This window comes from Hippoglossus stenolepis, chromosome 14 (assembly GCF_022539355.2).
Source record: "Hippoglossus stenolepis isolate QCI-W04-F060 chromosome 14, HSTE1.2, whole genome shotgun sequence".
In the NCBI taxonomy this organism is placed as follows: Eukaryota; Metazoa; Chordata; class Actinopteri; order Pleuronectiformes; family Pleuronectidae; genus Hippoglossus; species Hippoglossus stenolepis.
In genome coordinates this window covers 7205867-7327762 of record NC_061496.1, presented here as the reverse complement: position 1 = coordinate 7327762, position 121896 = coordinate 7205867, and the positions used below count along the sequence as shown (strand labels likewise).

The window sequence follows — 121896 nt, the reverse complement described above, 5'->3', positions numbered from 1 at the left end:
CTATTTTAAGGCATCTGCTGTCTGAAAATATGAGATGAAATACACTCTTTGAACCAGGACTGAAGTTTAGTTCTTTCAGTTTGATTACAGAGTCTCTGTGAGTAATATCGAGAGAAAATGCACGATAAACAACTCTCAGGTGGCAGTTTAGAGGAATATAAAGTTCCTCTCTATTGACATATCTGACATATTTGGAATACAGAAGAAACTTGGACATGGATTTCCCAAAATCGACCCAATACAAGGTCCCATCACAAAATAATTGCTATTTCTTAAAAAATGCAAAACACCGACCTAAATAATTAAGTATGTGTAACAGTTTGTTAGTTTGTAATTTTTTTCTGTTCAAAGCCTCCAACCTGAACCTCCCACTTGTCCCCTGTCTGCGACAATAAACTAAACTGAACTGATATATGAGCGACATACTCAAAACAGCCCACACAATTCTCAGAGAGCAGAATACTACTGGGATTTCTATGATCACCACGACAACTAAAAACAATAAAAAAAAAAAATTGCCATTCATTTTCAGGCTGCTCTCATTCAGTTTTCGTAGGAAATACTACGAAAACTTATGCACTAGAATTCGTTATCATTATTTTTGTAGATTTGCTTAATTGTGAGTCTCATCTTCCTCATCTCCCTTATATATATATACATATATATATATATATATATATATATATATATACACACACATATATATAGACACACACACACACACACACACACACGTTTCTCTATAGTTGTGTGGACACTCATTGACATAATACAGTCCCTAGCCCCTAACCTTAGCACACACACACACACACCCACACTCAGAGGAGGGGGGCTGGCCCTGACATCGTGGTCCTTACTGCTCGTTGGCTGCAGCTGTGGCCGCGTTGCCATGACGTCACACGGATCGATGCGGTGGGAACGCGCGGACACGGGAGGGAGGGGAGAGAGAGAGAGAGAGATACTTCGAGGAGGGAGGGAGGGAGGGACGCAGAAAGAGTCGGTGCACGAGAGGGAAGACATATTCAGTTCAGTTGTGTGTGCGCGCGTGTGTGTGTGTTGGAGGGTCGTCAACATGCGTGCGTGCACACACCTGCACGTTATTCTCTCCACCAGCTTATAATTGATGTCACTCACCGCTCGACACACTGCACTGACATAAGGTAGGCTGCAGTGTGTGTGTATGTGTCTATGTGTGTGTTTGTGTGTATATACATGTCTGTTGGCCTCTTTCCTTGCCTCAGTTTTTGTATGTAAGTGTTTGTGCGCGTGTGTGTTGTGTGTTCACAGTCGCTTGTCAAGAGAGGGAGGGAGGGAGGAGAGGAGGAGGAGAGAGAGAGAGAGGGAGGAGAGAGAGAGAGAGGGGAGAGAGAGAGAGAGAGAGAGAGGTCACTAAAACGCAAAACGAGTTTCTCCTCCTGGGCCACAGTGTCAGGAGATTCAAGCTTGGGGGCCATGTGACTGCACAGAGACCTGCGGGGATTGGCTGAGGCCACGTGTGACGTCAGCCAAGTGCCTCCGCCCCTTCAAGCACCCCCCCTCCTCAGCCCTCCCTCCTCCTCCCAAACACACACACACACTCCTCCTCCCTCCTCCCTCTCTCTCTCTCTCTCTCTCTCTCTCTCTCTCTCTCTCTATCCTGCCTCCTTTATTTATTTATTTTCCTCCTCTCAGTTTTCCCCCCACCTCTCAGCATCCTCAGCTGAGCGTGTAGGTTAGAGCAGCAGCAGCAGCAGCATCCTCCATGGCTAAAGCCCCAGCTCTGATCAGCAGCTAGGCCTGGCTATAGGACCTGTACCCCTCCTCTCTCTCTCTCTCTCCTCTCTCTGTCTACCTCTCTCCACATCTCTCCCTCCTGGGCTAGTTGACAGGCGACGTCTGGCTGGGGAGGGGGGGGTGGGGGGGTGACGAAGGCTCACTGTTAGCCAGGGCGTTAGCCGGCCATCCATTCTACTGTATCTCTCTGGTAATCGGGGGCTTCTTCTCCATCTCTCCCTCTCTCTCTCCCCCGCCCCCCCTCCCACACCTCCTGCAACTCTCATTTCCAGGCTCATTGGAGATAGAGGAATGCAAATCTGCAACCATGATGGAAGGTAAGAATATTTTTCATTATCATGTTGTCCCCTTTTCTGCTGTAAATCAGGGTAATCCTCCTTTATGTCCTTGTCCTACAGCGGCTCATCTGCTAGAAAGCATGCATGTGTGTGTGCGTGTGTGTGTCTGTGTGTGTGTGTTTGGGAGCTTCAAATGTCATAAGCTGTCCTGCTATTTTGAGGACATACATTCCAGTGACTTGCATGCTATTCCGAGGAAAAGGCCACAGCCACTGAATGTCTATCCACAGAGGCACAATGGCGAGGCTAATTGAACCGTGTGTACCTTTTGTGAGTGAGTGTGTGTGTATGTGTGTGTGTGCATATGTCTGAGTACCACCCCCCCCCCCTTCTCCCGCTTCCCATCGTAAAGGATTATTTGGATTTATTGTGCAGGAGGGCTTATGTGCCCAGCTGGCTCACTTGTATGTATTCTCTTTGTATGTTGTACTTCGAAACACAGTCTCACACACACACACACACTATCTGCTCTACCATCCAGCCCCTAGATTTGGTGCGTTCATGTGCACTTCTCTACCCACCCGTGGTCGGACTGATCCCCGTGTGTCAGGTTGAGCGTATTGAGCAAACGGAACATTGATGGTTCTTTTTAATATCATGTCCCTTTAACTGATGACATCATCAGGGGAGGCCAGTGATGGAGGGATGAATCCCATGTGGAGCTCTGCAGCTGGCACGCAAAAGCCCTCATCCTTCCATCCATCCATCCATTCATTCATCCCTCTACCCATCCGTCATTTTCACAGTGCAGCTCTCGTCTTTGACCGTTTCATACTCGGATCCTGTTTTAATTCCCAACGTGACAACAGCAACCACATGTTTACCTTTTTTGAAACGGCCTTGACTTATGTAAGCTTTCACGTGCATTTCTCCAGGAAGTGAAAATAGGTTTAACATAACTTGAAATATCACTTCCTGATTGTTTACCCCCTGTAGTTAAGTGTATTTACTTTTTACATCATTATGTTTTCGTTCATGTTTCCAAAAGGCCAGATGATGCTGTCATTCAGGCCCGTTTACTCCAGTGCAGCTGATAATTGAGCTCCATGCCAGTGTGTGTGCGCTGCTCAGGAAGAGTCTAATTAGATGGTTGTCTGCTTGTTTGTGTGTCTGTGTTTGGACATGATCAATGTTATTGGGGCCTCTTCAGGTCTTGTGGTTTCTTATTATGCTGTTTAACAGTGGCCAGTTCTTTTAAAGTTAGGAATGGGCTAGTGCTCATGTTTTAATTATGAAGGGATATGAGAGTATTAGATATTTAGGATTTTCCAGTAGTTTTAAGTGGAGTGATTTCAGCAGTAACTTCCAGCCACATTTAATCCACTTTAGCTTATAAGTCTGTTGCTTGTTTCAGTATAGATGCATTGGGAGGTGCTGTTATGTTTGCTTAGCCAACATCTCTAAGTTTTACAGAAGGGGCAGTAAAGATATCGTGACATTTCATTTAAATATTAAAAAAACAAAGACTAATTCAGTCGCTCAAACTTCATAGGGTTGTAAGGTTCAAATGACACAGCGCCAAACTGTCCAGTTAAATGAATAAAGAATTGATACCAAAAGGAAGAAAAATGCCAAACATTCAAATAGGGAGTTCTTAGCTCAACCCTTTTGAAAACTGATGATTCAACAACAATGGCTATGCATGAATGTCAGATAACGGTGTATCAAATTGCTCGGCTTCTGTGTCACCCTGACTGTCTGGAGCAGCTTTTAGAATCGTAATAGCATCACTCTTTGTCACTTGCACATCATTATGCAAACTGCTCAGTCAGTTATAGTTGAGACAAAACCCCCGATACATTTGGCTGCACCCTTTCTGTCCTTGTCATAGTTGGGAACAGAGCCGGGATGTCTAATAAGCTCATGTTGACTGAGCAGGTACAGATGAACACTAGATAATTATGAATATTGCATCTCTCTGTGTGATAATAACCGACAGCACAATAGCTTGAAGTTAATGATTGACACAAGGTGACAGTTTTAGTGTTTTCCCTGAGTTATTAGTATTTGTGGTACAGTATAGCTGTTTTCAGATATGAATTAGTCTTTCACATATGAAGAACGCAGCAGGAGACTGTTCACGTGGTCAGAACATTCAGGCAAAGGGATGGCGTCTGGGTATAACATGAGGCAGGAGGTGATGTTTAACTTCTGATGCTGAAATCGCATGTTTGTGTGTACAGCACATCAACTCTGGTGTTGGCCCTCATCACCGAAAGCTCTCGAATCTCATTGTCTTACCAAGTTGACATCTTCGTCTTCCTCATCTTCTACGTCTCTGGATTTCAGTAGAGGGGTTGGGAGGAAAAGTTTTGGAAAATGTCTGGAGCAACTGACCCGGACATTTGCGTTCTTACATACAGCCCCTCTGGAAAACTTCAGCAAAATGAATTCAGTTCATGTCTGAAAGCACCTTATGTGACTTGCCTTGATGTGTGTGATGTGATGAGTCTATTTTTGAGCTTTGTAGATTCCAGACAATCACTTTTTTCTGTCCATCGTTGAGAGCACTGCAGTACACAAACCTCATGGTTCGGTTTTATGCAGAATTAGAGCTGCAGTGTGGCACAGACAAAGTACACTAACAGAACAGATTGCTCCTGCAGTAAATAAGGATTCCACAACTTCACCTTAACAGTAATACACGATAAGCTAATCTAAAGCTCCTCCTCCACCCCTGCAAGTGTGCTGTCCTGTCATCGTCTGCTTTTGTCACGAGCCAAGTTGTTAGGTAACAGTGACGAGGAGGAAAAAAAAGAAAAGAAAGACAGACCGTCTGCAAACAGCTTCTCCCTCCACTGGCATGGCTAACGCAGGCTTAGCATGGACTGTGTGAGGGCAGGATTACAGTCAGGTGTTAAAATTGGATGCTAATCCTTGTTAGCTCTGCTTTTTAAAGCTACATACCACGGCCAGCATGGCTGTCCCTGGGTAACGCTCAGGGTCAACACACAGGGTGATGACTTCATTTTAACCCCACACAGACACAGAGGCTTCACCTAGTATCAAGGGTGCCAGTCACCATCAGGCAATTTACCATCAGTCAAACCAAAACTCAATCAATCAATCACCCTCTCCCCCTGTATAAATCAACATAATATTACTTGATAATATCTTTCAAATTTCCTGGTTTTACTACACATGGGATTATTGGTTCTGTGGGATGTAGTGTATCCGTCGTTGTGAGGCAGTAACAAATCTCCTGTTTGCTTTTCTGTACTCAAGAGAGCTCGCACTTGCGTGGTGGTTGTTTCAAAAGTGACTCACTCATCTCTCCTCAAGGCAAATGTGCCGTGTAGCATGGGATTCCTAATCTTGTTGGACTTTTGAGGATAGGAGCTGTAAGCAGGGGGATCAGACATCATCAAGGCCACTGTGAAATTCAACAGATACCATTTTTAACTGTATAAGAACAGTATACCTGTTATATACTCCTCAAATCATAGATGACTATCAAAAAACAGAAAGTAAGCAAAACTGAATTGGCATTGAGGTTCTGGTTGAGGTATTTTTTTCTGTGGATTATTCCTGGTCTCCGGAGGATGAACCGTGAAGCTTAGTGACCCTCTGACCTTATAGTGCTACCATCAAGCAAACACATGCCCTTGTACACAAGAAACGGCCTTAAAATACAGTATGTAGCCAGCTAACACAACATTTTCTCCTGCTCCCTATAGGCGCTTAACATTTTAGTATTTGTGTTCACTGTCCAGCCCTAAATGTAAACTTCATACGCAAAATATCTCATCTCAACCTTATTAATAGATTCTTATATAACTTTGCTGAGCACGTTTATATTCCCATGGGATAAACCCTTTTGATTTTAATCACCCCTTGGCATTTCCTGCAGCATCGCTATCAGGAGAATGTTAAGAATGCACTGATGAGGCTCCAGGTTTAGCAGAATTAGCATGTTGTTGTTGTCAGGACGGCTTCAGTGTGTTGTCAGGATGTTGTTGACTCCATCCAACAGTTCTGTGGGCTGCAATAAGCGGTGCAGACTCGTGAAGGCCTGCAGGCTCGTAGTCCTGTTAATCCCAGTTACTCGCTGTAGGAATCACACTGTCACAGTGAGATCCAGGACTTAAGCGTTTGACTGGCTGAGACCTGGATAAACCCTCGACTGGAATGCTGCGGAGCAAAGGGCAGAGAGGACACCAGGCCATATGCTTGGCTCCACCGCTCTGCTGTAAAGGTCTCTCAACCTGACTTCATATGTAATGATAACATTATGATTGCTTGCTTCACTTATTAGGGTCTAGTTGAAGCTGATATCAGTATAACTGAATTGGTTTTGCAGTGATAACAAATCGAGCTCGGTCTGTTTCAGCTCATGGCAAACAAGCATTCAAAATTATCTCAGCATAAAAGATGAAGTCTCGTAAATGAGTTGTAATGAAAGCATAGGTGAGATTAATTTAGAATAACCTGAGTTCATGGTCGCGTGTCAGCACTGGGACCCTATCTTATTATCAAGTTTGGCATAACAGGCTTATATTTATATTGAGAGACATTAAACCTCATGAATGTTGAAAGACCTGAGTCAGAAGATGGTTTGCTTTTTAAGTGATAGCAACATCATACGGACTGTGCAAAGCATACACATATTATACATTTGCATTATAAGTAGAGCCCAGACGATCGGTTTCCTTTCACAGACAAATCAATATCTGTATTTATTTTTGCGGATATGCTCCGATTTTACATCTTTAGTAACAATGCAGAAAAGATGTGAACTTAGTTTTACATTTTGCATAAAAATGTTTCTTTTCTTAATTCAAGTTCTATAGATTTTGGTTTTATTTGCGCTTTCTTTTTATTTGTCGATATTTATGATGAAATGCATGTTTAAATTGTAACATAATATTTATTACATTTCTTCGTCATAAGAGTTGGTCTTAGGAAGTTTAATATCGTTATCAGCCCCCAAAATCCATATTGCTCGCGCTCTAATGGACAAGATTTTATTTCCACTAACTAAACTCCCTCAAACAAAAAGTAATAACACTACCTTGTTAGATATGGATAGCATCATTATCTGTGTTATTGTAGAGTTGAAGTCATAACACTTGGCTGGATTGTGGAATTAATGTTTTGTTTAATCACTAACATGCAGCAGTTATAAGCCAAACACTGCGACATTGATTACTACAAAAACAGCTCCCTATTGCATGATGAAGCCTTGGAGAAGGATCAGTATTGTCAGAATGTCTCCGGTCAACTCGATTCCCTATTTACCATTACATCCAACAGGCTCTAACTCTCCCTTTAAGGGACCGCCATATGGTTTCCAGAGTAATGACAGCGAGGCTGACTCATGTCTGTTTAGGTAATGACCTGAGCAGAGGCTCCCAAGTGCAAACTTTCATTGATTTCTGAATAAACAGGTATTTAGGGTTGTTAGGATGAGCACAAAAACATAAACGATGACAGCCAGATGTGTGCCAGGCGTGTAGCGCTGTTGTGGAAACATAATGATAATTATTTCCTCCTGAAGCCTTTTGTACAAGGATCGCTACACCGCCTCATATCACAGACCCAAATGAGTAATTGCATGTACTGCCATTGGCCCAAACGCATAACTTGTGTGGGCTGGTGCGTCAGAAGCAGCCTTCAGTAGCCTCGGAGAACTTTTATGATGGAACATCTGTGAATGTGAAATCCAAAATGCAGAATTGCGCATCCCTGCCATGTTTGAGTCACAGTTTTAATCAATATTTATTTTCGTATCACTCTTATCTGACCCACTTTACTCAACCATTTACTTATCATAGCAAATAAAAGCTGTATACATTCAGCATAACTAACAACTAATAAAAACCAAAACGTACAAATTGTGATTTAAAAACTACCTAAAATGACAGAAATCATATTTCGGAATAATGTATTTGAGGTGTACTGGGTCCATGTCCCATTCACTAACATAGAGGAGGTGGGATTTTTGACCTCAACTGTAACCAGCCACTGTGGGGTGATTAAAATGCTTTGTCTTCACTTTTGAGGAGCTGTCATGTCGTCCATCTTTATACACAGTTTATGAGTGGAGCACAACAGGAGTGGCATGTTACTGCTTTAATATCGTGACCATAGTAAATATGTGCCCACCTGTGCGTTGACATGTTGCTTTAAATTACAACTAAATTGCCAGTGCAGATGTGTTTTTCCACAGAACAATTAAAATAGTTCAACAGTACAAGTTTGTAAACAGGATGGGGAGGTGATAGACGAGGATCATCTGTACATATTCTGAGATGTGACAAGCCTGAGTCACTGGCTTTCCCTAATATTAACACAAGAGTGTGCACGGATGCTAATATGACAGACAATGCTGCCACGAAAAACGTGTGCATGTGTACGTCTCTTTGGTTATCAGAGTGTGGCAGACATAGAGGACAGCTCATTGTCGAATGTGTCGCAGTGGAGCGGGTCCAGTGTGGCTGTGCTTGACAGAGAGTTTGACAAAGACCCAAGTTAACTTTGCCACAGCGAAGACGCGCAGGGACAGAGAGCCAGGAGAGGAGGCGGAAATGAGTCCACTTGTTCTTGGTCGTACTTTTCCTAGCACCACATTCATTCATTGGACACAGCAGCACAACATCCTCACAACAGCACATTTGAATTCCATCTTGTTCTCTGCACACACACACACACACACACAGGAGCACGCACGCACGCACGCATGCACGCACACACACACACACACACACACACACACACAAAGGCAAGCTTATGTAATGACGCCCAGGATTCCGAGCCAGATGAACAGGCATGTTTGTGTAATTCACTGTCAGCTGGGGGAAGTTGAGGTTCTCCTCCAGTGTAATCAAACTGTTTCCTTGAATGACCAATTCATTGAATCCAGATTCAGTGAAAAAATATCAGATAAATACAACAGCATCTTAAACTGCTTACGGTATTTGTGTGCTTAGATCAGGCTTTGAAGAAGGAGACAAGTTAATAAATGAAAAGCACTGCACAATTAACCTGTTAATACTCTTTGACTTAATAATGTTTACTGTAATTGTTCCGTCTGATCTCCCCTTCAGTGTTGTCCTGGTTTATTTATACTGAAATGTTCCACAGTGCACAGCAACAACAAACAGGAAGTAGCACAGACTCTGAACCAACAGGGTGTGGATGGTGTTTTCGGTCTGACAGGGCCCACACAGAGATTAGGGGAGCCTGCTGTCGAAACAGTAGGAGATTTGCCATCATAATCTTAAAGATCTAAAAAGATGTTGCAGTGTTGTGACTGCTGCTGCAACCACGTCCCCGTCACTGTGTGTTCATGTCGCGTGGTTCATGACAGTAAAGGAGCAGAGTCTCTGTTGGCTCCATCAACAAGCAGAATTCAGATGAGAACCGATGAAATGTAGATCTTTTGTGATGTTGCGTACAAGGAAGATATGTTGTGGATGTTGTGATGTGCTGCATCATCTGTGTGTCACACACGCACATCACAAGGATGTGTTCAGGTCACAGCGTAGATCCGTTCTGAGCCTAACACCATGGATTACAAAGCCCTAGTGTATCTCTTTCTTTCAGTCCCGGGACACAAACACTCAAAAAGTTTAATAATAGTTGTCTTTTACGGAATCCGTGGTGGAGCAGGTAGGGGAGCAATCCACAGTACCCAATGAGAGGCGAGCGGGACAAACGAGACACAGGAAAAAGCTCGGGGATGATGAGTGTAGTGTACGATATGATTCCGGATGAAACGGGTAAACAAAACGAGGAGTGGTTGGCATAGAGGAGTAGATGAAGTGAGTCAAAATGTCCAAGTGGCGTTGCGTGAGAAGGGGAGAGATACATGGAGAGCAGCAATTCGTGTCAGAGCCCTGGAGGGAGAGGGCTAGATAAATAGATAAAGAGGGAGGGGAGAGGGGGCAGCTGTCATTACGAAAAGCCTGTATTTTGGTAAGTCACTTCCTTGTTTGTGGCTCATCAGCTCATGTGGTGGGACGAGTGATTTAGTATTCGGTAGGACACACAGGAGCTCATACCTCCATCAGGACTAACACCCTATCTCGCCATGTTTAAAGTAAGTGGTGAAAGAATCTGGGTTGCAATGGGTTCTTCCACGGGTCATCACTTCAGGAAATGTCATGGAAACAGGCTCAGTAGTTTTTGAGTAATCCTGCAGACAGCTGACAAATGGCAAAGAATAACCTCATTGCAGAGAAATAAACAGAGGTGGTTGCACAGACTTGGTTTCCTAGCTTTTATTTTGTTTTCTTGCAATTCCAACCCTACCCCAACTTTTTTGCAGTGTTGCAGCCTTAAAGCTTATTTGATTCAACATATTTACGTACGTTACAGAGGGAATTATCACAAATAGTGATGAAGTTTAGATTTGCCAATAGCGCTGTGGCCCCTGTGCCAATTTGACAGTAGCTAGCAGCTCAACATGGAAAGGCCTGCTCTCTGTTGAGGACTTTTCATCACCACCTTCTACACCTGCGGATTTAACCGAATATGTCGGAGAGGGATGAAACAGAGGTTTTTTGGAGTGAAGCCATAGGTTCGAGCCAGCAGAGCATTTTCACTGGATGTCACTGAGTGCAGAATGAGTCATAGAACATTTGGAACCATTTTACTGGAAGAGAAACGAAAGGGAGAAGAGACTTTGATGTGAAATCACTACGATATTGGTTTGTTGATGCATTTTGTTTGGCAAATAAGCAAGAAACTAATAATTAACACAAGGGCACAGGATTAAAGCTGGCAACATTTTTTTTTTATTTCATGGTTGTGTTTCTTATCTGTCTCCATTTCTTGAGTGTATAAAGAGAAACAAATAACTATTGTTCATTGTCATTGATAAATTGATTTGTGGCGATGTCCAGGTAGAAGCTTGACATCAGTGAAGTCATGATAGCTATTGTATTTACCCATTCATCCTCAGCCTTGATTAGTGAGGGATGTTTTCCCTCTTAAACACATCAGTGCTTGAACAAAGGTGACCATGACCCTGGTCTTTAGCCATGTTTCGACTGCAGGAACTTTCCTCAGGAACTAGGTATCCTCTGTGTGTTCTGACCACAGGGACCAAGGTCTAAATTAAGTTCCATGGAAATCTTTTTACCCCCCAAACAGGCCATGCTTGGGGGCGTAGGACTTTATGAAAGGATACTTTGGGGTGGGGCTTGGGTTGGTTGAGTGCTCCAACCCTTTAGTTCAGCTGGCTAATCTCAGCATTGGCTGGTAGAATCTGTTTCCTTACTTTAAGTAGCATTTCAGGTATTTTGAATATGCTTTGTTATGAGTGTCCTTGTACCTATGCCACCAGGTTGTGATCACCATTGTTGATGTTGCTCATCTAAACAATTGAATAATGATGGTTTGGTTTATTGTTCTCACTGATGGTTTTCACTCTACGTCTGCAGTTCCATTCATTCTCAGCCTCATGCCGTCACTTCTTCATGTCGGTACCTTTCTTTTTTAGTGCAGCGATCTTTAACTTTCTTTTATTTCCCATTGTCCATCTGATTTGTAGCGCTTCCTCTTTTCTTTTCCTGCACTGTGTTTCATATTATTGAAGAAAGGGTGAATAGACATGGTGGCGGGGAAACCCTCAGGGAAGAGAAATTTATTTGGCCATATAATATTAATGTGCTTCTGTGTGTAATGTATTCCGCTCCCGGGCCGACAGTTAGCGTTTGGCTCAATCTTCTTTGACTCGACTTAATTATAACAATTGATTAAATTTGCAGGGGGTTTAGGAGATAAATATGGGCACACATGATCATTACATGAGCACTGATTAGATGTGTATTTTTATATATTTTTTGTAGTACCCACTTACCTTCGACTTGCATCATCTACTTTAATTAGTGATTTCCTTACAATACTGTATGGGGGGATTTAGAGGAATATTGATGATTTACAAAAAGCAAAATAGGCTTTTTCCACTGCAGAATTTCATTAATTGTGCCTCAGTTTTCTCATAATATAACATATCGACTGCATGTAATGTCACCTACGAGTGAAGAGAATAGCATCAGTTTTAGGAGGGAATTTCAACTTTAACTGCGGCAATAAGAAAATATAGCCGCAAACAAAATAGGCCATGAAATACAAGATAGACTGCTGACATCAGTTTTTCATGATTCTTTCCAGGCTTCAGCTTTCCTGTCCTTTTCTTCCTTCCTCCCTTCGTTTAAATATATTTCATTTCAGCTCTAGCTAGAACAAGTGTTTGTGTGAAAAGTCCCCTCTTTGCCATATCCGTGGATTTGTCTGGGTCGAGCACTCTGCGTGTATCTGTACTGCGTGGCTGTGAGCCAGACCAGTGCAAACAGATGTCAGTTTCAATCAGCGGAGGTTGCACTAGCACTGTGACGCAGAGACACAGCTACAGGAAGAGATTAGCAGCGTTTAGATTGATAACTGGGATGGGATGAGAGATGTGGGGAAGAGGGACAGAAAGGTTGGAGGGCTGCAGAAAGAGAGAGAGAGATGTAGGGTGGGAGAATTGTGATTCATGAGAGAGGGATGAACAGTGTTTTGAGAATATGATTAAAGAGAAACGCGGGCATGCGTAGACGTGTCTCGCCAGCTTGTCAGTGACGTGTTGTCAGGATGCTGTTGTTTACTTGGAAAGTTCCTGATAGTGGGAATGTCAGAATTTCCGTGTCTGTCCTCTCTGTTTACATTACGCTATACGCCTGTTTTACATCCAGGCTTAAATGCAAGAGCTGAATAAACATCCCTTACTTTGTTCATTCTTGCATTCAGGAGTATGTTAACGCAGAATGCTGCAGTGCATGTACACACACCAAGCTGTGTGACTACCAGTTAAAAATAAACATCTGCAAAATAAGTCACAAGTTGATGTCACCCACTTTCATGAGGTCATTGTTATTGGTCCTTAAAACGTCACTAAATAATCACTGGTGTGTTTTTGTTTGGATTGGAACATTATGGCCCACAAATTAGTTTTTATTGCCGGAGACTGCTCTGTCTCATGGACAAAAATAAAACACAGGTGATTAAGATGTTGTGGTTGCTCATAATAAACTTCTTTAGTATTGCAGATGCAAATCAAGGTCAGCTCTGTTTTTGGGTCAGATATTTTTTATTAAGTTTGATGCAGGTTTTGTAAGTGGGCAGGAACATACTTTACCTGTAACTCATAATGAAGATCCCTCCATCTACCCAAGGTTGTGTTGCGGTGGAATATTCTCTGCCTTGTCATCATTAGTCTGATGTAGCATTATTTCTGACACTGTTAATCCAGTTACAGATGAAACCTGTCAGGCAAACCTCAGTGCACCATAGGAGACTAACAACACAGAAAATCTAGAAAGAAAAACTCTGACCAAATCATAAAATCTTAAAGGATATGTGCTCCTATTCACGTTGATTACTTGAAAAGATTTACATGTTCAAATGTTCAGAAAACACATCCTGAACCTCTCCGTTGCTACAGCTCCTCTTTTCAGCCTCTGTCTGAAACAAAGGCCTGGCTCCTGAAGAAGCCCAATCTGTTCCGATTGATCAACTGCTTCCAGTGCTTTTCACTACACTAGAGTGAAGAAAGACCGAAAAAGTTCTTTGACTAAACTCAAACCCATTCTTTAATCCCAGTGAAACTAACAACTACATAAGTGTAGCAAGTTTCATTTTTATTAACGTGTGAGTGTGAGTGAGTGAATAAGATGCTGTTTAGATGAGTTGGTCGCTCAGCTTGTCGTTGTCCCAGCAGCCATCAGATGGATGACTCATAGCAGATAGGATTTCATTAGCAGACATCAGACCTTCCACAGAATAGAGGAGCCATTGATTTTCACCATATCAGCAGAGAGGGAGGCAGAGGGGGAGAGAAAGGGGGAGGAAGGGAGACATGGGTACAGAGAGAACTGCAGTGGAGAGAAAACTGCGCATCAGTGAAACTAAACAACAAGACACAAAGCACCTGTCATCTGTGGTCCCACTGTAACACACTGCTGAGGAGGGCAGAGGGAAGTGCTGGTGCACTGCTCAGTATCTGGGTCTATAATGAAAGATGGCTGCAAAGATTTTCTGATATTCTCTTTGTGTCTTTTTTATGTTATCTTCAGCAAGTTGTTGAGATTCATCAGGGGAGGATGGAGACGGAGGCTCCTTTTCTGGACTCTCTGTTGTTGTTACCTCCGACAGGGAGGATGTGTTTTCACCTCTTGTTGGTCTGTTGAACAGATGGGACATTGGCTAAGAAAGATCCCACAAAAGTTTGGTGTGGATCTTCTGTTCAAAGGGGTGGCTCCTGGAATAGTCTTTAACATAAGCTGCTTTCAGACATGTGCTGAACTCTGGAGATCCCCCGGAGTTCCTCTGGAGTTCCTCTGGAGTTCCCCAGAGGAGGTGCATGTGTGAACGCAAACGTCCAGGTGAGAGCCTCCAGAGTTTCTGCGGACTTTCTCTGCCTCACCCCCTAGTATAATGTCGGCAGCAAGTCTAGAGCAGCTGCATTTTCATGTCACACAGTCCTGTCTGTTGTCTCTCAACTTCCCATAACCATGATGTTTTTGTGTATTGATGTTACCTGAGATTACAAGTTGAATTTAATTTGGGCAGACCACTCACTTGATTTACTTTCTCGAATGCTACAAAGGCAGCATTGGATCAGTGACTGATAAGAAGCAGCAACAGAGACTGACTAACACCAGCTTATACAGCACTAACTCTAGTTGCAGTGTTATGCAGTGGTTCTAAAGGTCCAAATAAGCTGGAACCAACATATACCCAGCAAGTTTTACTACCTCTCTGACAATTTGAGGTGGACTGAAGATGATTTGTGGGGTTTCTCATTTCAACACGGACTCATCACTCCTGTCATCTTTTAACATTTTCTCAGACATTCAGTGCCTCATTGACCTTACCGCTCAGGGGCTGAGGGAGATTCATATTTGCTCATTTAACATCCTTTCCAAAACAAATGAGCCACGACAGACCCGAGTGGTCTGAGCGGAGTTTGTGCAAATTAAAAGGGAGGCCGGAGGAAAAAGGTGGTTACTCCCCTCACTTCACCACAACGTTGACCATGATGTTAACGATGGCGACGGATGCAGGAAGAGGAATGTCATGTTTCTCATGGAACAAAATGAGGCTGTTTTACTCAAGTAGTTAATGTTCACACAAATACAGGAAGTTTGATAAACTCCTCTCCAACCATGCCGAGTTTTTTAAATTTTTTTTCGTTTTTGCCCCAGTATCACAAGACTTTTTGTTTTGTCCTTTCTCTTCCCCTGTGGCAAGTCATAAGGCTCTCGTGGAAAATAGTTTTATTTGCAACTAAAATGGAGATTGCTGTTAGCACTGTTTATTGCTATTTGGGTTTGTGTCAGGTATTCCCCTAGCGTATTAAAGCAGCTGCTATTTAGCTGATTTTGCTTTGAGATAAAAGTGGGCAGTAAAGTGTTTCTGTATTTAAGTACGGGAAAGAAAAGACTCATGGGACCAGCTCTTATTTTGTAGGAATCTGTTTTTCCCACCAATGCTAATTTCATTAATTATATAGGCCCAGATAGTAAAGAGGTTTTAACTGCATGAATGAAAATTAGTTGGTTTATGAGACTCTAACCTGACCAGTGTAATTATACAGCCAGTCTCTCTAAACGTAATTATGCAACATGTTTAAAATGCTCATGTTTCTTATTTACATGCCCTAAAGCTAACAGATCTCATGATCATCTCTGATATCTCATTATGCCTCATGAAAACATTTTGAATCCAGGCCTTCTGTTTCATTTACTCTCTTAGAAAAGATCCGCAACAAGAAACAGAGCTTCATATTCTTTTTAATCACAGCGTGAGAGGGAGCCGGGTCTAATCCGGCACCGACATCAGACTCTTTCAACCCTTTAACACTGTCTCATAAAAGCACAGCATTGGAATTCTATGAACAGAACAAGCATGTGCATCTGTGTCTGTGTGTACAGTCAGTTGTGTGTCAGTGTATGCTTGAGTAATTCTGTTTGATGTAGGGCCACGCCGTCCTCCATTTTGCATGACTTTAGCAGCAGCCGTTGGAGCAGGGTTCTCCTGGAATGGCCCCTTTTAGTTGTTTTAGAAGTACCAGCATGTTACATAACATGCAGTCACTAAGAACAATGTCTTTTTCAGTACATTTGCAAAGCTTACACAGCATGTTTTGCAGCACATAGTGACAAGTAGCCCTTTCAGAGAACCCTGGGTTATTTGTTAGCAGGATTGCGCAAAAACTAGTAGACTGATTTCCACACACAATCTGGATCCGCGACAAATATCGACTTGTTTTCTGCTCCAAGTTTCGTGGTAATCCCTCCTATCAGTAGTTTTTGCAAAATCCTGCTAATTAACAGACAGACACAGATGAAAACATTTCCTTTGGCAGAGGTAACTTGTGCAGCTCCAAATGATAAAACCTAAATGATAAATCATTTAGTTCATTGGATTAGTTCCCTTTTTTGTTTTCCAATTCTACAATAAGAACTAGACAATCATTGCTCCGCCTTGGCAGAGGCAAGAGCTCGACTGAGGAATTCTTGTTATTTCAAATTTGACTTTGAGGTCACAGTGTCTTGAATGACAGGGGAAATGTTCTTGAGTTCTTAAACTGAAGCCTTTGCAAAAGTATGTGTGCGTGCATGTGTGCCATCAGGATGACATGTATAGCAGCAAGGGGTTCTGGAAGTAACAACACTAATGGTTAATATGGCGACGATATACCATATATACAGAGGAGTAGGGAGATGTTTGTGTTGCCTCAGTCAACCTGTGGGTAATATGAGGCTTGGTTATATTGCAGGGCGTTAGCGTGTCACTGGAATTGATGGTGTGTTCCCTCAAAGTGGTTCCAGCTCTTGTGGTTCATCATGGTTTCCTCACCTCTCTCTCTCTGTCTCTGCCCCTCTCCCCTCCTCGTGTCACTCTCCCTTTCACTCCCCTTCCTCTCTCAGACACCACTCCACCTCTTCAGCGACACCAGTATAGATTCTTTATGTGAGGATGGTGACTGTGAGAAGATTTAATAGGCCCTTGTGTTAATGAACCATAGACTGTCGAGACATTCCTTTCCCCACCAAGAGTCGACTAAACCTGTAATCTGGGTGTGAACTGGCGAGAGGTGTGGTCAGCGGTCGGCCTTAACCAGCATGAACTGAGATTAGACCGTTGGTAGTAAGTAAGGGAGGTGTAATCCACAGGAATTTAGACCAGGCTTTTTTTGGATCCTATAGTTATAGTGGTGCGGATCTAATTTATTAATGAAAAGTGTGCAGTGTTGAAACAACTCCGTCCTGCTGTATTCCTCCACTGCTCCTTCACTCCGTCTGTTCTGTCCCCATTTTCATAATTTGTTCTGTTTGTTTTTTTTACAAACAAAGTAATTTCCTGTTCTTCCCTGAGGCACATCGAGGAGGACGTGACCAGGCTGCATCCGAGCTACTGACACACACACACACACACACACACACACACACACACACACACACACACACACACACACACACACACACAGGAACACACACTCGCTGCTTGCTGCTCACTTTACATTCTGGGACGACCAATGACTGTCATTACAGCAGACTCACAATCTGACCGCTTACCCACTGTACATTACATTTCATTTAGCTGACGCTTTTATCCAAAGCGACTTACAATAAGTGCATTAAACCATGAGGGTACAAACCCAGAACAACAAGAATCAAGAAAGTACAATTTCTTCAAAAAAGCAAAACTACAAAGTGCTGTAAGTAAGTGCCATTTAAGTGCTACTAAATTGTTAGTTTTAAAATTGTATTCAAGGTATAGTCTGAAGAGGTGTGTTTTTAGTTTGCGGCGGAAGATGTGTAAACTTTCTGCTGTCCGGATGTCCATGGGGACCTCATTCCACCATTTAGGAGCCTATGTACACACACTCACACAGTTTGTTGCTCACTGGCTAGCGGACCATACAGACGTATCATATAGCTGGTGATAGATGCTTGAAAAGTTCCTGACTGGATGCCTGAAAAGCAGAAATATGTTCCCAGCGGAGAAGTGGTGGAGGAGTCCGTCCACATCCCTCTTCCATGTCTCTCTCACTTGTCCCATTCATCTTTTATATCAAGTTAAGATATTTTGATTTGATTCAACCTGGTTGAAGGCTCTGGTTTGATCCCTGGTAGTCAAGCAACTGCTTATGGAGGACTAATGAATCCTGAAATATCAAAAATAATGTCCAATATCAATCAAAATGAAATTGTGAATGACCAAAGGGCCAGGAAGTTTTGTAATTCCCCTAAAAGCTTAAAAACTATTTTCAGTTTCATTATTTCTAACCTGAAAATGTTCTGCATTTTTTTATCGTGTGATTAAATTCAGTAATTGAGTGTTGGCTGAACTAATTGGCTAATCAGTTAGTGAACAGGGATTAAATCACTATAACAAATCAAACTGTGAACTGTAACTATAGATAATTGGAGCCAACACAACACAGCCTGTCTCTGGAGACCCTGAAGTGCTCATAGTTAAGTTCCTGGTCGATTTGATCTTAGTGTATCAGAACTCTGCCGACCAATGAGGAGCTGACACTGATGAATGGGTTTATCCCACTAACAGGACTTGTGGGAGAAGAGAGAGTTCACATGTTCAGCTTTACCATCAGTTTATGTGCATATACGAGGACGGGCAAACACAGGGTAAAGATGAAGAGGAGATCAGATCAGAAAGGAGAAAGTGGAGATTTTCTTTTCATCAAGTTGTGTGATTAAATAGCAGTATAGCAATTACGAAAGGTTAGAACATTGTTTCAGAATCACTCAATGTGCAGCCCGGAGTTTGTTGAAGGGAATCACAGCCATTCACATGATTAATTTGTCCATTCGCCTACAAAAGGGGAATTGGCTGTGCCCATACAATACCCAGGATGACATCTACCAACACACACACACACACACACACACACACACACACACACACACACACACACACACACACACACACACACACACACACACACACACACACACACACACACACACACACACACACACACACACACACACACACACACACACAGAACCTGAGAACAAGCTAGGGATCCTAAATAAATGGTTCACCGGGTGTAATGGAGAGAGGAAGCAGAGTTTCTGTGGCACAAGATGCTGATTCACTTCTGTACAATAGCTGCTTTATTTTATTATCTCAAGTTGCCCCATAAAGTCTCAGTTTTACCACTGAAGCAATGGAAGTGGGAAAATAACAATCAAACTGCTGTTCTAAGATCCAAGAGTATCACTAACACATCCAACATAAAGGCCCCTAAAAAAACTACTGTCCGTGTAAAGTAAGGATTTAATGTTTTAACATGTACAGGGTTTACAAAGTGAGTATTTGTTGCACATCTGCTATGTCAGAACCGCATTATATTTTGTTGAAGGATTATTCCATTCACCATTGAAGCACTGGAGTACTTTTTATTGAGTGTAATAACAAACTCGTCTCATCTTGTTTTAGATAATTTGGCAGTTTCTGTTTGTGACTCTCACATTTCCAGTTCTGCTGCAGGGCCTTGAACTTCTCAGCAAATACTGATTGAACGGTCTGTAATCATTGGAGCTGCACATGTTAGTTTTACAGTCATTTTAAACAAAGCAACTGTTCTGAAAGTTGTGTGTGTGTGTGTTTGTTTGTTCAGCAAGTTATAATTGCAGATCGTGACTGGACACCTCAAAAGTATGTGTGTGTTTTAGGACTCTTTCACACCTGCCTTGTTTAGTCTGGACTCTCTGAATTTTCAGTTTCGTCCGAACTAAAATAACAGGTGTGAAAGGGGCCTCAGACCGCGGTCCAGACCTCCAGAACAAAATGTGGTCTGACCAAAAGAGCTGGTCTCGGTCCGGATCAAACTTTTTTTCCGGATAGTTTGTACTTTCGGATGAATTGCAGGAATTTGAGAAAGCATTAAACAATGGCAGGAGAAAGAGAATCGGAAGCAGCTCGCAGGATTGCCTGTAATCTTTGCCTTCGATGATATAATGCTTGAACGACGAGTGTGTTCATTTTGCTGGTAGGGATACCATAATGATATCACAGTGGCAAAGAAATTAGAGGAGTGAACTGGCTCATTCATTTTCCCCATTCGAACAGAAAGGTTACTTTTTCCCGATACACTACAATAACAGAATTGACAACATGCCATTGTAGGATGTCTGCTGGTCTACAAACCAGTCGGTGTCATAGGTAGACACAGGCCTCGTATGTGATGACGAACATGCGGCATCAAAATTCTTCAGTGCGCTCCCTAAATTAGAATGTGAAACCAAAACCAACCGGATCAAATATAAACAATGTAAAAAAGACATGAATTTTGCTTCAGTTCCGGACTTTAAGGTGAAAAACACCCTGAGTCTGTTTGCTGTCCTTAATGTGTTCACTGAGACTCCAGTGTTTTGTGACATAAATACACACAGCTTCTTTGCACTTAAACCTTCAGTTTTTGCTCCGGTATTTGTGGAGTTTCAGAAAAGTCGGACGGTCTGTTATTATGTTCGCTCAGTGCTTGGGAACAGAGTAATGTATCCACAAAAGCCAGGTTACCTTTGCATTTCAGGATCCCCAAAGGTAGTTTCCCACATTTTCCCAATTGTGTCCTTGAAAACAAACAAACAAACACATGAAAATCAATTGTATTTACTATTTGCCATTTCACATTCATGTTCAGTCGTGGTCTTCATCGTGAAACGTCAAATAAGTTCAAAATATCTTCCAAAATTGCCATTTGCAGAGGACGATGCTGTATAAGGAGATACTGTATATTGTTTAAGGAGCTTATGGCTTTTCCTTTTACACCTTCAGATCATCCACCTACAGGTCAAATTTCAAATTCACTATAAGAATGTGAGGTATAAGAAACATTCTAGAACATAAAAGTGTGAGAACTGCTTCTCCGGCAACAGGGGGCGCTATGCTTGTCTCTGTGTAGTTGTTAACTGTAAATCATCACGCAGTCTGTTGTGTAAATTGTAAAATTGATTCATCAGTGACTCATATCAAATGTGGGCTTGTGTTTGCTTTGTATGTAAGTGTGTGTGCGTGTGTTCATTTTCTTCTCACCGCAGACCCTCCATCCTTCCTCCTCCTCTTCCTCCTCCTCTCAGTACGAGAGTTAATACTCAGTGCAAACACAGGTCTCTCAGTTTTATGAAAAAAGATCCGTCCTCTTATCTGTGAATCACTCTTCATTGTCCACCCACTTTATCTTTTTCCTTAAGGCTCAACAACTTTGAATCGCTGCGTTTGATATTAAAACAATGAAAGGTCTCTCTATAATTTATGTATTTAGCTTATTTGCTTATAGTCTTAAAATTGACTGTGGCAACCTTGATTGTATGGAGGACATGGCTATACTTCCTCACACTATTTATAACTGAAGCCAAATCTGACGAATTTGGTGCCAGAGTCTGCACAGTAGTGATCATGGTTTGAAGCCGTGGTAACGAAGTCCTGAAGATGCATGCACTCGACCAATCCTGAGTCAGTGTCAGCTGTCAGTCATGACGTTTCACCCCATTTTCAACCAAACTTGCTGGAATGAATACTTTGAACATACACCAGTGTGATTAAACTACCTGAAATGGCAGTAACCCTGTTTTCTACTTTTACTTTTAGCTTGGTCCAAGTCCCTTCCACTAACATGGAGAAGGGTTTATGACCTATACTGCGGTCTGCCACCAGGTGGTGATCGAAGCACTTTGGCTTAACTTTTGATGAGCTGTCATGTTGTTCATGTTTAGTCTATGGTGAAAAACTCCAAGAAGAACTTCTGCATCTTTGTATGTTGAAGATGTTAAAAAAATCCCTGTGTTTACATCCAGTGGAAACAGAACACGGGAATCCCAGTGGAATCCCCCTTTTTGACACTTCTGGTTAGACTCTTCTATTCTGAGATGTTCCCAGAATAATGTCCGTCCTTTGCTCAAAGCTTGACTTAGTTCCCCAGTTACTTCAGCTCTGCACCATCCTTTTGATCGGTTGATATTTTACGACTGGCTGAGATCAGACGAACCGTTTTATATGAACCATTATTTTGAGGGTGTTATTTGAAGCATGTGAGGCCAGCGTATATAAATGTTGGGTTCAATGTGGCTGAAAGAGCCACAGAACCACACTTCACCCCCCTTGGGGTTTTTCATGTTTTACAACCAGAAATTAAAGTGGATTTTTTGGGGGGATGTTTGTGCCATTAGATTTACACGACCACTTTGAAAGTGTAAAATATTTCTGGCCACGCTTTCATAAAGCTCCTCTCTGTAGCTCAAAGTGGTCCAATGGACAGAAACTCCTCCATCTCTGCTGTGGATGTTTGCAGCTCCTCCAGTGTTGTGGTGTATATCTTGGTGGACGATGCCATATTCTTTTATTATTACTTTGTTATAATGGACAAATCGGTGCATTGCGGGATATTCCATTTTTTGTTATAACCTTTATATAACTCAACCCTGATCCTTCTCTGTATATTTCTTTGTCTCTGTGTGGTCAGCTCCTTGCTCTTAGTGGTGTTGTATACTCGCATCATTTGAGTGGTCAGAAAAGCAGAAGCTCCACCATATATCTTGCATGGCTGCTATCAAGAGAGCTCTATTTGTCAGTTTTTATTTACATTTTTTTAAACAAGGTATTCTTTCATTCCCGGACTCTTGTTTTCCTCTATGTACTCAAATTCAAATCAAAGTCCAGGTTGTGGTGCAAGACGGGGGAGTGAATATATTTACGAGGATCTGTTGCCTGTAGCCGACAGTTAATCCTGACAAACTGTTTATTGGATCGAAACATTGATCGCCACACAGTAAACACCGATCACATGCCGGTTAACACACGGAGGAACATGTTGATCAGTCATCAGGATCCTGTTTTTTACTCTCAAATAGGACAGACTTCAGTAAAATAAACACAAGCTACAAGCTAATGTGCTGGGGAGTAGCTGGTAACTTTATACCATTTTCTGTGTTTTTAATTTAACTATGCTTTCAAATTTATATTTATATAAAGAAAAAAGATCTTGATTACGATGGAATTTTGGGGTTTAATGCAGATATTGGGGAGTCAAATTTTTTCAAATTCCTATAAATTATATTGGCATTGATTCCCAGGATGTCGTTATCAAAACCTTTTGATACTGTTTGATATTTTCCAGTTTAATCATAAACCTTAATGTAAATAACTATAAATAAGCAGAAAATACAAATACAACCAAATATCTAGAATGTGTATTAAGAAAATAAACAATCTTAAGAGTAAAATATAAACATAAATGTACATCTTTTCTGCAGTGGGCAAATAAAGGTATCAGCAAACATTAATGTTGACACCGATATGTCTCTGAAAGGCTCAATTGGCAGAATTTTATCCACCAACTGATAAATAGCTGGTTCTCTATACAGGACTTCATTCATTAAATTAAAATATTTTTTCAAGAGTGTGAATCTCCCCACTTCACCTCGGGGAAAAAAATACATTCAGGAGATTTTTTATCAATATGGGATATTAACTGAGAAATACTGGAGCTTGACAACTCATCCTGCCCATCACTCTCCTCACATTAATGAGGAGGGTGATAATAAATGTCCTTGGTGTTTTAGCCTTGAGCTCAAACCTGAGCAGGGACCTGCAGGAGAAAGAGGATGCATTAAAATCTAATTCTTTTCAACCTTGAAGATCTACAGATGCATCAGGAGAAGTCTTTGAGTGCAGCTGGAGCTACAGTCGACCCTGCTTATGCAATGAATTGATCCCTGCAGCCTTGCTTTGTGTGTGAACGGTGACAAACACTTGAGCAGGGAGCTGTTGGCGTATTTTGTCCACCTGTCAAACAGAAAATTTCATTTTATATCAGGCATAAGAAGAAACACTCCAGTTCTGGCTTTGGTTGTATGTGCTTTCAGTCAGTTCAGGTTACATAGAGTTTCAAGAGAATCGAAACCCATTTAAGTACTTGTGCAATATATTTGCAGATGTGTTACATGAAATGACAGCATGTTTATTCAATTCCAACCCACAACCATTTGATCACTGAACTTCAGGGTATTAATGCAGTATCTGATGTGTATGAGGTAAAAGATGAACTCGTCCACTCCACCCTCTGGACCTGTCTTCTGTTTGTGTTGTCTTAGCTGCAGCTAAATCGCTTGAGCAGCTTTAGCCTTGAAAACCCAGACAATCTCACAGTAACTGACGTCACACGTGTCTTCGCTCACCATCACGAGGCAAGAAAACATATCTGTCCATCTCTTAGAGGCTGATCTTCAGGTTGCTGACATGCAGGTCACACCTCACCATCAAGGTATTCCAGGATTCCCAGTGGTCCTTGTAAAACCTATACATTTGTGAATTTTGACATTGACATAAGTCATTGAAAGTGCTTGGATTTATATATTTCTGTGCAAAAAATAGAAATTGAAGGTCTTTCGATTCTCTGTTTTTACTTAATATTAGTAAAAAGGCTTCATGTTGCTGTCTGCATGCGTCTCTTTAACTCATAAATAAGTGTCTGTCTCTGTCATTCAGCTAACATAATATATTGTTTTGCTGTGTGGTTTTAGAGAAGGCAATACACCACATTGTCGGCCGTCACTGTAACACAGTAGAGAAGTAACCTCACATTCAAGCCTCTGTCTTTTAAATAGTGTTGGTGTATAACAGTAAATAACAGCATCTCTAACTATACAGTGTTGTGTCCCTTGAAGATCCATGAATGTTGAAAAAGTAAATCCTGGATCTACCCCCTGATCCGGATCTGCCCCAAAATTGATTGGGTTTTGTCCTGAACCCTCCCACATCCCTCGTGGTAATCCATCTAGTAGTTTTTGTGTAATCCTGTTAACAAACAAACCCAGATGAAGGTGTGGGAACACTGCTGCCTGTTTCAGTGTGTGAATTTGTGCAGGAAAGGGACTTTATTTATTTATTCAAATGTATGTATCTCTAAATACACACAACAATTTATCTGTGACACTGTTTTGCCATTTTATGAAGCTTCGATGCAGTGTAATTTATTAATGAACACTTGTGTGTGTGAATAGAACCATTATCATGAGGAATGAGGAACACTGGGCCCATTTAGTGAGCGCACAGCGTCCTGGTGATAGAGGCCCGCGTGCACAGTGAGCATACATTTTTGGGGAAAATACACTTAAATAAGACTGATGGCCTCACTTTCCCCCGGCGTCCGCAGAGCGACTGCTGCTCCGGCCGATCCGATTGTTGAACATCACTCCACAGCTAAATCAATGAGCCAGGTGACCGTGGCTATGAAATGCAGCATGCATGAAAACAGAGGATAGTTTTCCTCGGCTCGCTATTCCATCCTCCTGTGGTGCTGGGGTTCAGCTGGGTGGCTGCAGATGACATTTCACTGTCAGATTGAATGTGGCTGAGAGAAGAAGGAAGAGTATTTTTACTTCTGGTTCTTTTTTCTTAGTGGAAGCTTCTGTTTTGATAGGAGGACATGACTGAAATAGTTGGAGACACATCTCCATGGAGAGTCGTGGGGAACTTCAAGGGCTTTTGACAACTGTAGACGGGCAACACCCGTGTTTCTGTGACATTTAAAGAGGCCTCTATAGAAAAAGTTCTGCCCAGCAACTAAAGGTTAAAGATTAAAAAAAAAAAATTTAAAATCAAAAAGCACAGTTTAAAACAATGAGAACAAAATATGCTTGATAAAAGTAATTTTAAAGGAGCAGATTTAAAGAGGTAAAATAAATAAAAAGGATAAATCTTTATGAAAATGTAAAGTAAAGTAAAATAATACAAATAAAATAGAAACAGTTTTAGTTAAAAGCGTGATCTTAAAAGCTGCAATGAATGGGGCATTCCTCAGACTATAAAGATCACCCTCAAGTTGTAGCTAAACTCATGTTTCACAGCTACACGCTTCAAACTCATAGATGTAGAAAAGAAAACCCCAACAACTGTGTGTTTATATGAAAGAGCTTGAAGCAAAGCTCAAGCCGATTCTCCAGAGCTTTAAGTCTCACTTGTGATTTGCTCGCGCTTTGAGGGATTCACTTAAACTTTCGCAGCATGTGTCTTCAACTGAATCTTGCAAGCAAACATTCATGGCATTGAACAACCATCTTCATTATGAATCACATTATCTGGTAAGAAACAACTACTTATTTTCCCGTCTCTGTGGAACAAGCAGACCATGTGGGGGATTGTGGGAAGTATCCGGCTGGTACGAGCAGGGGAGCAGTTAGCACCAGCCAGTGGCAGAAAAGGCCACTTGGTTCCCACGTTGACTTCTGTGATCTGTGGAGGTCTTGTGTCAATAAATGAAGCGACTGGTGGAAGATGCGTCTTCTCCTTGTGTCTCTGTGGCTAAAAATCCATGTTAGAAGCTGCTCGCTCATTGGCTACACAGTCCTTGTTGTGGCTGCTATTTGAAGCCTGGGGATGGGAACCGTGGAGGCCGTGGCTGTTTATAGAGACAGAGGGCGTGAGGGGAGGGGAGGGGATGAAGAACAATGGTGGAAGACATTTAGCCAAATCCATGCTGATATATTTCAGTGTTAGAATGCATCACCGCTGCTATGTTTGTCTCGGAGCTGCTAAAACAGAAAAGTTCAGAAACGTTGCTCGTACTGTTTATTGTGAAAACTCCGGGGCTGAGTTGTCTGGACGGGCAGAAACGGAGACGTTTGGAAACGATGACGGACACGCATTCATACTCCATTGCATCTTGTTTACTATTTTATATCACAACTATTCTTTTCAACATTTAAGCTACTGTGCAACGTATTAGACAGTTGATGAGATATCACCACTAACCATGTTTTTAAGAGAAGTTAAATATATTAAAATTCTCAATTCATATCAATACTTATACAGCTATGTAAATGTACGTTTCAGACCAAATACCATGATATGTATCAATGGCCTCATATAGTTGTGAAACATTTAGTAGAATAATCAAGAATAAATCAATACTGTTCTTTTGAATTTTGACTATTCCTCATACACGACAAACACTTTGTATAAATCACCTTATTGGGTTCTCAGAATTGTTGACGGCCGCAGTTTATCGACTAAATTGTAAATCAGTTTCTAAAAGCTATAACCTCTTGATGAATTCATAATGGAAATGTTCATTCCTAATCTGTTCAGTATGTTACAGTCCCTGTAGAAATAAAAGAAGCTGAATAGATAAATAAAACATTAGATATCGAGACGAAACTGATCTAGTCCACAGATGGATGCATCACCTCCATCTTGGCGCTCTCAAACGTCTGTTGTTGATCTCTGCACCAACGGCCGACACGCTGCGATATTGTGTCTGGCACTGACCCAGTTTCCTGAGAGGTTGGTTACGTCACTCAATGGAACATCTCCTTTTTTTTTTTTTTCAAAGGATGCATCCGTGCAACAAAACAGACGTGCATACCATCCATATTCCCGACGTGTGTGTGCTTGTGCGTGTGCACTGGGTACATTGTTAATGAAAGTGCAACCGTTGATAGCTCACAGTGCAGCCACCTGGACAGTACAGTCGAGGCCTAAATTTAGCATCTGCGGGCACAAACGCAAACTGACACTGTCGCTTTGTCTTTTCTCTTCCACACTGACCCAAGCTCTTTCACAGACACACACACACACACACACACACACACACACACACACACACACACACACACACACACACACACACACACACACACACACACACACACACACACACACACAGAAACACACTGTGACGGCTGTCGATGGCCGTTTCTGGAGGTTTTCTGCAGCCTTAGGTTTGTGTTTGTGCTGCAGAAGTAAAAAGATGGGGAGGTGGAGCAGGACATCACTTCCAGACTCTTTCCTCCTTCTTTTATCCTCTATCAGATCCCTCCTCTCATCCTCTTGGGAGTTGGAGCCAGGAAAGTTAGAGAAGCGACATCTTAAATTCTGGGACTGACAAGGGGGAAAAGGTTGGAGGGGAAGATTGAATAATCCGCCGTCGTTCACCGCTCCTCTCCGTCTCAGCACGTGGCAGGAGGAAAGCTGGTGTATGCGTAATGAATCTGTCATCATTTGACATCTCCCTGCATAAATAAAATCTTGGAATACGCAGCTTTGATTCACTCTATTTCCGAGTGTATTGCAGAGTAGCTGCCGGATAGGAGCGTACGTCCAGATTTTCAGGTTCATGCAGAAACGGTGCTTGCACATGTGCACACGTGTCTTAGACACTTTTCTGTCTCTGAGTCATTGCAGCGTTGCGAGGTCATCGTCGATGTATCTGCCAATCTTAAGCAGCAAATCTCTCCTCACCTGCGTCTACCTCCACCTGCCTCTCAGGGCCATGAGGACGGATGAGTCACTCCCAACAAAAGAGCCTTTTAAACGTCCTGTTTACAATGCATCTGTCTGTCTCTCGGCCTGTCTGCCCGCCTGTCTCGCAGCTTTCTGTCTCTTTTAAGCCCTCTACAGGTTTTCCTCTGGTTTGTTTATGTGCCTGCCAGCCTTCGCCTCGTTCCGCTAATTGTCCGTCTCCTCGACTGTCAGCGTGTCCACATGCTTCTCCTCGTGCTTAGTCAACAGCTTCACTCACAACAAATACCCACAACAACCCAACACAGCGTCTGCACACTGCAAATCTCTCATCCCCCAAACTCACATCTGAGCATGCTCCGGCTTGTTTACCACACTGGATCATATACATCACCTTCTTTTTCTCCGCCTCCACTTAAATATTGATTTATCATCTGTTTTTAGATGATCACTCATAAAAAGAAAATCAATAAATGTGTTTAAGAAGTTAAGTTAATGCACTGAGAGCTAACTTGGTATTTCAGAGCTAAAAACATCAACACTTCTAAAGCTCAGTGGTGTATTATGGTCCTTCCTACTTACTATGCACAGCAGCACAGGTCTCCCATTCAGTGTCTGGAGTGGCCTGGCCTGGTGCTCTGCTGTGGCTGAGAGCACAAGCTGTGTGTGTGTGCGTGTGTTTGTGTTTTTGTGTGTGTGTGTGTGTGTGTGTTTGTGTTGTTTGGTTGGCCAGAACCTCTTCATTTTTCTCCCCCTTTTTCACCCCCTTGCAGCAGCTTGTACAACAGCCTCCACCCCCTCTGGCCTGAATTAAAGCTCTACTTAAGACGTTGCCTCACACACATGTGCAACCGTGTGTGGTTTGAATTTGTGTGTGTGTGTGTGTGTGTGTGTGTGTGTGTGTGTGTGTGTGTGTGTGTGTGTGTGTGTGTGTGTAGCCTATATAGCACCACTTCCAGTTGAGTTTTCTGACTCTGGCAAATAGACTAATGCAGCAGAAGCAAGAAGGAAATCACACAATAGATGCAAAGACTCATTCACAAAACCTCAAAGACTAGATGGATGGAAACATGATAAAAGCAGCTTTTACTTAAGCCCCTGACCCTAACCCTGACAAAAGTAACTGGAAGAAGTGGAACTTAATTAGAGCTGAAACGGTTAATCAAATTAAATCAGTGATTTCCCTGTTACGGGACAAATAATGGCTTCTCTTATTTGATCTAGATTTGTGAATTGGTAGGATTACAATATTCTGTTAATGGCTTTCAGATTCCTTTGGCCTGTAGTGAGGATTTTAAAATATATTTTGGAAACTCGCGTAAAAATTGTCCAAATTCCCAAACCTCACATTTACATCCCAGTACATCCCATGAAGACATTTACATGCCAATATTCACTTATATCGCCACCTACAGGCTAAAGGAAGTACAAACAAAGTGCATGTTCGGTGCATGTTGTCTGGTGCCACATAGTTGACACAGGAATCAATACACAATGTGCAATTAATTCTTCATGTTCACCGCCATGCACACAAACAAGAAATAACGTCATACTCATTCGCTCAGTGTCCGATGGTAGTGACAGCACACAGCTGTGTCATGCAGCATCCTGCGAGGACCTGTTCAACACTGCTTGCAGCTTTCATTTGTTTTTTTTATTCTTTATTTTTCTTTATTTGTTTTCAGAACTTATAGGAGAACCTTCAAAGTTAGTTTTCTCAGGCTCACTCGGTGGAAAAAGCCTCAGTTTGTTAAAAACATTGTTACATGCAGTGCCAGTGTGTTTTAACTGGACAACTCCCTGGTGTAAATCTGCACGCTGATGGTGAAACAGTCAAATGAGTTCTTGTGGGCTTGAAGTGATAGCATGAGGAAGGTATGATTACTGTGCTTTAAATGTCTTCTTTTTATTGAAGGCCACGTTATATGCAACCACTTCCTGTAGGTTGAAGGGTGGACCTCACAGAGCCATAATAATAATAACACACTCTGCTGCGCTGGCCGGGGTGTGTTCCTCCCTCTGCTGTTTGTTTTCACTTTGGGACAATTTCTAAAGTTAGAGTCCCACTTGTCCAAAATGATCCTCAACTCTGGATTGTAAACTATTTTCAGGTAAAACACTATTTGGAAAATTCCCTAGAAATTCATACCGAGTCCTTTTTTTTTTTACGTTTCTCACTGTCCTGTCTTGTTCGGCTTCATGTCCTTTGGCTTTTCTTTCTATTACATTAGTGTCTTGAGAACAGACGGCAAATTACGTTATCACTTGCATCCCTCTGATGCTAGCATCCCTCTGAACGGAAGCTGCTAAGTCATTAAACAGTGCGTACCGTACAGTGTACACACTGTGATTTCGCTCTCCAGTAATTAAACCCTGCCATACGCATTCATGTAATCTTCCACGTGCATGTCATCCAATCAGATTCCGGCCCTGCTCCTCACATCCATGCTTTTTTTTTAAGAAGAGTTGAAATGTGTGTGTTCATGTGTTTGGACTGTTTGTACAATAGACATCAAAATAATGAATTGTGCAATGATCTGAGCAACTATGCTACATTTTTCATGTTAACTCCAACTTGTCAGTTATTGCTAATTTCTATAATATATGAAGTATGTAGATGTGAAGCTTAGGAACAAGCTATTCAGCAAGAAGGCATGCTGCTACATGCTGCCCTATGCATTTTTCAACACACACACACACACACACACACACACACACACACACACACACACACACACACACACACACACAGTGAATACTCTTTCATTTGCACAGCTGTAAACCTGTCAGCTCTTGCTTCGGGGCACCACACGATATACAGGCCAATGAAACCTTAAAGAAAAGAGGGGAGGCCAAAAGAGGTGTGAGAAATAAAGAAAGGTATTTATTGAAAACAAAGGCCTGAAACAAGAAATATGCCTCTGACATATTGGATTAAATGCAGCTCTGCACCTTCATGATGCCTGTTGTCTGAAGTGAAAAAGGAGAAGCGGCTGCATGAGCTGTTTAGAGATGATGAAGAAAACCAGACCTCCCTGTCTCGCAGCCTTGTGGAGGATAATTTTACACACTTATTAATCATTTTGGCCTTGAAGTAACTGGCGAGGCACAAAAAATAGATCAACACAAGGACTGAGGCAGTTGCAGGAATCCCAAAAAATCTGAAGCTCAGACAGACTTTAAGGATTGATCCGGATGAGACGATATCAGACTCCGAGGAGTCGTTAAAGGAAGAGACGGAGGAGGAATCACTTACTGTCGGTTGATAACTGCTGCTGAAGGAACAATTAAAGCTCTATTCCTTCAATGTATTATGCGCTGAGAGAACACGCCACACTGTTCTCGAACCCAGACTCCGGATGGATGCCTCGCTGTAGTCAGAAGGAGGGAAACTGTCGAGCCTTAAGTCAGGCTTTGAATGACTGAAACCTTCAATACAAAATTAGGATCTATAATAAATTGTGACTCACTTATGGAGAGGAATTGTCTGTCGTTGTATGCATAGGCCTGTAAATTTGAGTAGATGGCAAACTATGCATGCACACTCACAGTTTTGTTATGTTCTTGTTTACTATTCATAAAGTGTTCAACTTGACAAACAAGCCAAACCGTGTTCTCCTAAAATTACAAAGCAGGTTATGATCCAATACTTTGAACAGACTTTAGTCAGACGAGCAAATGTGAAATGTCTGTTTTTGAAAACAAACAAATGTAGAAAGTGAACCAGTCTCCACCTAGGGAACATGATTTAATGTGTAATTTGACTTTTGAGTTCAGTCCATGTTCCATGCACTTACATGGAGGAGGTTTGATTTATGACCTTGACTGCTGCCGACCACCGGGTGGCGATCAAGACACTTTGGCTTCAGTTATGGGAGCAGTCATGTCATCCATCTTTATTTAAAGTCTATCTTCTTGTAGGAGAAAGCAAATGTTTTCTGCCTGTTGTCTGTTTTCAGTGTCACACGTGTAATCTCACTGTATTTGTCTTTTTCACTTTTGTAGCTTTTACTGAAATGTGTGTTTGCTGCATCCACCTTAATCCACCTCAATGTCCATGAATATTCATCAAGCTCTGTGTCTTGAGCTCGCGTGCGTGTCCCTGCATATGCTCTTAAAATTACCTTTTGTGTGTAAATAGGACGAGCCGTTGAATTTGAGCTTGTGCCTGCGGTGGGGAATTTATCAGAGCCCATGACAGCAACTGTTCATATATAGAAGCAAGGCCAAACACGTTGGCAGGATCAATGAGAGGGTATTTCTGGGTGAGACGCTTCATGGCCAGCAGGTCTTTTTCGGATCAATTTTCTAATTTTGGTTGCAGCCGCGGTGATGCAGAGGGTGAAGAAATTGAAACGAAGGAATATAATGTAAAAACTTTGAATAGAACCGGAATTTTAGCATTGCATTTGCTGCATAAACTCACAGTGACATATATATTTTGTCACACGTGTGGGTAAGATTTTATACATTTTCTATGATGATTGTCTTTAATTCACGAGAGGAGTCCGTGGTGTTGAATTTGAGTAACAAAGACAGATCAACAGGAGCATGATACCTTGTTTGTGTGTGTGTTTATGTGTGAGTGTGTTTTCATGCGTGTGTCGTTCGGTGAGAGGCAGCATCAGGTTACCGCTCTGAGCCTTAGTGTGTGTCCGGAGCACGAGGAGGAGATAGGTTGAGTCGTGAGATGATGTGATGAGTTCACAACCAGACGAGCTGGAGGAAGAATGAGAATCGAGGGTTTATCAGGGAAGAAATGGAGGGAGACAACTGGGCTTTCATCTTGGGTAAGAACGAGACGGGAACTTTTCAGGTCAGGGTGTTCAGTGCAGTTTTTTTAGGAAACAAATCAACTGTATGTTAAAGCTGTAAAACCTTAAGATATTAAACATGATAATTATATATGAGTGAAATAGAGAGTAGCTATAGTGAAACAACTAACCCAACAATGCTGTTTCAGATGATTTAGTAGAAGCCATTTCTTGGAAAAGCAACTGAAACAACTATATGATATCTGCGCATTTGTGGCAAAAATAAGTTAGTTTTTCTCTGGTGAGAAAAAAATTAATTTGTTTATTAGTCAATCAGTCAGTTGTGATGTGTTTTGAAAAAGAGTAAATAAAATTTTCTCAGGAAAATGTGAAAAAAAATGTCCAGCTCCTCAGATGATAAACAATTTCCTCAAGGGACATTTAAAGAATCTGTCTCTGTGAAAATTCTTGGATTTGACAAAACAAAATCTGAAAATGTTAATTATATTCAGGCTTTTTCTTGGAAAAAAAAAACATCAAATAATTTTTGCGTCCTAAAGGTTTGAAAGCTTGCGATATTTCTTGTGTGGAGAGTCGACAGTCTCCCTTCATTTTGTCCTCGAGCTGAACTCTGGATGTGCTCACTGTAATCCGTCTTCACAGGAGAGTCTGTTACAGGTACAGGTTCTTTAGAACCTCAAAGAAAGAGCTTGTGTTTTTGTCTGCCTTTGTTTGTTTGTGCAGAAAAACTGCAAAAATTACTCAAGTGATTTGTGGAGGTGAGGGGCATGACCCGAGGAAGAACCCAAAACAAGTTGGTGCAGATCTGAATAAATGGGCAGAAACAGGAGCCTTTTGTGGCGTTTTTCATTATTTTCACAGGAAACAATTCATGGATCTTGACTGGGAAAATCTGGAATATTGTGTGAACGGTGTCTTTTCCTTTTTTCCTCCAGCTGCACTCACAGGACTCGAGGGTCTGTTTCAAGGCCCAGATTGTGTATCTAAGACCTTTTTCTGACAAATACATGCTGACAGTTTCCTTGATGCTAAACTCTCACACTGAACAACACACACTCTCCATTTGTATTGTTTGCCGTTGATCTGCTTCATTAGAGCAGCGGGATATCTGATGCCTTGTTCAGGGACACACCGGCAGGTAGAGGTGGAGGGAGTCGGCCTCCTTGAGTTTTTCCAAGTGAGGCTGAGGATTCAAACTGGCAGTCGTACGAGTTTGTTTTGAGTGTAATTAGCCGTGTGATTGACAGCAGCTACCCCTGTGCTGCACGGCCGTCTCAGCTGTTCCTTTTAAATTCTCGGTGCATTGATTTTTTTTTTGCAGTCCTAATGAATTTTCCATTTTCAACAACGGGCCTTGAGGCTGACATTTTTAGTTTTGACAGAAGGTGTTTACCTTCACACTGTCACACCTCACACATCCAGTCGCTCAATAATACATAAAAACATCCCCTTTAATCTGCTGGCTGATAGATGCCGAACAGATCACCACAACTGACCTTTAACCCCCCCCCCGCAGTCTCATCTTTTAGTTGTGCCTTTGGTGTCTCTTCATCCGAGTATTCACCCTTTTTCTCTTCCTTCTCCTCAGGATTGAAAAAACGTACCAGGAAGGCCTTCGGGATACGGAAGAAAGAGAAAGACAATGACTCCACGTAAGTCCCCTTCCTCCTCTCTGATGTTGGATCCAAACACGGAGCATATTAATCGTCTCACTGCTCAAAGTATTTCCAGTATTGCTGCGCAGTGGAGCAGCGAGCCGGCTGAAGCCTCAGAACTGGAATTAGTTATTTCACAACAAAAATAAATGAATATACAGGACGGGAGCTGGCCGTTTTTTTTACATTACAGCAGAACGAAAGGATTAAAAATGAATGAGAACAATTACACGATAGGAATTAAGTCCAGTCTCTGTCCAAAAGAGGTTCAACCGCAGCTTCCATTAACTTCACAGTCAGAGTTTAGAGCAGTTATGAACCACAGTGGTCGGTCATGTGTTGTTTTAAGTGGTGGGCGATCTTTCCCAAAAATCAGTTCAAAATTTCGACCAATCAAGATCTGCAATCTCTTTTTACTCATTCGGAAATGCACTGTCAAGAAAACCCATACTCCAACCAGCCTGTACACTTATTGCATTGCAGACACTGGACACTTACTTTCTGTGGGTCATTTACTTTCAAAAGTAAGATGTGCCTGCCACCTCCTGTATCGTGAGTTTTTGTTGCTTCTGTCTGGTCGTAGAAACAAGAAGCAGAACTAACAGATTTTAAAAGTCTCTGGTCTTCTCCCTGCTGCTATTGGGCTTTTTAAATAACTAAGTGTGATGTATTTGTATTTATTCTTATTATGTGGTTTGACACCACTGGCTGTACGACAGATTTCTCCTCAGGTATAATAAAGATACCTGAACCATGAACCGTGCATCTAAAGTCTTCACCGCTCTCTGAAAGCTCACCCAGCGTTTGCTGGCATCTTTCAATTCATTGTGTATTTTCCTTCTACTCTCATGTTAGTTTAGGGACCTTGAGGAGAAATGACTCCAAAGTCCAAGTAATTGAAACTAATTATCAATCAGGTTCGAATTCCTCGCCGAGCTGGTGAATCTTTTGTTCAGCTTATCTGTGCATGAGACACTTTGACGCACTGTGAAAGGCGTGTGTGCTGCGATAAAGGTTGTTTAAAAATACTTTTTTCCTTGAATAGGACTTTTTAAACATCCCTGCTCGACTAGCAGCAAAGTACTTGATTCCAATACAAGGAGCTCGTGTGATAAGTCTATGTTCTCCTTTCTTCTTCTGTCTCACAGGGGGTCCCCAGACAGAGACGGGGGTGTAAGTAAAAGAAAATATTTATACATTTCATCCATTTGTAACTTCTGTCTGTCTGTCTGTCTGTCTGTCTGTCTGTCTGTGCGTGTGCGTGCGTGCGTGCGTGCGTGTGCGTGTGTGTGTGTGTGTGTGCGTGTGTGTGTGTACGTGTACTACTGGAGGATATTGAGACTGGTGATCATGAGGTGCATTATTTGTTTTCTCTTTTTACTTGACAGGAACCCCAAGAGGTTGAATCGGTACTGAGCTCAGCTTGAGTCCTACAGACTAGTAGTAACAGGGTAGTGTTGTGTGTAGAGCTTAGATCTGTTATAGATGACGCGGTACATTTTTCAACTCATTAGTCAGCCGCCAGTGCTGCTGTTTCAGCTTTTGTTTCATTAGCGGGCTCTCTGAGGAGGGAGCGAGGGCTGAAACAACAAAAAGGACGACAGGATATTACACAGTGACACGTAGTAGAGACCTGACTCGCATTTATTATTATTATGTGGCACTTTCTGCAGCCTGCAGAATAATAATTAGAAGATTTAACTTCATCATCATCAGAGGATGATGTAGACTTTCATTTATTTTTGTAGAGTACATCAATTCAAATTCATTCGTCTGATTCAGAGTACTGCTTTGATACAGATGCATTTAAAAAATAACAGCTTATATAATGTATTTTAACAGCTGTATGCTACTAACCCTGTATGGAAGTGATGGTTACTATCATTGCTGTATGGCCTGGCTCAGGTTAAACATACAGACATAGAGATAATGCCATAGACCTTCTTTTATTATCTACTTTAACAGGCATAACGTAAAAAGAACACAAATTAAGAAATCTATGAATATACAACAGCGACTTTCTATAAAGTTAGAGATCTTTTATTTGATTGCTTGTCTTGTAATTGGCAACACAACAGGTCCAGTATCGGTATCAGATCATTTCTAGCTTTGAGAGAAAAAGTAGGAAAATGTGGGACAGTCTTGTGTGATGTAAATTCCCGAGAGTTTATAGTTTCACCGTAGCTCCAATGTACAGTAGTGAACATAGAAACACACCCTGTTGTATCACAGTAGTGCAAAAATATACTGGGACTCCAGTGTCTGATGGGTTGATTATTCATACTGCGTCTCTCCTCTCAGTCTCAGAAGAAATCCAACGGGTCCGAGAACGGCTTCCTCGGAGACATCGACTGGGACCGATATGTGAGTGGAGTGGACTTTTTATTTGAAGCTACTTTTAGACATGCACTCATCCATCTGGACTTTCTCTGGAGGGGCTGTGTGTGAACGCAAATGTCCGAGTGAGGATGCTGTAGCTTTGAATTCATGTGCGAAGAATTAGTTTATTGTATTGATCCATGTTATTTTGCGAAATCAATGGTTGAATTAAATCAGTGATTCTTTATGGTAAATCAAATTTCGGGGGTTTAACTCCTGTCATTTGCTCCAGTTTACTGTTTACATTTTTCTGTTAGGGTTATGATTTTGTCAATATGTAATAAGTCACGTTTCATTAAGCAGTGAAACAAACAGTTAACCTGCACTTCTCTGAGAATCTACTGCTCTTCCTCTATTCATCCAGCTACAATATCCCAGCAGTGTGTTAACACAGATAACATGACATCTAATGAGGTTTGCATTGACTCACTGTCTGTTTCAGAACTCTCCGGAGGTGGACGATGAAGGCTACAGCATGAGACCCGAAGAGGAGTCAGAAGAGGGAAATATCCTCAGCGTCACTTGATTTGACTGAATTCATTTGCTTTATTTTTCTTTACTGAATCACTTTGGCTTAGTTAAAACAGCTTGCTTCCGTTGTTAGTACAAGATGTGTCAAATATTTGCACACTGATGAGAGATCAGTTTGTTTTCCTAACTGGGGAATTTACCTCCCCTCTCAAATTCTGGTGCGCCTGCCAAATCTTTAAAATCAAATACTCTTTTTTTTTTTTTATGGCCACAGAGGAGAAAAACCCAGCACTTGACGTACAATGATGATAAAGTGCGTCAACTGCTTCACAAAGAGCAATTAAGAAGGATCTAAATAAAGTCACGAGAGGCGGCATATAACAGAGTCACAGAAGAATGAGTCACTGACGCTAGACGTGAATGTGAAGTCGCAGGTTGTGCTGAGCAGAGGTGACGCTCGGCTTTCTGCTTTTCAACTGTTTGCTGTGGAAGTGATATGCTCACTTTGCAGTTCTCCTCCTCTCGGCATGTTGAACACTTAATATCATTTCCAGGTCCATGTCCTATATATATATATTATATTATGTGCCGTATATACGCAGCCTGTAGTTTTATGTGGCTCTGCACCGGCAATGGAGGAATTCGTCTGTGGTCAAACGTCAATGTTACGGAGACCTCATATTCTTATGAACTTCATATATCAGAAACACATATAATACATGTAGGGATTTCATATCATCTCGCACAAACATGAATTTGGACTGAAGGTTAAGCTGAGGTCTCACTGAACCCTATTTTGCTGCGTGAACACGTTATTTTAAGAACGCCTCGAGAGAATATATTCAAGTTTGGCACAAATGTTCACTGATGAACTGATTAGATTTGGGTGGTTAAAGGTCAAGGTCACAGTGGCCTCACACAACATGATTTTGGCCTCTTGATCATGACATCTCAAGCCTACCCTACGGTCAATTCTTCAAATTCAAATCAGTTGTCAGAGATGAACTCATTAGATTTCAGTGGTCAAAGGTCGTAGTGACTTCATATGAGTCTATAAAATGAAGACTGAAACTGGTTGGCTGAGGCATAGAACCACAGGACGGTATTTCTAGTTTATTAGGTCATTAGTTAATTTGCCAGTAGTAGCTGCAAGATGTCGATTGGTGCCAGTCCACTTTATTGGCTGAGCAGTTTCTAGAGCAGTAATACTACAAAATAAAATGATCTGAACCGTAATAATGAGTCATATTAATTAGGAAAAAGCAAGAACAATATAATTAGTAAGTTAATGATCATCCCTGCAGGTTTTAACGGAGAAATTGGTTGAGATTTTAAAGCTGTCACCAAGAAAGTGATGTTAGTTTCACCAGGGTCTCAAACCTCAACCCAATCACACAGTAAAGGGAAATGTTCGATAAATACTGGCCTGTTGTATGAAGGGAACTGTGCATTCTCCTTGACACTGTGCTCGCACCTACTGTAAAGAAGCCCCACTTCTTCTCCTCCGACGAGTCGGAAGGAGAGGAGGACCACAGGAAAAAATTCAAAATCAAGATCAAGCCGCTGCGGGCCGTGCAAGTCACAACGGCGCCCTCGGTGGACGAGCTCAAAGCCTCCATAGGAAACATAGCTCTGTCCCCGTCTCCTCTGGTGAGTAGCTCTGACGTCACTGCCCCCTCGCTGCTGGGTTTCATTCACAAAGATCTTAATGTGCTTGTACAGATCACTCCTCCTTATCTTCATCTTTGCCTTTTCATTTATAGAAGTACATGGCCGTGCATGTGCTGTCCAGATGTTGTCTCTGATGATTTTCGTTCACACAGATATGCATGATGTGTGTGCTTGCATGTTCTGAGCTTCTGTCTTTCTCTACGATATATATTCTACTTTGTTTTGGATCCTAAATCCGTCACCGCTGCTCAAATCAAGGCTAAAATCACATTGCGCTGCTGCTCTGCATTTCTCTGAGCACTCCCAACTCTGACCGACTTCCAGCGTCCGTTAGTTTGTGTTGTTTGTCTGTTGGTGGCGTCAATGTTGTCCCGTTCAGTCCGGTATCGTTTAACACAAGGCAGATGTCCCAACACAACAGACACCATCTCATGACACTGCTGCTGCCACATAGTCGAGGTGTGAAGGTTTTGTTTTAAAGTGATGCATCTCAGCACTAGTCCTCCTTGAGACAACCTGTAATCAGCAGCAGGGCCCCAACACAGGCTTTGGCCTCCCCTGCCCATTCTAGCCACTACCCATAATGCCTATGTTCTCCAGTGATGAGAGTTAGCGAGTGTCCACCCTGAATAATTCAGGTAGGAAAGTGGGCACAATGAACCTGTGTGTCGGTCTGCTGCACAGTGAGATGGCCTGTGGTCATTTGAGCTTCAGTCCTTAATAATTCAGTCCAGACTCTGTGCAGTCGCCTCATAGATCAGGTGTGAGGCTCTTCTCGTGCTGATAATAGTAGCTAACATGTGTTGGAGGAATATCAGGGGAACACTGGTTGTTTCTGTCATTTTGAATTTAGTTTTTGCTCATAAATATAACAAATGTATGATGATTTAGTCTTTTTACTCAGAGTTGTTTGCCCCTGATTGGTTTTTAGAATCAAGCTGAATTTAGCCTGAATTAGCCGTTATTTGACCTTTAGCTTCTCTGGGGTCACGATGTGTCATTTATGGCATGAATGATCATTAATCTGTCAGATGATCAAATGGATTCTAGGCATGTCAGATATTTTGGTCAGCTGTCTTTCAGTTCCTCCATCTTTTTTTTAATGTAAAACTACTGTATATTATTATAATATTTCATTGGTCATTATTTCCTAGCAAAAATGCCAAATGTTGACTAGTTCAATCTTCTCAAGTTTTAGGATAAGTTGCTGTGTCCGATTTTTTTTTGTCATTGAGAATTAGATTTCTTTTGATTTTTGGTTTTGTGCAATCTCAAGGGATCACCTGGGAAGTTGTGAGCGTTATTATTCACTGTGTTCACAGATTCTTTTAACGCATAAACAATTTGTTGAATAATTTGAAAAGTAATTGACAGATACACGCTGTAATGATCAGATCCTCATGATCAGGACGTGGATACTTTTCTTCTTGGACAAGTCAACTGAAATATATTGTTCTTGAAGTTCATATAATGGGGTCAAGTCCCCTGAATATATATACCTGGATCATGACATTGAAAAAAAAAACTGGCATTAGAAGTGATTATGAAACTTCAACCTTCGCCTCCACCAGTTCATGTTCACTCATCATGAACATCATCATGAAGCTGAGTCACGCAGTCACTCCCCTGCAGTCCCTGGCTTACATTGGCTGTAGACTGACCAATAAACATGATAAAAAGAGGATAAGGAGCCACAATTTAATTGGCCTCCAAAAGCAAAAACTTACTCTTCCCACTTCTTCCTAGTTCTTCTTTTTCCTGTGACATTTATGACATTTTGACAACAACACACAGTCATTTGAATTTGAGACACATGCCGAACTTAATACAAACATACTTAGGATGCTGAGTTATTAATTATTCATATGCACACACAGTCCATTCTGTGTTCACAATGTGTAATGTGGAGGGATGAAGAATTGATTGAATGCAGCAAACAGTGCTACACTGGCTTTATTCATCTCTCTCTCTATATATATATATATATATATACACACAGTATATATATATATACACAGTATATTTATATATAATGACTACAGTTGATGTGGATGACATTGCACAATAGGGGTGGCACAAGTTTGTTAAAGACTAAAGAGGCACTAACATATTCCAGTGCATAAATACACAAATCCTGCAGGTTACGTCTTTATTTTATTTTATGTCTTCAGTTAGACATATATATATATATATATCGTCGTCGTCATCGTATCGCGTATCCTACCATATCATGAGTAACCCACCCCCATTGTACACAGATGTTTTGCTTTTCAGTGTTAACATACGTATCGCTCCCATCATCCAACTGCTCCACACATTTTTATCTGCCATCTCTCATCCTCTGCTGCCTCTAACCATGACGCTAACCTCTGTAGAGGAGTCCGGTAAGCCTCTGCTTTGCACGTTGTTGTGTTTCTCAACACTTTTCATCCCTCATTGTTGGCTTCTAAACCTGCTCTCTGTTGCTGGAAGTATGCTAACGTCATATGAAGAAAGATAATATTGGTCCAGGATCTTTCGGACAAATGTTCACTATTATATTGTGTGTGTGTGTGTGTGTGTGTGTGTGTGTGTGTGTGTGTGTGTGTGTGTGTGTGTGTGTGTGTGTGTGTGTGTGTGTGTGTGTGTGTGTGTGTGTGTGTGTGTGTGTGTGTGTGTGTGTGTTTCATTGTGGTGTCACAAATGCATGTATGTGACTGCTCAGAATTTTTGCCTGCACATGAAAGCTGGTGCTTGGAGGACATGAGCACTGTCTTATACGTTTTTCCACTGACTGAGACGTCTTAAATCTGATTTGAATTGGTTCTGGAGTCTCAAGCTTTCAGTTCTTAGACCAAATTTACAAAACTGCAAGTGACAGAGGAAGCAAGGGAAAGAGATGGAGTTAAAATGTTAGAACTAAAAAAAGACGTCTTATTGTCTAGCAGAAATTTGAATGTAGGACTTATTAGGAAGATAAATCTTACTGTAATGATAAATTCTTAATTTCTAAAAAGTATCGGCTACGGTCTGGTTGACACACACAGGTCCCCTACAAAAAATCCTCAATTCCTCTGGCACCAAAAGTAACGATGCTGGATTTACTTTCAGAAAAGAAACAAAAAGTTCTGCTTGTCTGAATCTTTGATGACGTCTTGTTTCAAAAACATCAGCACATCCGCACACAACAGTTTTGTCATGTTAAAGATCAACTCAAGAGGCTAGAAGGTCACAGCGTGTGACTCGGAACACTTCCTGTTGCCTTTCCTGTTTACATGCAGCAGGGAGACACTGATTGGTCCAGACTACCATCCTCGCTCTGTATGCTGCACCAACGCATCCAATGAAATGAATCCTCTTCACCAGCTTGTGGCCCCGCCCCCCTTTTTCGTTGCATCACTCTAATCACTCGCGGCTCGCTGCACAACTGGAACAAGCGCAAGAGTGAGGGGGAAGGAGGGAGACGGGGTGGGATGATAGGTGGGCCGGACTCGGGCAGATGGGGGAGATTGCAGCAGAAATTACAGAGACCAACAGATGGGAGGCTCACAGGAGAAGATGAAGGGAAACTCGAACGACCCTAAAAATAGCAGCTTTTAACACAGAAATGATCAAATAAAGATCAAAATAAAAACAATGGGGGGGCGGATTGGAGCAGCTCTGTTGGATGTTTTGGATGATGTCCAGTCACAGCAGATTTCCAGATGAAACCAAAGACAAATACTGACACCTCATCAGAAAACAAGATGGGGATGTGGGCAAACGCTGATCCTCAACAGTTTCCTAATACCAACGTGCTTATTGAGCTATTTGCATTTACATATATTCAAAAATCCCTAATCTAAACAAGGCTCTCTGTCACACAGTCCAAAACAGATGAGCATAATATATCCTCAAATGTGACCAGCCATTCATTATGATGTCTGCTTTACTGATTTGTCACTTTCTGACCAGGTGTCTCTTCTCTCTTCCTTTTTGCTGGTCACAGAGACGTAGCCCGGTAAGTGTCTTTTATTCATTTCTCTCCTGTGACCCTGGGGTCAGGCCTAACATTTCACGTTACATCTTGTTCCCTTTTCTGTTTGTCCTCTTGTCCTCGGGGTCGGTCGAATGAGACTGAGGATACGTAGGTGGGTTCAGTGGCTGAATCAATGGGTCACAACTGTAAGATAATTTGTTCTGATGTTGATATTAAAACATAGAAATGGACATAAATGGCACTGGAGTGCAAACCTTCGCCCCCCCCCCCGCCAAGGCCAAACAGTTCCCTTATGAAACCACATTTATTCATGTGGATCTGCGGCAAATTGCACAGACTGGTCAGTCCCCTAAACACGTCTGCTTTTTTCATCAATTGTGAAAAAAGCAGACGTGTTTAGGGGACTGACTGTGAAAATGTCAGAAAGAAATAAATGGATATATGTATATCTATTTTTTACATTAAACGAATTCCTGGATTGGCTCCAAAATGTAATGGATTCCTCCCTGGGTCATGTCCCAGCCCTCCACAAAATTTTTTGTATAATCCTTCTGGCAAATAATCAAAAATAGACTAAAATGTAACGTCCTTAATGGCAGACGCCCAACAGTCCCCTTAAATTCAATCGAGCCACACCAAATCTCACACGTTGATATCTGTCCCCTAACTTCATTATTCTCTAAGAAATTGTAAATTGTTAAAAATAACAAAAACAAAACTTCCACATTGAAAAAAAAAAAAGAAGCCTGGATCTGCCTCTTAGTCCAAAGTTCCACACCAAGTTTCACAGAAATCTGTTCAGTAATTTTTAACATAATCCTTCCAAATAACAAACAAAGACATGTATACAATGCACTGTGTATTTTTCCAGATCCCTAGGTTGCTTGTGTACTTGTTTCTCATCTTGAACGGCTTCTCGCTCCATCTCTAAAGAGGGAGAGAATTTGCACTTGTGGCAGCTGGACCCTTTGATGTCTTACTTCAGTCACTCCCCATCGTCGTGTCTCCTCATCTCCCCCCCCCCCTCTCTGCCTTTTGCCTTCCTTGGCCTCTCGTGTCCCTCTCATGGTGAACTCATACATGCACTCGGGTGTTTAGGATCACAGCTGGAGAGGCAACGTCGTTCACATTGTCGCCTCTTCCGGCTGCAAAACTCATTTCTCTTGTGGCTCTCTCCTGCTCCACCTTCTATCAGTGTCACACCTCCTTTAGTTCTGCAGGTGGCTTCTTCAGACTTCAAAAGCATGTTTTCAAAGCTCTCCAAACACTTTCCTGGCTTTGACACCACAAACCACCACTGGCAGCACAGTTGGCTCGCTGCAGGCAGCAGCACTTCACCACGTTTCCACTCTCTGCCTAGTGTGATACTAACACGGTTGTTGTCAGTGAGTTCTAGAGCGAGTTATCATAAGAGATTTATGTTCCTTGAATTCAAACTGTTCCCCCAATGATATATTGTGCTGCTGTTTCTTGTGATTTAGCTGCTGAAGGGATTTGTTAGAATGAATTGTCTTCCATTGATGATGATGCTGTTTACACTATTAGTCAGCAATGCCATTTTGGTTTTTGGGAGGATTTGAGGATGAAGATTGAAGTATGAATATAATAAGATTGAGTTTTTTCAACTTCCTGCAATTGGCCCAAAAGTCAGAACTATATAAATAAATGTTTTCACGCTGCAATTGAACCGAACCATGGGTCCGTTTGATCCGGACCAGACCACCTCTTTTAGTCTAAAGTTTGTTGGTACGAGGCACTTTTCACACCTGCTTTTCTGTCTCAGATTAAATGTAAGGTCTGGAGCAAAGAAGGTAGATGTGAAAGTCGTTTATATGCAGGTTTTGTAAATGAGACTAAATCTGCTAAAAATACAAAAGTCGATTGACTCTTTTCCCATTTCACGGAAAGGAGTTTACCTTCCTGTCTCCCTCTCTCTGAAGAAATCCAGATGTTAGTGGGGGTTTTCACCAGTGGAGAAGGGGCTACAGAAGGGTCGTCTGATAGTACTGCAGCTTAAACAACCCATGATTTATATAAAGTATATAACCTTAGGAACCAAAATTGAAAGCAAAGAATAGTATTTTCATCTTTTAACTTTAGCACCTTGGTGTTTACACTGTCTTTTGTTCATGTTGCAGGGTTTGAAAAGAAACCCGTCCAGTGAGTATCAGCCCGGTCGCACCTCAGACCCTCTCTATTGTAATAATGCTGAATTTGGAGGTAGTGATTGTGGTAAACCGTTTTCATTTGGGCCTTCCAGGCGAGGAGATTGCCAGACCGAGACGCGTCGTCCCCACTCTTCCCACTGTGGCCGCCACACCAGCTCCAGCACCACAACCCCCCAGGTGCGTATACACACTGTTTCATCACATGGTTCAGTGCAAGCCACTTCCCCCGGAGGTGTTGTATGTGTTTACATGTGCTGTGTGTCACTACTCATCACGTCTGTCCTGTTGATCTTTCTGCAAATCGGGTTATTTCTAGTTTGCTCTGTATCAAATCAAAGTGCAGGTGATTCAAAGTTGCTTCTGTATTAACTAAACAATAATAGCGCCAATACATCTTAAAATCCTTCCCCCCCGATTGGTGGATACCATTCACATGACCAAATAGCGATTCAATTTCCATGTAACTTTATTACATAAGTGGAATGATAAAGGTCAAATTTAATGAATTGTTTCATTCATGTTGTGTTAGTGTGAATAAGTCAAATAACTTGATTTGATTAAATAAATTGCATGTTTATTATGATCTTAATTTAATCAAATCACTCAAGCTATTTGAGTTAATAACACTAACCCAACATGATAGTTGAAATATATACAGTCGTCATTTTAGGCTTAATTATATTTTTGAGTGTGTTACATTTTACTTTTAAAAGTGGCTGTCGCTGTGCTTATCTGCCCAACAACACGGTAAAGTGCTTTGTGCTGTGGCAACTTTATCACAGATTCTTTAAGCACGAATGCTCAAAAACCAGAATTTATAGTTTTATAGTTGTTTGTCATGGCTAATCCCATAGATACGAGTGGACATTATCTAATTTTATATGGCTTTCTATTTGCTCGAAAGCCAGTTTTCAGGGTCATCATGTGTCTGTTGTCTGTCCAGTGTAATTAATGCTGGAGCCATGGTACAGATGTAACAAAGTCAGGTAAATATTTTCTGTCCACATTTAATTTAATGCTTTTAACCAGGAACGTCCCATTCAGATAAAATGTCTCTTCTGCCAGGGAGTCCTGGTCAAGATGGGCACCACATGGAATAAAAAAGGTTTCACATATAAGTACAAGCACTGAAAACAAATTAAAACACAGAGAACGGACTAAAGCACAGAACAGACATGATACATACTGGGAATCAACGGCAAAAATGAATTAATAAACCACAGCGATTGTTTATTTCCAGCATCTCTTTTTGCTCTGTACCCTCCAAAGACATCTGTTATATCCCAAAAATACAAACTAATATTTAAATGCAGAATAAAGTGCCATGAAGTTTACATTTTTCAGTAGTGAAGTAGTGTTTTCCACGAGTTCACCGTCTTTCACTTTACAGCACATGTAGTTGGATTGATTTTAGTTTTGACGATATGATAAAATGTAGGAAATAAGTTATAATTGTGACCCATCACACTCTGATGAGAGGCCTCAAGGTGCATTAATATATGTAACTGCTGCATAAAGTGAGCCTCTGTAACAGCTTCTTCTCCTGTTCTTCTTTCTTCTGTGGCAGCGGTCAACAAACACCAGTCTCTGAAGACACCACAGACTTATTCGGGCCTCCTTTGGATACAACTTTCGGAGAACAGAAAACTGAAGGTATCTCTCCTCCCGTGTCTTTGTCACTTAAGCAGGTTTTCACACATGAACTCTCGAGGATGTCTGTAGAATCTGGTCTGGACTCTCTCCGAGGAGGATGTTTTAACACATGCACAACGCAGCAGGAGATTCTCTGCTCTGTGGGGCGGCAGGTCGAGGCAGGACGTGATGTATTCATTCTGCTGTGGAGATCACGGTTTTTGTTTACAACGCATCATTGACACCGGCGTCGGCTCCTATCACCAAAACCAAAGACATCATCATTGGTGTCTCCCACATTAATAGCTCCGCTTTTTGTATTCTTGTTTTATTTTTTATTTTCCTAAAAAGAACCAGTAATTGATGGCTCTTACCAGCCTTGTTTTTGTCTAAACGTGTGTGCGACACAATCAAAATGTGAACACACATTTAACGTCTCTCTAAGGCTTCCAGCTAAACCCAGCTTTGCTGTCATGGCAGATATGCTCTCCCTCTCCCCCCCTCCCTCTCACTTATTGCTCTGACGTCACTGCTCTTCCCTCAGGCTCCCTGTGCAGTTGTGGACTCGCTCCATCTGCCTCTGCTAAGGTCAAAGTTGAAATGGGCACTCCGAGGTCACGTTCATGTGCCCTCTGCCGCTAATATGCAGGTTCTGCTGTCACCCACTCTCAGCCAATCCAGTAGGATCTAGTGATGCCGACCGGAGAAGAGCTCTTAACTGTTACGCAACGGTCATGTCCGGCATAAGGAACATCAACACAAATTCCCTCTATGAATTCATTCAGACTAATAGAACAGCTCTGTGTCTGACAACTGCCGATGTTTTACTTTCTTTCTCGTGATGGTTCTATATTCACATAATGTTTAAATCCCTGAATAATGAATTGTAGAGTTGTGTGATATTGATAAAAGTTTGGTTTACAGTTTACAACAGTATTTGTTTATTTGTTAGTTAGCAGGATTATGCAAAAACTACTGAACTGAATTTTGGGGAGTGTTTTGGGAAAGAACTAGATTTTGGAGTAGATCCAGATAATCCAGTGATCTCTTTTTTTTTACTTTCTTGAACAAAGCGAGATAGGGCATTAGTTATACCCCTCTAGTTGTACATAGAACAGTAGAACTAGTTCTTTTTACCTCCCATTGGCGTGGACCGATTTTAGTTTTTAATGTATATGCTGCCATTTGGCCACATTATACTTAGACGTAAAACCTTATTTCACTGCTATGCTGATGACATACAGTTGTATCTACCAGTGAAGTATTTCATTTTCCCTTTCTTTTTCATTTGTCCTCATGTTTATGGGGTCAACTTTATCACCTGTGAGGCTCAACTTTTTTAGAACTCAGTGAGTGAATTGGGTTGAAGACACATTTTTAGCTGTTTGCATTTTGAGTGGAATAGTGCAGACCTTTTAACATCTTAGCATTGACATTAAGTCAGCAAGAGAAAACGAACGAGATTTCCTCACGCGACAACACATTAAACCTCTGTCTCTCTGAGGCTGATCTTTATTTTTATTGTCATATTAATCTTTGCTCTTCTCACTTTTAAACCTTTTCTTCTTTCAAGCCCTAAACAGTAAGAAATCATGACATGTTTGCTAATGTTCTGTCCCCCCTCCTGAACTTAGTGGTACTGTCTGAGTCCGATGCGTGGGGTGCCCCTCTGTCAGAGCCAGAGTCCCCTTTGACAAGGTCCTTCCCAACAGGAAGTAAGTTTTATGAATCGCTGCATATTGTGCCGCACTTCCTCTTTTCCTTGGAATGACTGCACAGACCCATCAGTTCACCTCATGACTCCCTTCATCATTCAGACCGTCAGGAACTAACATCCTCCATTTCACAACTTCATGGTCCGCCTCCTCGTTGCATTTGGCATGGTGGTGCCTGACTGCATGTGGTGCATGGTGGAGGGTTTGTGGGATGATCCCTTTTCCCCTCAGGTTGTCTCGGTTGTGTTCTGCGAGAGGAAATAATACCTGTAAAAGATTTTCTGTCTTGTTAGAAGCTCATCCACAAATATTTTTAATTTTGCATAAGTCAGGCTTGTATGCAGCCTGACATGAGTTGCAATGATGTGTTCAACTTTAAACAGACCTTGCCTGTATGAATTCACCGCTAATCCTGGAGTTACGTGTTATAGCTGACAGGACTATTAATTGTTGCACTTCTATCGTTGCAGCACCTCCTCCACTTCCACCCAAGAATGTCCCAACCTCTCCTGTGACAACTGATCCTCCCTCTGCAGATGACGCTGGTAAGAAATCTTCACGCCTGCAGTTATATCCCTCCAGCTTTTACATTTGATCCCAGCAGCTTCTTTCTCCTCAACTTCCTGTCTCTAAAGTTCTGTCGGTCTACTCGCTCTGTGATGTATCATCTCCCTGTATTTGCCTCTGATTGGTCGGCTGTTATGTGCGTTTCAGAAGCCTCGACAGAAGCAGGCGACAAGAAGCCCTTGACAGCAGACTTGGACAACCTTTTTGGACCAGAGCAGGCGGCCCCTGTTGGCGAGGATACAGGTGACACGTGGGTCTGCTTCAGTGAAGAATCTTCAAACCAGACGCCTCAACCAAAGGACCCTACCCCTCCTCTCCGTTCCTCCCCGCCTCCTCCAGAGGAACCAGCACCCCCGTTACCAGCCTCCCCGCCTCCACCTGAGTCTCCTGCCCCTCCCTTACCTACATCACCACCTCCTCCAGACGACCCTGCACCGCCTCTCCCTACCTCGCCTCCTCCGAAACATGACCCTGTCCCCCCTCTACCAACATCCCCGTCTCCCTCGGAGGAACCCGCTGCACCTCCTGTCCCTTCGGGTCCTTCCACGCCCGAAGACCAAAATCCTCTAGCAAGAGCCACCTCGCCCCCCACGACCACCGAAGGAGCTCGCATCCCCCCCCGCTTCGTCTCCCCCTCCGCTCGCCTCACCTCCATGTGTCCCACCGGCTTCTGCTGCTAAAGCAAGCACCCCCCCAGCAGGGACTCCCCCTTCTGAGGAACCTGCGACGCTCCCTGTCCTGCCACCCCTTGCCCTGGCTCACACGGAGCCGCCCAGGAACACAGTCACCACCCCACCCAAAGAAGACGCCGGTGAAACGGTCAGCTCGCCCAAAGATGCTAGCAAGGGGAGCCGGACCACACCTCCCCCACCTCCTCCACCCACGTACAGGGCAGTTGTGTCGTCGCCCGGTCCCACATCTGGAACTGGTGGCACGAATAGCGGTGAGCAGACTGTTTTTCTGTACAGCTTGAAATGGTGGAAATAGCTATGTCACTTCTAGATGATAACAAACGTGTTTAGAGGACATGGATTGTCGGCGACTGTGGCTCAGGAGGTAGAGTGGGTCGTCCACTAACCAGAAGGTGGTTTGATCCCCAGCGCCTCAAGTCTGCATTGTAAAGTGTCCTACGGAAAGAGACTGAAGCTTAAATAAGCCGACTACAGTGATTCTAATGAACCTGTGTGTTTCTGCTCCTCCCTGCAGGTTCCTCCTCTCCAGTGCGACCTGCGACTCCTTCGTCAGTCGACCCCACCCCACCGCCACCTCCACCTCGCCCCGCCTCGAGGCCCAAACTTCCTCCTGGGAAACCCACTGTAGGAGATGCGGTAACATTACCAGTTTTTTATGTTGTAATTTCACCCCTAGTTGAAGTTGAATTCTACTTATTACTTCCGCCACAGAGGTTATGAACAACCAACAGATTTACACATAACTATGGGTCAGGAATGAACCCATTACATTTAGGTGCAGATCAGGTGGAATTTCTGTTTCAGTTTTTCAACATTTTCTTTGATTTCTAAGACAATTCATGGATCGTGATGAGGCGACTGATATCTATGAGTGTGTGAAATATGTTGCAGCTTAATTGAATTTAATGGGACTGTTAGGCCTGGCAGAGGTAGGCACTCTAATGAGTGTCGGTTCAGTTTAGTTTAGTTGTTGCTGCAATTATTTTACTGTTTCTAGTTGATGGGTTCAATCCCTGCTCAGCAGGCCCCTGACTCAGGCAGGAATCCTCCAAACGCATCTGTATAGTGTTCATATAGTCAAATAAACTTTTGTGATAGTCCGTGTAGACTAAGTTTATCCCAACAACACTCAACTCTAGCCCCTTTTCAATTTTGTATCAGAATCGTCCGTTCAGCCCGCCGGTCCACTCGGCCAGCCCACCTCCCATCGCCCCGTTGGCGCGGGCTGAGAGCACCTCCTCCATCTCCTCCACCAACTCGCTGAGCACCGCCACCACCCCCACCGTGGGCAAAGAGCTGTCCGTGTCTGTGTCAGGTGAGCTTCCCCGTCAGCCGTCACTAAAGCTGTGCCGCCGCTGCTGAATTCAGCTGCTCGTGTCTAAAATTAAAAGTTTATTATTGATTTTATGCATCGGCCATGACCTTCCTCGTGCTCTGAGTATGTAAGAAATGAGTCATGCTGTGCGTTTCAATTCATTTATTTATTCATTTTTTTTATTTTCATTCCAGCAATGATGGACCATATTAGTAATATAATGCCAGAGTGACTTCTAACTATCCACTGACAGCATTCATTCAAGCTGCTATCTGAAGACAGTTTGAAACAAATGCATGACAGTCGTTTTGTGTATCGATTTGTAAGAATGAATTAATTAAGAATGAATTACTCTTTCATTCAGGGAATTATCAAACTGCACATGTGTGTCTGGTTTAGATAGACACACAAGTTCAGATTCTCACACACACACACACATGCAGTACGAGTGGGAGTCTAACTCCTCAGTCTAACTTTAGAGGAGTCTCTGTTGAAGGACCCTGTGAGTGGACAAATCTCAGCCGGCTGTAACATGGCCGAATCATAGATTATAAAAACTCACACTCTGGAGGCAGGAACATTAAACAAGACGTACAAGATTAGAACGGAATTATTTTACGGAATAAACAATGCAGAAAAGATCTGAATTTATATTTACATTTTACATTTCTATTTATTTTCTTAATTTAATTTCTTAATAATTGGTTTTAGTTGTGGTTTTCTTTGTAAGTTTATTGTTGCACTGTAAATCATTTTTCCTTTTTAATAAGGATTTGATAACGACATCTTAGGAATTATGGCCATTTGTCTCACACATATACTTTGTGTGTATACAGTATACATTTTTATTCACAAAGTATTTATTCATCGTGTCTTATAACAGAAAGCTGATGAACTTTACATCGATGTAAAAGTTGTGGAGACAGTTTTAATTCTAAATTTTGATATTTTCTCCACATTTATGTTTGAAAACATTCTTTTTTTTTTTTTTACAGTACTTTGGGGATTTATTTTCTTTTTACTTTGCAAATAATTTCTTTCATTTGTAAAATTTATTTTCTGTTTTGTTTCTGCCACTTGTTTGTCTCTCTATTCGTCCGTTGGCTCGGTCAGAAGACGATGCTTATGTAGACAAACTGCCCACCTTTGAGAGACACTTTGATTCGTTTGCAGGTATAGTAACGATCCCCTTCAGGAAGAGGAGTGAAGTGGGAGACGGGTATGGGGCGGGGGGGGGGAGTGTCCCTGTGTTCAATCTGTGTGATGCTCTTTACCCAGAGTGCACTTGACACTGGAGGGTAAAGGCCATCGAGTGTTTTTGTACTTTCTTGACTACAGCCTGTCAAAAAGCGTAGGTGGAGGGAGAGTGAGAGTAAAAAGATCTTTTGTGTCATTTCCCTCAAACTCACTTATTTGACAAGTCCACTTCAGGTTCTACGCAAAGATATAGGGACATAACTCACATTCATTTTTTTCTTCTTTAAAGTGGCAGTGAAATCACTATTTTCCGTCATTGTTTTTGCTCCGATCAAGTCAAACCTTCCTACACATTTCCAAAGCTTTTAATAGCTCTGACTGTCTCTCTCTCTCTCTCTCTCTCTCTCTCTCTCTCTCTCTCTCTCTCTCTCTCTCTCTCTCTCTCTCTCGCTCTCGCTCTCGCTCTCTCTCTCCTCATTCTTATTCCACCTGTTTCCTTCACACATGAATTTGTGTGGATGCAAAAAGCTGCATCTATTGCATCATTTTCCCCTTCAAAGAAGTGTCCTCCCATTTCACCATTTGCCCACGTGTGAGATTTTTCTCTCTGTTTTATGACTGTGCATCAGTGGCTTTTCTTTGCCGTGTCACCGTGGCAACCGCCTGTCTCTTCTCTTGCTGACACATGTCGCGCAGTGCGGTGCACTCCCAGATACCTCGGTTCTGAGTCTGCACCACAACGCTGCATCTGAGTGTTTGTGTGCTGTGAGTTCAACGACCATGTCTGAAGAGCTCCTGATCTGTGGGCCCTTGAGATCCATGTCTTTCTCGCTTTCACACACACACACACACACACACACACACACACACACACACACACACACACACACACACACACACACACACACACACTCTCTCTCATGGATACTGTCAGATCTGCTGCTTACTGAGTTGTTTGAAGTCTGGCATGAGAATTAGGCCAAATTAGGTCAGCCAGCAGCTGTTTGGTATTCATGCCGTCCTCCTGTGTACCGCTGTTGTAGCACGGCACAGCCTCAAGTTCAACCAATCTCCACCGGCCGTGAAGCATCTGTCGACTCCCACACTCGACCCCTGGCGTCCACCTTTCACACCTGTCACTCGCGCACTCTCCAGCCATAGAAAAACTCAACCCCTGAACCCCCCCAATCTATGCACCTGCCCTTTTATTCTCTTGCCCGGCGTTGTTCTCATCGTTCCATCACCCAACACTCACTCAGCAGCACACCTTTACTGGTGGGACCCCAGTACTCAACAAGAGTGAGGAGTAGAAGAAGCCCATTCTACTCCAAGTGTTTAACGATGAAACGCATATCTGACATTGTGCGAAGTGTTGTGTTGCAAAAACATATGTTCTAGTCTGGGGCTGTGTTTCAGTTCAGAAGCTGAAAACCCACCAAGTCTCATTTCTTAGACCAAATGCCACACGATCAGTAATCAGCCTTTGTTGGCTTGTGTCCCCTTGAAGCAAAGAAACTTCTCCATGTGATCGCTCGTCACGGGTTTTTTAGCATTTCTGCTATTTTTGTTTAATTTAAATACTTTTAAATACCTGGGAGGATATCAATATCTCATAATTCAGAAGAAAATGAATTGTTAAGTAGAAGTCAGGAAGATAGAGGTATAATCGGGGCAGCTGTGGCTCCGGAGGTAGAGCGGGCCATCCACTTACCAACGAGGTCAGCAGTTTGATCCCCGTCTCCCTCATTCCAAATGCTGAAGTGTCCTTTGGCAGGACACTGAACACGGAGAAAGTGCTGCTCATTAATGCACTTTATGAACGTGTGTGAATGGATGATTAACTGAACTGTGAAGCGCTTTGAGTGGACATCAAGTCTAGAAAAGTCTAATCGAGTGTAGAATAAAAATGTTTTATATTTGCTCATATCAAATTAATTTTTGGGACTGGAGCCTTAATGATTTCTCTTATTCATTAAATAAGTCATAGGCAGTAAAGTGTGGAACTACTGCTCCAAAGATGGTGATGTAGTTGCTGCGATATTGGTTTCTGTAAAGCGGGACTGTTGCACCACAGATCCCCCGCTCATGGCTGCCCCCTGCAGCCTGTCTGCAAACACGGCATTTGTTTCATGGTTTGAGTCGTAGAGAACTCGAAGGAAAATGAGAGAGGATAAAGAAACGAGTGCCAACTTTGAGCATCACCTGGTGTAGGATTACCATTTTCTCGTGTTGCACTCTGGAGAAAACACGGCCTGCTGCTCCTGAAACTGGCAGACGCCACACACCTGTCTCCTCCGGCAGCAGCTCCACAGCCTCCTCTGTCCTGCATCTCGCACCGCCAACCTCCAGCAGCAGCACGCCTGGCCCCCTCCGCCACACTCCACCTGAGCACCGCTTCTCCTCGCACACTCAGAACACCCATGATTTAAAAACAAAAAACATCCCGTCTCACCCATGTTGTCACATGTTGCGGGGGTGTCTGGGCCCCTCTGTCCCTCACCCTCTCCCCCGACCACCACCTCCACCTTTCACCTCACCACCTGTGATAGACCTGCCATGTGAGACTCACGCTACTGTCCTTCTCTCCCCCCTCCCCCCCTCACCCACTCCCCTCCCTCTCATCCCTCTTCCTCCTCGTCCTCTCTCCTCATCCCTTCCTCCCTTCCTCCCTTCCTCCCTCCACCCCTCCACCCCACACAGAGAATGACCAGCCATCCCTTGTATGGTTTGACAGAGGGAAGTTTTATTTAACCTTTGAAGGTAAGTTCTGTCTGCACCAGGGTTAGTGTACACACACACGCATACACACACACACACACACACACACACACACACACACACACACACACTCTTGCAAGGCTCATTTGTGCAAGCTTCACCTCTGCCCTCCCTGCCCTGCCCCTTCTTTCCTTCTCCTCCCTCCATCACCCTAACCCACACCATGCTAACCCCTGGCTGAGCCCCCCCTCATCTGCGGTCAACTACTTCTCTTCCTGACATTGTTCTTTCTCATTTTGTCTGACCGCCTTTCATTCCCTGAAGAATCGTGGTTCTTCGGTGTTTTTACTAATCTCTATTTTTCTTTTGGTCATTTTCTTTTTGTTGTTTCATCTTCAGAGCTCTCTGATCCTTTTTCTTGATCTCCTCTTAATAATTCAGCTTTAACAGCACGTCTGGAATAAGCATGCATCTTCTGCATCTATCCTCTGTCATACACCGGTGCTTATTCAATTTTAAAGCAGATGCAAGTGTCCACTGTATAACCGCTATAGGATTTTAAGGGGGATATTTGGAATTTCTTGTTTGCGTTTCACAGTCAAAGAGCAGAGAGAAATCGTCATCTTCTACACACTTTACCTGCTGTTTCCATTCATCCTTACTAACATTAATATTTGTTCTCATTTGTAATACTTCTTTCCATCACATGTTTTGTTCCTCATTTCACCCACAGATTATTGGTTAGAGTGTAGAGTTCTGAAATTGGGATCAGAAAAAGGAGAATATCAGTTCCTTGTATTTCATGCTAATACTATTTTACTTAAACTAATGTGAAACTCAGGTTAAGAGCTTTGGCTGAAATATTTTTGATTAATGTTTTCATGTAGCCATGACTTGGTTAAGCATAACTTTTTTTAAAGCAATTTTTGAGTGTGCTTTTTGTCTCCATCAGTGAACTTAACTGCTTGTATGCGTTGTGTGTGTGTGTGTTTGTGTGTCTGTATCTTGCCTGTGTGTGTTACGTCCAGGCTGCTCCAGAGGGCCCAGTCCTCTCACCATGGGGGCTCAGGACACTCTTCCCGTGGCCGCTGCTTTCACAGAGACGGTCAACGCCTTCTTTAAAGGAGCCGACCCCAGCAAGTACGTCGACAGATTCTTCAGCTCACTTAGACACTAGATACAGCCACAGCATTTAAAAAGCAACGCAGCAGCACTGAATGTAATGAAGCTGCTTTGTGTCATTTACCAGTGGATTGTCCAGCTCTGCACAGTCACAGGAAAATGTTCAGTTTTTTTGATTTGAGAGGAATAAAGTTGTTTAAACTCTTGATTTTGCATCGATAATAACCAGTGCTTTTTCAATTTTTCATGTTGTATGAATCATGATTTACAAAATGCTGACAAACATCTGCATATGTCCACCAAGACCCAACAGTCGTCCTGAATTCAATCGAGTTGCACCAAATCACACACGCACACACACACACACACACACACACACACACACACACACACACACACACACACACACACACACACACACACACACACGGATGTAAGTCCCCTAAATGAAATTTCCTGGTAAATCTATGAAAATGTCGAAAAACAGATCGAAATATCGTAATGTTAAATACAGTGGAAAGAAATGTTGTGGACCCCCCCCCCCTCCTAATATATAAATGTAATGGGTTCTTCCCTGACCCATACAATGATTAAGTAGTTTTGTGTAATCTTGCTGACAAACAAAATATCCAAGGTAATTTGGATTTAATTATGACATTTTTTGCGTCTCTCTCTCTGTCCGGTCCTTCTCTAACCGTGTCCTTCTCCTCTCAGGTGTGTCGTGAAGATCATAGGTGAGATGGTTTTGTCGTTTCCGGCGGGAATTACGCGGCACTTTGCCAATAACCCGTCCCCCGCCGTGCTAACCTTCAGCATAACCAACTACAGCCGACTGGAGCATGTGCTGCCTAACCCCCAGCTCCTCTGCTGGTAATGACACTGCAGTGAATTCACCACCTCACCCTCAGAGGGAATATAATCAATACACAGGTTTTAACCAGAGGCAGAGATGTAGTGCAAAAGAAAATGAAACTGACCTCTTCTAATGTCTAACTTTCTGTCATGATTTCACTTTAATTAAATCACGTATTTGTTCTCACTGTGCGTTTTAATTTATATTGGTAGCATTAATTTCACTGTAAGAGCATGCCGCATGTAACCTCATACAGTATATTCAAAACACCATAAGATAGATACGTCACCTTCTTGATATGTTTGTAAAATATAAACATTTTCTAATTCGTTTGTCGTAATATATTTCATCATAATAACGTTTCCACACAACAAACCCTGTTTTTCACTATTAATGTTTTATTAGCAGAGGAAAAGCGATTATTGTAACACATTTCTAACACAGGGAAAAGTCAATTTACTTCATATACGGAAAATAAATAAGTGTCAAAAAATGTAAAATAGCTCTTGATGCAATTAATTAAACATGTCTGTGATTACAAAAAAGAAAAAAACACATTTGATCTTGTATGAACGGGTGAAGTGATGACTAGTGAGGATGAGTAAAGCTCGGCGAGCTCATTTCAGACTCCAGTGCAGATCACATGTTGAGTCACTGAGTTCATCTGACTTTTCAGAACAACGCCACTGAGCCAAGGTCAGTTTTTGTTGATCGTGCTTCTCTGAGTCATGTTTGCACCTGTTTCTGAAAATACAAAAAAAAGAACTGTTCTGTGGAAAACTATTTTTTAATGCTAATAAGAAAAACACTCAGTGGAATAAAAAGTACAAGACTTTACAGCAGGATAATTATTCCTGTTATCAGAATCAGAAATTGGGTTTCGTTACAGTCGCTCCGGCCAAGAATAGAAATATAAACAGATCAAGAGAATGACAACAAATTCAAACTGTAGGTCAGAGTATGTTCATTACAAAACAATATATATGAAAAGAAGACTAATACAAATATATGAGAAATACAGTTTATACTATAACTGAAGTCTGATTCTTTTTTATATTTTGCTTTTATTTTCCTTGGTCCCACATGATGTCATACGGCTCGCTTTTCAAATTAAAATGCTGACCAATGAACTAGATTTAGCACTTTACTGTTACGCCGTACAAGATTCACCAGGTTAGAAAATCCCCAGGATCAGATTAAAATGTCTGTATGTTCACGTCCCTTCTCTCCGTGCTCCCCCTCCAGCGACACCACCACACAAGCCAAGGCCGATGCCAAGGACTTCTGGGTGAACATGCCAAACCTGATATCCCACTTAAAAAAGGTGTCGGAGCAGAAGCCACAGGCGACGTACTACAACGTCGACATGCTCAAGTACCAGGTAAAGTTACTGAAATATACAACTGAAGTAATTACAACATTCCATCTTCTCACCCATTGTGGCTGTTGTTTGCTAAACGTAGTTTGTAGAGGTGCATGGATGAGCTCAACGTAACACGATGTTGAAATGTGGAGGAATCGCTTTGACGCAGAAATGATTCCACGCTGTGTCTCCATCAGGTGTCTTCGCAGGGCCACCAGTCCACTCCTCTGAACCTGGCCGTGAGCTGGCGGTGTGAGCCCACCAGCACTGACCTGAGAATAGACTACAAATACAACGGCGAGGCCATGACGACGCCGATGGCGCTCAACAATGTTCAGTTCCTCGTCCCTGTCGACGGAGGGGTTTCCAAACTACAGGCTGTCTTACCTCCTGCTGCATGGTACAGTTTGGACATGTTGTCGTTTTTGTGATGTGTTGCCCATGAAATAAAGTGATGTGGTAAACAGGTGTGTAGTGCAGCACTGAAAATAGCTTGTTTATATATGGGTACAAAAATCGAATTTATTCTCCATGGTATAATTTTGGTGATGGTGACAGCTCACATGGTTTGAATCAGAAGCATCATCCCTTTGTCAATTTCAACATTTTAATTAATACATTTTTCACTTTTGTCCACAGTTTTAAATGTGAAAAGTAATAATTGAGCGACGGGTTTCTTCACGGGTCATGTTTTCCTCCTGACAGGAACGCAGAGCAGCAAAGAATCCTCTGGAAGATTCCCGACATCTCACAGAAATCTGACAACGGAGGTAAGTAGAGTGTGATGATATTGTAATGTTTTACCGTGCAGTAGTTCTGGTTCCTGGAAAGCCTGGCTTCTACTGTTCTGTATGAAATGATGTTTTAAAGTCAGACCTGCTTTGTGCTTCTCCCTTTACATCTAAACTTTACTGTCACTCAGACTGAACCAGCTCAAGAGTTACACCAGTTTGCTGTGTAACATGGAGCTGTCTGCTCAAGAGGATGGTTACTATGGGAAACGATTAAAAACTGTTTAAAGTTGAAACAATCAGAGCCAGGATCAGAGCCGGGATAAGTTTTAACCTGAAAAAGCACAATAATAAAAATGTGTCTTTAAGGGAGATTTAAAAGAGGATGAGGAGATTTGGGCTCTAACAGAAAAAGGCCTGGTCTCTGTCAGTCCTCAGCTGGGACGGTGGAATGGAGAGCGAGGCCTTCGGGGACGACCTCAGGTCACGGTTGGACACATACGGTGTCAGATTGTGTGAAAAAACAGCCCCATGAAATGTGTGTGTAAATCGAGTATAAAGGGACAACCTCAAATAATCGCCAGCAGGTTGAAAGAGACTCTTACGATGAACCAGGATTCGTCCCCGGATGCAGATAAACAAGCTGCAGAAAAAAAAAAAATTTGTTCATGACACCTCTGAGGCGACTGAAGCCAAATACAGGTGTCAGCTCGGAAGTAAACAATGCCCCCGCCTGTCTACAAATGGTATCACAGTTACAGACCTCCTGATTTGCTGTTATATAACTGTGACGTCTCACTGCACTGTGGTCAAGTGCCTTTCCAGAGCTTCTTTTATTCTCCCAGGATAATATATATATATATAAAGAATAACCACATAATGTACTTTCCTGTACTCCAGGAAAAGGACCATAAACAAGATAATTACATTTTCTGTACAATAGAAAATAAACTCAAACGTGATCAGTTTAACTCAGCTTCTTTTGGACGTGGATCATTTGCAGTGTTTTTTTCTTTTATCATTTTAATGTCCTTTTACGGAAAGTGACAGGCTTTGATCCTGCACTCAAATGCTGAATATAGCAGCTTCTGTCGTCATCGAGAGCAGATACCGGCGTTTGTCATTTCTGAACCGACCTTTCTTTCAGCTATCTGTCAAAATAGTTTCCACTTCTGAATTGCTATTCCTATATCAGACTTTTTGAACTGTGATTCGTGATTCTAAAACCAGCCTCTTCCCTCAGGTGTGGGGTCGCTGTTGGCGCGCTTCCAGCTAACGGAGGGTCCCAGTAAACCAGCTCCACTGGCGGTGCAGTTCACCAGTGAGGGCAGCACGCTGTCGGGCTGTGACATTGAACTGGCTGGGCCCGGCTACCGCTTCTCTCTCGTCAAGAAGAGGTTTGCCGCCGGTAAGTTCTCTATTTATCAAGCCAAAATGTCACGATCACATTTTAACATGGGAACTTATTTGATTCTATCATCTGATGTTAAAGTATGAAAAACTATCAACCACATTAAAGAGTCATGATCATCATCATTTCGTGTAAAATACATTTTGTGTATGTATTTCTTAAATATTGGATTGTTTACACATTTTGGAAAAAATTACTTATTTGATTTCAAATATTTGATTTAATTTATTTATACTTCTGTGTATTCATCTTGGAACTTTTTTTTTAAAGGAAGGTAATAAACAATAATTAGGATTGATCTTTTTTTTTTCTTTATTGAAATCTAATCTGTATGAAATGACAGTGTTTAAGTACCAAACTAATAATGCATAACATGCTTTACATATATTTATGCATTAGGCTCATTATTAACTCCATTATAATGTAACTTAGCATAAACCTGGCAGGATTACAACTATGTCTAATCAGCTATAAGCACTTCCTGTTTACAACATACTCATCGATGCAGAGACGTGTGTGACTAAATTATGGTTATGGCCCGGTCACACATACGCAAATGTTTCAGTGGTGAACCTTCGCCTCCCAGTCACCTTCGCCTCCCAGTCCCAGTTAACGTGAGCGAGGCGGGAAAATAAAACGTTCCACTGGCGAGGCGGATCGCAGCATGGCTTCACATGGAGTTCAACTTCGATGAACTTTGACACATGATATTCGCTTTGCGTTTGTGTGACCGTGTCCTTATGCTAAAGAAAACCAGAAAAATATCACGACTTGAATGAGTTTCTCTTTCTTTACGACTCAAGGACAAACAATTTGTGACATTTATGCACAAACCGCTCACACAGTATCTTTGCATCGCGTCTCTCCATCTTTCTAACTTAACCTCTGTAACAGCTCTCTAATCAAACCATAAATGGACTGTAGCATTTCAAACGTTTCATCGCTGTCTTTCAGGAAAATACCTGGCCGACAACTAACCTATGCTACTGAGAACAACACTGTTGAACTTAACGACGGCAGTGGACTGAGGATGACACAGAGGACAGACCGACACCAGGCAGACTCTCCATGGACCTTTTCTGAACCCACGCGACAGATCTGCAGATCCTACCCAGCAGTATTGTATAACTCGCATATAACATTGTGGAAACTGTTTTAGGTCATGTAATTATTGTATTTGTACCCATTCAACATCTGTATTGCTGCAGTTCGACACCTGGGTTCTCCCTCTCCTCTAAAGTCGGTCCCCTTGTCTCCATCCTCCTCCGGTCAATGTTTGGTGGTGTTTTTAAACGTTTCACTGCAGCTGCCTGACCTGACCACACGGACGGAAAGAGTTTCGGTCATACCGTACCTCTGGATGACGTTTGCTGTCCCCAGTCCTGATCATTCATGCAGTGAAAGATATGCTTGAGTAAGATCTTTGTAGTCAGACACACACACACCTCCAGCTCTGGCACATCCAAAGTCAGACCCAGTCGAGCTGAAGCAGGGCCTATAGGACAATACTTAGTAAGTCATATGCCTTCATTAGCGCATAAGAAAATCACAGCTCTATGAATAATCCTTGTGTTGGGTCCGGGCGTGAAGCCAGAGGCGGCTGTCCCCACTGTCTCACACGGACGGCAGCCATTTGTGTGGCTCTTGCCAGCAATTAAAATGCATTTACCGATGCAGTTCGACACGCGTTGTCGCAGAGAGTTAGACGGAGGACGGTGTGTGTGTGCGCGATCGGATGAAACGCAACCTTAAGTTACTACAAACTGATTTTCATGCATCGCCTACAGGTACTACAGGGTCACATGTCTTTGGATCACTTCCTTTTTTCAATATAATTGCACTGATCAAACTGGTATTTTATTTTTCTGAAACACACACACACACAGTCACGGAGAGGTTTTTAGCAAGTTAGGCAGCTGCAATGATAAATCAATGTACTCGTTGCTGAATAAGAAAAATGTTTTCTTTTTTCCCGTCAGAACAAAAGAAATGTATAAAGTGTCATTTTAAACCAATAATATATATATCTTAAAGGGCGTTTGGTGTTTTCCTCGTATTGTCAGGTAGCCTTTCTGTTGTTCCCAGGACGGCAGTGTTAGACTCCAGAGTACACGACAGCATTCTATTTTTATTTATTGATGACGGCGACTCGTTGTATAAAACATGTGATTCTGTATATGAATAGAATTTGAATGGTACCACACAACTCAGAACCCTTAAAGGTATAAATATTTGAACTCTCTTTCTTTTCTTTTGTTATCTGTGTAGTTGGGTAACCCGTGTACAGTATAAGGTATAATTATTTGAATTTATTTCAGATATAATTTTTTAACTCAAGCGCAAGAGAAGATTCGAGCTATATATGGGTGTGGGGGTAATTTAAAGAAAACAAAAATAAATATCTTCCTGGATGCTGTGTTATGCTTTGTGAAAGCAGTGTTAATGTAGAGTTAGCTGGACCATGGGTGAGTTCCACACTGTAAAGAACCAGTTTAGCATTTTGGGAAATATTCAGTTTTCATGTGGTTTCTGAGCATTAAACGAGAAGATCAACACCATTCTTATATCTTTACGTCAAACAGGAAGCTGAAGCTAGGACATGTTGAGCTGAGATTGTCACAAAAACAGGAAATGAGAGAAATTTGAGGTGACTGTATTAAGTTTTGGTTTTCTGGCCGATTTAGCCTCAATTTCCCGGTGTCATCTGCACCAGTAGATTTTGAACCATGATAAATGAATGCTAATGTTCACTTTAGCTTCATATGTAAGATCGATGCTTCCCACAATTCTGAACTGTTCCCGTAAATAACAACGAGACAATGACGACAAATGCTCTAAGTTCATCTCGACAACAGAGACGAAGTTTGGTGACCGTGGTGACGGGATGTTTTTTTTAATTGGGACCAGTTTCCTTTTTTTCTCTCTTTTAAATCAAAACCTCATAGTGATGAAAAACAAACGTTATCGGTTCCCTCATCTACCGATTCGGTTTAGATTCGGCCGCGTGTCGTCCGTTAAGCTTCTCACCTGTTCCCGTTCACCTCAGCGGCTCCTGAACTTATTCTATCACGAGCAAATCCCCAGTCATCCCAGCAGCGCTCAAACCCATGGCTTTATTTTGCATAATTGTAATGGTCTCTGTGAGATGACATGAGCTGAATGAGGTTGTGGAGTGGAGTCGACCAAAATGCTTTTTTGTTTGTTTTTTCTTTTGTATTTTATGTCAGTCGGTCCTCTGTACAGGACGATAAGCTGAATATTTTTAAAACGGATAAAAATGAAAAAATATTATATTGTTTAATGTGATTAAAAACACTGTGCTGATGATGTTGAACTTCCTGAATGCTCTGACACTCAACGTGAAGAACAAAAAGTGTGTGTGAAGTGTAGCTGAACCTCTGTACTACATGTCGGTATTTCGCTAAATGAAACCAATCACAGTCCTTTCCGTCGCTGCAGCGTAGTCTGACGCTCCCTGGATTGGATGTCGTTTTTAAACATGTGGTCCTTTTACCAACAATAAAAACCTGATCTGGGCCATGCAATTAAAATGGAAAATCTCATTCTCAACCAGATGTTGAATTTTTCGTTTGCAGACCCAGTGCGAGGAAAGGTTTTTAAAAAGTGAGACGACGATGCTGATTGGTGCCATTTAGCTCCTGGTAAGTCGTTAGTCTGGTCACACTTTTTTTCAGTCATGTCCATCGTGGAGGAATCCCCATGCCTGAAAGAAAGTCGTTACCTTCTGGGTGAATCTTGAAACAGTGCAACAGTCACTACAGCATTATCTACACAGGCTCACCGTACACATTACCCATCATGCATCTGTTTAAATTAGCACTACAGCTTACAGGTCTTTCACTTTGAAAGGCAGAACAGAACTCTCTCAGTCTGCTGGTGGTTAGTCTTTGTATCTTCTAATAAAAAAGGATCAAAACTTCTTTTCTTCCCAGATCTTCATCCCCGTGGTGACTTTGTCCTGCAGTAATTCATTATTGCATGCAGAGCATGCAGTAAAATGTGGGGCATCTATGATGATAGATAGTACTGAAATGACGTGTTGTGCTGAGTGTCAGTTACCTGTGTTAGTGTTGAGAAGAGAGCAGGGAGTGTGTCTATGTGTGCTATACGCCAGAATGCTTTTTGGTTCTGTACCGTTAACCTCAAACACGTGTGCAAGCTGTTTGTACAGTACATAACAACGCTAAGATCAACTGAGAAACTTAGTTTGCTTCTTTCCAAAACCAATAAAAGTTATAAATGGATGCTGCGTGTTTGCAGTTTTCTTTCTGTGACGCATTTGTATGTGATAGTGAAAACATCCAAAAAGAAGTACGACATATTCTTGGGCTCAGCCGGTTCCAACACAGTGAAATATCTCAACCATTGGACAGATCGACATGAAATTGTACACAGACATTGAACATAAGGAAAATTCCACAGTGATTCTCAACCACGGGGTCATAAGAGCATTTCTGGGGTTCTTCAGATGGTTGTGTATGAAAATATCTATATATAGATATATTCAAATCCTTAGTAGCTTTCATGTGTTGTATTAACTACTTAAGTTGTAAATCCTGACGTCCAGAGTCAGTTCAGTTCTGCACGTGCACCAAAAATCACATGAAGTGTCGTGTTCCTTATGACTCATTTGGTCTCAAGTGAGAAAACACTCAAGGTTTCATCAGAAAACAGAGAAATGTGTCTGACCGGCCTGATTATAATGATGGGTCAGTTCCATCGTTCAGGTTGGTAACCACAATCATTTTGATGGATTCATTTATTTTAATATTATTGCTACTATTTGCTAAAATAGTAACGAGCCATGGTCCAGTGTCTGTAGAAAGAAGTCACACCTCACAGAATGTAATCTCCGTGCCAGAAGTTTTATTTGACAAAAAATAGCTCGAGTTTGCCAAAAAATACATTAAAGCCGTAAGGACATTTTTACAAACCTGCTGGTTACTCACTACAAACAGCACAGGAGCCTGGAGAATCTGAGTGGGAGGTGATAAACTCCTGCAGTTTAGAATCAGTAATATCAGCCCTGAGTGCATTTACTCCAACTATGTTCTTTTTCTTAATTTCACTCTATGCATATGTTTTCAGAAACATGTTTTCCAGATCCTCGAGTCACATCTACAGTCTACACAGGTCAAACTAATCAATCAAAACCCACAAAAAATATCCAAAGCAATTTGAAAAGCAGCAAATGTGGATGCGAGCGTTACTTTTTACGAACAAGACGGCGATCAGATTGGTTTTAAATCGATTCAGATTTGGCAGGCGAGATGAAAACAGTCACTTTGGTCAGTTGGAGAGTGAGTGAAGCAGAGGAGAGGGAGTCGCCCTCAGCAGAGGAAGGTCAGGTCACTCTTCCTGCAGCCCATCTGGCAGCACACGGTGGTCAGTATGTTATTCATGTCTCGTCTGGTCAGCGCAGCGGCCGAGGAGCTGCTGCTGCTGCTCAGGGTCTCCAGGCTGCTCTGTTCCCCTGTCGGCAGAGCTGCAACCACAAAACACAAGGAACCTCTTCACAGAATATTCCTCTCTTGCCACCTTTAATGTCACTGTCATCAGATGCAATCTTGTATTTGTGGAAGAAGTGGGCGTATAATTAAAGGTCATTCATTAGAATATGAAGTTATTCATAACTTCCCCCCCCCCGGCAGTGTAATGAATGGACAGATGCTCTCAGATCAGTCTTTTCTCATTTATATCCGTGTTCTCATTAAATAAGGAAACTCCAAATGGCCGTGCTGATTAACTCTCTGCTATTTGTCTTCTGCAGTGTCACATTACTTCTTTCTAATCAGCACGACTGATCTGCTAACTGGGTTTGCTTGTGAGGTTCCAGGGAAGATGCCGCTCCAGCATTTAATCATGATATGTGGCCTCTGGCATAATGAGCCCTGACAGCACCTGTCTCCTAATGACAAGTATACACTGTGGCATACGATGCATGTGAGGAAGGGAAGTCCACGTTAAATGCAGAGACGCCTCAATAAAAGAAATGAGTGAAAACACAGAGGGAGCAGTGAGAAGCTGCCGCTCACTAACTTCCCTCTTCTCCTCTTGATTCTGACAGCTGCTCATGAGAAAGAGAGATGGAAAGTAAAATCAAACAGAAATAAAGAACAGCTTCAGTCAGATTTTATTAACTAACAATTAAGAGTAAAGAATATATGATTCCAGAAGAGATGGATGCAAACTGCAGGATTTACTTTGAACAGTTTTCACCAAATTTAGTTTACTGGACAAGCTGCAGTCGTTTCCTACATGCGTGGATGTGGTCAAACAATTTTCAAAAACTACACAACTGTGTTTTCATATAAAGTGGAGCTCTCAAAGTTTTAAGGAATACATCACTTAAGTCTCGCTCCTAATATGAGTGAAAAGAAGAACTGGAAGAAGCTGATACAGAATATATGTGTGACCCTGTCAGACAGTGAAATAAGATGATTTTCAACTAATCTACAGCTGCTTCAGGAAACCAAAAGGCAAACAGGTACATTGAGTGACATTTTATTCCCTTTGAGATCTGAGATGAAAGTAGAAAACAAATTGTACCAAGTAAATAGAGAATATAGTAGAATCACTAACCCTGTGGCATTTATAACATTTAGGATAAATAGACTCAGAGTGTCTATGTGTTATTCTGCATGGTTCATTTTTCTGGAGACACATGCAAAATCTGAACCAAAGCATAAGACATTGGACTCTAGAATATAAAAAGAAGTGGTCTCACCGTCCACGTCTGACTCGGTGAGGAGTCTCCTCCAGCGGGAGCCTCCGCAGGTGTAGACCACGGCTCTCAGGAACTCTCGACCACACAGCTTCACCGCCTTCACCTCCGCTCTCACCTGGACGGTGCACACCACCGCACACAGGAGCAGGGGCAGAATCACCAGAGCCTTCATCCTGGATGCCTCAGTGACTTGTCTCTTCAGGATGCTCAGGAGCCGCTGCAGCTGTTTGGGTCCTGGGTTGCTTTTGTTCTGTCTCTTTGGTTTCACGTCTTCTGAGAGCAGCAGCCGGTCATTGATCCAGGGCTTGCTTCTGTCTTGCATTATATAGCATCCACCTTGCAGTCCATCAATGCTGAGCATCCCCCCCTCTCCTCCTGTAGCTGGCCCTTGGCCCATCCCACACACACACACACACACACACACTGTTGTCATTTTGTGTTTCCGGTCCTCCCCTCCATCACCATTTCCAGCCGTCTCTGAGAGAGTGAAAGCCATCAGACCTTTTTACAACCTTCATCTGACAGTGGACATTACGAGGAGCATCCTCTTCATCCTCCCACGGGATTACGTGACTTAAAGGCCCTGATTGCGGTGGCCCTCGCTGCACTGCACGACTAATGAAGTGACACACCGTGACCCCCACCCCCAGTCAGGCAGGTGTTCGGCCCGTTTACGACGCTCTGATGGCCCCGCTCGTCTTCAGCTTTACAGCGGCTCAAGGCCCTGTGAGAGGTAGAGAGTCAATGTTGACAGTCCATAACGCGGGTCGTTATGATGCTGCTGATGCGATACTCAACATCTCAGCTCAATCATTAACGGTGGAGATCCCTGTGGAGATCCCTGCCCTTGTATGGCGGTGGAAAATAAAGATTTCTGATAAGAACTAAAACAGTTAAGCAGACAGACCAAACCTTAAGTGTTTTATAGGGTCACATTTAAGTGGTTAGGGAAATGTACTGAACAGTAACAGAATATATCATGTTTGTTGGAAGCGATGCACAACTTTATTTTCCAGGTCCAGCACCTTGACGTATGCAAAGTGAGAAGACTCAACACTATTTGGGCCTTTTAACTCCCTAGAATAGAGGGCTGAGAGGACGTTTCTGCAAAATTTGGTACAAACGTTCACTTGGACTCTGATTATTATATTATCATATCATATATATATAATATCTGCTCCAGTTGCACCTGCAGGTCTGGATCTCTGGTTCTTTTTATACCGTGTACGGTTTTGGAAAGAGGGCTCACTCTGAAGAGGTTTGCACTGATATGTTTGCTTGTTGATCTCTGGACTCTTTATTGCTGCTGAATATCGTGAAGACTTGTCTAAAAGGACCGGGCCTCAGGCTGTAGCTCTAATCCTTTAATTTTCTGTTTACCTCTGCGCAGCTTGCAGTCTTCAGGCAGGGGTCTGAATCTTGGCTGAAAACTATATTCTTCTTTTAAATCTTCTTCATATTTTTTTTCAGAAAGCATTTCTTTTTAGAGAGGCTGTAGATTGTGGTGGGAGACCCTGTGTGGCAAGTAACACACTATTATAGATACTTGGCTTTTTATAACAAGTCGTTTTTATAACAAGTAGTTTTTCGTAGGTTACCTGGATATTGAAGAAACATTTTAACAATGTTTTGATATTTCATGACACTTTCAAAACGATGGCTCTGTCTTTATGTGTATTGGTTTTTGTCCTGTATATATGGTTCTCTCTTATTTATTGACAATCATGTGTGAATTGGTGTTGACTTCTACTGCAAGTTATAGGATTAGTGAATTCAATCCATCCGTCCCTTACCTGGGTAGAAGATCTGAGCGTCTTTCTGCCACCAGTGTCCCCCCCCCACCTCTGAGAGCAAACCTGCAGGTAATGGACATACAGTGTGGTCCAAATGTCTGAGACCCCAATGTTTTTATCAGTTTTTGTATCTGTGTACACTGTACATTTACAATCTTCATATAATAAAACGCATAATCCTATAACATTTGCAGATCAAATCTGTCCCAATGAGATTGTTTGTATCTCGTGGAGACAGTCAGTCGCCAAATATAAATGGATAAGACTAACCTAATTGGCTCAGAAACATGTGAGTGTGTGGGTCTTCAGTCTGAAAACCTGCAGACCTGCATGCTGTCCTCCACAGCGTCCACCTGAGAGACACAGGGACACTCAGCTGTGTTTGCCATGTGAGCTGACCATCAGGTGTCTGCATGTCATTGACTGACTGAGGGAATAAAGGCTTAAATTGCGGCATAAAATGCTATAAAGCTCCAAAAGTGCACTAACGCAGGCTGCAGTACAGTATAATGTCAAGATAAGGCAAAGGTTATGTATGATAGTGACAGTGCGTTCAATAAAAACTCATCAATTCTACCAAATGAGAGTATCAAGGATTTTACCTGCAGCTGAGGGATTTTACTTGTAATGGAGTATTTTCACCTTGTAGTATTGGTACATTTACTTCAGTTAAGGATCTGAATACTTTAGGGTCAATCAGTAATTTCAAATATCTTATAGATAGATGCAGTAACTGAAAAGTACGTATTATCTTCCTTTTTCTGTCATTATTGGAGCAAATGTGGTTGTGTAACATTTTGTAGAAGTTTTATGTGACAGGGATGTGAGTACATGTGAGGGGGCGTGATACCAACACAAAATGGCTCATTAAATGTGTTTTCAGGCCATTGAACTGAACCTTCATCCTTTTTCCTCTCCACTGCGTCGGCCTTTTCCTTTTCACAATAAATGCATCCTGTTTTCAACCCAGAATTGACAGTAGATGACCTTATACGACTGATTTGGACTTAAATGGAAACGATCAACTTCGATCAAAACGCCTCTCGAGAACATTCTCTCTGCTTTAATGATGCGTTTCTAGGCCTCAACGCACATGTTGCATTGTGGGAGGTGCAGTGTCTGCACAAATCACAAGTAAGGATTTATCGTCATCGAGTCGAATATTAACATGTCTACAAGTTTGAATACAAAAATATGATTACAAAAAAATCAATATTTTTCCTTTATTTTCTCAACATTTGAAATAATTAAAGATAGAAATATATTTTTTAGAGTATTAGAAGGTTGGTAGCTGTTACATTCTTTAAAGCTTGAATTTGCCAATAAATCTTACCTGGGAGAGGACATGGAAAATGCCTTTATGACTCTATAGCGCCACCTGCTGAAGAAATTGTAGAAGTATGTTCTCGCTGAATGGAATAACAGCAGAAACACACACATACACATACTAATATGAGTAGATAAATAAAGCAACACTTAATTTCTTCTTATATTCATGTGAGCGTCACTTTGCTATAGAAAAACCATCCTCCTGTTGAAAATCTATAAAAGTAAAACTGTCAAACATCTTTATTCTAAAAATAATAAAAAATTCTCCCCAACATTACAGCATAATCTCAAGAATCTAATCCAAAGAACGAGCTGCGTTTATTCTTAAAATAAAAGGTTGAAGACATCATTGTCTCTCATTAGAGTTGCTTTATCCTGGTTCTTCTCTCTAAACCCACCTGACCAGAGGGAATCCAGATGCTCCTCATCAACACAGAACCTCCCTGAGAATCATCAAGGTTTCTGTATTTCTTAAAAAACTAACGAACTTAATTTGTAGTTTTCAGTAAATGCAAATAAACAGAGTAAAATTTAATCTCATATTTGAACAGTTATGGTAAAAACTGCTCCGCTCCTCCGCTCCTGCAGGTGGCGCTGTGAGCTTGAAGCGACCAGTATCCGAGCGTGTGGAAGGAGACAGTCCAACATGGAGCAGGGACCCTCCATGTTTATCACTTTCTTTAAATGACACTTTTAACTCGTTTACCTTCATTATATTCTATAACATTCTGAGAACAACAGACGCGAGTTATCGGCCGTGAGGTGAGTCTCCATGATTTGTTGTGTGCTAACTGAGGAAGCTAAGCTAAGCTAAGCTAGCTAAACAAACCACATGCTGCCTGAGAGGAACTTGTATTGACCTTGACTTCAGTTATATACAGAGACTAAATTCAAGTCAAGTCAAGTCATCACTTACATAATATATATGTTTGTTTAGATAATATATATATTTTTGTCTCAGTTGTAAAGATGATGTCAGAACCTTCACTTTGGGTAAAGTTACACCCTAATAAGAAAATACTCCATTATAAGTAAATACATTCAGCTTTTTAGAGGAGTGAGGCCTGATCCAAGGAAGAACCCATTAGGTTTGGGAGTAGATCTGGTTAAAGAGGCAGATCCAGTCATTTCTTTGTCACTTTCTCTAACAGTCAGTGTGTTAGTCTTGGTATGTGAGCGTTGTGCCCTCTGAGCTTCTTCCTGGTGACCTCTTGTCTCACCTCATCTCTGCAGCACAGTTGGACCTGTCATGGAGCCTGCCTTGCACCAGTTGTGCCCAAGGGTGTTCCAACGCCTCCGCAGGACCTTAATCCTTCCGAGGAGGAATCACTCAGACTGTGCTGAACACAACACCACTCCTGCCTCCGCTCGGTACGGACACACCAGACCCCCACTCCTGGTGTCACGCCTCTACCAGCCATCAAACCTGCGCGATGTGGGGCAGGACAGCCGGCTGCCAAGAGACATGACTTGTAAGAGCCAGAGGCTCATGCAGCAGGCGGGGCTCATCCACGCGTCCAACCCAGGGTGTTACTACTACCTCCCTGCCACTGTTCGCTCCATGGAGAAGCTGGTGAGACAACGTGTACATTTCGTTAGAGGAATGAAGGGAATATAGAAAACTACCCTGGGTCATCTTGAGGTTCCATGTTGACAAAGATGGTTCATGAAAGAGCTTCTGACATGAATACGAGACCCCGCAAGACGAGAGTGGTGAAAAAGAGAAAATACACAAATTAATCGAATTATGAATCATTATATCTTTTCTCTTCTGGTATAATTTCTATTCTATACTGTTACTTTTGTGAATCAGATTTTGACATATTCCCATCTTTTATTAGAACTTGATAATAATGTCTTTAATTGTTGCTCAGTTAAAATAAGATGTGTAAGATAGAACTTTATTAATCCTAATGGAAAGTATAAAATAAGATGAATTGAAAGACCAGCAGCTACTCTAGCAAAAAAATCGAAATAAATCATTAATATATGATACCTAATTTATATTTAAGACCTCACAATATCCATTACTATAAATAAGAGTAGGGTTTCCCAAACTGTTGACCCTTTAAAACAAAGCAATTGTCTGCGTAAGGCCGTTTTGTAACAATTTGTCTCCAAGTTGTGAACAGTAAAGAGTCATTTGCATCCTCATATTAATTTATCAGAATTTTTAGTGGCCTAAGGAATTAGGTTCCTACTATAATTCATTAGAAAACATAAAGAACAAATTAAAACAATATCTAAAAAATAGCTTTGTGTTGCAGGAAAATGTTTTTGGGGGATTCAGGGATTGTGTATATATTTCCATTTTGGTTGTATATAATGTGAAACCTTCTGTCTTTGTTGAACAGGTGAGAGTGATTGACCAAGAGATGCAGGGGATCGGTGGACAGAAGATGGACATGCCCAGTCTATGCTCGGCTGATCTCTGGAAAACCAGTGAGCGCTGGGACTTGATGGGAAAGGAGCTGTTCCGTCTGAAAGATCGTCATGGAGGCGACTACTGCTTGGGTCCCACGCATGAGGAGGCGGTGACGACTCTGGTTGCTCACCAAGCAACTCTCTCCTACAGACAGCTCCCTTTGCTCCTTTACCAGGTGAGCTTTCATCCTATTATTATCTCCAGTGTTTGTGTCAGTAGGCTGTACTTAAACATCTGGATTGTTTTTTTTGTATATAACAGATTACCCGCAAATTCAGGGATGAGCCGAAGCCAAAGTTTGGTCTTCTTCGAGGGAGGGAGTTCTACATGAAGGACATGTACTCATTCGATGTGAGTGAAGAAGCTGCGTACCAGACCTACGAGTCTGTGTGCCAAGCATACACCCGGCTCTTTTCCCGGCTGGGCCTGCGTTGTGTTCAGGTGCAGGCGGACACAGGAAATATCGGCGGTAAACTCTCCCATGAGTTCCAGCTGCCGGCAGACATCGGCGAGGACCGGCTTCTAGTCTGTGGGAACTGCTCCTTCTCTGCTAATGTGGAGACCCTGTCATCAGACGGAACTGACTGCCCACAGTGTAAAACTGGCACTCTGGTAGAGTCGAAGGGTATAGAGGTCGGCCACACCTTTTACCTGGGGAAAAAATACTCTCAATTATTCAATGCCACCTTCAGCAACGCCCAGAACAAGCCCAGTGTCGCTGAAATGGGCTGCTTTGGTCTTGGAGTAACCCGTATTCTTGCTGCAGCCATTGAGGTGATGTCAACAGAGGAGGGGATCCGCTGGCCAGGGCTCCTCGCCCCTTACCAGGTCTGTGTTCTACCTCCAAAGAAAGGCAGTAAAGTGGACGAGGTGGCTCTCTTAGCTAATGAACTGGTTCACGCTTTGGGAGAGGCTTTGCCACATTTGAGAGGTGAAGTGGTTCTTGATGACCGTACACAAATGACTATTGGAAAGAGGCTGAAGGACGCCAACAGACTGGGCTACCCATATGTTATTGTAGTCGGGCAGGGCGCATTAGAGGACACTCCCAGGTTTGAGGTGATCTGTCAACAGACAGGTGAGATGATTTTTCTCAGTAAAGACGGTCTGTTAGATCTACTGGGAAGAGTGGAAACTGTATGAATCACGTGGAAATAAATGTTTTTATTGTGTGTATTTCTACCAATGAGCTGGAGGGGGAAAAAGAAAAGGTACATTGTATGTGTTGGACTGGAGGGTGATTTCACAAAGTTTAAAACCTATAATACTTATTGACATTGCTGATTGGCAAATAAGTCAATGTCACAATATAAGCTTTGTAATGATATGATATGAATCTGCATCTGGTTACCATGATTTAAGAAAGTCTGAGTTTTGCTTTCCTTCTTGGCTTTTCATGTTCTTTTGCCAATAAAAACACAAGATGTGGACAGAAATTATGATAATTTGCTATGTGTTTTAATATAATATGATATACAAATGTAGCAATTGTACAAATCAATGCTGTAAATACAACCATGTCAGGAAAGACAATGAAATGCACAAAATAAAACTACATATTTCCATTAATGGAAGAAGCTCTCAGGTCCTTTATTGACAGTAAGTAAAAGTTGCAATAAAGCAGTAAATACCTCATCACAAGGGAAATGGTAACAACACGTCACATTTTCATGAACCAATGAATGTGAAAAATATCAACACGTAGTCGTCAAATAAGGAGATGAAGTACAAGTCTTCGCTTTTGAATTTAGTTAAATTTAATAGTCGTGTAGTAAAGTGCAATCACGTCAGAATGTTCATTCCAACAGTTCATCTTCAAAAGTAGGAGGATTGTCATTGGTGGAAGAAGAATTCAAATCTGAAAATTTCTAACGTGCATAAAACTACATTATGTAAATAATAGAAAACAAAAAAGTAATAATTAACTGCTACAGTACAAGTAGTTTACTAATGTCTGAGATCCGGCGTGTTCGCAATCTCATTTACTACTGTACCTGTACACCAATGTCTATGATCTATACATTCTTATAGTATTCATCAACACTGATAAGCAGAATTTTTAATGGTAAAAATATCTATCACATTATTTTCTGTTGGGTAATTATATATGACAACAGATTACAAATACAACAGAAAACAGATACAAATGAGCTTCTATAGCGAACTCGGGCTTATTTAGAGAGTTTTGTGTGTTGATCAATGAACACTGTTCTTATCAAATGAAATAAATGTGAAAAGGGTAATTTACTTTATTTATTACATTTTTAACTCTTAATCTTTTAACTTATAAACATATCTGTGTTCCTAAAGGTGCTATATGAATACAGCTCGTTTTATTATTATTATATAACTGACCCTGACTCATTTAAGTATTTTGCCTGTTGATTAATGAGAAATGTCAACATCAAATAAACAAACAAATTAAATTATTATTTTGTATTTTCAACTTTCGTCGAGGAGGAAGTGGAACCGATGTTTTAGTCACATAGTTTCCTCACGGACGGTCGTGTGTGTAGCACCAGTAGAACCCATGTGTAAACAAGCGGCTCTCACCAGTTACACGATAGAACCATTACACACGGTGGGTGAGAGGCAGAGACATCACGTCACGGTTCATTTAAAAACCGTAAAGAACCAAACAAACCTGTATTTAGAAAAACAGACGTTGACGGGAAAAATGGCGTCTTCAGCTAAACAATGTGAAAGCGACGACGACATGGACGAGTTCATGGAGAAATTCAAGACCATGGAATATAAAAACGCCTTCAGCAAAGACAACTGGGAAGAGGTAACACTCCCAGTTAGCATGTCCGTGTCGTTGTTAGCTACGAGGCTACATGTGTGTGTGTTCATCTCGGTGTCTGTCTCCTCCAGGAGTTTGACAAAATTCCCATGTTCATGAAATCAGTGCCCGATGAGATCGACCCACAGAATTACCCGGAACTGGCCAGTATCCAGTCCATCATCCACAGCGAGGACAGGTCTCCAGAGGGTGAGCGGAAGATCTGCAGGGATACACACGGGAGGAACACTTCCCTTTGCTAGAAGAATCAATCAATCAATCAATCAATCAAATTTTATTTGTATAGCCCATATTCACAAATCACAGTTTGTCTCATAGGGCTTTAACAGGGTGTGACATCCTCTTCCCTTAACCCTCAAATGAAGAGAATAGAGTGGAATCAAATCAGAGGAGGTTTCTCTTGAATAGAGTTTAAATGTCAGGGATAAAGTTGAAATATACTATTTTAAAAATGTCAATCAATCAATGTGTTTGTGTTTATACAGCAGTTTTCATACAAACAAAACGTAACACATGGTGTCTATTATTGTTTTGGACATTTTCACCTTATTCTTGATTCCTTTGGTCCAGTTTCACTTTGTCCTTCTTTTAATAAATCTGTCTCTAATGCTCCTCCGTAGCTTTAAGCTCCTGCAGCGTACGAAACAACCTGCTTCAGTCGTGTTCACCGAAAACTCTCTAATGGCCGAGTTCATTTCTCCCCAGAACAAGCGCAATCTCTGAAAAACGAGGGAAACGAGTTCTTCAAGGAGAAGAACTATAAGAAGGCCATACTGGCGTATACAGCCGGTCTGCAGAAGAAGTGTGGGGACCAGGAGCTCAGCACGGTTCTTCACACCAACCGTGCTGCAGCACACTTTTATCTGGGTGGGGGTTTATTATTTATTCACCATACACTTACAGTCACAGCTGTTTTTATCTCTAGCATCAGGGACATGGGTTTGTTATGCATCTTATTGTCTTTTCATTTCTTGCAGGTAACATGCGCTCTGCCCTGAACGATGCTGCAGCTGCAAAGAAGATCTCACCAGACCATCTGAAAGCCTTGATCAGAGGTGTGTCACACATGTACACAAGTTTGGCGCGTGGCCCAAAGGAAAGTTTAATTTCTCGAAATCAGCTCAACTAAACACTTTTTGAGTTTTTATGACGACTGAAGGTTTCCACGGGTTCTCTTTCATGTTTGGAAGGGGGAGGGCGAGGATATGTTGATCATAACAAACTGTTGGAACGTAATATCTGCATGTGTTTACGCAGGAGCCCAGTGTTGCGTAGAGCTGCGCAACTTTTCAGAGGCCGTCCAGTGGTGCGACGAGGGGCTGAAAGTTCATCCCACCGACAAGAAACTTCAGGAGCTGAGAGCTGCCGCAGATAAACACAGGGTACAGTCACTGCGGAGTTCGGAGGGGAGGCTGTTTTATTTATTCTGACTCTGATCTCCGTCTCACACAAAGCCTTGTTCATGTGCTTCACTAGAGGGCAGTAGAGAGAGATGCCAGGAAGGCCAAGGTGAAAGAGAAGAAGTTGCATGGCGAGAAACAAGCTCTTCTGGCAGCTATAAAGGTATGTTAACTAGAAACCTGATCTCCATTCATCCTTTCACTCCTACCTCAGCCTCTCATCAGAGTAATTACGTTTTGAGAACCAGAACTATTTGAAAATGTGTATTTATTTAATGTGACTATTTAAGATAAATGAATAAGGTTCACTTCTGATCGATAATGAAGCGTCTTGTGGAACATTGGATAATTTATTACACCTGAAACAATCAGTCAAAGTTGAGACTTCTTCTGCCTCAAATAACGTTTTTGGTGCCAGATCTAGATATAAGAGTCGGTTGCATATTTTTGTGCTTTCTGCAGGATCGCGGCATCAAGCTTCTCCAGTCTGCGAAGCGGTGCGGTCCCAAAGATGAGCGTGAGGATCAAGGCTCCCCTGCAGTGATGTCACAGCTGAGTCTTGACGGCCTCAGCTCCCAGGAGGCCACGGGCCATCACGTGTTCCAGGACGAGCAGGGCTCCCTGCACTGGCCCGTCCTCTTCCTGTATCCTGAACACCAGCAGACCGACTTCATCTCGGCTTTCTGCGAGAGCAGCTGGTAAAAGATCCTCTCCTTCTGTTTTTGTCCTCGTCCCGACTGTATTTTGATATTTCTGTGCTGATCATATGAAACAAGTTCTACCTGAATTTATTGGGCCCAGCTGGTAAAATATATTTTCATTCTGCAATGTTTTTAGTGTCTAGATTTTTTATAATAAATGGATCAGATCAGTCAGGGATACTTATATTGATACTTTATTGAATTGCATTGAAAAGACAAGGAGGGAACGCAGCCCTCTGCCAAGGCTAACTCTCTATCTCGCCCAGTTTGAAAGTATAAATCCTGGATCGGCCCGTTTATCCAGACCTGCTCCACATTGTAATGGTTCTCTCCCCCCTCACGTCCCACCCCTCAACAAAATGTCATGAAAATCGGTTTGGGTAGTTTTTGAATAATCTTGCTGAGATAAACATAACCTCCATGGCGCAGATGGCAAAATGTACTGAATTGTTTTTATTTGCTTTGACCTTTCAACAGTATCGTTGATCACTTGACCGTCATGTTTGGAGAAGAACTCCCCCCCTGGGATGTGGACAGAAAATACCTCCCGCAAAATCTGCAGGTTTGTATTTCTGGCATCACAGAGCAGTGTCGCTGCACGTAACATACAATTCAGTTCTTTCCTTGTTCCCGTTTCTTTTCAGCACTAGAAATAACAGCAATATTTCAAACCATCATAATGAATAATTAAAGATACAGTGGCAATAATATTGTTTTGTTTCTTAAATGTTTCTCTTTTTCTTGTCAACAATAACAGGACTGCTTTGTTTCTCCATATTCCACCTTTTTTCACCATGGAGATTAATAGTTCATCTACTGTTTTCTTATATTTACAAGTAATGAACAGCAATAAATAGTCCAATGACCAAAAGAGGGGGCTGTTATGTCAATAAATTAAATGAAATAATCAATGTTCATTCTAATTCTCTTCACTTTCTAGCTGTACTTTGAAGATGAAGAGAAGGAGACACTTTACCAAGTAAACCCAGAGACGCCACTGTTAACAGTGTTGCAGCATAAAAGGTAAATCCACTGAGACGATGTGTGTTTGTAGTTTGAGTGACACCTGAGTGGGGTGGGGTGGGGGGTGTCAGGCGTATCCGTCACATGGTTGATGTGTTTCCAAAGAAAACGTAGTAATGTGGCTGTAGCCTTTATTTAAAGGGACTCTACTTATTCACCTCTGTAACTTTGGGGCCTTTGTCTTTGCAGTAACCTAAAGATTAGCAGACTTTACAGTTTGCTGTGTGTGTGGTGTTCGCTTGTATCAGGAAACTTCCTTCACACTCTCAATGTTGTTTTCACGGTCTGATCCGTTCTGTTTACAGGTTTTTTGTGAAGGCAGGAAGTCCCAGCTTCATCGTTTTGGTAACGGGATCATCGTTCATGAAGCAGTTTATAACGGGCAAGAAAGTACGAGGATTGAAATTGTAGATTAGTCTTCAAATCTCTGAATTTTTTAGACACAAAGTTATGTTTCTTTTAACCCTCAAAACACTTCCGTTGTTTAAGAAAAAAGGCACCAAGGCAAATATGTGTATGTGTTTGTGCCTCGTTACACTGTACGACACAGAATCTCAGTGTAAATGAAATAAATGAATTATCTAAGAGCCAAACTTGTAGATTCTTTCTTGATTGGTTATTAATTGAATTCTTAATTGATTAATCAAACATAAATTAATATAGGTACAAACACAGTAGCGAGATCGCGACTACAAGCTGCCGCTGCCCCTTCACTTTGAGGAGGGACAGTTGAGTTGGTTCAGGCATCTTAACAGGATCCTCCAGGATGCCTTCTGGGAGGAGACCCAGGGGTAGACCCCGAACAAGCTGACCGGACTACATATCCCATCAGACCTGGGAACGCCGAACCAGGAAGAGCAGGAAAGCACGGCCGGGGAATGGGATGTCTGGAATACTTACCCAGCTACCTCCGTGACCTCATCTCAGGTAAGTGGGAGATGATGGATGGATGAATTAAATTGAGAAAGAAAACAAAACTGGTAATTGGTGTAAACGTGAGGTAAGCAAATGCAACATAATCTTACATTCAGCTTCATCATCCACTAAACTTTATTTCTCCGGGCACTCCTCCTGACTAAAGGACTGAGTGGAAAGTAAAGAACAGGTTTGATTTTAGATTTTAATCGTTGGATTAGCTTCCTTTGTCTGAAGTTGTTTGACGGGTTATGAGTTCAGACACGGTCACATGTTGTTCCCCAGTGTTCTGCCCAGTTTCCTCATGCTTCTTCTTGAATAGAATTCCTGAAAACTCCAGACCTGTCCTACCAGTTATGTACTGATGACTTTCTATTTCGATTTGTCTTTCTGTTCCGTTTTAGCCATTTGTCCTTCTGTGTTGTTCTGTTTTATTCCTGGTTCCTATTTTCCGGCCGCAACTGGGTATAGAAATGATAATAAATTTACATGGCACCTTTTAAAAACAGCTGCTACAAAGAGCTTCACAGAAACAATAATCAGAAACAACTCTATAAATCATTTATTAAAAATGAATAAAATACAAAATAATTTACAATGTGAAATTGATCAGATCAGGTTGATTAACCTCCACATTTCAGATTGAACTGAAACCACCGTTTGGCTTTGAATGCCAAATTCCTTCAATTTGTATTTGACACAATAAAAAAAAAAATGAAATCAAGTACGATCATTCTTATTATTATAGAAGCCCCAATCTATTATTATGTTATTAATCTATACCTGTGATTCTTTTTTTCACCCTAAAGTCATTGTGTAGCAAAACCATCAGCAGCAGCATCTGATCTGAATTAAAAATCCCTTCAAGACAGAACTTTGTATGGAGAAGCTGCAAATCTCAGTGACGTCACGATGACCCCATGTTGGTTCACAACCAGGGGTTGCCCCATCACCACTGGCGCCCGGCTGCGTGTTGATGATAACCCATGCGGTCCTTATTGTTGTCTTTTATCTCTGATGCATCTATTTTAGGAGCAGTACACACACAGAAACAGAAACAGCGATGTCTTTACAGATAGAGCCCTTCAGAGACCGGGTAAAGAAATATGTAAATTCATCTGATGTTTTCAACATGTAGTGAAATTCGTAATTTGAATCAGCTTTGCATGCTTCGCACCTTGATGCCGTATCTGTTCGAATGGGACCGCAGACTCAGGGCTGCGGGGTAAGCTATTGACCATCCCACAGGCGGCTAACACAGCAGGGCATAAATGTCACATAAGGAGGCAACTGTTCTCTCCAGTGCTTCCCTGAAACCGTGCAGGCGAGGCAAGGACAGCACCAAAGCCATAGCAACCTGAGATGAATTAGTGTTACGAAGAATGTTCCTAAAATGTGAATCCAAAAAGGCTAAGCGGGACAAAATTGTAGGTTTGATTCTTACAAGTACTCGTGTCCTCGAAGCAGTCAAAGAGACCTTTTCCAGTCTCTCAAGATTGTGCTGCCATTGGATGTTAGAACGATGAACCTGTTTACACACACAAAGGAAAAAGGCAACAGTTCAGGTTTAAGATTAAACTACTCGACTACCTTTCCATTAAATTAACAATTTAATGTCTTTGTAGTGGACTTGAAATGATAAGACAACAGTAATGGAGCATTGCAGAGAGATTCCTCAGATAGAATCACTAAACTTTATTTAATGGGATATAATTCAACACTATCAAGTCTCTTCGGTCACACAATATGCTTCTTGAACCATGTTAACAACTAGAAATGACCAGGATGCTTCTGTTTCCCCGGAGAGGTTAAGGTTTATTGTCAAAACCCTCTTTCCCTCCATGCTGTTCTTAAACAAGTCATATTCCATCTAACTACAACAATGTCAAATATCTGACAAAACTAAAAGCTCTTACCTGACCAAGCCGAGGATCCTCCGAGCAATCTGTTGGCAGCTCTGAACCCGTGTTGGAAGTGGACATGCCTGAGATGAGGAGTGACATCTGGTGCATGTCAGATAAAAACTATGCTGCCAAACTTGAATCCTTGGGCAGAGACGAGTCAAAAGAACCTGCTATTAATAATTTATTTTACTACCTGCCAAAAACCTTTCGGTTAAAAACAACATCAGTTTCTAGAGGGGAAACTTTCCCGTTTGTGTGCGTTTCTTTTCCTCATTTCACTGGTCTGTTAAAGTGGTGAAGTTTATAAAGCCCAGAGGAAAAGATCATGATGGTTTTGAATTGTCCATAATGTTTAAACTTCGCACATTAAGTTACTAAACTAAACTGTGGTGTCCTCAAGTGATGGTGTCAATAAAGACACTGGAGCAGCCACCTACCAAACAATATGCTGCTGCTGTTTCTTTTGATACTTCTGTTTATAACCTTTTTTTTTAATTACCAACTCTATACTCTAGACTCAGAGATTATTTATTCATCCTTTTTCATATTTACTCAAACTCCACAAGTTGACAGGTCTGAGGTGGCCACAGGGCGTTTTCCGGCCTTCAGCTCCGGCCTTAAGCTCGAACTTCACAACAAAAGTCAACAAGTTGGGATAAGGACGTCCATCAAACTCCAAGAGTGTGTGACCCAGTTTCTAAGGTGTTACAGTAGAACCGTGGTCTCCCCATTGTCAACTTGGGGATAATATAAAAAATAATTTTATTTCAATGCACCTTTCTAGGAACCGACAGTACCTTACAATACATTACAATTAAACCCAAGAGTAATTCTAGTAAAATCAAGTGTTAAAATCCCATTAGCAGAAGAAAACACCCGTCAATACATATGAGACAAGAAAGTTAAGACATAAAATCAAATCTATTTTGGGACAGTAATGCAACGCTTTGGATGCCAACTGCCGTAAAACCCCGAAGAATAAGAATGTCATCGTCTTGTCAATGTCATTGACAAGATGGCAGAGCAGTGAGTTACTGCGCCACCTACTGGTTTCCTTGTGATAATTACTTACTGGTTACTCTGGTCTGCTTCATGGACACCAGTGAGTGAACATTGTTTTCTAAAACTTGGTACATTGATAATGTTAAATAAAACTCAGTGTGGGTGAAGGTGAAGTTTAGTTTAAAGTTTATAATACTTTTGATACCCATAACTCAAGAAAATAAAGTTAATAAGTTGAGCTAGTGTGTCTCATTCTCTTTCTAAAAGTGTAGGCTAGTTGTTTTGTGTGTCTAGCCCTGTACATTTTTGTGTCTTGTGTATATCAAGTGAGTTTTTGAGGGTTAAACCACAGCCATAGCCTACTGTGAAAACCCAGTATTCAACCGGAGTACTTATATGTTGGGACCTGGTATTTGTGAACTACCGTTCGGCCTACATGTGTAGTCATAGCCTGAGCACATGTTTTCCTTTGTTCTGGAGGCAAACCAGAGCCTCCAGAACTCAGTCTCCCAGGGTGCTTCAACATCACACAGAGGTGTGAATACCGACTGGAGACACAAGTTTCAACCACTATTGGTCACTCTGGGCCCCATGACCCATGAGCAACTGGGTATAGAAATGATAATAAATTTACATGGCACCTTTTAAAAACAGCTGCTACAAAGAGCTTCACAGAAACAATAATCAGAAACAACTCTATAAATCATTTATTAAAAATGAATAAAATACAAAATAATTTACAATGTGAAATTACGACTTATTGATCAAATCAGGTTGATTAACCTCCACATTTCAGATTGAACTGAAACCACCTTTTGGCTTTGAATGCCAAATTCCTTCAATTTGTATTTGACACAATAAAAAAAATGAAATCAAGTACTATCATTTTTATTATTATAGAGGCCCCAATCTATTATTATGTTTATTAATCGATACCTACGCTTATTTCTTTCACCCTAAAGTCATTGTGTAACAAAACCATCAGCAGCAGCATCTGATCTGAATTAAAAATCCCTTCAAGACAGAACTTTGTATGGAGAAGCTGCAAATCTCAGTATGACGTCACGATGACCCCATGTTGGTTCATAGCCATAGGGGGTTGCCCCATCACCACTGGCGCCGGCTGCGTGTTGATGATGACCACGCGGTCCTTATTGTTGTCTTTTATCTCACGATGCATCTGACACCAGGAGCAGGTCAAACAGAAACAGGAAGCGGCGATGTCTTTACAGATAGAGCCCTTCAGAGACCAGAGTAAAGAAATATGTAAATTCATCTGATGTTTTCAACATGTAGTGAAATTCGTGGTGAATCAGCTTTGCATGTTTCGCACCTTGATGCCGTATCTGTTCCGAATGGAGGACCGGAGACTCACGGCGACGGGGGGAACAAATATTGGTATCCCACAGGCGGCTAACACAGCAGGGCCGCAAACGTCACATAAGGGGAGGCAACTGTTCTCTCCAAATCTTCCTGAAACCGTGCAGGCGAGGCAAGGACAGCACCAGAAGCCATAGCAACCTGAGATGAATTAGTGTTACCGAAGAATGTTCCTAAAATGTGAATCCAAAAAGTACAAACGTGACAAAATTGTGGGTTTGATTCTTACAAGTACTCGCGTCCTCGAAGCAGTCAAAGAGACCGCTTTTCCAGTCTCTCAAAGATTGTGCTGCCATTGGATGTTAGAACGATGAACCTGTTTACACACACAAAGGAAAAAGGCAACAGTTCAGGTTTAAGATTAAACTACTCGACTACCTTTCCATTAAATTAACAATTTACTGTCTTTGTAGTGGACTTGAAATGATAAGACAACAGTAATGGAGCATTGCAGAGAGATTCCTCAGATACTTTTCTACAGTAAATGACAGTGTCTCTAGACGACACAAACATGAGATCAGTATCTATAGTTGTGATGCGACTAAAATCCTTTGATAGTACTTTGATATTTCAGTAAAACTTCCAACCTTAGAATCACTAAACTGTATTTAATGGGATATAATTCAACACTATCAAGTCTCTTCGGTCACACAATATGCTTCTTGAACCATGTTAACAACTAGAAATGACCAGGATGCTTCTGTTTCCCCGGAGAGGTTAAGGTTTATTGTCAAAACCCTCTTTCCCTCCACGCTGTTCTTAAACAAGTCATATTCCATCTAACTAAAACAATGTCAAATATCTGACAAAAATAAAAGCTCTTACCAGACCAAGCCGAGGACGTCCTGTTGCCGAGCACGTCCTGTTGGCAGCACGACTTGTTGACAAAACGTCTTGTTGGCAGCTCTGAGCCTGTGTAGGAAGTGGACATGCCTGAGATGAGGAGTGTGATCTGGTGCCTGTCAGATAAAAACCATGCTGCCAAATCTGAATCCTTGGGCAGAGACGGGTCGAATCAAAAGTACCTGCTATTAATAATATGTTGTTCATTTTATTTATTTATTTTTTACTACTTGTTAAAACCTTTAGGTTAAAGATAACATCAGTTTCTAGAGGGGAAACTTTCCCGTTTGTCTTGTCAATGACATCATTGACAAGATGGCAGAGCAGTGAGTTACTGCGCCACCTACTGGTTTCCTAGTGATAATTACTTACTGGTTACTCTGGTCTGCTTCATGGACACCAGTGAGTGAACATTGTTTTCTAAAACTTGGTATATTGATAATGTTCAATAAAACTCAGTGTGTTTGAAGGTGAAGTTTAGTTTAAAGTTTATACTACTTTTGATACCCATAACTCAAGAAAATAAAGTTAATTAGTTGAGCTAGTGTGTCTCATTCTCTTTCTAAAAGTGTAGGCTAGTTGTTTTGTGTGTCTAGCCCTGTACATTTTTGTGTCTTGTGTATATCAAGTGAGTTTTTGAGGGTTAAACCACAGCCATAGCCTTCTGTGAAAACCCAGTATTCAAAAGGAGTACTTATATGTTGGGACCTGGTATTTGTGAACTACCGTTCGGCCTACATGTGTAGTCATAGCCTGAGCACATGTTTTCCTTTGTTCTGGAGGCAAACCAGAGCCTCTAGAACTCAGTCTCCCAGGGTGCTTCAACATCACACAGAGGTGTGAATACCGACTGGAGACACAAGTTTCAACCACTATTGGTCACTCTGGGCCCCATGACCCATGAGGTCACCAGGCCAATATAAGCCCAGTTCCCCCTTCCTCCTTTTTCTTCTTTCTACGCAACCCACCGAGAGGAGGTCACCTCTCTTTCTGCTCAACTTCAAGGAGGGGTGCAGCTTTCCACTCACCGAGCGAGGGAAACCTCCTCCAATCCAAGCTCTACCAACCTTCAAGCAGGCCTGGCTGGAGCAGACTGCTAAAACCTTCCAAAAGGCAGCGATGCAAGGGCCTGCCTAAGAACCAGCAAAAGAGCTGCATCGCACAGCAGAACCACAAAAATAGGAGCCACAAAACCAGCAAAACGACTTCACTGGACTTCGAACAGCACATCAACCTTTTTTCCCTTTTCATGGACGGGTAACACAACTGGGCTTAATAATTATACTAGGCTAAGCAAAGACTGTTTATTCGATTCCGTGTGATGTTTATAAGTTTGATTCGTTTTGCTGTGATATTTTGGTTATACGTTATGTGAAAGTTAATGCTACTTACGTTATGCTCTTCACAGTCTTTCTTTGCATGCAACGTGCTACTTTCTCTAACTTGGCACCGACCCACACACGCATATCTCCACACACATCTCTCTGACCCCCGCCACACGTCGTAAACCTTCCAAAGGGGGGGGCCCGTTATCTAAATAGTGGCCTGTCGCCATTTTGAAAGCACACTCACGCACACAGACACACACACACGCATACTCACATACACATCTTTAGTAATTTGTGTTTTATACTTTATTATCTTCATAATAAATGTTTTTCTTTCACAAATGTTGTTTTTATGAATGTTGCATAAGTGTGAATTTTGCCAACCTCTACACTGTCAAGAACTCGATATCCTTCAAATTTACTAACTATCTATATGGTAACCTTGGTTATAGTTATTAATGTAATTGTTAATCAGAGTTCCAAATTTTTAGTTAGTACTTTTATGAGACTTAATCAATAAATTGGCTATCTTTTCCCTTCCTTTGAAGGGTGGTGCCCCGGGGTAACTTTAATCAATTAAAGTTATTTAATATTCATATTTTTAATATTAATATTCTATATTTTTTTGATAACCAAATTTATTGAATGCCGAAAGGCACACCATTTTATGGTGTCACGTTTAATGTATTATTGCACAACATATAGTTGTTCCATCCTATAAATTAATGTATTTTGTAATTTGAATAACTTTACCATAATGGCCAAATTTACAACTAGTCTGGTGACCGTTACATCAACGAATAGGGTTGGCCTCCAAAATGAGAGGTCGGGTACTTTACGTGAAAAGAAAGAAATGAATTATGGGAAGGTTTGTCTTCTGTTAACCACCTGTGGAGAGGAGGGTGTCTGATGTCTGATAATCTTCAACTGTGAGGAAGTGGATTCATGCCAGAATCAGTGGTCCTTTGGTGGCGAGGGAGAAAGTACGAGAGACTGAACTGCTGTCGGTGCCATGACGGCAGGGGGCTGTTCAAAATGTGTTTTCCGGCAGCGAAAGAGCAGCAAAGTAAGAAATCTGTTCCAGTTTAAGGAGATATAAACTCTATAGGTAGCGAGGGACCGGGTATTAGTACGTGCCTTCGCCGGTAGCTGTCCCAAGTGTGACACCAGCCCCTGCATTCCAGCTTCTTGTTGTCCCAAACTCACCTCTTCACCTTCACTGTCATGGCGTTCCGGCTGCAGCATGGGCTACTTCCTGGTGACGGGAGATTCGATGTTCGCACGCCACGGGGGAGTGTAGTCACTGAACCAGGGCGAGGCATGCAAATGGGTATAGAAATGATAATAAATTGATATGGCACCTTTTAAAAACAGCTGCTACAAAGAGCTTCACACAAACAATAATCAGAAACAACTAAGTAAATCATTTATTAAGAATGAATAAAATAAAAAATAATTTACATTATTTTTATTTTAAATGTGAAATTACGACTTATTGATCAGATCAGGTTGATTAACCTCCACATTTCAGATTGAACTGAAACCACCTTTTGGCTTTGAATGACAAATTCCTTCAATTTGTATTTCTCACAATAAAAAAAAAATGAAATCAAGTACTATCATTTTTTTTATTATAGAGGCCCCAATCTATTATTATGTTATTAATCTATACCTGTGATTCTTTTTTTCACCCTAAAGTCATTGTGTAACAAAACCATCAGCAGCAGCATCTGATCTGAATTAAAAATCCCTTCAAGACAGAACTTTGTATGGAGAAGCTGCAAATCTCAGTATGACGTCACGATGACCCCATGTTGGTTCATAGCCATAGGGGGTTGCCCCATCACCACTGGCGCCGGCTGCGTGTTGATGATGACCACGCGGTTCTTCTTGAGTTCTTTTAACTCACGATGCATCTGACACCAGGAGCAGGTCAAACAGAAACAGGAAGCGGCGATGTCTTTACAGATAGAGCCCTTCAGAGACCGGAGTAAAGAAATTTGTAAATTCATCTGATGTTTTCAACATGTAGTGAAATTCGTGGTGAATCAGCTTTGCATGTTTCGCACCTTGATGCCGTATCTGTTCCGAATGGAGGACCGCAGACTCACGGCGACGGGGGGAACAAATAGAGGTATCCCACAGGCGGCTAACACAGCAGTGCTGCACATGTCGCATAAGGGGAGACAACTGTTCTCTCCAAATCTTCCTGAAACCGTGCAGGTGAGGCAAGGACAGCACCAGAAGCCATAGCAACCTGAGATGAATTAGTGTTACCGAAGAATGTTCCTAAAATGTGAATCCAAAAAGTACAAACGTGACAAAATTGTGGGTTTGATTCTTACAAGTACTCGCGTCCTCGAAGCAGTCAAAGAGACCGCTTTTCCAGTCTCTCAAAGATTGTGCTGCCATTGGATGTTAGAACGATGAACCTGTTTACACACACAAAGGAAAAAGTTCAGGTTTAAGATTAAACTACTCGACTACCTTTCCATTAAATTAACAATTTAATGTCTTTGTAGTGGACTTGAAATGATAAGACAACAGTAATGGAGCATTGCAGAGAGATTCCTCAGATACTTTTCTACAGTAAATGACAGTGTCTCTAGACGACACAAACATGAGATCAGTATCTATAGTTGTGATGCGACTAAAATCCTTTGATAGTACTTTGATATTTCAGTAAAACTTCCAACCTTAGAATCACTAAACTGTATTTAATGGGATATAATTCAACACTATCAAGTCTCTTCGGTCACACAATATGCTTCTTGAACCATGTTAACAACTAGAAATGACCAGGATGCTTCTGTTTCCCCGGAGAGGTTAAGGTTTATTGTCAAAACCCTCTTTCCCTCCATGCTGTTCTTAAACAAGTCATATTCCATCTAACTACAACAATGTCAAATATCTGACAAAACTAAAAGCTCTTACCTGACCAAGCCGAGGACGTCCTGTTGCCAAAACGTCTTGTTGCCAAAACGACCTGTTGCCAAAACGACCTGTTGCCAAAACGACCTGTTGCCAAAACGTCCTGTTGCCAAAACGACCTGTTGCCAAAACGACCTGTTGCCAGCAAGTCTTGTTGACAAAACGTCTTGTCGGCAGCTCTGACCCCCATGTTGGAAGTGGACATGCCTGAGACGAGGAGTGACATCTGGTGCATGTCAGATATAAACTATGCTGCCAAATCTGAATCCTTGGGCAGAGATGAGTCGAATCAAAAGTACCTGCCATTAATAACATGTTGTTCATGTTATTTATTTATTTTTCACTACTTGTTAAAACCTTTCGGTTAAAGATAACATCAGTTTCTAGAGGGGAAACTTTCCCTTTTGTGTGCGTTTCTTTTCCTCATTTCACTGGTCTGTTAAAGTGGTGAAGTTTATAAAGCCCAGAGGAAAAGATCATGATTGTTTTGAATTGTCCATAATGTTTAAACTTCGCACATTAAGTTACTAAACTAAACTGTGGTGTCCTCAAGTGATGGTGTCAATAAAGACACTGGAGCAGCCACCTACCAAACAATATGCTGCTGCTGTTTCTTTTGATCCTTCTGTTTATAACTTTTTGAAAAAAATTACCAACTCTATACTCTAGACTCAGAGATTATTTATTCATCCTTTTTCATATTTTCTCAAACTCCACAAGTTGACAGGTCTGAGGTGGCCACAGGGCGTTTTCCGGCCTTCAGCTCCGGCCTTAAGCTCGAACTTCACAACAAAAGTCAACAAGTTGGGATAAGGACGTCCATCAAACTCCACGAGTGTGTGACCCAGTTTCTAAGGTGTTGCAGTAGAACCGTGGTCTCCCCATTGTCAACTTGGGGATAATATAATTTTGTTTTAATTTCAATGCACCTTTCTAGGAACCGACAGTACCTTACAATACATTACAACTAAACCCAAGAGTAATTCTAGTAAAATCAAGTGTTAAAATCCCATTAGCAGAAGAAAACACCCGTCAATACATATGAGACAAGAAAGTTAAGACATAAAATCAAATCTATTTTGGGACAGTAATGCAACGCTTTGGATGCCAACTGCCGTAAAACCCCCGAAGAATAAGAATGTCATCGTCTTGTCAATGTCATTGACAAGATGGCAGAGCAGTGAGTTACTGCGCCACCTACTGGTTTCCTTGTGATAATTACTTACTGGTTACTCTGGTCTGCTTCATGGACACCAGTGAGTGAACATTGTTTTCTAAAACTTGGTACATTGATAATGTTAAATAAAACTCAGTGTGTGTGAAGGTGAAGTTTAGTTTAAAGTTTATAATACTTTTGATACCCATAACTCAAGAAAATAAAGTTAATAAGTTGAGCTAGTGTGTCTCATTCTCTTTCTAAAAGTGTAGGCTAGTTGTTTTGTGTGTCTAGCCCTGTACATTTTTGTGTCTTGTGTATATCAAGTGAGTTTTTGAGGGTTAAACCACAGCCATAGCCTACTGTGAAAACCCAGTATTCAACCGGAGTACTTATATGTTGGGACCTGGTATTTGTGAACTACCGTTCGGCCTACATGTGTAGTCATAGCCTGAGCACATGTTTTCCTTTGTTCTGGAGGCAAACCAGAGCCTCCAGAACTCAGTCTCCCAGGGTGCTTCAACATCACACAGAGGTGTGAATACCGACCGGAGACACAAGTTTCAACCACTATTGGTCACTCTGGGCCCCATGACCCATGAGGTCGCCAGGCCAATATAAGCCCAGTTCCCCCTTCCTCCTTTTTCTTCTTTCTACGCAACCCACCGAGAGGAGGTCACGTCTCTTTCTGTTCAACTTCAAGGAGGGGTGCAGCTTTCCACTCACCGAGCGAGGGAAACCTCCTCCAATCCAAGCTCTACCAACCTTCAAGCAGGCCTGACTGGAGCCGACTGCTAAAACCTTCCAAAAGGCAGCGATGCAAGGGCCTGCCTAAGAACCAGCAAAAGAGCTGCATCGCACAGCAGCACCACAAAAATAGGAGCCACAAAACCAGCAAAACGACTTCACTGGACTTCGAACAGCACATCAACCTTTTTTCCCTTTTCATGGACGGGTAACACAACTGGGCTTAATAATTATACTAGGCTAAGCAAAGACTGTTTATTCGATTCCGTGTGATGTTTATAAGTTTGATTCGTTTTGCTGTGATATTTTGGTTATACGTTATTTGAAAGTTAATGCTAGTTACGTTATGCTCTTCACAGTCTTTCTTTGCATGCAACGTGCTACTTTCTCTAACTTGGCACCGACCCACACATGCATATCTCCACACCATCTCTCTGACCCCGCCATACATCGTAAACCTTCCAAAGGGGGGCCCATATAAAATAGTGGCCTGCCGCCATTTTGAAAGCACACTCACGCAAACAGACACACACACACACGCATACTCACATACACATCTTTAGTAATTTGTGTTTTTATACTTTATTATCTTCATAATAAATGTTTTTCTTTCACAAATGTTGTTATTATGAATGTTGCATAAGTGTGAATTTTGCCAACCTCTACACTGCCAAGAACTCGATATCCTTCAAATTTACTAACTATCTATATGGTAACCTTGGTTATAGTTATTAATGTAATTGTTAATCAGAGTTCCAAATTTTTAGTTAGTACTTTTATGAGACTTAATCAATAAATTGGCTATCTTTTCCCTTCCTTTGAAGGGTGGTGCCCCGGGGTAACTTTAATCAATTAAAGTTATTATTTAATATTCACATTTTTAATATTAATATTCAATATTTTTTTGATAACCAAATTTATTGAATGCCGAAAGGCACACCATTTTATGGTGTCACGTTTAATGTATTATTGCACAACATATAGTTGTTCCGTCCTATAAATTAATGTATTTTGTAATTTGAATAACTTTACCATAATGGCCAAATTTACAACTAGTCTGGTGACCGTTACATCAACGAATAGGGTTGGCCTCCAAAATGAGAGGTCGGGTACTTTACGTGAAAAGAAAGAAATGAATTATGGGAAGGTTTGTCTTCTGTTAACCACCTGTGGGGAGGAGGGTGTCTGATGTCTGATAATCTTCACCTGTGAGGAAGTGGATTCATGCCAGAATCAGTGGTCCTTTGGATGGCGAGGGGAGAAAGTACGAGAGACTGAACTGCTGTCGGTGCCATGACGGCAGGGGGCTGTTCAAAATGTGTTTTCCGGCAGCGAAAGAGCAGCAAAGTAAGAAATCTGTTCCAGTTTAAGGAGATATAAACTCTATAGGTAGCGAGGGACCGGGTATTAGTACGTGCCTTCGCCGGTAGCTGTCCCAAGTGTGACACCAGCCCCTGCATTCCAGCTTCTTGTTGTCCCAAACTCACCTCTTCACCTTCACTGTCATGGCGTCCCGGCTGCAGCATGGGCTACTTCCTGGTGACGAGAGATTCGATGTTCGCACGCCACGGGGGAGTGTAGTCACTGAACCAGGGCGAGGCATGCAAAGGTATAGAAATGATAATAAATTGATATGTACCTTTTTAAAACAGCTGCTACAAAGAGCTTCACACAAACAAAAATCAAATAACTAAATAAATCCATTTTGGTAAACTGAATAAAATACAAAATAATTTACATTATTTTATTTAAATGTGAATCATTTTATTGATCCAGATCAGGTTGATTAACCTCCACATTTCAGATTGAACTGAAACCACCTTTTGGCTTTGAATGACAAATTCTTCAATTTGTATTTCTCACAATAAAAAAATGAAATCCAAGTACTATCATTTTTTTATTATAGAGCTTAATCTATTATTATGTTATTAATCTATACCTATGATTATTTCTTTCACCCTAAAGTCATTGTGTAACAAAACCATCAGCAGCAGCATCTGATCTGAATTAAAAATCCCTTAGACAGAACTTTGTATGGAGAAGCTGCAAATCTCAGTATGACGTACGATGACCCCATGTTGGTTCATAGCCATAGAGAGGTTGCCCCATCACCACTGGCGCCCGGCTGCGTATTTGATGATAACCCGCAGCAGTCCTTGTATTTGTCTTTTATCTCACGATGCATCTGACACCAGGAGCAGGTCAAACAGAAACAGGAAAGCGGCGATGTCTTTACAGATAGAGCCTTAGAGACCAGAGTAAAGAAATATGTAAATTCATCTGATGTTTTCAACATGTAGTGAAATTCGTGGTGAATCAGCTTTGCATGTTTAGCACCTTGATGCCGTATCTGTTCGAATGGAGGACCGGAGACTCACGGCCAGAACAAATATTGGTATCCCACAGGCGGCTAACACAGCAGTGCTGCACATGTCGCGCAAGGGAGGCAACTGTTCTCTCAAATCTTCCTGAAACCGTGCAGGTGAAACCCAGGACAGCACCAAGCCATAGCAACCTGAGATGATTAGTGTTACCGAAGAATGTTCTAAAATGTGAATCCAAAAAGTACAAACGTGACAAAATTGTGGGTTTGAGGATTCTTACAAGTACTTTCGATCCTCAAAGCAGTCAAAGACCGCTTTTCCGGTCTCTCGGGTGTGCTGCCATTGGATGTTAGAGCGATGAACCTGTTTACACAAAGGAAAAAGGCAACAGTTCAGGTTTAAAGATTAAACTATCGACTACCTTTCCATTAAATTAACGATTTAACTGTCTTTGTAGTGGACTTGAAATGATAAGACAACAGTAATGGAGCATTGCAGAGAGATTCCTCAGATACTTTTTTTACAGTGATGACAGTGTCTCTGAGCGACCAAAAAATGAGATTAGCATCCTATAGTTATGATGCGACTAAAATCCTTGAGAGTACTTGCATATTTCAGTAAAACTTCCAACCTTGATCCACTAAACTTTATTTAATGAGATGTATATTCAACATATCAGTCTCTTCGGTCACACAATATGCTTCTTGAACCATGTTAACAACTAGAAGCCTGGGATGCTTCTGTTTCCCCGGAGAGGTTAAGGTTTATTGTCAAAACCCTCTTTCCCTCCATGCTGTTCTTAAACAAGTCATATTCCATCTAACTACAACAATGTCAAATATCTGACAAAACTAAAAGATCTTACCTGACCAAGCCGAGGACGTCCTGTTGCAGCTCTGAGCCTGTGTAGGAAGTGGACATGAGATGAGGAGTGTGATCTGGTGCATGTCAGATAAAAACTATGCTGCCAAATCGGTTAAAGATAACATCAGTTTCTAGATGGGAAACTTTCCCTTTTGTGTGCGTTTGTGTGCCTCCCCCTATTGGTAGTATTTGGTTTGGTCCTGCTTATGGTTCGTAGTGGTCTTTAATAATTGATGTGATGATGTTTCTCAAATCCACAAGAACAGAAGTACAGTAAAGTACGCAGATTGAGAAAGAAGAAGCACTGAGTCCCACTGTGTGCAGCGCGACTATCTGCTGTGTTTGGAGTGTAGTGTTTGCGATATTTAAATACACCTGCACTGTTGTGTGTTTGTTTTCTACTAGTTGACTTCTTGGGTTTCCTGATTTGTGGTGTTGGAAGTTTTAATTAATATCCATTTGAAATAAAGCCATATATATATATATATATATATTGTACTCAGTTCCCCTGCTTGGTGCAACTGTAATAAATCAAAATGTCTTTGAGTCCAAAGGGACATCTTCAAATATCTTGTTGTATTTTTCCAGAATCCAAACATATTCATTATAATGTGAAGAAGTTAAGAAACGCATCAGATTCTTTTACTTGACATATACTGTATATAGACACAATACAGGAAAATGTGTTGTGTTTAAGAAAGTTAAGAAAATTAATATCGGTTTAAAGGGAAAACATAAATCTGAGTTAGGATTTATTTTATTAATCACGACTCAGATACATTCACAATTTACTAAGAAGTAAGAAAAAGCAGATTTTTTTTATAGAAAAATAATATTTTCACATATTTATTTATTCTACATTTTTGCCTTTATTTCACAATTATGGTGATGTGCAACAACTTTCGTCTTAGTTGTAAGGAGAAGAAAAACCAAGGTAAAAAAAATAATAATTTGAATAATAAATTTCCCACAAGTTTTCTGTGATGACGTTATTTTTCTAAGACGGGAATTTCAATCCTTTTAATGGGATTATTTCCATGCCTCAAATTCATATTTAATTCTCACAGCTGCTGTACGTGTTAATGTCCAATGGACACATCTTAGTACGAAGCCACTACAAACCCTGTCGGGCGCATTGCAGGGGTAGTAGGTTGGACCGCCGGAGCCATCACCACTGGGCGAGGCTGCATGTTGACGACAGAGGGGTTTGTTCGGCGATATTTCAACTCGCGTCTCATCTGACACCAGGAGCACCACATACAGACACTGGAAACCATGATGTCTTTGAAGAGAGTTCCCTGCAGAAAAAACAAAGTGCAGATTATGCAGTTTTTATTGTATCCCACTGTTATTATTTAAAGTGTATTTTTTGTTTTGAAATAAACAGGGAACCCCTTATGTCTTAAGGCCTCATATTAAATTAGCTTTAGTAGAAATTAGGTATTCATTTTTGCACAGAATCATTATGTAGTTTGTCCCTCATTACTTCCACTGAAATTGCTTTAATGAGGGTATATGAGACATTGGTATTGACGTTTAAGTTTGCCGATATGAAACTTTCATTTTATAGACTAAACAATGTAGGAAGTGGTGTCAATATGTAAAATAGTGCAGTTCTTAACATGCCTGTTTGGAATGGGAAGTTGTCTTGTCTTGTCCTGTGTTAATGCTCCAAAGCTACTTCCGAGCTCAGTCGTGACAGATCCACAATAACTGTCACTTTTTATTGTTTGTGTGCTGGACATTGTGTGAAGAGATTTTTATGAACAGTCTATGGTGCAGTTAGAAAACTTTGGGTTCATATAAGACATTGCTGCAACAAAACGAATGTTGTGCTTTTACTTTGAAGAAGAACATTCTAAAGAGGAGGCGATTCTATGAATGTTGCTGCCATGACGGAGATCAAATGATCTACTTTATCTGAGGAAGTAGAAGAAAACATGTTCAACTCGCTCTACAGACTGAGGGCACACTGCACTGCTACATAGCGCTAGTTGCCTGTTTATTAAAATTCTTCATATACTGTACATATTTGGACTCCCTGATACCGGTTGCCCCCCATACTACTCTCTACGCTCTACTATTAATGCACATACGAGGTTTAAGAATAACTAAAAGAAAAAGCAAAACCTGAATTATATAAAAGTGATTTTAAACTTAAAATCAATTTCTCAGTTTCATTGAGCCGAATACTGTGAGAAAAAAACAAATATGTCATATGTAACATTTAAATATTGCAGTATCAACTTTTTGTGAATTAGCTTTGTTTATGCTACAATATCAAACTTTTTTATTCAGATTTTTGTTGAGATTTCCTCCAAAACTTGACTGTGGAGAGGTTCTGATCCAGTCTGACCCAGGCCTGACAGCGGTGCAGAGATCTCCCCTTCCAAAGTTTCTGAGCAGGCCCCGACCTTCCAACCAATCAGAGTAGTCCAGAGTATTTAAAGTCCCATATTATCCGTCCTCATGTGAAGGAGAAAGATCTTGTAATTGTTTTCTTCTTGGCCAGTTGTTTAGGAACTATTGTCTCCAAGAGCCTCTTCACTAGATCCAGTCGTCCTGCTCTGATCAGGGCCCTGGATAACTCTGTGACCTCTGCCGTCTGAGTCCTGTAAAGGCACCTCAGCTCGGCCTTCACAATGTCATTGGGGTACCTTTCCTCTGCCCTTTGCACCCACATCTCCAGCTGGCCGATGGCAGTGCTGGGATCAGGGCCTCCCTGCATGAACACGGACAGGAGGGCCTGTAGGAGGCAGCGCAGGGCTGTGGTGTCGGTGCTTCCTGGCCTCTCTAACTCCACGGCCTGTTTGAAGCACTCTGCGGCGTTCTGATCCTCGCCTTTCAGATGGAGGCAGCGTCCTCTGAGCACATGCAGGTCCGGCAGGCTGTCGCCCAGCTGAAACTGTAGGGCGTGCGACAGACTCACCAATGCACAGTTCACCGCTGCCTCGTCCACCAGAAGGCTCTCCTGGAGGGCATCGACACCCATGTAGTAGTACACCTTAAGAGGAAGACAATCATTTGAAAACCCTTGCTCCTTAATCTATAGTGCTCCTTATTTGTTTAAGCTTTTACCTGTGCCATCTCGAGGTGAGTCCGCAGACATGGACGTACACTCAGGACCTTGTCCAAGTCCTTTCTGGCGTCGGTTAGCAGCTGTCGGTCTGGGATTCCACCTTGACCCCTCTTTGCCTTCTCTAGGTCCCTGATGTAGAACATCATATTGATCTGAAAAGAAGACATTTATAGATATTTTTCTACTGCAATTTGTTGACATCTCATCTCCACTGTGTGGTCAGTTTAAATCAATTGAAATTCTCAGTCATTAAAGGGATTTAACAGGGTAATCGACTTGTGCTTGTCAGCTCGGTTCTGGCGTGGACTTGGTGTGTTGGGGCTGCGTTACCTTGGCGCGGGTGCAGTAAGCCTGCCAGTTGAGCTCTGGATCTGGCAGCACATTTAAGGCCATGTTGCTGATCCCTGTGGCCATCTCGTGTTTGCCCAGCAGAAAAAACACCTTGGCCAGAAGGTTCAGGATGAATGCATCATCACTGGCCATGTTTATGGCCTGAAGACACAGATAGATAATGTTATGGTGGAGCACATTCAGCACATTCAGCATCAAGTTCTAGTTTCTAGTCTCTACTGCAACAGGAATGATTTTACAATGTAAATCTGTTTCAATGTAGAGATATAATAAAGTTTGCAAATGAAAAAAGAAACAAGAGCACAACTGTCAATTACCATTTGCCTGGAGAAACACACAAGGTTCAGCTAACAAATTATCTCGCTTGGTTCAGAATTGATTACGGATATCTCAAATTACAAACAAGAGAGATATTGTAGCAGGAGCACCCACTGATAACCTTTAGTAAAGGTATTTAGAAAGAATATAAAAGAGCCCAATCAGAGTTTGAACAGCTCGGTCTCTATTCAGGGGCTCCATCCTTCGGAGGCTGCATACGAAGACCAGTTGCGTCACTGTCAGGTGAACTTACGGTTCCATAGCAGGACAGAGGATCAGAGGCAGAGTATCCACAGTCGTGTATCGACATGGGCACGGTGGTGAAGTCGTCCTTCCTCTCCAACAGGATGCCAATGTAACACCAGGCCAGAGCTGAGGACACAGATCAGGAATCCAAATTTATCATGATGAAAAGAATACAGTAACATTTTTTAAACATATTGCTGGTTTCACTACTAACATGCATTAGATTGCAGCAGCTACATCCAGTGACCACATCTAAGTTAATCCAGTTCTACTACAATACCCCTTCATGCTATTTAATAACTAATACTGGCTTTTATATTTTAATTTCATTGTTTTTATTGTTGTTTCATCCTCTCATGACGCACGAAAGTGATATAAAAACATGGCATATAATATATTTATACTCCACATCTGCAGTGTGTACTCACTTGTTACTTTCTGAACTTAGATTTTACAAACGAAATACGGGATCTGCTTTAAAATCATGCATGGATTAAATGCGTCTCTACTGTTTTTATGTAGATGTATATGTGATAGCAATTCAAAAATTCCTAAACAGACCTTTATGTTGCGTTTTCTCCGATTTCAGTGTTTCTTTGAGAAGCTTCAGTCCCTTATTGTAATGAGAGAGTCTGGAGTATTCTGAGTCCTCTTTGGTCTTTACTATGTCGTCCAGTCTGCGGCGATATGAAGAGACCAGAACAACTTGGTGAACATTAAACATTAAATAATGCTGATGCTGTTTGTGAGAATCTTTTTATGTCAGTCTTGTACCTTATATAGATGGTTGCCATTTTAAAATACCAGCTTCGTTTTTCCTCCATTGGTATCTGAAAAACACCAATAGTGATAAGTAATAAGTGAATTAAAATGACACTTAGTGTGCAGGAAGAGCAGGAACTTGCTTTTCTGTCATGTCTTTTTTTAATTTGTGTGATGCACAAATAAAACTGACAGATTTTGAAGTTAAGTTACTTTAAATTAAGTTTCACATCAAAAAATCTTAACTGAGCTGTATTTTTTATTCTATTTCACATTATCCGTGTGTGTCTTTCTCACCAGTTGTCCCCCATAGTCCAGGGCTTTGTTGTACAACCTCAGTGCGGCAGTCAGCCTCTCTCTCAGGTCGTCCTCGCTGTCCAGCTCCACATCGTATGGATGGACGTAGGCCTGTTCCGCCAGGCAGCGGGCCGCCAGTACCCTGGTCTCTTCCTGACTGGCCTCTCCAGCATCTAACCCCATGAGGTGGGACACTTTCTCCACACACTCCCCTGCGTCCAGCTCTCTGCCCAGCCTATCGTACACGTAGCCCAGGTTGGCCCAGGCGTTGAGGTTCCCAGGGTCTTCTCTACAGATACTTCTGAAAAGCCGAGATACACAGAGCGTCATGTTGGGATCAGTGTGTTAGTTAAACAGCATCCTGCATTTATGACTCATTTACCACCTGATTATGTGACAGGGTTAATAAGAGGTCAGGATCATTCTTCATTCTGCCTTTTTACATCCACCAAGGAGGTTTGTATGTTTGTTTGTTAGCAAGATTGCACTGAAACAACTCAACAGATTTCCACGAAACGTGGTGGAAGGATACGATATGTGTCAGAGAAGAACCCATTGAATTTTGGTGCGGATCCATATTTTCTTTAGTTTAATTTCTTTAAGATTGCGCGAGAGGACGTTTTTCAACCTTTTCGCTGTTTTTCCCAGGGAACAATCTAAAAATCTGGCTCATTTAGGGAACTGATGTCCATGAGTGTGTGCAATTTGGTGCAAAGACACCATGACATTTCGGTGTGGATCATTTTCCACTTTCTTTAACACTACAAGGCATTTTATTTGAATGTTTTTACATGTTTCGTTGATTTCACAGAGAATCATTCCTGGATCTTGGAACTGATGTGTGTGAGAGTGAGCAATAGTCCAAAAATCCGGCTCTAGTAAATCTAAAAGTGGTTTCATAAGGGGAATGTTGGACCTTTGCTGATGTATCAACTTTACTGAGTGACACTCTAGTTATGGCTTCAGGCATTCAGTGTTTTTTGGGGTAAGCTTACAAAGGTGTGAAATATATAAAAGAGAAATGTGTCTTTTCTGCTTATCAGATTGCTACAAAAACCTGAAAAACGTGCTACTTGTCAAAATCACCTCGGGTTAGAATGTTTAGAAAATAATGACAATCGTCTTTTATCACCTAAATGTTTCCTCAGCCATGTCCAGCTGCTCCAGGTGAAACGCCAGCAGACCCAGGAGATTCCTGACCGCGTACTGCAGATGTCCAACTTCAGCCTCCAACTCTCCGCGCAGGCTCTCCTGCTTCAGATAAGTGTCCCTGTGTCGCAGCCTCACCGGCCCAACAGGATCACAGTTGAGACTGAGCTTCAGGTGGAAGTGTCCGGGGATATAGTCCATGTCCTCCATGAGAGACTCTATGTCGTCTGTGTTGTCGGCCTCCATGTTCTCCTGCGCCACCCCCTCCACCTCCTCCACCACCTGTTGTTTAAAAAAAGCCTTAAGAAATACAATAAAAATCTTGTTTTGCTTGTATTTAACCGAGGATCCCGATACCTTTTTACTTCTCAACCTACCGATCTGTCTACTGCAGCTTCATTCACCCACCCGCTCTTGACATCCTGCTGCGGACAGGTAGAACAGGTTAGGTTTGGGAGTGACTACGGAGTGTCAGAGATTCACAGGGTTTAACTGTTTACACATTATTATATCAAGTCCCCCTTCTGACTCTCATTCATACCATTCTTGGGACACACAAATACATAACATCTACGTCACCTCTATTTAATTTTCTTCTTTAAATGTGTATTTACTCACTTTGGGACTTATAAGAAAATAAGAAAAATACCAACTAACATTCCTCCAACTCCATTCTGACAGGATGATAGTACTTCTTTATTTATGTGTTGAAGTTTGTAAAAATAAATGTTTTGAAGCCTTGTTTTGGTGAATGTCTCAGCTGGTTCCCCCCCCCCACACACTTGTGTCCAACCCAAGAATGTGAACCGTCAGGCTCCGTGTGACACAGGGGAACACTGAGGGAAACTGAATCAGTTTGGCTTAATGTCACGAAAAAATAAAGAAATATACTTAAGACAAAGCAGCAACGAGTGACTGTGAATCGACATTATCCTGCAAGTCACGATACTATCTGGGAACATCTGATCCAAACAGGATAAGAACACTTTTGTTTCTAAAGGCTAACATACATGCAATCTCTTCCATCAGACAGTGAAACTGTGTTATGACAAACCTGACTGACAGTGGAACAAAGGGAAGTGTTGCAAGCCCAAGGAGTCACAGCCTCAGCCTCATGAGGGACCTGGAGTGAAGCAATTCAAAGAAAGATCCACTCTCTTGACTGTATCTAAAGATGCATGACTTGTCTCAACTTCCTCTCACTTTTCAGAAATGAAGCCAAAACATACCCCATACGAACGCCGCCATCTTGGACATTTGGGCTGTATAGCGGTCGACCAATCACGAGTCAGTCTCAGCTGTCAATCATTACGTTTCACCCCATTTTCATAGTATCAAGTAACAAATTAAAGGCAAACTTAAAATGATCACTTTAACATACATGAGTGTGATAAGAAGTATATAAAATATGTGAAACCATCTTTAAGTGAAATTAACATGGAGGAGGCAGGATGTATTACCTATACAGCAGCCAGCCACCAGGGGGCGATTGAGACGCTTTGGCTTTACTTTTGTGGTGCAGTCATGTCATCTATATGTTTGTGAGGGTAGGAGTGAAAAACCTATAAAGACTTTATTGCCTGGGAGGAAATGCAGCATCCACTAGAAAATCTCTCTCTATCCTGGTAGGTGGGTGGTGGGAGGATGGCTTGATGAGTCATGTGTTCGTATTTGAAAAGTGACTAAATACAACTGTATACTCTCTCAGTAAACACACAAAGGAACTCAGTCATGTTTGAACCAGTGCTGAAGCACCTCTGCTGCCCCTGAAGCCCACAGTTTCCATCGGAGTGTGTTGCATAATGTGTATTTACTGTGGTTCTGCCTCCGAGCCGGCAGCCTCTCTCCACTTGCACCATGTGGGGGTGTGCAGCAAATCTGAAAATGTTCTCTCTATACAACCGTTACCATGGTGGTCATCATGGATACCGGGCTGATTGCATGGCAACGTAATGATTACAGATGCTTGTCTGTGCGGATGTGCACTCTCTGAGCTGAAGACAGAATTTCAACAGGAAAAAAGCTCCAATTTAGCTGATAGACGTTGCATTCCATGAGCTAAGAGACAAAACAAAGGTATTATGGGGGGAGATGTTGACCCTTATAATCCCTCAAGCCTTCACAGTTCTCCCCTGTAAAGTGGGATTAGTGTATGTGTCCCACATTCTGGTAAAGGTCCTTTGGCTTGATACCTAACCCCTTGTTAACCTACTTAATTGTTTTGGTGTCTGTCTTAACTCCTGACACAAACAATCTACTGCACGGATGTGAACACATGTTTGACACATGATAGGAAAATAGAGGTTCCCCATTGTCTAGTTGCATTATTTGAAATCTGCACCGACCACAGCTTGATAATAAATGTCTCAAACCTGCCTTCAAAATAACAAAGGGAGAGGTTTCATTTGTATTTATTCATAGACCCTTCACGCCAACTTGTTTTGATATATTATCAAAGACATTTCAAACTAATCCAACATTCATGCAACTTCCAAGTTTTAAATGAGAGTAGTGAAATATGGCCCAATGCAATGCTGACTGTCCCACATATATATACCTACTGTTATATTGTAATCATTAATTTCCACATGAAGAATACAACGGTTACATTGTTGTTATTTATACACAGTTTATCGTAGAGTTACCTTTACAAATCAAATTAATTTGATTAATTTGGGTCGAACATTTAAAATATTGATGATTTTTTCCTTATATGAACAATATAATTTGATAATTTGATATATTGTGCAGCAGTTAGACATACAATTACATACAGGCACTGATTTGTTAATGCAGGTTAATGGGGACAACGCAGACCCTGCATCAAAGTTCCCTGAATTCCATCCCTGCAGAGACATGACATTGACATTGACAGGAACATGGCTGTGAATTTGGGGGCCCCTCACGAGATGTGACACGGAATACAAAGGGGATCATAGGATCAGAGGAAAGCCTCATTAATACCAGTCTCTATATTTTTACAACCCCATCTTTGCTCTTAGCTCAGGTCTGCGGTTTGTTTACACCTTTACAATCTGCGTGTAACACTGCGACACAGCACTGATAAGATTGGAGGGGTTTGACAATTCAATAGATATGTTTTCCACCCCGAACAAAAGAAAAAGTAGCCTCACTCTGGTATCCAGGCTTTATGCCATATCAGACAGACCAGGTCGGCCTTAATCCACTTCAGATCCTGACTTCTTGAGCTATTGTTATTTAACACAGATGTTCAGCCAGACTTTGCTGCAGATTCCCTCCTTATCTCTCTTTTCCCCCTGAGACGCACTTGTATGTTCGGTCAGAGCTCGTAGAGGAAAACTCTTCTGCCTCTCTGAGCCACTGCTTCACAGTTGCCTACCTCTGTTTTTAGTCAGCTTCCTCTCTGGCGTCCTCAGTATTCAGAGTGAAAAGCATCTCTTCTGCTCTCTGGACACATTCACTGACTGCAAATCACACCACTGAATGTCTCTTTGTTGTGTCTCTGGGTGTAACGAGGACGCATCATCTACAGGAAATTGGAGCAGGGCAAATTTAAACAGGAGTTTTGACTGATGGTGTTCTTCCATCATAAAAGTGTGGGATGTCTATTTCAGTGTGCTAGTCTGTGGACTGAGTTGAACATGTCCTCTTCTACGTCCTCAGAAAAACTACAACAGTGGCTGGCAACTGGGTCAAACTGGTTGTTTTGTTGCTGCAATGCTTTATATCGAGCTGAATAACAGAGCTTTTATTTTGAAAAGCTGTGAACTTGGGTCTGAGGATTGTGTCGCTTGCTTTACAGACATCTGACTTTGCTGATGTGTATCATATGAAAGTAAATCATTCAAACTTATATACAAGCCACACTAAAACAGTAATGAAACAAGTGCACTTTTATTTTATTAAAAACACTGACAATAAAATCTCCATTGCAAATAAACCATGTAGGATGAACACAAAGTTTTCTCACTCTGCACCATAGGCTGTTAAAATAAAAAGCTCTGCACACAAACAATAAAAAGTGACAGTTTACTGGAGAACTGTTTAAGGAATAATTCGAATGTAGCTCCAGAGCAGAGTTTAGAACAGGCACTGCACTAGTGTATAATTAATGACATTATTTCTAGGTTTGTGTTATTTTGCTTGTTCCATCTAATCAGTGCACTGTAAAATAAAGTGTGACCAAACCTAGTTATAAGCATGTGTGTCTCTGTTACTTGTGGATAAACCAATCTCCAGATGCAGTAGATTTGAAAGCAAATATTATCAAATGCTTTCCTCCCTTTGACACAGGGGAAAAAACTACGCTCACCAGACACCTTATTGAATTTGACCTCTATTGCTCCAAACTGTTGCCAATATGATACGTCAGCCCACCGGTCTGAAAACCACAAGCTTTGACCTCATGTGTTATGGCAGCTGTGGTGCCTGTGGTTCCAGTGGGAGGAGGTTTAAGCTATCGGGAGACGTTTGTCATGAAGCACTGCAGCATGTGAGTGTACTGAAAGTTATGTGACACAAACTTCCTGACGCAGTAACTATGTCAGTTGTAAAGTTTGACTTCACATTTGGCTGCAATAGATTAAACTGAGTAAAAGATGTACTGTTGCCTGGATTTGTTTGCATTGCTGGTTAATGTTGGATGGAAATGTGCATGTGAAGCTTCAGCATTAGATGACGACCTGTAATTGATGAACATAACAAACAGGGTGTTTTTTTGTCTTAGCTGTCAATCGTGACATTTCCCACCATTTTTCTAGCATAATAATTACAAATTAAAACCAAACGTACACTTTTACACTTGAACAAACATCAGTGTGATAAGAACATTTTATTTGACATGTACTTTGACTTTTTAGTTTGGTCCATGTCCCATCCATTAACATGGAGGAGGCAGGGTTTAGGATTAATACTGCAGCCAGCTACCAAGTGGCGATCAAGATGCTTTGGCTTCACTTTGGGAGATGTCATCTATCTTTACATGATCTAGAAGTATTTTTCTACCCCTTGGATTTCCTTGGAGCGCCCCCTACACAAGATGCTGGAAATTCTTCTCATATTATAAATTCTCTGCTTATAGTGTGTTTTATAAGTGGTATGGGCTTCATTGAACATGTGTGTGACACGAGGTTTGGAAGTTTACAGAGTCATTTCACGTCTCAAGCCTTGGGTGAAGTGTCTCTCCCTGGAAATTCAAAAAATGTCTTGAACGTAGGGAGGCGGGGCCGAAACACGCCTGCCTACATTGTCTAGTCAAGACTCCAGTAGCAACACACATTTCACAACAGAAATGTTGCCTGACGATGAGTCTTCTCGCCTCCAAAGTTTCCTGATGGTCAAAACTACTGTCGCCCCCGAGCTGCTTGAACGGCCGACACAGGTGGACTAGCTTTGAAAAATGGGCGCCTGGCTGGGGACCACCCACTTTTGATCAGAGGGTGTTAACTTTCTTTAATATATACCGATGTCATGACGTAGAGATGTCCCAAACGGTTAACTCTCTACATTTTCTCTGTAAGAACTAAGCGTCAGGAACATTCCATGCTACCTACGTGGCTCTTCAGGTGAGTCACCACTACGGAGCCCGAGACACGACAGGCAAGGCAATGTTGAAGGGACTATGTCTCAATCACAATACTTGAGAAATTAATAAACTCTTAAAAGCTTTAAAATGCAACTTGGTGTTGTCTTCAAAGCGTCGGCCTGTCGTTACTATATTATTATAGATATGAACTCTGTGTGCACAACTTGTTAAACTTAACCGGGACTTCAGGGGGCTCTGTACACCACAGTAGAGTTTTTTAATGTGATTTGCAAAACAGAATTACTACATTTAATCAAAGAGTAGTCTTATAATTTAGTTTACAGCACTTTGGAGTGTGCAGTGTCCCTTCAACGCCCAGAAGCAGCGTGTTTCTGTGTTTTATTGTGGAAGAGCCGACCGGATTCTGCTGGGTGTTCCTCTGCTCTCTTCACACTGGGGGTCCTCCTCACTCCCACTCTGCTGCGGCTGCTGGTCGCTGTCATCGTTCAGGTGGAATCTGCGCAGCTCGGTGTCAGTGTAGAGACACATCTGCACCACAGCTGTTTGACACAGGGCAACAACCACAGGGAAGAAAACCAGCATCTCTCTCCCTGTGATTTCACTTCATCATCACCACTTTGTTGCGACTTGATGCAAGATGATGAGGATGATGATGAGGATGATGAAGGTGGAATGAAAGCAGAACATTCATCAGCTGGACTAACAACAACAATGGTGCTGTCAGACTGGTTCAGCTGGAGCCGCGTGTGATGCCACTCAGTCCCCGGAGGCAGTGACTCCAGCGGCGGCTTCCGACAAGCGAAGAGGACGTAATCCTCTCTGCTCCCTGCGGATCTTTTCTCCGCCTCTGGCTCACGTCGCACACTTTGGCCGCGATGGACGAGGGAGCCGCCGGCGAGGCCGTCCCCGATCTGAGAGACATAGAGGTGAAGATCGGCCGGAAGACCCCAGAGGGTTTGCTCAGGTGTCTGCGGGAAGAGGCGTCCTCTCACCGGGGAGACGCCAAGCTGGCAGCCGCGCACGACTCCGGTGCCAAGGAGACGGGGAGGAAGAGTTTGGATGAGAAGATCAGGAAACTGAAGATGGAGATGGTAAGTGTGTGTGTGTGTGTGTGTGTGTGTGTGTGTGTGTGTGTGTGTGTGTGTGTGTGTGTGTGTGTGTGTGTGTGTGTGTGTGTGTGTGTGTGTGTGTGTGTGTGTGTGTGTGTGTGTTTAACATCTCTGCAGCAGATCACTTTATCATGACTCAGGCTCAAACAGCAGCAAAGTGCAGTTCCTGATCAATGACAAACACCAACAGGATACTGAAGAACATCTGTTGTAAGGTTAACCCACAGATTATGTCCTGTATATACATATATCTACAGTATATATAACTAGCTAGAGCAAGACCGATATATTTGCTTGGCCGATAACATTGGTCGATATGAATCTTTCACATATTGGTATCTGCGTTTTCATTTTTGCTGAGACGAAAACTTTTATTTTATAGAATAAACAAAGCAGGGGAAAAAAAGCATTTTCTTGGCTCATGTTCTATACACACAGCTGGTCGCATTTGTGCTTTCCTTTTATTCGTAGGTATTTGTAATCTACCTACGCTACTAATTCTGTCCGTCTGTCTTTATGTGGAACCCAAGTGTATTACTGCTCGAGAAAGTGCAGCGTCGATTTTGGTGAAGTTTGGACAAGCGATACGTTTAATATTAGTAAAAGTGGGTTATGGTAAAATTAGCAGTTGAAAACTAAACGTGTCCATGCTCTCTCTGGTGGACAAATGATGTAATGACACTGTAATCAGTGCTATGTATAACTTTAATCGTCTCGAGTGATAAATCCTGACGACCCCTCGATCTCCCTCACTGACTCATTCAAGCTGCTCCTCACCATGCCAACCGCTGCAGACGGCTGTGGTTGCTAGGGAATGGAGTTGACGATCACGGGCCTTTATCCTGTGGTGATGTCACTTCTCGTCCTATTGTCAGGTCGTTATCTCCCTAATCACAACATTCATATAAATCTGCTTTTATCATCTGCAGCGTCACTTCTTTCTCTTCATACTGGGCCTTGATTTTGGTCTGATACAGTATAATTGTGCATCAACTCCCTCTGAGATGTGTTTAAAGAGAGCTGTAGTTTTTCATATATTAAACACAGCAATCAGAGGTTTACTCTCGTTCAGTCGAGGTTATTCTGAAGATTATTTCCCTTTGATCGGTGACTGATTTTCTATTAAACTGTTATCTCACTGTCAGCTTGTTGACTCAGACCCGACCTCCTCCAAAAGAGTATGATCATGAGCATCGTACATTCCTGTGGCAGATGCAGACGTGCACTCCGCCTGTGGTTGTGGCAGAGAGCACATGCATCGCCACGAATGACCCCCAAACAAAGCAAGGTGTCTTCTGGGAGTTAACTGTTTACATCCCAAAACACATGATCTGATTCTTACTTCACTCCAGGTTGCGGTCATGTGGTATGCGTTTTCAAGCATGTTAGTATGGACGGGGATTTAAACCGGGACGGAACCAAAACACTTGTGTGGACAGGGACCGTCTCATCAGGCCTTTAATTTAATTTCACAGCGAAAGATGAAATCATTAGGCTGTCACATGGGACTCAAAGAGAAGTTAACTGTTGTAACCTCCAGACACTGAGGTCAGCCAGTTTCTAAGTGCATATCTGACCAATGAGCACGGTTTGGAGTTTCTATAAATCTGTCCAGGAGCAGACTGATTAAACAGTGTTAGACATGAATCAGTCCTGCTGCAAAGGAGGGAGGAGGATTGAGAGAGAGAAGAGATAGTGATAAAGGGCTACTTCCTGACCGTGGGGGGGATTGAAGCTTCCAGCATAGAGCCGGGCTCTGTCTGTGTGTGTGTGTGTGTGTGTGTGTGTGTGTGTGTGTGTGTGTGTGTGTGTGTGTGTGTGTGTGGTTTCATTCATCTGTGAGAGTGGTGTCGTGTAATGAAAGTGCACAAGAAGAGTCTGAGCATTGCACTTCAATCAGAAATCTGCTTAGTAAGATGTGCAGTAACACGTGTACAGTGTCTGCAGAGTAATGCTACCTGACTCACACACACACACACACACACACACACACACACACACACACACACACACACACACACACACACACACACACACACACACACACACACACACACACAGAGGAGTGAGCCAATATCCGCTTCCTTTTCTCACTTTGCCAGCACCTTTACGTGGATGTGTGTGTGTGTGTGTGTGTGTGTGTGTGTGTGTGTGGGGGCATATTGTCCTCTGTCACCACCAGAAATGAAATGTTGCTCTGCTTCTTGTTAACTGTCAGGACAAAACAAGACGTTCCGCTGCGTTTCCACCGCTCCCTCCTCACAGTGAACGTTAGACAGGAACAAACAAGCTGCTTTTACCTTTTACTTTAAACTTCATATACGACAACATCTGATGTAAAACACACTGATGTAAGATTGAATTACAAAGTCAGACGAAACTCTTGCTTCCCATCTTTAACGCATAAAGAATCTTTTGAAGTATTTGCCTTATGCTTCTAAAGGAAACACTGTGACTAATAAAGAAAACAGTTGGGTGTAACATGATGCCTCCGCGGAGAACTTTTCATCTCCTTGAACTGGGGGGAATTGGCCTCTTCAGTAATTTAGTGTATTTTGGAAAAGACCTAAATCTTTGAGTTTCAAACAGTCGCAGTGACTCAGTAGTCAAACCTACTGATTCATAATGATAATGATGAAAATCCATGATTGCTGGAGAAACAGCTTAAACAACTAGAATGACTCTCAGTAGATTGAATACTCGTAGATATTAGTCCCCTAAATACTTTTATTTTATATATTCCTGTATGTGACCCTTGTTCCGGATCCGCACCATAATGGAACGGGCTCTTCCCTGACTCATACCACATCCTTCTGCCATTCTTCGTGGTTATATGTCCAGTAGCTTTTGTGTAATCCTGTTCACAAACAAAAGAGGAAAACATAACCTCCTTGGCGAAGGGAACAGAGAAAATATTTCACTAATTGATACATAATTGATTCATTGTACTTATTTTGAACAAACAAAATGTCATCATAATTCTAGCAATAATGTATAGAAGTAATAAAAGAAGATGATGATGAAGAAGTGATGCTGTCTGACATCTGCCTCTCGTGCACTGTGTGACTCTCGCTGCGTATATGTCTCACTCAGTACAGTTTACACACTCTACACTCATCTAAACAGATTTACTGGATGCAGAGACACTCCTTTAAAACCACAGACGACTGGTAGTCTGCCACACACGCACATGCAACCACACACAAACACACACACACACACACGCACACACACGCACACACACGCACTACCAGCTGCTTTGTACATTTTATTCATGCAGCAGCACCACCTGCATTTTAAACGATCGAAGGGCAAATGTTGTGTCTTTGCCTGGGATACGACACTCTCCCTTTTCTTTCTGTTGCGTTTCCCTGTCCCTCTCTATCTCTGTCTTTCACCTCTGGGCAGATGAATGACAGTGCAAAGTCAGCTTTGGGTGCAGAGCTGAACTGAAGCTGAACCGATTTAATCTTCTCTCTCTGTCTGGCTCCTCTGGCTTTATCTCCTCACAGATGATGTCAGGGCAGGACTATCTAATTAGACTACTGTTAAACAAGCGGAGCTCCTTTCTAGACGTGATGGAAGACATCACATCTAGTTTTCTGTGTTTCATCTCCTCTCTCTCTGTCTGTGTTTGACCAGGAAACCTGAATGAACTTCTCAGGTTTCACAGCAGCTGGAGGGTTTATTTATTTATCGACTACATATGAGGAAATTCTCAATCAGGGGTTTTACACTAACTTCCATTATGTTGTGTCGTCACTTGTTTGACAGTTTTTATAAAGATAGATGGACAATGGAAGAGTTGGACAGTGTTTACTCTTCAGTCCCCTGTCCCTCGGAATCTGTTGTAAGAGAGAGCGACACTTCTGTGCATTGTAATAATTAATTTAAAACCATGTAAAGTGAAAAACCGGTGTCAAACTTAAAGAATCCATTTGCACGTTTTTCCAGTTTGTGCTTCAATCTCATGAAACATTTAATCTCTTTTTAGTCTACATTGGACTGTACAATGAAACCCTGCATGTTTCCATCCAATATATGTGTAGTGGGTAAATAGAAGAAGCAAAATAAAAGAGAGGGAACAAGATGATGCGTAGGAAAGAAAAAACTGGGAGTGCAATGGACACAGAAACAGAAATGACAAAATGTGACAGAGCTAGAGAACAAAAAGGACGGGTAGATATTTCGACAGCATTCAGAGATGAGAACAGACAGATGGAGCTGCAGGGGCGTCCTGCTGCTGTCGAACGGAGACTGGAGGGACGCTGCAAGGACGCCGTATGTCTGCAGAGCGCCCGGGTCTCGGTCGGGAAGGTGAAACGACAGACAGCGACACCAGAGGATACGAGAAAGGGAGGGAGCAAGACTGTGTTTATTGTTGTGTGTATGGGAGAACGTCTGTGTGTGTGTGTGTGTGTGTGTGTGTGTGTGTGTGTGTGTGTGTGTGTGTGTGTGTGTGTGTGTTAGTGCTGGCAGTGATTCAGCAGTCTGTTAGGTGGCTGTGTGACATTGAGAAGCTGTTTTTGCCTCATGGGAGACTGCGTCATAGATCAGGCTGCAGTTGTGCACACATCATCAGGATGTGCTGTATCATGAATGACTGGACCGTCTGTGTTGAGACACTTTTGTTTGTCAGAGCATGATTTAAACGGAGCCCCTTGATTTTAGCACATTAAACAGAAAACGGGTTTATAAAGCTTAAAGGACAATTCAGCTTCATTACAACTGGTGATTGATTTTCATAGTGGTTTATGGTTTGGATAACATTGCAATGACCAGAATAATTGATGAGTTCATTGCTCAACTTGAGACTGGGTGTAAACAAGCCAACAATGTTGTTCTTATTCCAGATCAGAATGAACTAGTGCAGTGTCCCTGTTATGAACCTCCCTGTTTGTAATGGGCTGTTGGTCTGTGTAAATGCTGGCTGCAGCTATTCTTTCTGAAACTGTAAAAGGGACCTGCAGTAATTCAGCTGCAGCAAGTGAAGACCTGCTGCTGGACCCGGTCCACAGAACCCTGAAGCTGCACCACCGCCGCTGCTGTTCACCTGTTTGTTCAAAGTCCAGTGAAGCTCGACTCAGTACGCAGAACCTGAAGTGCAGAATCAGTTGCTGTGGCCCTTGTTGTAAACACGCTGTTGTTGTGATCGGCAATGTCACCTGCTCTGATGAGTCCTAGCTGCCGCTGTTACGTGCCGGTCGCCTGTTTACTCAATGTATTGTTAAGCATAGCATGTGTCCACATCCCACTGCTCTCCCTTGGGGTCTTATTAATACACATGCCAAGTGTGAAGCCAATAAGATGAGCGGTTCTCGAGCTGTGCCTTCCACATACAGACAGAAAGAGCTGTGGCTCAGGAGTTAGAGCAGTCGTCCTCTAACCAGAAGGTTTGATGGTTCAATCCCAGTCTTCCCCATCGGGCAAGATACTGAACCCCTAATTGCCCCTTCTCATAGAGAAAGTGCTGCACGTAGATGCACCGTATGAATGTGTGTATGACTGGGTAACTGTAAAACTGTACTGTAAAGTGCTTTGAGTGGTCATGAAGACTTGAACAGTGCTTTATAAATACAGACCATTCACCAGACCATATATAGAGATATGGATAGAAGGCCACAGTTAGGAAAGTAAGGCCCACGATGTAGCAACTTAATCGTTTGACTTCGTCAGGCCATGTGTTATTTGACTATAATAAATATCCTGTTTGAAGAGCAGAGCATCTGGAGGTATGCTTGTGGTTTTGTTTCTCCTTGCTGTCGTTGGTCGGAAGAGAAATGATGTCTTGTTGTTGGAAAATATGTGTCGATTGTGCAGCAGCTGTTGCCCCAATTTGTGCGTCTGGTGTGATCATGTATGAGCACTCTCTCAGCCTGGAGCTCACCAAGGTTCATTGTCCCAACATGTGATGCAGAACACTGACCCACAAATGACGGAGCAGATATTCAACAAAATATCCATAACTTAAACAATCAGTAGAAGCTTAAAGCTGAAGGGTAGTTCAGGGCAGTCGGGGCGTCCTGGCATCGTCTTGGTCTCTGCAAATTCCTTCTGCTTTGAAATACATAGAACAACAGGATAGAGTCGAGGCTTTGAACACACATGCAGCTGAATTCCCACACGCAGAGCACATCACTCCAGTGTTCCCATCACTCAGCGTGTCACATGCATGTACACATGTATAAGGAGCACAGCAGCATTGTGTTTTCTATTTTTCTATTGGGTGTATATATATTTTAGATAAGTGATTGTTTAGTCAACGATATTTTTAAAATGGAGAATAGCCATCAACAAATTCATATTTTTTTAAATGAATGCTTAATGACTTATCCATTATGATTCCTTCTTGAATAAATGTATTACACTGGTTTTCCAGGTTGTCCATCCATCCGTCCCATTCTTGTGAACACGATATCTCCAGAAGGCATTGAGGGAATTTCTTCAAACTTGGTACAAATGTTCACTGGGACTCACGGATGATCTTGTTAGAATTTGGTGGTCGAAGGTCAAAGGTCAAGACACGGCTTTGGTCTTGTGAACGTAACATCTCAGGAACACCTCGAGGGAATTTTTTCAAATTTGGTACAAACGTTCACTTGGCATACAACTGCAGCAGGGCAGTAATTCTAGTTTAATCTTGTAGTAGCTGTTCCTCTGACTGATTATCTGCAACGCTTTATATATTTTCTATATAACATTTTACTTGTTTGCAATGCGGTTCTTTACAAGTCTATTGAGAATTTCCCGGTAGGATTCACGTATTTTGGTTCTAATTGAAGGAAAAACCGATGCAAAGTTCTGAGACTCGTTTGATTAGTTGTAATTACTTTAGTATTGACTTCCCAATGAAATGGCTGCATTTAAACCTCTTGTTTAATCTTTTTATTTATTGTAAACTTTATTCTAAACTGAACAAACTGTTTGTAGACAACACCTTTCATATTTCTCATCTGTAGCTCACCTATACCCTCTGTATAAAAAGTGCAAGGTTTTGCTAGCTTAGCATTTAGAAATAACTGTAGTGTCTGATTTCTATTCCGCCCATATAGAGACGAATTATTAAATTAGGAGAATATGTGTAAATAGATTGTAATTTGAGACGTTTCCAGTTTGTTTTAAGAAATGAAGCATCTTCAACCAAATGAAATCTCTCTCAGTCTGTGGATTTATTCAAAATCAATGAAATCAATTCTTTTAAGGACTGCTTTCTATAATATTGTTTGTAATGCACACACAACCACACACACACACACACACACACACACACACACACACACACACACACACACACACTATTATGTATCAGATATAAGAGGCAGGAAAATGAGCTTTCCAGAATCCTGTGGCTCAGTCAGGATGTGGCCTCATGCCCGAGGAGAAAAGCTGAAATCTTCTTGGCTGTGTATTCGATGTCCGAAAAATGAGAAAAGATGATTAATGGTGTTTGAGTCCTGGAGGCTGCACAGTCCTCCACCCCCCCCCCCACACTCTCATCCTGACTGCTCTCACATTAAAACCTTTTGGCCCCAATTTGACCTTTTTCATTTGACAGGGTCGTGTCTTTAACGAGTGTGTTTGACTCCACTGCATCATAACGGGGACGGAAGAAGAAGTTCCTTGTGCAGCAGCATAATGTAATACAAGAGACTGCTGCATGAATGTAGATGCATGTAGGCGTTTTGAAATATCATTTGCATAAAGGACATATTTACATATTCTTCTTGAGTAACACAAGGAAATATGTACAATATAACAGATTTTTTAAAAGTAATACTAAGAATAGCATTTTTTACACAATATAAATTAACAGTTACAATACAAATGTGTATTATTTGTGTATTCCTAATTTACATTTATTAATAGAACTGTTGGAAACTGTGCTCAGAGTCAATTTTAGGCATTTGCTTAAGCCAGAATCAAGTTTTTATGACAACATACAAATGTAGGGCTGTAAGTTGAACGATTAATCTGCCAGTTATGATTAATTAGTTAGTGGTTTTGTAATATGTCAAAAACATTGTGATAAATGCTCGTAACAGTTTCTCAAAGCCCAACATTCACTTTTCATGTTGCTCATTTCGTTGGTCATGTTTTTTGACGAACAGCAGCACAATCACAACCCATTTTACTCACGTGTACTTTAAGTTAGTTAAATACAGCTTTCCCACATTAGATGAATTAAACATGGAGTTGGGAAAAGCTTGGAGCGTTCAGCTTCGTTAGCGTTGTGCCACCTCAGCGCTGACGGGCACAAAGCTACTTTTACTGCCATCCTCATTAGACGCAGAGTCTGTGCCTAAAACCCCCAAGCCTCAAACCTGAACCCCGCCCCACTGAATGTCTGTGTGCCAAGATGCCAGCTGGTTTACTCTCTCTCTCTCACATACACACACACACACACACACACACACACACACACACACACACACACACACACACACACACACACACACACACACACACACACACACACACACACACACAAAGCTGTGGTTTTTGGCGATCTGCTCTTATTCATCAGGCACTCCATCTTTTTTGTGTGTCATGTACTGTGAAGATGGATGTACCATACGAGTGTATATATATATATATAATCTACATTTCTTTGCCCTCCATCATATGTTGGTGCGTTTGCATGGAGTTTGCTCTCCCCATGTGTTTGTGTGGGTTTTCCTTCCACATACAAAAGACATGCAGATTGTTGTCTGGTTGATTGGAGACTCAAAATTGGTTGGGATTGCCTTAAATATCTAATATTGTTTCTTTTAAAAGTCCATCAACATATTTTATACAATATACAGTGTGTGAGGTAAAATGCAACATTGACCTTGACGCCTCATTGAGAGATAGAAACCTAAAGTAATGAAGAGGAAACATCGTGTGAATGAACTGAGACATAATGAGAAGCTGAAGGCTGCAGTGATCTGCAGAGAGAGAGAGAGGTTGAGACACGGTGCCATATATCACCTCCTGGCCCGGCACTTCACCGCAGACCTCTGCTAATGCGTTCTGCGGAGGAATTTTCCATGACTGAAGCCATCTTTTTCTTCTTATTCACCATCGAGCGTCTTCGGCCTTCCCTCACACACTTCACATTTCTGATTAATCATTTTCAGGACGGGATGACGTCGTTATAAACGTCGTAAATAAATATTTGAGCAATTTAAATGACATTAAGATGATGTTTTATAAAACCTTGTCTAAAGATTGTGGTGTTTTACTTTTCAAATGTGTCATAGTTTCCACTGTATCACATTTCTCTCTCTCCTACCGTCATATTCCCTTGTTAACACGGTTAAACAGCTTAATCTAATGTTCATTAACATACATGCTACCAAAACCTTCTCTCTCCTCTTTACCTGTTTGTCTCCTTTCTCATTTCTTTCATTTCTGTCTTTGTGATTTTCCTATTCCGTTTCCACACTAGATGCAGCACACTGTTTAATCGGCCTGCCAGCTTCTATGTTACTTCCAATCATGGTAATCTGAAAGGTTTAATAGCATTTTAATGGTGTTTGCACTCAACGCAGGAGCCAACTCTCACTGCTTGAAATACATATCTGCAGAGTCTTGGTGGTTCAGTGTGTGTCTGGTTCTCATAGATGACTTTCTTTCCTGTTGCAAACTGTAAAATAAGCACAAAAAAGAAATGAGAACTTTACTCTGATGTTTCCATGTTATTTCATCCATTCCTCCTTTTTTATTTCTCCATAGGCCCACTTGCGCTCAGTGGACGTGAAGATCCTGCAGCAGTTGCTGGCGGTGCATGAAGGCATCGAGGCAGTGAAGTGGCTGGAGGAGCGCAGCACGCTGACCAGCCGGTGCAGCAGCCTCACCAGCAGCCAGTACAGCCTGGGCGAGGGCCCCGACACGTCCTGGAGAGGCTCCTGGAGCAGCCTGCAGGACCCCAATGACAAGCTGGACAACATCTCCATCGGCAGCTACCTGGACACCCTGGCGGACGACATGGACGAGTACTGTCCATCAAGTTCGGAGTCGGTCATCTGCTCCACCATTCCGCTGGTTTCAGAGGCTGCCCCTGGGGGCCGGACAGGGGGAGGCCTCGTGGCCCCGGTCACAGCAGCTGGAGCTGGGTTAGGGGTGAGGTCTGTCACTGGGGCTGCTGTTGGGATTCAGGCTGGGACAAAGGAGAATGGAGTTGGGGCTGGAAATGGGACAGAGGTGAAAGGTACACTAGGGACTGCGGTTCCCAGTGCTGTCACTGGGACTGCAGCTGGAAAACCAGCTGTTACCATCAACTCTGCTCGAGCCAAGTCTGAGGGCCCCAAGCAGGACGCTCCGGTGTGGACCAAGGCTGCAGAGACGGGCAAAGGAAACCCTGTTAAAAAGGACAATATCAAGGCACAATCCATCAAGGTTAACGGTGTCCATGAGAAACCATCGGCACAAACTGGAAGCCCGACCCGCCCCAGTCTCACTGAGAGACAGGCAACCAGCCAGAGCCCCAAACTCAAACCTTATAGAAATGGAAAAATCGAGTTGGATAGTTGCAAAATGAACGGCAAAATGCACATGGAGTACGACGCGCACTGGCGCTGGGTGCAGTCACAAGAAGATGTGACGTTTTTGTAAGAAGGTTAATAACAGACGGGACTAAATTCACTTTTGACTCCTTCCTGTGTAACGTCAAAGGTTAGAAGAGGAGTGAACTGCTGTTGTGAAGTACAGATAATGAGGGTTTCTTTGGTGAAAGACACTGGGTTTAAAAGACAAAGACGAACGTTTCTGTTCTATTCTTCCCTCTAACAGCACTAACTTTCTATAAAACATTGATGTCAGTATTGAGATGGATGCACATTACAGGACTTTAACCATCGTCAGTTAAAGCGGGGCTGCCTCAAACAAACCTAGGACAATTTACAAATCCTGTGTCATAGTTTTTTCTCAGGGTCTTTCTTTGCATTCCCTGATTTTTATTCTATTTTATTTTATTTTATTTCCCCTAGAAATAAAGCACAGATCACATATGATGGAGAACAGAGCAGTATCAACCAATGAACATTTCAAGATTAAAATTTTAATTTAACTTTCTCATATTCGCCCAATTAATAATTCCCCAGAAGTAAAAATACTATAAACTCTAAACCCTTAAAACAGAGATGGCTCTTAAGTAAACTGCATGTCCTGTTAGTTCCCTACCATTTAGTTTTGAGCCCTGAAAGTGAAACAAATGTGGCCTCTCACTACCGATCATGGCCTCTATAGTTTTTTAAACTGAGGATTAAATTTCCTTTCTGGATTTTTTGTTTAATTCAAAGTCATTTAAGAAGAAGAAAGGAGACGATCTAGGATTTAACGAGAAAAAAAGAAGAAGCTAAAAAATAGACGTCTGTCCCATTAATGTCTGGAACACAATTAATCATAGACAATGTGACTGTACACTTCCAATGGTTATAGCCAGTATTGCTTGTTCAAGTATTAGCAAACAAAGTGAAATACAAGTAAATCTGTGTGTTTCTCCCTGAAAACGTCCCCAAACAACAGTAGATGAGAAGAAACACATCGAGGACAGAGCACTGAGATTAGCTCAGTTGTTAGCTGTTAGCATCGGTGTCTTTGTTGAGCTTCAATGATGAACTAATCCTCTGCAATATTGTATATTCATTGAATCGCAATACAGCTACTCTGTGCACCAGGTACTTAGACGTGACTGGTTGTACGCAAATACTGAATATGGCTGAATATTTGTTTTGATTTGGTAATCTGTGTTAGTTTTGAACTGCAGATGTTGTGCCTGATTGGTGTAAAACGTTACTGCGTAGTATGCCTGTGCTTTCCCTCCTGAGATGAGTGCACTGTCGATATGATAATCTGTGTTTTGTTGGCCGATTTTTTCAAAAATGATATCTGGCCACTACTTTGCGTGTGCAAATGGTAAATGTTGCCGGGTGGTAAATGTGTTGTGTTGGCTGCGTGGATATTTGCATGCCCTGCGCCGAGAGCTTTATCGGCCGAACTGTGAGAAATCGCGCAGAAAAGCAATATTTCCTGAAGACTTTCGACTGGTTTGCTCTTCTCAGCAAATGAAAACGGACATTTTTGTTCAGGAGTTCGGAAGACTACTGACAGGGAGTGTGTGTGTGTGTGTGTGTGTGTGTGTGTGTGTGTGTGTGTGTGTGTGTGTGTGTGTGTGTGTGTGTGTGTGTGTGTGAGACAGACAGACACCGACTGCCTGAGCACAGCCGGCCTGTCAGGTTCGGATAAGAATAGACGAGTCCCAAAGGTCTTCAAGCGTTTCCATCTCACTCACCACATCGTTACTACACCTCGTCCCAGTCTGCAATAAGTCACTTTAATGCAGCAGGAGTAGTGGAAAACATCTAATAAATACAGGACATATTACATAATCATAACTGTGGAAAAAACAAAGGTTTGGCACAACCCTCCCTGTCTTAGCACGTCAAGCTAACCTCGAAGTGAATTTCTTTCTTTCCTTATGTGGACTTCTGAACTGCTCTTTGTTCTTAGTGCTGGGAAATTGTTTGAATCTTTCAGTTCTCGTGCCAGTGCAGCATGTGCAGCGATCAGCTTTGACACTGATACAGAGCAAATGTTTTTTTATCCTCAGAACAGACACGTTAGGTCAGAGGCCTTTTTAATGCAAGCATTTCCTGCATGTTTAACCTCCTAATCGACCATTAGCTCAGCCATCCCCTCTTAATTTCTTGTTGTTCCAATTACCAGTGATTTTTTGTTGCATGGTACACGTACTTGATAACGGGTCAGATTACCTAATAATGTGGCGTAATATTTGAGAAAATGTGTCCAGAATGTCAGACAGTGGTGAACAAAAGCAGGTTGTCTTGCCGGCAAACAAAGGCTTTGAGGAGAATGATTGAGAGATGTGTTTGGCAAACGTAATCGTCGCTGAGAAATACAAATGGTGGAGTTGCTGCAGGGGAAAACTTCTCCAAATCCAGTATAGAGCAAAGCAGTGGAGCGAGGGGTCAGATTAACTCGAAATTTGTAGTAATATTTTGAAGCCATGGATCACAAAACTTGGACAGGTTTCACATTTCTTACAGGCAAACGTTCATTTTGAAATTCCTGGTGGTTCCTAGTTTCTCGTACTGTGCCGATAAGGTTTCTGAGTTGGTTTCTGAGTAGGTTTATGCAGGAAAAATGGTTTTGAATCTGCACCTGATGGCTCGAGGCTGAAGAGTCCTAAAATCAGATGTTATGGATTTGTTGTGAAATACAAAGACAGTTTAGCTAAACTTTGTTTAACTTCATGTGACAAAGGCTTTGAGGAGAAGACAAGAGATGTTTGGCAAATGTAATGTGGGCTGAGAATAAAGCTGGGTGGAGGTACACCTGCCAGTCTTTTTGGTGTTGCATGGTACATATAGTAGTTAATGGGTCAGATTACCTTGAAATCTGTAGTAAAACCTGTGTACTTTGCTTTGATATGCAGTTAAATCCAAAGCTCGACAGTTTCCTGACATCTTTACTTCAACAGAGAGGTTCAGTGAACATTCATGGCTGTTTGGATCTGGTTCCTTCACCAGTTAACTGCCACAATGCTTCCATAAGTAGTTTATAAAACGTCAACTTGGAGTCAACTCGCTCGCTGCACAGAGTTTTTATCTCCACAGGCAGCTACAGAGAGATGTTAAACTCGGCATCTCCATAAGTTTGAACCACTGAAGTGTTTCCTCTCTCCTCCTACGACCTCCTCCTGCCTTTCTTTTCATCCCACTTTCCACCACCGCACTGCCTGGATGGAAATGTTCGCTCTGTGCCAACACACACATCACGCACACACAATGCCCTCACCGGAGACAGCACCATAAAACCAGCAGAAACAGGCGAGGAAAAGTGAGCTGAGACTGGACCTTGGACTCTTGGACGAGTTGGAACAATCTTTCCCTTCGCGCTCAACACAAATAGAACATCTACCGTTCTCTGGATGAGTATTTCAGACACCATCCTGCCGCGGTGAAGACGTGAAGTCATTTGAAGCCTCCCTCCCTTTTTAACATATGTGCTGGCTGTAAACCAGTATCGCATGCCAAGGAGAGACTGCTCTGCTGGTTTGTGGTTTTCTTTCCAAATTAGCTCAACCGTATAGGGAGAAAAAAAGCATTTTAGTGCCGGGAACAAACCTGTAAAACACATTACATCAAGCTATAGTGTGTCTCTCTGAAGATAAACTGTGGCCCCTGATTCTTTAATGTGTTTCCACAGGGCACATCCAGTCTAAAATTGGAATATCAACGTTGTTTTAACAGCTCTTCAGTGCAGATTTGAGACAGACTAGGTGCCAGGATGAATTGCTTGTGGTCTGAAAGAGAGGGATGATAAGAAGGGAAGTGTTACAATCTGGCACGGTGGTGGAACAAATATCCCTTCATTACTTTGCAGACTTTTTAGAAGGTTAAAAAAAATTCAGCAAACTCGTTTCGTTTTTGTCTCCGTTTGTGACGTCCAGGATTTATCAGATGCCCAGTGCATGATGTCGTTCATGTTTTAGGTGCCAGTCCCTCCAGCTATTCTGGGCACAGGACAAACAGCGTGATTACAAAGGACGAGTGGATATCCTCACGGTTGTCATGACAATCAGTGCTGCGAGAAGCGGAAATCTGGAGCCGCCCATTCAACCCAGGCCAACCGTCCGGTGTTAGCTTCAGATGATAGTTATGTATCTGAAGA

At 41.9% G+C, this 121896-nt stretch overlaps 8 protein-coding genes across 10 annotated transcripts in view; 4 read left to right on the top strand and 4 right to left on the bottom strand.

Moving 5' to 3' along the window:
- Positions 1-985: 985 nt before the first annotated feature.
- On the top strand, positions 986-65031 carry sgip1a (SH3GL interacting endocytic adaptor 1a). Its single transcript, XM_035177056.2, is given in 27 exon segments — positions 986-1160; positions 2046-2090; positions 34737-34800; positions 35952-35976; positions 36192-36212; positions 37105-37167; positions 37625-37688; positions 39128-39303; positions 41700-41708; positions 43292-43303; positions 45421-45442; positions 45543-45627; positions 47018-47103; positions 48717-48797; positions 49268-49342; positions 49512-49963; positions 49965-50307; positions 50571-50692; positions 51218-51371; positions 52485-52544; positions 56315-56426; positions 57123-57278; positions 58507-58642; positions 58822-59024; positions 59330-59394; positions 60599-60763; positions 61721-65031. Coding segments are annotated over 26 exon segments (2784 nt in total). The 5' UTR covers positions 986-1160; positions 2046-2080; the 3' UTR covers positions 61744-65031.
- Positions 65032-65707: 676 nt separating this feature from the next.
- On the bottom strand, positions 65708-71972 carry insl5a (insulin-like 5a). Its single transcript, XM_035177394.2, has 3 exons — positions 71857-71972; positions 67515-68238; positions 65708-66272 (listed from the first exon to the last, which is right to left on the bottom strand). Exons 2-3 carry the CDS (start codon positions 68008-68010, stop codon positions 66118-66120), a joined length of 651 nt encoding a protein of 216 aa, XP_035033285.2. The 5' UTR covers positions 68011-68238; positions 71857-71972; the 3' UTR covers positions 65708-66117.
- Positions 71224-74497, top strand: pars2 (prolyl-tRNA synthetase 2, mitochondrial). 2 transcript variants are annotated; one of them, XM_035177393.2, is made up of 4 exons: positions 71224-71398; positions 71875-72209; positions 72991-73236; positions 73323-74497. In XM_035177393.2, the coding sequence occupies exons 2-4, from the start codon at positions 71886-71888 to the stop codon at positions 74202-74204; spliced, it is 1452 nt and encodes a 483-aa protein (XP_035033284.1). In that variant the 5' UTR covers positions 71224-71398; positions 71875-71885; the 3' UTR covers positions 74205-74497. The 2 variants fall into 2 exon arrangements, with proteins under 2 accessions (XP_035033284.1, XP_035033283.1); XM_035177392.2 differs by having other exon boundaries at positions 71870-72209.
- Positions 74498-75549: 1052 nt separating this feature from the next.
- ttc4 (tetratricopeptide repeat domain 4) lies at positions 75550-79575 on the top strand. Its single transcript, XM_035177316.2, has 10 exons — positions 75550-75849; positions 75936-76053; positions 76570-76731; positions 76842-76919; positions 77122-77246; positions 77341-77427; positions 77727-77962; positions 78443-78527; positions 78906-78988; positions 79294-79575. Exons 1-10 carry the CDS (start codon positions 75592-75594, stop codon positions 79397-79399), a joined length of 1338 nt encoding a protein of 445 aa, XP_035033207.2. The 5' UTR covers positions 75550-75591; the 3' UTR covers positions 79400-79575.
- A 3925-nt stretch (positions 79576-83500) lies between these two features.
- LOC118121136 (cornifelin-like) lies at positions 83501-85149 on the bottom strand. Its single transcript, XM_035176813.2, has 4 exons — positions 85015-85149; positions 84419-84505; positions 84143-84330; positions 83501-84049 (listed from the first exon to the last, which is right to left on the bottom strand). Exons 2-4 carry the CDS (start codon positions 84483-84485, stop codon positions 83861-83863), a joined length of 444 nt encoding a protein of 147 aa, XP_035032704.2. The 5' UTR covers positions 84486-84505; positions 85015-85149; the 3' UTR covers positions 83501-83860.
- A 2615-nt stretch (positions 85150-87764) lies between these two features.
- LOC118121178 (cornifelin-like) lies at positions 87765-89416 on the bottom strand. Its single transcript, XM_035176896.2, has 4 exons — positions 89295-89416; positions 88706-88792; positions 88430-88617; positions 87765-88336 (listed from the first exon to the last, which is right to left on the bottom strand). The coding sequence occupies exons 2-4, from the start codon at positions 88770-88772 to the stop codon at positions 88148-88150; spliced, it is 444 nt and encodes a 147-aa protein (XP_035032787.2). The 5' UTR covers positions 88773-88792; positions 89295-89416; the 3' UTR covers positions 87765-88147.
- Positions 89417-96070: 6654 nt separating this feature from the next.
- ttc22 (tetratricopeptide repeat domain 22) lies at positions 96071-101097 on the bottom strand. 2 transcript variants are annotated; one of them, XM_035175776.2, is made up of 9 exons: positions 100962-101097; positions 100568-100866; positions 99436-99736; positions 99151-99206; positions 98938-99053; positions 98384-98502; positions 97792-97953; positions 97461-97613; positions 96071-97386 (listed from the first exon to the last, which is right to left on the bottom strand). In XM_035175776.2, the coding sequence occupies exons 2-9, from the start codon at positions 100828-100830 to the stop codon at positions 96850-96852; spliced, it is 1707 nt and encodes a 568-aa protein (XP_035031667.1). In that variant the 5' UTR covers positions 100831-100866; positions 100962-101097; the 3' UTR covers positions 96071-96849. The 2 variants fall into 2 exon arrangements, with proteins under 2 accessions (XP_035031667.1, XP_047199241.1); XM_047343285.1 differs by having other exon boundaries at positions 100568-100975.
- Positions 101098-106580: 5483 nt separating this feature from the next.
- The window catches only part of lurap1 (leucine rich adaptor protein 1), a 16072-nt gene continuing 756 nt past the window's right edge, over positions 106581-121896 (top strand). Inside the window, exons 1-2 of the mRNA XM_035177556.2 lie at positions 106581-107202; positions 116938-121896. The exon at positions 116938-121896 is cut by the window's right edge and continues 756 nt beyond it. Of these exons, the coding sequence (XP_035033447.2) occupies positions 106987-107202; positions 116938-117816 (1095 nt within the window). The 5' untranslated portion in view covers positions 106581-106986 and the 3' untranslated portion in view covers positions 117817-121896. The remainder of the gene's footprint in view (positions 107203-116937) is intronic.

What these genes read in the sequence shown, in the direction of transcription:
- ttc4 (XM_035177316.2), top strand. Translation starts at nt 75,592, where the DNA reads ATGTGTAAACAAGCGGCTCTCACCAGTTACACGATAGAACCATTACAC. An exon ending in TGCAGCACACTTTTATCTGG is followed by an intron (nt 76,732 to 76,841) that starts GTGGGGGTTTAT and finishes CATTTCTTGCAG; the next exon opens with GTAACATGCGCTCTGCCCTG. An exon ending in GCTTTCTGCGAGAGCAGCTG is followed by an intron (nt 77,963 to 78,442) that starts GTAAAAGATCCT and finishes ACCTTTCAACAG; the next exon opens with TATCGTTGATCACTTGACCG.
- LOC118121178 (XM_035176896.2), bottom strand. Translation starts at nt 88,772, where the DNA reads ATGGCAGCACAATCTTTGAGAGACTGGAAAAGCGGTCTCTTTGACTGC. An exon ending in CTTCGAGGACGCGAGTACTT is followed by an intron (nt 88,618 to 88,705) that starts GTAAGAATCAAA and finishes AATTCATCTCAG; the next exon opens with GTTGCTATGGCTTCTGGTGC. An exon ending in GGAACAGATACGGCATCAAG is followed by an intron (nt 88,337 to 88,429) that starts GTGCGAAACATG and finishes CGGTCTCTGAAG; the next exon opens with GGCTCTATCTGTAAAGACAT.
- pars2 (XM_035177393.2), top strand. Translation starts at nt 71,886, where the DNA reads ATGGAGCCTGCCTTGCACCAGTTGTGCCCAAGGGTGTTCCAACGCCTC. An exon ending in TTCGCTCCATGGAGAAGCTG is followed by an intron (nt 72,210 to 72,990) that starts GTGAGACAACGT and finishes TTTGTTGAACAG; the next exon opens with GTGAGAGTGATTGACCAAGA. An exon ending in TCCCTTTGCTCCTTTACCAG is followed by an intron (nt 73,237 to 73,322) that starts GTGAGCTTTCAT and finishes TGTATATAACAG; the next exon opens with ATTACCCGCAAATTCAGGGA.
- insl5a (XM_035177394.2), bottom strand. Translation starts at nt 68,010, where the DNA reads ATGGCTTTCACTCTCTCAGAGACGGCTGGAAATGGTGATGGAGGGGAG. An exon ending in CACCGAGTCAGACGTGGACG is followed by an intron (nt 66,273 to 67,514) that starts GTGAGACCACTT and finishes TTGTGGTTGCAG; the next exon opens with CTCTGCCGACAGGGGAACAG.
- ttc22 (XM_035175776.2), bottom strand. Translation starts at nt 100,830, where the DNA reads ATGGAGGCCGACAACACAGACGACATAGAGTCTCTCATGGAGGACATG. An exon ending in GGAGAAAACGCAACATAAAG is followed by an intron (nt 98,503 to 98,937) that starts GTCTGTTTAGGA and finishes CTGTGTCCTCAG; the next exon opens with CTCTGGCCTGGTGTTACATT. An exon ending in CTCACCTCGAGATGGCACAG is followed by an intron (nt 97,387 to 97,460) that starts GTAAAAGCTTAA and finishes CTTCCTCTTAAG; the next exon opens with GTGTACTACTACATGGGTGT.
- LOC118121136 (XM_035176813.2), bottom strand. Translation starts at nt 84,485, where the DNA reads ATGGCAGCACAATCTTTGAGAGACTGGAAAAGCGGTCTCTTTGACTGC. An exon ending in CTTCGAGGACGCGAGTACTT is followed by an intron (nt 84,331 to 84,418) that starts GTAAGAATCAAA and finishes AATTCATCTCAG; the next exon opens with GTTGCTATGGCTTCTGGTGC. An exon ending in GGAACAGATACGGCATCAAG is followed by an intron (nt 84,050 to 84,142) that starts GTGCGAAACATG and finishes TGGTCTCTGAAG; the next exon opens with GGCTCTATCTGTAAAGACAT.